General features: G+C 40.9%; 2 protein-coding genes across 2 annotated transcripts; both read left to right on the top strand.

Moving 5' to 3' along the window:
- Positions 1-10,733: 10,733 nt before the first annotated feature.
- On the top strand, positions 10,734-17,781 carry RPS10 (ribosomal protein S10). Its single transcript, XM_069488881.1, has 6 exons — positions 10,734-10,789; positions 11,604-11,753; positions 11,973-12,144; positions 14,604-14,681; positions 16,791-16,846; positions 17,691-17,781. The coding sequence occupies exons 2-6, from the start codon at positions 11,604-11,606 to the stop codon at positions 17,730-17,732; spliced, it is 498 nt and encodes a 165-aa protein (XP_069344982.1). The 5' UTR covers positions 10,734-10,789; the 3' UTR covers positions 17,733-17,781.
- Positions 17,782-40,534: 22,753 nt separating this feature from the next.
- Positions 40,535-138,579, top strand: NUDT3 (nudix hydrolase 3). The gene is made up of 5 exons (XM_069488880.1): positions 40,535-40,927; positions 94,211-94,321; positions 133,055-133,099; positions 133,881-133,965; positions 137,888-138,579. Exons 1-5 carry the CDS (start codon positions 40,829-40,831, stop codon positions 138,064-138,066), a joined length of 519 nt encoding a protein of 172 aa, XP_069344981.1. The 5' UTR covers positions 40,535-40,828; the 3' UTR covers positions 138,067-138,579.
- The last annotated feature ends 5,600 nt before the right edge of the window (positions 138,580-144,179 follow it).

The following is a 144,179-nucleotide window of genomic DNA, read 5'->3' as shown; positions in this document are numbered from 1 at the left end:
TTCTAAAGGAAAACAGAAAGTCTGTGACCTTGAGGTGGGCAAAGATTTCTTAGGACACGAAAAGCACGGATCATTAGGAAAAAAAGGTAATAAATTAGACTTGATCAAAATTTAAAAACCTGGACTTCAAAAGACACTGTCAAGAAAATGAAAAAGACAAGAAACAGAGGAGTAGAAAATAGTCATAATACATATATCTGAAAAAAAGACTGATATCTAGATTATATAAATAACTCCTACACTCAACAAGACAAATAACCCAGTTTTTAAAATGGGCAAAAGAGTGAACATTATACTTAAAAATGGTTAACATGGTAAATATTATGGTGCATATATTTTACCATAATTAAAGAAAAATTTAATGGGCAAAAGATTTTTAAAGCCCTTTCAGAAAAGGAGATATATGAATGGTTAATTAAGCACATGAAAAGATGCTCAACATTATTGGTCATTTAGGAAATGCAAATTAAAACTATAATGAGATACCACTGTATACCTATTAGAATGGTTTAAAAAATTAATTTAAAAGAAAAATCTGACAATTCTAAATACTAAGGAGGATTCAGGGTAACCAGAGTTCTCATATATTGCTGATGAGAATGTACAATGGCACAGCCACTTTGGGAAACAGTTTGACAGTTTATAAATTTTAACGTACCCCTTCTATACAGCCTAGCAATCCCATTCCTGGATATTTATTTACCCAGGAGAACGAAAGTGTATGTCCATGCAAAAACCTGTACACCAATTTTCATAGTAGCTTTGTTCATGATAACCAAGGACAGGTAACAAATGTCCATCAAAAGAAGAATATGTAACAAATGTTGTATATTCATTCAACAGAATACTATACAGCAATAAGAAGGAAAGAAATACTGATACAGGCAACACCAGGGTTGAATTTCAAAAACATTATGCTGAATGAAAGAAACTATACTCAAAAAAGAAAACAACATATGAATCCATTTATCCGAAATTTTAGAAGAGGGAACTCTAACATATGGTGACAGAAAGGTCAATGGCTGCCTAGGCCCAGGACTGGGGGAAAAGGATTGAGTATAAAGGGGCACAAGGGAATTTGGGGAGGTTCTTATATCATGATCGGTGGTCACATGACTGAATACACCTGTCAAAACTCAGCTGAGCATGGTGGTTCATGCCTGTAATCCCAGCACTTTGGGAGGCCAAGGTGGGAGGATGTTTTGAGCCCAGGAATTTGAGGTTGCAGTGAGCTATGATGACGTCCCACTGCACTCTAGCCCAAGCAACACAGTGAGACCCTGTCTCAAAGCAAACAAACAAACAAAAAAACCAACAAAACTCATCACATTGTGCAATTAAAATTGAATTTTGACCCGACCTGGTGGCTCAAGCCTGTAATCCCAGCACTTTGGGAGGCTGAGGTGGGAGGACTGCTTGAGGACAGACGTTCAAGACCAGCCTGAGCAACATATCAAGACCCTGTCTCTAAAAAGAAATAGAAAAATTAGCTGGGTGTGGTGGTGTACACCTGTAGTCCCAGCTACTTGGGAGGCTAAAGCAGGAGGATCAGTTGAGCTGAGGAGTTTGAGGTTGCAGTGAGCTGGAATGATGCCCACTCTACTCTAGCCTGAGCAGCAGAGCAAGACTCTGTATCAAAAAAAAAAAAAAAAAAAAAGAAGAAGAAGAAGAAGAAGAAGATTGATGAATCTTATTTTATTGGATGTAAATTATACCTCAATAAAGTTGATTTTTCAATAGGCGAGACTGAACTATGGTGTCTAGTGATGCACACTTGGGTGATAAACCTCCTCAGAAGTGCATCCTATGAGCCAGGATGGGGGACACTGTTGGGTGGGACCAGGCCTGCAATTGAGATGGGGAAGGGAGGGCTTCTATGGGGGCAGGGTAGGGGTATGCCAAAGTTCTAGTTCTTGACTTGGGTGGTGATCACAAGGGCATCTGCCTTACTAAAACAAAGCCATACCTTTGTTTTCTGTGGTTTCCTGTATCTGATCTTATCTTATAATGGAATTTAAAAAATAAATTGAAAAGATAATTACTGATAAGCATTTATTGAGCACTTTCCACGTGCAAGGCACTGTTGTAAGCACATCACTTGTATTAACTCTTTTAATCTTCCCCCACCCAACCCCCTGGGGTTGGTACTGCCATTATCCCCAGTACAGAGACAAGGAAGCCCAGGCACCTAGAGGCTAAGAGACTTGCCCAAGTCCCCACAGCTGGGCTTGCCGCCGGCCGCGTGGCTCCTGAGTCTGTGCTGTCAACTGCAGGGGTAAAGGAGGCTCTGATGGGGGAGATGAGTGGAAGCCCTCCGGGGGGAGTGTGGCCACCTTGCTCGGTGGACTGTGCTGGGGAAGGAGGCGCAGTAGAAAGAGGATATCGAGGTAGGAGTTTCAAAACCAAAATGCACCACAACCTTCATTCATTTCTTTTTTTTCTTCATTCTGTTGGTTTGGTATATTACATTGATTGATTTTAATTTTTTTGAGAAGTTTGAGAAGAATTGGAGTTACAGCTTTTAACGTTTGAAAGAATTCATTAGTCATGCCATCTGTTTCTAGAGTTTTCTCTGTTGGGAAGTTACTGATTACTGATGTCGACCTAAAATGAAAAAGCTGAGGCAAAATTAATGTAAGTAGAGAATCTATTTGGGCCAAGCCTGAGGATTACAACACAGGAGCATAGATTCAAATTGCCCGGAATATACACTCCCTCATTCATTGTTTTAAGCAGTCTTTACCGAGACTCTCTGTGTGCCAGGCACTGTTCCAGGCTGCCAGGGCCCCAGCCCACAGGCAGAAATCCCTACCCTCATAGAGCTGACATTCCAAACTTTCCAATGTGTCAGTTTTTCCAGCTGTGAAATGGGTACACAAAGTTGTGGTTAGGCGACTAATAAGAATATAAGGAAGTAGAAGAAATGCTCAGAGGTTTGCAGGTGATGATGTATGGACAAGACCTTGATGGCGATGGGGGTCACCTCCAGTGTGGTTCACCTCTGCAGCAATGTGGGTCATCTCATATCTCATCCAGAGCAGGGACACAGGCAACAGATCCAACAGGCTAGAAATATGTGGCATTCCCTGGACTCCGTTGTTTCCGCTTTGACATTGGTCATAATCAAATAATTCAGGAAAATAGTCACCACAGCACCAGACAGGAGCAGTCAGAGGGACTGCTCCAGACATGATAGGCAAAGAGGTGGCAGTCATCAAAGGAGAGGTTTGTCCTAGTGGAGGGGATGACCTGGCTCCACTTGGAGGAGAAAACAGGCCCCCAATCCCGAGGTGCCAGATATGGGCGATCCGAGTGTGTGTGTGTGTGTGTGTGTGTGCGCGCGCGCCTGTCTGGAAATGTGTCAGCAGCTATCTACCTACATATCACAAACTCACATATGCCCTGGGAGCTATAAATGAAGATTCCCAGCACAGATGGCTCTTTTGAGGAGGTTCGGGAAGAGAGAATGTGCTGCAGGACTGGAAAGCTATTCTAGGGGTGGCGAAGGGAGATGAGGGAAGAGGTGAGACCCAGGGTGTCTCTTGAGGAATGTCTGGTTTGCTGTTGTTGCAGCCAGTGCATCGCTGTACCCGGGCCGTGAACCAGTGTCCTCTGCCCCATTCCCAGAGCCCTGGAAATAGAGAAACTTCCTGAGAACGTGGGGCTGGCCAGGGGTGGGGGCTGACCGTTCAGGTCTTTCTCCACTCCTGCTGCGATAGGAGAGTTTATTAAAGGCCCAGTAATCTCAAAAGAAAGGAACTACAACTCGAAAATCTTCACAAGCCATAGTGTACTCAATTCCAAACTGGGGAGACCCCCAAGTGTTCCTAGGGACCCAGACCCTGGCTTCTGTCCTTAGTAGAGGCCCTCGGGTGTTTATAGATTCCTCAAAGTCACTGGTTCTCAACTTTGGCTGCTTTAGGAACTGCTGTCGCTCAATATTTATGTCCACCAAAAGACACGTACAAGAACATTCTTAGCAGCTTTGTTTATAAATAGCCAGACACTGGAAACAACTTAAATTTCCATCAACTGGTGCATATTTCAGCAAATTATGGTGTATCTTTGCAGTGGAACACTGCTCAGCAGTAGTATTAATAATTACCTACAGATACCTACAACATGCATGATTCTCAGACCTAATGATGGAGAGGGAGCAGGTGGCTGGACACAAAGTACACATTGTGGTGACATCAATCAGAATAGTGTGCACGCAGGGGAGGGGGTGGGAGGATGGTCTGGAAAGGGAGGTTCCTGTGGTATTTGGCTATGTGCTATATCTTGATCTGGATGGTAATTAACATGGATTTATGCACACACACAAACATACATGTAAAAATGAATTGAGTTGTAACCTAAAGCTCTGTGTAGTTTACGGTATGTATACTACACACCAGGAAAAATTAAAAGGCAAAATACTGATGCCTAGGCCCCACTCCACAGCGCCTGACTTAATCCGTCTGGGGTGTGGCCTGGGTGAATGCGTTTTCAAAGCCTTCCAGGGGATTCTAACTGGCAGCAGGAATGAGCTTGCCTCTCACGGCCGAACCGGGTATCTGGCTCCCTGCCCCTGGCCTTGGCCCCAGCAGGATAACCTCATGGCAAAGGGACAGCCTAGGACGGGGGGAAGCCTGTAGACTCTGCAGTCAGAGCCCACTTTCATCACCTCCAACCTCTGTGACCTTGGGCAAGAAATATCCATTTCTCTAAACTTCAGGGGTTTTTCGTTTGTTTTGTTTTTTGTCTTTAACATCTGGCAGGTGGTTGCACCTATATCTCGTGGGATATATCTCATGCACAATATAGGGTGGGAGTGGTAAAAATAGGGTTGTTCTTTATCAAGGTAATCTCTTTAAAACATTCGTTTAATCCTGTCACTACTGCTTGAAACCTTTCCATGGCTTTTTACTGCACTTTGAATAAAACGCTGATGCCACCTGAGGCCGACGGCCCGTGCAGCTGCACCTTGTCCACCACCTCCCAGCCATGCTGGCCTTGCAGCCCAAGCTCTCTCCTGCATGGTGCCCTTCCCAGGACTCACCCCAAGCCTGCCTCCTTCTCTGTGGGTTTTAGGCCAAATGTCACCTCCCCCCATGACTCTGTCACTACACCCGGATCATTTTCTTCATAGCTCTCAGCACATGGAAGAAGTACCTGGTGCTTGATTTGGGATCCACGTATGATCCTGTCCCCATGTGGTCCAGTGCCGGGGGCCCAGTGCCTAACTGCTCGATGGAACTCAGCGAACTCCATGATGCGCCAGCATCTGAGGGGACTTTTGTAATGTCGGAGGTATTATTATTTCACCTTCTTCATCACTCAGTAACCTCCCATGTCCTCTGCTCTTCATGAAGTCGTTTCTTATTTTGAAACACGTACTAAGTAACACGTGAGACATTGTGCTAAATGCTGGAGAGGACACTAAGAGGAGGGGGAAAGGCATGGCCACTGTCCTCAAAAAGATGCCACCCAAGGACAGGGCCTTCGTCCAGTTCCTGCTCACGGACATCAGCGCAGAGCACGAACAAGCCTCAGAGGACGACGGGACGGTGGGCACCAGCAGCCCAGGGAAGGCCAGGCAGACGGAGAATGGCACGTTGGTGATGGACGCCGTAGACAGGCCACTGCAGAGATAGCTCAGCAGCTCCTCCTCTTACAGCGAGGGCATCAGCAGGCTCCACGGCCGCACGGCCAAGAAGGAAGGGACCTGGAAACCGATGGAGGCAAAGGAGGCTCAGACAGGGAAGGTCAAGCTGTCTGTGTCCTGGGACTCCTCCTCCTGTCCCCGCCCTGGCTTCTAACTATTGGCTCAGTCTCAGGACCAACAGCCCCATTGTTGGCAGGATCCGGGAGCCCACGCAGCCCTGGGCATTCTGCTAGGTGACCACTCCATGGTGGTGTTGCTTCCCGGGGTTTGTACCTGGATCTGCTACACAATGTCCTGTGGTCGCCTAAGAACTTCTTTGAGTGGATGCCCAGTGGGAACCTGGTGACCCGTTTCTCAAGGCTCGACAAAGAGGACTGGATGATCCCACAGGTCATCAAGATGTTCATAGGCTCCCTCCTCCACACACAGTGATAATGGACCCTGTTTTGAATCAGAGGTAACCCAGCAGATAAGCAAAGCCCTGCATGTAGAACAGGAACTGCGTGCATCCTGGAATCGATGCAGGGAAGTGGGATAGGGTATTGCTGCTTGTCTTCCTCCAGATAAGGGTAGCCCCAGAAACAGGCTTAAGTTAAGCTCCTAAGAAACAGTTTATAAGAAGCCAGGTGAGGTGGCTCACGCCTGTAATCCTAGCACTCTGGGAGGCAGAGGCGGGTGGATTGTTTGAGCTCAGGAGTTCGAGACCAGCCTGAGCAAGAGCGAGACCCGGTCTCTACTAAAAATGGAAAGAAATTATACGGACAACTAAAAATATATATAGAAAAAAAATTAGCCGGGCATGGTGGCGCATGCCTGTAGTCCCAGCTACTCGGGAGGCTGAGGCAGAAGGATTGCTTGAGCCCAGGAGTTTGAGGTTGCTGTGAGCTAGGTTGACACCACTGCACTACTGCACTCTTCCCCAGAGCAAGAGAGCAAGACTCTGCCTCCAAAAAAAAAATATATATATATATACAGAGAGAGAAAAATCGGTGAAATGAAAGATAGAAGTGAAAAAAATAATCACAACACCGTGCAGAGACTAAAAGAGAACATTAGAGAGGAAAAAATAAGAGACATGAAAGTCTAATAGATGTCTAGGTGAAGTCTCATAAAGAAATAATAGAGAAAGTAGAAAAGAGACACTGTGAGAATATTTTCCAGAATTGTTGGGAGACAACACACTTTATTTATTTATTAAAGACAGGGTCTCGCTGTGCCACCTAGGCTGCAGTGCAGTGGCATGATCATAGCTCACTGCAACCTCCAGTTCCTGGGCTCAAGGGATCCTCCTGCATAAGCCATCCAAGTAGCTGGGACTGCAGGTGGGTGCCACTACATCTGGCTAATTTTTTTTTATTTTTTGTAGAGACTGTAGAGATGGAGTCTTGCTATGTGGCCCAGTCTGGTCTCCAACTCCTGCCTCGCCTTCCCAAAGTGCTGGGATTATAGGCATGAGCCACCATGCCCAGCTGACAACACATTTTTAGATACACTACAAATCTCAAGTTGGGTAAATAAAAACAAATCCATGTCTAAGCATATCATATCAAAATGGTAAAACATCAAAAACAAAAAGAAGATCATCAAAGCAACCAGCAAGAAGACAGGTGTGACCGCTCACTTCCCAGCAGCAACACTGCAATGCAGTCTCCTGAAATAGTCTCCCAGTTCTCTTCCCTTACTAAGGCGACAGTGACCCTGCCACAATCTCAGATCATGTCACTCCCTGCTTAAATCCCTCCCTCCAGTGGCTCCCCAGCTCACTTGGAAAAATATTCAAAGTCTTTATGTGATTTTATTTTTCACGTTTACATCTTTTACCCTCCTGGAATGTTTTCTAATGTAAAACATTTTCCCTCCAAATTGTTGGCCAGTATCTCAGCACCATTTCCTCAATAAGCTATGCTTCTACTTATCTGAAATACCACTAAATTGTTCATGAGAGGAGAATTCAGTTTTAGATTTCTTTGCATGTGAGGTGCCCATGAGACACATGAGTGCAAATGCCCAGTATAATTTTAGATAAAGATCTCGAAATGTGTCCTGTGGGAGAGAGCTGGGTTAGATCGGGCAAGGGCATCATCTGAGACCCTGTGAGGATCTGAGGTCACCTGGAGAGGATGTGGAGTGAGAAGAGGCTGAGGAGGAACCCACAGCTCTTCCCAGCTCACCCTGAATGGCAGTGTTCTCGTGGTGCCTCTGTCCCTGGGTGGCATCTTTTTTTTTTGGCAAATATATTAAGATTTTTATTTTTCCCTTTTTCTGAAACAGGTACTTTAGATCGCCTAAAGGCTGGCTCCTCCACTGGGGGCTTGGGTCTTCTCCTTTTATGGGGCACCTCTTTACTTTGGTACAATGGACCCATGATTTTACTTGGAACAATTTCAATGAGGTGTGAGTTAGAGTTGTTAGAGGGTCCCTTCCACTTCTTTGTTTTCAACCAGGGCAGGGACTTGAAAGAGGCAAACTCATGCATAGCGGTTAGCTTTTTTTTGAGACACAGTCTCCCTCTCTTGCCCCGGGTGGAGTGCAGTAGCATCATCACAGCTCACTGCAACCTCAAACACCTGGACTCCAGCGATCCTCCTGCCTCAGACTCCTGAGTATCTGGGACCATAGGCACATACTACCAGGCCCAGCTAATTTTTCTATTTTTAGTAGAGACGGCGTCTTGCTCTTGCTCAGGCTGTGATTTTTCTCTTCAAATGTGTCAGATCTATTTTTTAGTCTTTTTTTATTAAATTTTAATCTTTTTAGTTTTTGTTTTTTGGAAGTTTTATTTTATTCTTTTTCAGATCTTCTTGATTCATCCTTAGATCAACTTGTTCCTTGTCCACATGTTCAAGCTTCTTTTTTTGTTTTATAAACATGTTATTAATACTTATTTTTCCCACCATCTTAACCACTTTTAATTTACAGTTCAGAAGTGTAGTTACATTGTTGTGCAACCAATCCCCAGAACTATTTTCATCTTGCAAAACTGATGAATACTTATTTTTGCACTTGATCTTAGCCAAAAGGCCAAAATACAATAAGTACTTATTTTTAAACAATGCAACTATAAAAACACTTCGGGGCCGGGCGCGGTGGCTCACGCCTGTAATCCTAGCACTCTGGGAGGCCGAGGTGGGCGGATCCTTTGAGCTCAGGAGTTCGAGACCACCCTGAGCAAGAGCGAGACCCCACCTCTACTAAAAATAGAAAGAAATTATATGGACAGCTAAAAATATATATAGAAAAAATTAGCCGGGCATGGTGGCGCATGCCTGTAGTCCCAGCTACTCGGGAGGCTGAGACAGGAGGATCGCTTGAGCTCAGGAGTTTGAAGTTGCTGTGAGCTAGGCTGATGCCACGGCACTCACTCTAGCCTGGGCAACAGAGTGAGACTGTGTCTCAAAAAAAAATAAAATAAAATAAAAACACTTCGGGAAACTATAGGTGAATGTTTATATCATCTTGAGATGTGGAGTGACTTTTTAAGCATTGCACATGTCTGAAACCATCAAGATTTGAATATATAATCACAGAGTTGTACAAAAGGAATTTAAAAAATAACATAAAGAATATTTTGAAATACTATGACAATCAAGACAAGTGAAAAACTGGGGGAAATACTTGAAAATATGTGGCAAAGTGTTAATAGCTTTAATATGTAGAGTGACTTCATATCAGTAAGGAAAAGAATAAACTCTGAATAGAAAAACAGGTAATAGAAATGAACAGATAATGTACAATAGAAGTGTCAACCTAACAGAGAGAGGCTCTCTAAAAGAAAATGATATTTCGTGGGCATTGCAATGGGAATATACATGCCACAGTACTAAGCTATGTGTGTATTCAGGAAAGTAAAGGAACACAAAGGAAAAATGGGGAGAATTACATAGTATTTTTGAGATAATTATCCTTGGCTACAAGGATCAATAACAAGGGTGGCACCAATCTGAGCTTGGAAAGGCAGTTGCTGGGCAGATGTTCTCCCTTCTTTCTGTAAGGTTTCGATGCCTTTGTGCAAGGTTGTAATTTTTGCAGTCTTTTAGGATAGTTCTTGTTATCAGTCATTTGTGCGTAACAACCTTGCCTTCATGGTCTTCCTCAGGTCAGTTTGTCAGGGTTATTATCACAAGTGACTTCATTTTGATTCTGACAACTTTCACAGAATGAACACAAATTCTAAAAAGAAAAGAAAAAGAAAAATATTTAACCACAGTAGTAATTGAAGAAATGCAAATTAAAAGAATAGTGAGATTAATATTTCTTACCTGTTAGACTGGCAAATATGCAAAAAAGTGATATTATTCAATGTGAGTAGGGTTAATGGGGAAGTAAGCCTTGTTAATATCGATACTTGCTGACACAAGAATAATCAATTAAGCCTTCCTGCAAATCAACGTGGCATGTGTCAAGACCTAAACATGCATGTTTTGTTACTCAACAATTATGCTTCCAGAAATTTACCCTCAGGAAAATACTGGGCAAGGGTGCTAATATATGTGTAGCATTGTTACTTATAATAGTGAAAGATTTTTAAAATATAAATCTAATCATAGGGTGATTAATATCCAGTAGACTATTACGCAGTCATTAACATTGTAGTTATTAACACGAAAAGAGAATCACGACATATGGGTAAGAAAAAAAACCAGCTTACAGAACCTATCATACATACTACATATACAAAACATCCTATTTTTGTCAAAAAATGTATTTGTGTGGGTGCATATGACTTTGAAAGAGTTTTTCTGGTTGATACGATTCTGCTTTTATTCCTTTATTGCTATTGTTATTATCTGTATGTTCTCTCCCTTTTGCTGCTCAAAGAGCATATATTACTAGCATAGTAAGTTCAGCGTTTGGCAGGAAAAAAGAAGTAGCGTGTTTCTAAAGGGACAGCCCAAACATAAGGGTCCATTTTTTGATATAGCACATAGGCTCAAAAGAAACACGCCGCGGTTTGCTCCTGCGTGTGCCCCTCAGCCCGTCAGGGTCCGGGGTCAGAGCCAGCCGACCCTCAGGCACCGCCGAGGCCACCCCAGGCACGCGCGGGTCCTGGCGGGGGGCGGGGCCGCGCCAGCCCGGAAGAGACGCCGCGCCGCGCATGCCCCTTCCTTTCCAGCCGCGGCTCCGAAGCCTGCTGCCGTCGCGGTGAGGTCCTCTGGAGTTCGGGTTCCATCGGCCCCCATCCGGGCCACCCTGCTGCCGTAGCGGCCGCTCCTCCCCAGAGTCAGGGCGAGGGCTTCTCTTACTCTCCCCGCATACCCATTTCTGGGCAGCGACAAGGGATGGGGGGCGTATTTGAGGGGGCAGGGGGTCACTAGTAAGCAAAGATTGGCGTCCGGATGGCCGAGGGAGGAGGAAGGGAGGATGAAGCACTTGCTTGGCGGAGGCGGCGTACCATCTGCACGCTTTCCCTTCGGGACAGGAGTCCTTGGGACTGTCGCCTGGCCTGGCACTCTGGTTTGAGGGGGAGTGGTAGGAAATGAGGGTGGGAAGGCCTTAGCCCTTCGGTTTCGGGTCAGCGGCCCGTCAAGAAGCGAGGGCTTTCCTCCTCCTGGCCCTCCGTGCCTACCTTGAGGTACGGCCGCCCGGTTCCTCGCTAGGTACAGTCACTCATGGTCTCTACATACGCTGAAAACACAGGGTCTCCTCCCTCCCGCCTGCCCCCGTATACCGCTGTGATTGTGAGCGCTTATGGAAGTCTGGAGCAAATACGCACCCTTGTCCCCGTTTTGTCTGAACGTCTTGGCGGCCTTTTTTTCACCTGAATTGCTTTTCGGGGTGAGGAGGGTGCTGGTGTCCGAGTTTGTAGCCCTCCCTTCTGCATGGTTTCTGGGGTGTGTTTGAGTTTTCTACCCATTGGGCGGTGGTTTTGTGGGGCCATTTTTGGGTCGTGTACTTGATTGCTGGACCCTGGCCACGTTGCTCCGAAGTGCTCTTGATGATCGCTTCCTTCTTGCAGATGTTGATGCCCAAGAAGAACCGGATTGCCATTTATGAACTCCTTTTTAAGGAGGGAGTGATGGTGGCCAAGAAGGATGTCCATATGCCTAAGCACCCAGAATTGGCAGACAAGAACGTGCCCAACCTTCACGTCATGAAGGCCATGCAGGTATAGGGGTGAAAGGGGGAGACCGTTGCATTGTTGGGTGGAGGTAGAGGGGTTTTCCATTAATGTTTAAGGCAAATTCCAAGGAGTGGCCAGGACAGCTGGTGCTGCTTGCTGCTTTGAAGGGCAGTGAGGTACATTGGAAACTTGTTTAGGAAGCTTTGCATGTCATTTCTAGCTCCAAGCTCCTAGTTATGTCATAACGAGTTTTCTGCTTTACAGTCTCTCAAGTCACGAGGCTATGTGAAGGAACAGTTTGCCTGGAGACATTTCTACTGGTACCTTACCAACGAGGGCATCCAGTATCTCCGTGATTATCTCCACTTGCCCCCTGAGATTGTGCCTGCCACCTTGCGCCGCAGCCGTCCAGAGACAGGCAGACCTCGGCCGAAAGGTATGGTGCCCAAATAAAATGGCCTCCAGTCTGCTCTGAAGCAGCCCTTTGGAGGGGATAGTTTCTTGTATGAGAGGGATGGAATTGTTCCTGATAACACATTGGTGTCAGCTTTAGAGGGACTGTGGCATGCAGGACCTTGGACCAAACCTGGAACATGGCTTGCGACCTGTAATAAAACTGGACTTAGGCCTTCAGGCCATCCATGACATTGCATTAAACATGAATAGAATGTTAGCCTGTGGCTTTCTTCCCCAGTACTTGTGCAAATGTCCAGACGTGGTAGCACACTGAGCATTTTCTAGCAGAGTGAGGTGGTACTTGTCCTCAAAAAGTCCAAAGCAAAGCTGTTTATCACATGTGAAAGCAACAAGGAGTTTTGTAGAGTCTCTTGGCAACAGTGGCAAAAATTATGAAAAGTAGAATGGGGGAGAATTGATATTTGAATAATTATGGTGTGAAAGGATATACATCTGTGTGGTGAATTACCTTCTGACTCTGGAAATCACTACTGGCTCACAGTTAAATGTTATGGTTCCTTGTCAAGTGAACTTTGTAGGAGCTGCAGAGAGTTTGCGGGCTGGGGTGATGAGAACAGATTGCTAAACATAATTGTCAGACCGTCCGGGTTCCCCTAAAGAATGTGTTTATAGAGTTCAGGGATCTGTGTTTGTTATGAAATTCCTAAGGGGTTCTAGTGGTTAGAGTTACATATCTCTGGAGCAAATGTTCTCTACTGCATCTTGAAATTACCTGGAGAAAAAAAATTCTTTTTTTTTTTTTTTGTTTTTCATGGAGTTTATTCCCATGGAGCTCCCAGACAGGGTTCAATATCTGGGCAAGAACTTTTGTCTAATAATGCCCCATCTGTGTCTCACTCTTTCTTAAAGAATACAATTTGAACATTTGAAACAGAGACCTTAGACATTACCGTCCTCTGTTTTGTTTTTGTGTTTTTTACATTCTTCCCCTGATTACAGTGTATTTTCTGGGGAATTTGTTTTTGTTTTTGTTTTTTTTTAAATTTTTATTTATTTATTTTTTGTTTGTTTTTCAGCTCATTAAGGGGGTACAAAAGATCAGGCTATATACATTGCCCATGCCTCCGCATCCCCCCAGTCTGAGCTTCAATTGTGTCCATTCCCTAGACAGTGCACATCACACTCATCATGTAGGTGTGCACCCCTCCCCTCCCCCCACCCCATACCCCCCAGTCAGAACTTCAATCGTGTCCATTCCCCAGGCAGTGCGCGTTGCACTCATCAAGTAGGTATACACCCATCCCTTCCCCCCAGCCCCGACCTCTGTCCGATACCCAATTGGTGTTAATCCCAAATGTGCACTCAGGGAAACCAGTTTGCTGGTGAGTACATGTGGTGCTTATTTTTCCATTCTTGGGATACTTCACTTAATAGAATGGGTTCCAGCTCTCTCCAGGAGAACCAAAGAGATGCCATATCGCCATTATTTCTAATAGCTGAGTATATTCCATGGTATACATATACCACATTTTGCTAATCCATTCATGAATCGATGGGCATTTGGGTTGTTTCCACATCTTTGCGATTGTGAATTGTGCTGCTATAAACATTCGGGTGCAGGTGTCTTTTTTATAGAATGACTTTTGTTCTTCTGGGTAGATGCCCAGTAATGGGATTGCTGAGAAAAAAATTCTAATGTCTGTCTGCACTGAATCTGTCTTACAGTTTCTGATTTAATGAGCATACTTGGGCCTGGCATTCATTTTTAACACTCACAATATGATGAGGTTTTTTTTGTTCTTCTTTAAAGTTCATATTATTTAGTTCCTATTCGAATTGCATGAGTTCCAGGTAAGTTCCAAAGCAATTGGGTGGAGATAATACTAGATTAAATGTACTTCTTGTGTTTATGAGAATTTTTCAAAGTAGCTTTTGAGGTCTGTAACTTAATATATATCCCACAGCTTGACAGGTTTACAGAAAATCACAAGAGGAACTAAAGGATTCTTGGTAGCCTCCAGATGATATATTTATTATCGGACTTGGGGCTTTGAGCTTAAGATGCCTCCTTTCCATTTGCATACTCAGTTTTCCACTTGGATGGGTCATGTTCTAAATTTTGGCTATTCAGATGTTAGTAGAAACAGCTGGTTTTCTGAATTTGCTAAAAATTGGAAAATGCCTTTTTGTTGAAAAACAAAATAGAAGAAGGCAATCTTTTTGCAAATATGTGGCATTTTAACTGAGATGTGTGTTTTCTAGGCTTTTGAGGTATTAAACTGTCAATGATAAGTTTCTGTGAGGAAATAGAAGTCTGTAGCTGACAGCTCTAGGTACAAGGAGTCACGTGCCCCCATTAACCCATCATAACCACGTGGTTGCTGAGTAAGAACAGGAGAGTATTGGCAGTTTTCCTGGCCATAAGGGAATAGAGTTCCCAGGTTGCCCTGCGTTCACAGTGTGGTTTAATTTATGCAGGTCTGGAAGGCGAGCGACCTGCAAGACTCACAAGAGGGGAAGCTGACAGAGACACCTACAGGCGGAGTGCTGTGCCCCGTGAGTAATGGATCTATTAGGGTTGTTGGGGTAGGATCTCTGGATTCTCACCGTTGGCCCTGGTTGAGGCTCAGCCCTTGAAGATACCAAGGTGACCAGGAAAGATCCTTGGTTTCAATCTCCAGATCATCAGAACAGCCACAGTCCTTTGTGCGTCTTTCCTTATGCAGGGATTTGATAGATGGGAATTAGAAGGGAAACCCTCTGAGTTGTGGGCACAGAAAAACCTTAGTTGAAGACCTTGAACTGAGCAAAACTGCAGCTTTCAGGAAAGCAAAATACTTTTCCTTGTTCCAGGTTGTGTTCTGTGTTGTAAGCGCCCGACTTTGGCTGGGCTCACTTAACTTACCTTCATTGTTTTCTTGCTGCAAGAATCAGTGCAAAATAGTCTTGTTTTTGAGTAGTAGATGTTTGTTTATTCAGAAGATAAGCCTTTGTGTATGGGCTGGGGAGATAGTAGTTTACATAACAAACCAAAGGCTCTTTTCATTGAACTCGCATTTTAGTGGGGGGAGGAGTGAGTATATGTCAGTTGGTCTGGGCGATATGGGGGGTGGGAATTAAAGCAAAGGGGGTGGGTGTTGGCAATTTGCAGTTGCGTTTTCAGAGAAAGTCTTAGAGAGATTTAAGCCAGCCAGTAGCTAGCTAGGGGAAGAACATTCCAGGTAAAGGCCCTCAGAGAAGATACCTGGCTTATCTAAACAATAAACGCTTGTAATCCTAGCACTCTGGGAGGTCAAGGTGGGAAGATTGCTTGAGGTCAGGAGTTCGAGACCAGCCTGAGCAAGAGTGAAACTCCGTCTCTACTAAAAAAAAAAAAAAAAAAAAAAAAAAGAAATTATCTGGACAACTAAAAATACATACAGAAAAAATTAGCCGGGCATGGTGGCGCATGCCTGTAGTCCCAGCTACTCGGGAGGCTGAGGCAGGAGGATTGCTTGAACCCAGGAGCTTGAGGTTACTGTGAGCTAGGGTGACGCTACGGCACTGTAGCCCTGGCAACAAAGCGAGAGTCTGTCTCAAAAAACAAAAAAATAAATAAAAATAAACAATAGAAGGCTTCAGGAGATGAGGGTGTGGGCCATGGTAAGGACTCCGGGTGTTGCTCTTGAGTAAGACGGGGAGCCCTTGGTAGTATTTTGGCAGAGCAGTAAGAAAATTCAACTTCTTTTAAGGAGTCACTCTTCGTTGTAGAAACCGTTAATTGTGACATAAAAGCAATGTGTAAAAGGAATTTCTAACTTCTGCCACTCTTATTCCCTCTTGTCATCTTTCCTGACTGCTTATAAGTAAAATAGAAGTGGCTAATTGACCTGAATACCTTACAGCGTAGTAGTGAGAATGAATTCCTGCAGCCCTTGGTTCAGAAGAAGTTGATGATAACTCATACTAGAAGTTACGGCACATGGGGGAGTCAGTTGGGGAAGCTGTTTTATATCGGCCTCACTACCTCCTTCCCGTAGCTGTAATGTAAAACTTCCTAGTGGCCACACTTGAAAAGCAAGCAGAAATTAGGTAATTTCAATATTGATACATTTCAGTATTGAGATATTTTACATTCTTTTTCCTTAAGTCTTTCAAATCTGATTTGTATTTTGCACACATCTCGATGTGAACCAGTGGCTGCCATTTAGGGGGTGCAGGGCTGGATCTTTCATCTGATCTGCTTCTCTCCCTTGATGGTGAAGTTGCTTTTTGCTTCTGTGGGCCCTCATTGCCTTCACCTCTTGGTGTTTCCCTCACTGCACTCCCTTTGTGAGCTAGGTGCTGATCTGGAGTGGGTGGTAAATAACTCAGTGATGAGAGTGAAGATCCTCTGGTACCACACAGGAACGGCATACGGCCAGGGCTTTCTTGGAGAGAGAATAGTTTGGGTTGTGAGTTTTGAATGGTAAAATAAGGAAGGCTGGGAAGGGTGCCCCAGGAGAGGGAGGGATCAAAGGTGGCTCAGAAGGTGTTTCTCACTTTTGTTGTAGCTTACTTATGCTTCATGGGCTGGTAGGTAGGTACATGGGTTTTCTGCAGGATTCGGGTCAAGTGAATTGTCTTCTTTTACCCTACAGTAGATTAGATCATATGAGGACTCTAAATTGGTGTTTTACTTTCCAGCTGGTGCCGACAAGAAAGCCGAGGCTGGGGCTGGGTCCGCAACCGAATTCCAGTTTGTAAGTATCTCCCCATTCACACTCTGTAAGCAGTTGCTTGTTCTGGCCTCAGTCTTTTGGCCCTGCAAGTACTGAGAATGGTATAGTGTGGTGGGCCCTGAACTCCCCAGTTTTTCCCCAAATTCCAAATAAATTTTACATTGAGACATAGCATGCAAACTTATTAAATATATGATTACTGAGATGAGTCTCACAAATTGATACATGTGCTTACTGGTATTTTCTGTTTCATTTATGAGGGTCATAACCTGAAATAGTTTCAGGAACCAAAGCTTAAGATTGAAGTAAACACTGGAGATTAGGTGGGCTCAAGAACCAAATCCTTTGTCTTTCGGATGACACGATCTTAGTTTCCTCTGCCTCAGTTTCTCCATGTATAAAATAGAGGTGATAATTATAGCTATCAAGGTAATTGTGAGATTGGTTAATCTAGGTACAGTGCTGGCATGGAGGCTGGCATATCACTTTTGGGGCAGCAGCTGTCCTACGGCAGGTCTCCATAGCACACAGTTGCTGTCAGAAGGAAAAAGGAAGCGTGTACGGTAGAAACAAGATAAGCCGTGTGCTGGGCGCTTTTGTGTGTGTGTGTGTGTGTGTGTGTGTGAGAACACACTCTGAGTGGGTGGCCATATTCCCATTTTACCAATGAGGGAACAGGCCTAGATACTGTGTGGCCCCACAGCCAGTAAGGGGCAGGGCTGGCATCGATGGCCCGCATTCACTCTTCTAGCTGTTTACATTTGGGGGCTTCTCCAGTGATAATGAGGCCTGAAAATTAGTGAAACCTTGAAAGAGGTAGAACCTGAATGTTGCTAATGCTGATGTCCTGTGCTTTCTCTTACAGAGAGGCGGATTTGGTCGTGGACGTGGTCAGCCACCTCAGTAAAATTGGAGGGGGGGGTATTTTGTGTTGAATAAACCTGTAGTCAGAAAACTTGCGTGTCCATTTTGTTTGCATTGTGTAGCTGGTTTAAGGGTCGGAATGTAAATGGTTTGGGGAGTTGTCCTTGTCCAGGATGATGTCACTCATTACTGTTGCCATGTGTCCTTGTTGCTTTAGCCAGCACCTCCCTGCGGAGTTGTGTCCAGTGTGATACTGCTGCGTAGAGGCAGTCAGAAAGCTGAGCATCTTCCCCAAACCAGCCATGCTAACTTGGCTCTGCATGGGGGAGGCTGGCATTTGTTAGCCTAGAATTGGGATTTTGTGCCTGCTCTCTGGAACTGAGAAGTGCTGGGGAGGGAAGATGAAAGGAAACAACCAAGGAAATGGTATTCTTAGAGTACATCACAGACGATGTATGGGGAAGGTGCACGGGAATGGTGTTTATAAATATGGATCTTAAGGCTCAGGGTTTGCTTACAAGAATCACAGGAGAGGCTTGGTGTGGTGGCATGTGCCTGTAGTCTCACTTACTCAGGAGGCTGAAGCAGGATTGCTTGAGCCCAGGAGTTTGGGGTTGCAGTGAGCTGTGATGGCACCACTGTACTCCAGCCTGGGAGACAGAGTGAGGCCCTGTCTCTTAAAAAAAGAAAAATTACAGGAGAAAACAATGCACAAAAATATATTGGGAAAGAACTGCCTGGCATCTGAAATTCTTGGGATTTTTTTGTCTTTCCATGATAAGACTAAATACTGGGCAATCGGAGCTCTTGCAGTCCCAGGGCTCCTTGAAAAAGGAGAATGCATTGTAGTTTTCCTGGGGCCTTCGTGAGTGGTGGTCCAGCGTATGATGTGACGGTGGACAAGAGCAGTGCGATCTATGCTCGGATGCCAGAGAAGGGTTTTGATGGGAAGTGAGGTGGGGTGAAAAGACCTTCCGTGGGTCCACAGGCTTGGCACTGTGCCAGAAAGCCTTCGAACAGCTCAGAGATGATCCTACAGACTTTGCTCTGCTGGGCAGGATACCAACCTTGGCTTGCAGATCAATCCCCGTGACTCTGGTTGCTGTAAATATGTGCTACTGGGGTGGGGTTGGGGGTGGTTAAGGCATCTGAGACACCAGTTCCGGGCCAACTTGTGATGGACAGGCCTGCCAAGGTAAGGTTTTTCAGCCAGAAAAACTAGTAGCTAATCAGAGTGCATCTTATGGGTTCTGAGAACTTGGGAATCTAGTTTGTGGAGTACTGTGCGCCAAGCATTGTAGAGGTGGACAGTAGTTGGTCAAATGAGATGGATGGTGAAAATCCTAAACTACACAGAGGCAGCTTCCTGCTGGCAACCACCTTCAGTCTTGATAGGCAGTTGTAGTGTAGACCACGAGGTGGCAGCCGATCGCAACTCCAAATAGGCACTTAGCTTAGTTCTGGGAGGTGAGTTTTGGAATCTGAACCACCAATAAAATAGAAGCTTGCTTTGGCAGAAAGAGGCAGTATCTGGGGAAGCTCATTTCAGCACAGCCTTGGCTGCCTTGCCAAAGATTGCCTTTTATCCAATTTTTCTGCTGGCTTGAGTGATGTGGTTTGCCCATGTTCACACGCCTTGTGATTATTTAACCTGGATTCTGCTGTGAAATGTTAGTAGGCCCTGCCTTTCTGTTTCCCACCGAGGCCAGCAAGTGAATGGGTTTCCTCCACAGCCTTAGTGACTTTCTGACCCTAAGATGTCACTTTTTCAGCTAGAACTGTTTGCCAACCTCTTCCCTTGTGATTTAAATTAGTCCCAGAATATATTCTGTAAGCTCACCCGTGGACTCTGGGGAAACCTGAGGAGTCTGTAGGTCGTCAGAGCATGTGGATAAAAACATGCAGGTGCAGGTTCTTGCTGCCTGCCCGCTCCCCACCTGTTAGATGGACCACCCCTGCCTATCAGTAATCATTCTTTAGCTGCTCAAGCAGGGATCATTGCTGGTTACATGCTCTGAGAAACAGAAGGCTCAAAATTTGCTCTTAAACAACCTCGCCATCTAGTCAGGAAAATAAAACCAAAGCTACACATTAAGACTTCATGACAACAAATAATCCATATAGATGGTAAATTGTTATGTCCAGACTCAATTCTAAGGAAAGGGACACGATTGAAGGCCGAAGTGGCCCCGAGGTGGGTTTGTGGGACAGCAGAGGGATGAGACTAGTTAGGGCATCCTGAAGAGGTTTTATTGGAAAATAAAAATGTCAGATGGTGTCAGGTTATGAAACTGATGTCAAAAAATTAGTGGTTTTTTTTTTTTTTTTTTTTTTTGAGAAAAGCTAGGAAAAAACATGTGAATGCTATTACAAGTACCTGAGAGGGTCACCTGGGGGAGGATGGTGGTTGTGAGAGACAGGGAGGGGCCCACCTGGGTGGCTGCATGGGCACAGCCATCACCAGGAAAAAGCTTTAGGGAAGTTTTGACCCATCTTCCAGGGTTGGACTCCAGGTGTGTCCGAGCCTCACATCTGCCCCCCCAGCCCCATGTCTCAACAGCTAATCCCATCACCACTACTATCACCAATAAACTCTCCAAAGGATTTTTAAAGTTTTAGCAGTTGAAGATACATTTTCCAAATTTAATACAAACTTACTGATGTGGACACAAATCCCTTTTTCCTGGAAAATAGAGTCCCCTTACAGCCAGTGCCAATAGCAGCTTTAAGTCTGGCACTTTTGAAGCCCTGCTTCTGTTTTGATTAATTTGGTAAACAGACCATTAGGAAGCAGCTACCATGTGCCTATGTTAAAAGCTGGGAGACAAAGATGTTGAGATGGAATCAGCTTAAAGGATTTCCCTAGAGATTTGGTTTTGAGGAGGTTACATCCTGTATCCTTCAAGACCTAAAGGCCGGCTGGGCGCGGTGGCTCACGCCTGTAATCCTAGCTCTCTGGGAGGCTGAGGCGGGTGGATCATTTGAGCTCAGGAGTTCAAGACCAGCCTGAGCAAGAGCGAGACCCTGTCTCTACTAAAAATAGAAAAATTATATGGACAGCTAAAATATATATAGAAAAATTAGCCGGGCATGGTGGCGCATGCCTGTAGTCCCAGCTACTCAGGAGGTTGAGGCAGGAGGATTGTTTGAGCCCAGGAGTTTGAGGTTGCTGTGAGCGAGGCTGACGCCACGACACTCTATCCCGGGTGACAGAGTGAGACTCTGTCTCAAAAAAAAAAGACCTGAAGGCCCAGGACAACACTTCCTCTCTGGTGCCTGGCATGGGCCTCCCACAGGGCAGCGTGGACTCATTGAGGCTAGGCATTCTGTCAGGACAGATTCACATTTTCTGGAGTTTTACACAGATGGAATTATACGGTATGTACTCTTTCTAGTCCGGCTTCTTAGTATCATTGTTTTGACATTCATCAGTGTTGTCGGATATATCAGTAGCTCCTTCTTGTCGCTGAGTAGTATCCCATTATATGGATATACCACAATTTGTTCATCCCTTTGCCTGTTCTTGGGCGTTTGAGTTGCTTCCAGTTTTTGGCTCTTGTGACTAATGCAATGAATGGTTACATACAAGCTTTTGTGTAGAACTGTTTTCATTCTCTTAGGTGTATACCTAGGAGTGGAGTTGCTGGGTCTGTGGTAACTACGGTTCGCATTTTGAGGAACTGCCAAACTGTTTTTCAAAGTGGCCGTGCCATTCTACGTTCCCACTCACCGTGTGTGAGCTTCAGTGGCTTCTCGTCTTCACCAGCACTTGGTCTGGCCAGTCTTTTAATTTTAGCCATTCTAATAGGTGTGAAGGGTTTAGACTTTATCCTGCAGATGATAATGAGCCAGTTAACAATATTAAGGTGGGGGTGGGTGTGGACAGGGAAAGGAAGTCGTTGGTCAACAGGTACAAAGTTTCAGTTAGGAGGAAGAAGTTCCGGTATTCTATTGGGCAGCACAGGGACTACAGTTAATAATACAGAATGTATTCATTTTGTATATTTCAAAATAGCTAAAAGAGAGGATTTTAAATGTTCTCATCACAAAGACCTGATGAATATGCTAATTAGCCTGAGCTGATCATTCCACAATGTGTACATGTATTGAAACATCACCGTGCATCTCATAAATACAGTTATTTTGAATTAAAAATAAAACTTAAAACCATATGAAGGTGAGGGCCGACAGGACCAGGCGTGCTTGGGTGCTTGGCAGATCCTTGACCGCTGCTGCAGCATACAGTAGGCTGAATGTGGGTCTGTGAGCGACCGCACCGGGGCAGCGAGTGGTCATGGGTAAACACTCAGTCAATAGTGACTACAATGCACATTCAGGCTGCTAACGGGAAAGGGAGGGAAAAACCCATCATTTGATTGCTCAGTTTTAGAAAGGGAAACTAGGACAGAATGAGGGCAGTTGGGGGCGGGGGAAGGGATGAAAGGAATTGTTTAAAAAGTTACAGCCCATAGAAAGCCCAGAGCCCATTTCTATTTAAAAGTGCTTTATTAAGAAGCCTGTGATAAATGCATGGCACAAGTCCAAGAGAACAGCCACTCTTGAAAAATAAGCCCTACATGGTTTACTGACATATCAAAGAGGCCATTGTGAGGGAAAGGGCATCTTTAAAAATAAATAAATATTAAATGGGAGAGGATACCCCAGCCGAGGGAATAAGGTGGCCTCAACATGGGACGAAGCTTATGAAACTGACAAGTCAAATGAGATTTAAAAATTCTGAAGAGTAACTGCAAGAAATGTCAAAGTAAATAGTTCTAGTTTATTTAAGTGCGTGAAAAGTAGGAGGTCAGTTTGAGAATCTAGGGGCATCATTTTATTAATGTGCAAAAAGGGTACTGGGAGAATGAGCAGTCAACAGCCTTTATTTTCTTTTTGAGACAGCATCTCGCTCTCACCCAGGCTAGAGTGCCGTGGTGTCAGCCTAGCTCACAGCAACCTCAAACTCCTGGGCTCAAGCGATTCTCCTGCCTCAGCCTCCCGAGTAGCTGGGACTACAGACATGCACCACCACGCCTGGCTAATTTTTCTATTTTTAGTACAGATTGGGATCTCAAACTCCTGAGCTCAAGCGATCTCCCAACTCAGCCTCCCAGAGTGCTAGGATTACAGGCGTGAGCCACTGCACCCAGCCCTCAACAGACTTTTTGACATCTTTGCATCCATTACACGTAGATTTCCCCGTCCATTAAAATAAAATTAAAAACAGTATGGAAAATTTTCAGCATATATAAAATAAACAAGATTATAATTTAACCCATCAGTACCCATCCCTGAGCTTCAAAAATCATCAACATTCTGCCATTCCTCTTTATTTAGAGATGGGGTCTTGCTATATTGCCCAGGTGGAACTCAAACTCCTAGACTCAAGAGATCCTCTGCCTCAGCCTCCGGAGTAGCTGGGATTGTAGGCACGTGCCACTGCACCTAGCTTCTGCCATTCTTGTTATATTTATCCCTACACCCACCTTCCTCCCCTAACTTGATAATTTAAGTCAGGTTTATTGAGATACAATTTACATGCAATAAAATTTGTTCTTTTTAGGCATAGAGTTCTGAGTTTTGATAAGCAGTCATGAAACCACTACCACAATGCAGCAATAGAACTTTCCCATCACCCTGAAAAGTTCCCCAGTGCTGCCCATTTGTGGTCAACCCCCTGGTAACCACTGTTCCTGGCCCCTCTAATTTTGCCTTTTCCAGAATGTCAGAGAGATGGAATCGTATAGCATGTACTCTTAGGTCTGGCTTCTTTCTCTCAGCATAATGTGTGCATGTATTAGCAGTTTGTTCCTTTGTCTGCTGTAGGACCTACTACAGTTTATTCGTGTTTCTTTTGTTTTGTTTTGTCTCTATCTGAGATGGAATTTTTTTTACATAGAGGCATTTTTAGGTAAAATTGATATAGAAATATACAACTCTTAACTCTACCTTTTTGACAAATGAATACAACCATGGAACCCACACCCCTGAGAAAGACAAAAGCAGGCTCCAACATGAGGAACTGGTCTGATCCTTACAGCTAAGCCTTGTCATATTTGAAGCTGGCCTACCACTCACAGAAAGGCCATGCCATTCTTCTGTTGCACCTAAACAATGTCATCAAACATCAACAATCAGACAAGGTCACTTTGTGACTCTGATAAAGTAGACAGAAAATCAAGACCGCTTCATAATCTCATCTAAGCACAGACAAAAACAAGTTCACTATGCAAACCACCAAAATATAAAACATTCCCCTCTACCAGCTAAGACCAGTAACTGATGCTTCCCTACTAGTTATAGCTTTAGCCATGTTCATTCCTCCTTCTAGGTAAGTTTTTTTTTTTTTTTTGAGACAGAGTCTTACTCTGTTGCCCGGGCTAGAGTGCCATGGCATCAGCCTAGCTCATAACAACCTCAGACTCCTGGGCTCAAGCGATCCTCCTGCCTCAGCCTCCCGAGTGGCTGGGACTACAGGCATGCGCCATCATGCCTGGCTAATTTTTTCTATATATTTTTAGTTGTCTGGCTAATTTCTTTCTATTTTTTAGTAGAGACGGGGTCTTGCTCTTGCTCAGGCTGGTCTCTTACTCCTGAGCTCAATTGATCCGCCTGTCTTGGCCTCCCAGAGTGCTGGGATTACAGGCGTGAGCCACCGCGCCCGGCCTCTCTTACACTTCTGGTGGTCAGAAATCCAAAATGGGTTGGTAGGACTGCATTTCTTCTGGCAGCTTTGGGGAGCATCTGTTTCTTGCTTTTTCTAGCTTCTAGAAGCCACTTGTATTCCATGGCCATTTCCTCTATCTTAAAGCCAGCAAGATGGCATCTTCAAATCTCCCTCTCTCTGACCTCTGTTTCTGTCATCACATGTCCTCTGTCTCTGACCCTCCTTTCTCCCTCTTTCCCTTATAAGGCCCCTTGTGATTCCATTGGGCCCATCTAGATAATACACGATGCATCCCCATCTCAAGCTCCTTAACCACATCTTCAAAGTTTGTTTTCCCTTGTAAGGTAATACAATACATTCACAAATTCTGAGGATTAGGACATAGACATCTTTGGCAGTGGGGCGGGGCAGGGGGGTGTCATTATTCTGCCTACCAAACTGGGCAGATATATCCAGAAGTAGAATTGCTCAGTTATTAGAGAGATATGTTTCACTTAATCAGACACTGCCAGACAGTTCTCCAAAGTGTTTGTACCATTTTATATTCCCAACAGCAATGTATATGCGTTCCAATTACTCAACATGCTCACCAAGATTATTTGATGCAGTTTCTTTTATTTTATTTATTTATTTATTTTTTGACAGAGTCTTGCTCTGCCTCCTGGGCATCAGCCTAGCTCACAGCAACCTCAAATTCCTGGGCTCAAGCGATCCTCCTGCCTCAGCCTCCCGAGTAGCTGGGACTACAGGCATGTACCACCGTGCCCAGCTAATTTTTTCTATTTTTAGTAGAAATGGGGTCTAGCTCTTGCTCAGGCTGGTCTTGAACTCCTGACCTCAAGTGATCCTCCTGCCTTGGCCTCCCAGAGTGCTAGGGTTACGGGTGTGAGCCATCGCACCTAGCCAAGTCTTTTTAATTTTAGTCATTTTGGTACAGTTTAGTGGTACCTCATTGTAGTTTTAATTTGCATTTCACTGATTACCAATGCTGTTGAGTACTTTGTGCTTATTGGCCATTTACATATTTTTCTTTGTGAAGTATCTGTTCAACTACTTTGCCTTTTTTTTTTTTTTTTTTTGAGACAGAGTCTCACTCTGTTGCCCAGGCTAGAGTGAGTGCCGTGGCGTCAGCCTAGCTCACAGCAACCTCAAACTCCTGAGCTCAAGGGATCCTCCTGTCTCAGCCTCCCGAGTAGCTGGGACTACAGGCATGCACCACCATGCCCGGCTAATTTTTTCTATATATATTTTTATCTGTCCATATAATTTCTTTCTATTTTTAGTAGAGATGGGGTCTCGCTCTTGCTCAGGCTGGTCTCGAACTCCTGAGCTCAAACGATCCGCCCACCTCGGCCTCCCAGAGTGCTAGGATTACAGGCGTGAGCCACCGCGCCCGGCCCTACTTTGCCATTTTTAAGTTGAGTAGTTTGTCTTTATTATTATTATATTAAATGGCAAAAGTCCTTTATACTGGTTACAAATCCTTTGTCAGTAATAACTCTTGTGAATATTTTCTCATAGTGTGACATGGTTATTTTCCTTAATGTATCTTTTGATTAACAGAGTTTTAAAATTCTGATAAAGTCTAATTTATCATATTTTTCTTTTAATGTTATTGCCTTCTGGGTCCTCCTAAGAAATCTTTGCCTACCCTCAGGTCCTGAAAATAGTCTATGATTTCTTCCAAAAGCTTTATGGTTTTGACTTTTATGTTTATGTTCCGTCTCACATTAATTTTTGTGTATAGCATGATGTAGGGGTCAAGGTTCATTATTTTTCTGTATGAATATCCAGTTGTTCTAGTGCCATATCTTCCTTTTTCCATTGATTAGCATTAGCTTTTTTTTCAAAAACCAGTTCATTTGATATAAGTGTGGGTTGATTGTGGACTCTCTTTCATTGATCTATATGTCTATTCTTAGACATATATTGTTTTGATTACTGTTGCTTTAGAGTATGTCTTAAATTCAGATAAGTCCTCCAACTTTGTTGTTTTTCAAGATTGTTTTGGCTATTTTTGGTCCTTTACTATGTAAATTTTGGAATCAATTTCTAACAAAAAAGCCTGCCATGATTTTGATTGGGATTGCTTTGAATATATAGATCAATTTGGGGAGAACTGACTTCTTAACACTATCACATCTTTCACTTCATTAATGTGGTATATATTATATCTCTCCATTTATTGAGATCTTCAATATCTCTCAATGCTTTATAATTTTTAGTGCAAAGTCTTTTGTTAAAGCTATTCCCAAGTACTTTCATGATATTTTAAATGGAGTTGTTTTATTTTAATTTTCCAATTGTTGTCTGGTAGAATATTAAAAATGATTGACTTTTAAACTTTTTAATTGAAAGGTAATGAACATACAGTAAAACGCACAGATCTTAGGTATTCACTCCAGTGAGTTTTGCAATTGCGTACACCTGTATGACCACCACTCAAAACTATAGATCAAATATTTTCATCCACCCAGAATGTTCTCTTGTGCCCTTTTCCAGTCAATTCTTTCCCCTTCCCCCCATAACCACTGTCAAGTTTCTGTCACCCACAGATTAGCTTGGTCTGTATTTGGATTTCATGTAAATGGAATTATGTACCATATATTTTTTTCTTGACTGGCTTTGTTCGCTTAACATAATGTTTAGGGGATTTATCTGTATTGTTGCATGTATCAGTAGTTTGTTTTATTTTGTTGGTGAGTAATATCCCATTGCATGAATATACTACTTTGTTCCTTCTGCTTTGATGGACATTTGGACTACTTCCAGTTTGGGGCTATTAGCAACAAGGCTGCGGTAAACATTCTTCTACAAGCTTTTTTGGTAAACATTTGTCTTCACTTCTGCAGGGTAAATACCTAGGAGTGGAATTTTCTGAGTCATAGACTAGGCATATCTTTAACTTAGTAAGAACTTTCCAAATAGTTTTCTAGAGTGGTTGCTTCATTGCACAAACACTACACAATTATTGTATGAGAGTTGTGGTTGTTTCACATCCTAGCAAACATTTTGCTGTTATGAGTCTTCTTTTATTTTACTCATTCTAGTAAATGTGAAGTGGTATCTCATTGTAATTTTAATTTAGTTACCTGATAACTAATGATCTTAAGTGCTTTTTTATGTGCTGGGCATTTAAAACTAATTACACTATCATTTATATTTTTGGGCATTTTATATCTTATTTTGTGAAGTATCTGTTCAATTATATTTTCTACTTTTAAAAATTGAGGTGTTGATTGATCTGTATACATTTTAAAATATATTTTGGATACTAGTCATTACATATGATTTTTTTCAGGCTTGTCTATTCATTTTCTTAATTATGGCTTTTGATGAGCAGGCTTTATAACTTTGATAATCCAGTTCAGAAATCTTTTACCTTTTGTAGTTTGTGCTTTTTTGTGGCCTAAGAAATTTTTGCCTACTCTCAGGTCATGAAGATATTCTTTTATATTTTCTTGTAGAAAGATTATGAGTCTTGGTTTACATTTAGGTCTATGATAACCTCAAGTTCATTTTTGAGTACAGAGTGACATAAGGGTCAAAGTGGATTTTTGTAAACAATATTTTATTATGAAAATATAGGCAAATTGATAGAATTTTCCATTGAACACTCATAGTCCCACCACCTAGATTCTACCATTAACATTTTGTATATTTACTTTATTACTTATCTATTTGACATCCATCCATTTGTCTATCCATCCATTAATCTATCTTATATTTTTAGTGCATTTCTAAGTAAATTGCAGAAGTACACTACCTCCTAAATTCTTTAGCATGGATATCATTAATTATAGATCAATATTATTTATGCAAGTGAAATACACAAATCTTTTAATTTAAAAAAAATTTAATTGACAATAATTGTATATATTTATGGGACACAAATCTTTTTTTTTTTTTTTGAGACAGAGTCTCACTCTGTTGCCCAGGCTAGAGTGAGTGCCGTGGCGTCAGCCTAGCTCACAGCAACCTCAAACTCCTGAGCTCAAGCGATCCTCCTGTCTCAGCCTCCCGAGTAGCTGGGACGACAGGCATGCGCCACCATGCCCAGCTAATTTTTTCTTTTTCTTTTTTTTTTTTTTTTTGAGACAGAGTCTCACTCTGTTGCCCAGGCTAGAGTGAGTGCCGTGGCTTCAGCCTAGCTCACAGCAACCTCAAACTCCTGGGCTCAAGCGATCCTCCTGCCTCAGCCTCCCGAGTAGCTGGGACTACAGGCATGTGCCACCATGCCCGGCTAATTTTTTGTATATATATATTTTAGTTGTCCATATAATTTCTTTCTATTTTTAGTAGAGACGGGGTCTCACTCTTGCTCAGGCTGGTCTCGAACTCCTGACCTCGAGCGATCCACCCGCCTCGGCCTCCCAGAGTGCTAGGATTACAGGCGTGAGCCACCGCGCCCGGCCCTGGCTAATTTTTTCTATATATATATATTTTTTTTAGCTGTCCATATAATTTCTTTCTATTTTTAGTAGAGATGGGGTCTCGCTCTTGCTCAGGCTGGTCTCGAACTCCTGAGCTCAAACGATCCGCCCACCTCGGCCTCCCAGAGTGCTAGGATTATAGGTGTGAGCCACCTCGCCCGGCCGGGACACAAATCTTAAGTGTTCTTTCACAGTGTTGTGACACTGTGACCTTTGGCAACCCAAACCTTTATTAAGATATATAACTTTGCCATCATTACAGAGTTTCCTCATTCTTCTTCCCCATTAATCCCCATGCTTCACACCCACGGTGGCAACCATTGTTCTGTTGTGTTTGGGTTTGGTGTTTTTTCCCACCATGCATTAGTTCTGCCTGTTCTAAGACTTCGTATAATGGGATCATACAGTATATACTCTTTTGTATTAGGGTTCTTTCACTTAGCATAATGTTTCTGAGATTCATTTATGTGTGATTCAGTAGTGTGTTCCTTTTTATGGATGAATAATATTCTGTTGTGTAGCTATACCACAGTTTGTTTAACCATTCTTCTGTTGATGGTCACCTGAGATGTTGCCAACTTTTGGCTATTATAAATAAAGCTACTGTGAACATTCTTATATGAACTTTTTGTGGACACATGTTTTTAATTCCCTTGGGCAATGCCTAGAAGTAGAATTGTTGGGTCATAGGATACATTTGTTTAAGAACTTGTCAGTTTTCAAAAGTGGTTGTACCATTTTACATTCCCACCAACAAAGCAGGAGAGTTACAGTTGCTTCACATTCTCCAAACACCTGGAGTTGTCAGTCTTCTTTTATTTCAATATTTTAAAATTTAGCCAATCTGGTGTTTTTCAAATGGTTTTAATTTTCTTTTCTTTTCTTTTCTTTTCTTTTCTTTTTTTTATACAGAGTCTCACATTGTTGCCCAGGCTAGAGTGCCGTGGCGTCAACCTAGCTCACAGCAATCTTAAACTCCTGGGCTCAAGCGATCCTCCTGCCTCAGCCTCCCGAGTAGCTGGGACTACAGGCATGTGCCACCATGCCCGGCTAATTTTTTCTATATATTTTTTAGTTGTTCAGCTAATTTCTTTCTATTTTTAGTAGAGTCGGGGGGTCTCACTCTTGCTCAGGCTGGTCTCGAACTCCTGAGCTCAAGCGATCCTCCCGACTCGGCCTCCCAGAGTGCTAGGATTACAGGCGTGAGCCACCGCGCCCGGCCTGGTTTTAATTTTCATTTCCCTGATGACAAATGATGTTGAACACTTGTTAAGGTGCTTATTGGTCTTTCCTCATATATATATATATATGATTTTTTGTGAAGTGTCTATTAAATCTTTTGCCCAGCTTTTAAAAAATTAAACTTTTAATTTTGAGATAACTGTAGATTTGCATGCAGTCGTAAGAAATAACACAGACAAGAACCTGTGTACCTTTCACCTGGTTTGCCTCACTAGTAACATCCTGCAAAACTATATCTTGAAAAAAAATATTGCAAAACAATATCACAAGCAGGATATCGATACTGATATAGTCCCGATACAGAATATTTCTATTACGACAAGGATCCCTCATGTTGCCCTTTTGTAGCCAAGCCCACTTCCCTCCAATACCCTCCTCACATGCTGGCAACTGCTAATTTGTACTCCATTTCTGTAGTGTCATCACTTCAAAAATGTTATTTAAATGGAATCCTATAGTATGTAACTTTTTGGGATTGGCTTTTTCTTCACTCAGCATAATTCACTGGAGATTCATCCAGTTTCTTTCATGTATCAATAGTTCATTCCTTTTTATTGTTGAGTTGTATTCCACGGTATGGATGTGCCAGGATTTATCCATTTACCCGCTGAAGGACATTGGGGTTGTCGCCAGTTTTTGGCTCTCGCAAATAAAGCTGCTATAAACATTTATATACAGATTTTTAAGTGAACATAAATCTTAATTTCTCAGGGAAAAACACCCAGGAGTGCAGTTGCTGGGTTGTATGGTTTCTGCATGTTTAGTTTTTTTTTTTTTTTCTTTTTGAGACAGGGTCTTGCTATGTTGAGCAGGCTGGAATGCAGTGGCTATTCATAGGCACGATCATCGCACACTGCAGCCTCAAATGCCTGGCCTCAAGTGATCCTCCCACCTCAGCCTCCCAAGTCTGGGATTACAGGTGTGACCCACCACACCCAGCAGAAGTTTTTTGTTTTGATGAAGCCTGATTTGTTAATTGTCTTTTATAGTTATTGCTTTCTTGACTTAGCTACCTTTTAACTCACGAAGATATCTTATGTTTTCCACAAGAGTCTTTATGTTTTAAGTTTTTATGTTAAATTCTATGATCCATCTTGAATTTATCTTTGTGTGTGATGTGAGGTAGGAGTCATAGTTCATTTTGTCCATATGGGTACCCCTTTATTCCAGCACTATTTGTTAAAAAACCTGTCCTTTGGCCAGTGTGGTGGCTCACACCTGTAATCCTAGCATTTTGGGAGGCCGAGGTAGGAGGATTGCTTGAGGCCAGGGGTTCCAGACCAGCCTGGGCAACATAGCAAGACCCCATCTCTACAAAAAATAGAAAAATTAGCTGGGCATTGTGGCATGTGCCTGTAGTCCCAGCTACTCAGGAGGCTGAGGCAGGAGGATCACTTAAGTTCAGGAGCACGAGGTTGCATTGAGTTATGATGACATCACTACCCTCTAGCCCAGGCAACAGATTGAGTTGAGACCCCTGTCTTAAGCTGGGGGGTGGGGGGGGGAGGGACGGGGAGGCTGTCCTTACTTCATTGGATTACTCTGGTATCTCTGGCATCTTCCTTGAAAAAAAAATGTAAATCTATTTCTGGGTTCTCTGTTCTGTTCCACTGATGTATTGGTCTATTCTTAAACCCATATTACACCATCTTGATTACTGTCATTTTATAGTAAGTATTGAAATTAGGTCATATAAATACTCTGTGTTATTTTTCAGGTTTTTTGGGGGGGGCTATTTTACATTGTTTTCATTTTCATATACATTTTAGAATCATTCTGTCCACATCTTCCCCCAAAACTGCTAAAATTTTTATGAGTTTTGTTAAATCTATATAACAATTTAGGGAGAAAGGATGTCTTTTCATTTTATTTTTAATTTTTATTTTTTTGAGACACAGTCTCACTCTCTTGCCTGGGCTAGAGTGCTGTGGCGTCAGCCTAGCTCACAGCAACCTCAAACTCCTGGGCTCAAGCAATCCTCCTGCCTCAGCCTCCCGGGTAGCTGGACCACAGGCACGCGCCACCATGCTCGGCCAATTTTTTCTATTTTTAGTTCTTTGGCTAATTTCTTTCTATTTTTAGTAAAGATGGGGTCTCGCTCTTGCTCAGGCTAGTCTCGAACTCCTGAGCTCAAGGAATCCTCCCACTTCGGCCTCCCAGAGTGCTAGGATTACAGGTGTGAGCCACAACGCCCGGCAAGGATGTCTTTTCAATACTGAGTTTCCTAAACCATAAACATGATATATGTCTCCATTCATTTAGGGCTGCTTTAATTTCTCTCAGCAACATTTTGTAGTTTTCAGTATACAGATCTTACACAATTTTTATGAGATTTATTCCTATTTGACATTTTTTGATGCCATTGTAAATGGCATTTTGTTTTAAATTTAATTTTGCATTTATTTGTTACTAGTGTATACAAATATATCTAATTTTCATCCATTGACTTTGGGTTTTTGTTTGTTTGTTTGTTTTTGAGAAAGAGTCTCGCTGTGTTTCCCGGGGCTAGAGTGCTGTGGCATAAGTCTAGCTCACAGCAACCTCAAACTCCTGGGCTCAAGCGATCCTCCTGCCTCAGCCTCCTGAGTAGCTGGGACTACCAGTGCATGCCACCACACCCAACTAATTTCTTCTATTTTTAGTTGCCCAGCTAATTTTTTCTATTTTTAGCAGAGACAGGGTCTTGCTTCTGCCCAGGCTGGTCTTCAACTCCTGACCTCAAGCGATCCTCCCACCTCAACCTCCCAGAGTGCTGGGATTACAGGTGTGAGCCACTGTGTCCAGCCTATATATTGACTTTGAATCCTTTCACCTTGCTAACTTCACTTATTAATACTAGTATTTTGAGCGTACCTACCTTTGGATTTTCTACTTACAAAATTATGTCTTCTATGAATGTTAACAGTTTTACTTATTTTCCAATCTTTATGCCTTATAATTATTTTTCATGTTTACTTCACCAGCTAAGATCTCTAATACAATATCTAATAGCAGTGGAGGGAGGATATATTCTTGCTGATGTTCCTGATGTTAATCGGGAAGCATTTATTCCTTCACTAATGATATTACCTGTTGTTCATAGGTGTCCTTACCAGATTGGGAAAGTTTGCTTCTATTCCTATTACTGTATTTCACTGTATCTTCTTCAGGATTTGTGTGTGTGTTTGTCTGTGTGTGTGTTTGTCTGTGTTTGTGTTTATGAGGGATGTAGATTTATAACTTCTTTTCTTGTACTGTCTTGATCAGATTTTGGTATCAAGATTATTTTGACCTCATAATTTGAAAAGTATTCTTTTTTCTTCTATTTTCTGAAAAAGCTTGTGTAGAATTTGTATCACTTCTATCTTGGATATTTGATAGATTTCACCAATGATACCACCTGGCACTGGAATTTTCTTTGTAGAATTTTTTTTAATAGACTTTGTTTTATTTTTTGAGACAAGAGTCTTACTCTGTTGCCCTGAGTATAGTGCCATGGCATCAGCCTAGCTCACAACAACCTCCAACTCCTGGGTTCAAGTGATCCTCCTGCCTCAGCCTCCCAAGGTGCTAGGATTATGCGTGAGAGCCACCGAGCTTGCCCCTTATAATTGACATCTTACATTAATATGCTACATTTGTCACAATCAGCGCCAATACATTATTGTTAACTGAAGTTGTGAGAAGGTTTTTAACAAATTCAGTTTTTAAAATATATTTTTAAAAGTTATTCCAATTTTCTATTTCATTTTGTGTCATTTTTTGGTAAATTTTGTTTTTTCTAGGAATTTGTCCATTTCACCTAAATTGTTGAATTTGTTGGCATTAAGGTTTTCATAATATTCCCTTATTGCTCTTTTTAAAAAAAATTCAGATTGAATTAAGCTGCTATCCTTATTACTCCTTTGATGTCTATACGATCTGTAGTGATATCTTCTTTATCATTGCTGATATTGATAATTTGTTTCTTCTTGTCTTTTTTCCATGATCGGTCTTTCTCATAATTTAGAATTTTATTGATTTTTTTCAAAGAACTGATTTTTGGTTTTGTTAATTTTTTTTCTATTGATTGCTTTCTATTTCATTGATTTCTTTTCTTTACTAATTTCTTCCTCTATTTAATGTGGGTTTAATTTATTTGTTTTGTTTTTTGAGACAGGGTCTTGTTCTGTTGCCTGGGCTAGAGTGCAGTGGTGTCATCACAGCTCACTGTAACCTCAAACTCCTGGGCTTATGCAATCTTCCTGCCTTGGCCTCTTGAGTGACTAGGACTATAGGCGCATGCTACCACGCCTGACTATTTTTCTATTTTTTGTAGGATGGTCTCAAACTCTTGGCCTCAAAAGATCCTCCTGCCTCAGCTTCCTAAAGTGCTAGGATTACAGGTGTGAGCCATCTCACCTAGCCATATTTTTTTTTTCGAGATTCCTAAAGTGGAAATTTAGATAATTGATTTTAAGCTTTTCTTCGTTTCTAATACAAGCATTTAAAACTATGTATTTCCTTCTAAGCTCTGTTAGTTGAATTCCACATATACTGATATTAGTTAGTTAGAAATACTGTATGGTTTCCTCTTTGTCTCATGGGTTATTTAGAAGTAGATTATTTCGGCCCTGCTCGGTGGTTCACGCCTGTAATCCTAGCACTCTGGGAGGCCGAGGCGGGAGGATCGCTCGAGGTCAGGAGTTTGAGACCAGCCTGAGCAAGAGCGAGACCCCCATCTCTACTGAAAAATAAAAAGAAATTATCTCAACAACTAAAAATATATAGAGAAAATTAGCCGGGCATGGTTGTGCATGCCTGTAGTCCCAGCTACTGGGGAGGCTGAGGCAGAAGGATCGCTTGAGCCCAGGAGTTTGAGGTTGCTGTGAGCTAGGCTGATGCCACGGCACTCTAGCCTGGGCAACACAGTGAGACTCTGTCTCCAAAATAAATAAATTAATTAATTAAAAAGTAAAAAAAAAAAAAAATAAAAAAAGAAGTAGATTATTTAATTTACAAATATTTGAGGCTTTTATAGTATCTTATTATTGCTTTTTTCTGAGATGGTCTCTCTTTGTCACCCAGGCTGGAGTACAGGGATACGATCATAGGTCACTGTAAACTCCAACTCCTGGGCTCAAGTGATCCTCCTGCCTCAGCCCCCAAAGTGTTGGGATTACAAACGTGAGCCATTGTACCTGGCCTTATTGTTGCTCTTTTCTAACTTAAGTCCTTTTGTCATTTATTGAGGCTTATTTTATAGCCAAGCATGTGGTCTATCATGGTGAATGTTCTATGTGTACTTTAAGCAACTGTGAATTCTGTACTTGTTGGTTATAGTGCTTATAAATATCAATTAGGTCAAAATGGATGATAATGTTTAGATTTTTTTATATTTTTCCTTTTTGTTGAGTTCATCTATCAACTACTAAAGGAGGGGCAATATAATCTCCACCTAAGATTATGATTTACAAATTTCTCCCTTTAGTTCTGTTTATGTATTTTGAAGCTCTATTATTTGGTGGATACATATTTATAATTGTTAGATTTTTTTGGAATCTCTCTCTTTGTCTCTGATAGTATTCCATTTTTGAAGCAGACAGGAACCATATAGTGTTAAATATAGTGGCATCAAAGTAGAAGGGAGGCATGGGCCAAAACTTGTGACTAGCCCCATAGAAGAAATAAGTAAGCATGTCAAATTTCTCACCTCTATTTAAAAAAATCTCCCCTCAGAGCTACCCTAGGACTTGAAGAAATATAATTATTAGAGCTTTATCCTATAGGATTTTTAGAAAATTTGGCATCTTAATTTTATTTTTGTATACTTATTTCTTAGAGACAGGATCTTGCTCTATTGCCCAGGCTGGAGTGCAGTGGCACCATCATAGCTCACTGCAACTTTGAACTCTTGGACTCCAGGGATCCTCCCACTTCAGCCTCCCAACTAACTGGCTATCATGCCTGGCTAATTTTTGTTTGTTTGTTTTAGAGATGGGGGCCTCGCTATGTTGCCCAGGCTGGTTTGGAACTCCTGACCTCAAGTGATCTTCCCACCTTGGCCTCCCAAAGCAATGGGATTACAGGCGTGAACCACTGCACCCACCCAGGCATTTTTAGTGGAATGACATATTTATATGGATTAATATTTTTGACTTCTATTATGACCCTCTATTGCCTATGGAAGGATAACCTCTTCCCCACAAGAATTAACTCCTTTACCTCTGTTGAGCACATTGCCTGGGGTATATGGGAAAAGAATGGGCCAGACGCAGTGGCTCACGCCTGTAATCCTAGCACTCTGAGAGGCCGAGGAGGGAGGATCGCTTGAGGTTGGGAGTTCGAGACCAGCCTGAGCAAGAGTGAGACTCCCATCTCTACTGAAAAATAGAAAGAAATTATCTGGACAACTAAAAATATATAGAAAAAATTAGCCGGGCATGGTGGCACATGCCGGTAGTCCCAGCTACTCAGGAGGCTGAGGCAGAAGGATCGCTTGAGCCCAGGAGTTTGAGGTTGCTGTGAGCGAGGCTGACACCACAGCACTCTAGCCAGGGCAACAGAGCGAGACTCTGTCTCAAAAAAAAAAAAAAGAATGAATGAACCACAGACAAGGTAACTTTTATGGGAAATGTGGTAAGTACACCAATGATCCTTGTCTCCTGGTATTCATGCCTTTGTGTAAGCCCCTCCGACACTGAATCAAGGCTGACTTATGTAATCAATAGAAAGCTGTGGAATCGATAAGTGTGACTTTCAAGGCTATGTCATAAAAGGTATCACAGTTTAGTTTTGGAATCTTTATCATTCACTCTGGGGAGAATCCAGGCACCATGTAGTGAGGATGTTCAAGTAGTCCCTTGGAGAACCCCACATGGGAAGGTACTGAGGCCTCTTGCCAACTCCCAGCCATGGAAGGAACCACCTTGGAAATGATCCTGATGCAGTCAAGATTTCAGTCGACTACAGCCCCAGCCAACACCAGACTACAATTTAATGAGATACTTTAAGCCAGAACTGCTCAGTCAAGCCACTCCAGTATTCTTTATCTAATTTTATTTTTTTATTTTCATTTCATTTTATTTTTTTTAGAGATAGGGTCTCGCTTATGTTGTCTAGGCCAGACTCCAACTCCTAGGCTCAAGTGATTCTCCCACCTCAGCCTCCAAAGTAGCTGGGACTACAGGTGTGTGCCACCATGCCCAGCTCACTCCAGGATTCTTAACCTATAGAAACCATGAGAAATAATGATTCATGTTTTAAGCTACTAAGTTTTGGGCAGATTTGTAGGTAACTAATACAAAAGCAAAAATCAGAAACAGAAGGTGCTCCTGGGGACTTGATGGCATGTGGCAAGGTAGGCTGGGGAGGGGGCAGGAGAGGCATGTTAAGGGAGCAAGGTGGATAAGGAAAAGTGTGAAAAGCAATCTTCTGTATTGTACTCACCATGTCATCCAGGATGGGGTATCAGAAGGTCCCTGAAACGTGGACGCAGGAGAACGCTGTGTGATCTCCATTCAGAAGACAGATTTTAGGTGTGTCAGGTGGGGGTATTCCCACAGACAAGTTATTCTCATTCCATACTGGGCACGTGGTTGGGCTCTACAACAAAGATCAGGGTCTGGAAGGGCAATAGCTATTCTTTCATTTAACAAATGTTTTTTTCAGCTGTTTACGGCAGGCCCTGGGATAATTGCTGGGCGAATTAAGCAAGGATAAGTGACACACAGACTCTGTCTTCAGGAAGTTTTAAACGTGTAGGGGATATCGGCAAGAAAACAATGACAGCACTACGTTACAAATAACGTGATAAATCAAGAAAATCTCAGGCCACTAGGACGCACAGAGGCAGTTAGGGAGGACTTCCAGAGGAGGTGATTTTTAATCTGAATTTTGAAGGATAAATATGATTTGGCCTCTCTCTGTGTGAAAGGGAGGGGCGGGACAATGGAGTGTATGAGAGTCTGGGAAGAAGAGCCTCCCAGACAGCAGAGAAAGTATGTTCGAAGACTTGGAAGGTTGTCCACCGGCTCAAGAAACTGTAGGTAGTTCTGAATGACTAGAATATAGGAAATGAGAGAAGGGGTGAGGATGGCAGGGGCCCAGCTCCTGCAAGGTCTTGTATTTTCTGAGAGTTCTAATTTTTATCTTCAAAGCACTGAAGAGCAACTGTAGCGTTTAATCAGGGGCTTGACTTAATCAGATTTACATTTGAGAAGGATTCCTCTTGCTGAAGTGGGTGGATGGGAGCCAAGAAGACCAGATGGAAGGCCACAGTTTAGGCAAGAGGGAAGAACTCTAATGAAGTAATGGCAGAGGGCAAGGCAGGAAAGGGCTGGGCCTGAGGATGTCAAGAAGGCAGAAGTGATGGAGTTTATTATTAATTGGATAGTGGTAAGAGATATATCAATAATGACTCCCAGGTTTCTGGCTTAGGAAGCTGAGTAAATACCATACTCTGATGTGGACATAAGAAAACAGATAACATTTTACCTACTGGTCTTTTCTTTTAGGACTTTTGGAGAAATATTTAACTAGAATAATATTAGTAAGTATAATTTTTTAGAAATTTAAATCTACTATCTTACTATTATTTTCAAGAAAAGGATGGGATCCCTTGGTTAATGCTCCCTGAACAAAGAAAAATTAATTATTATTACTTTAGGCAAAGGATCTGGGAGTGATTTCGTGGGCTCTTCAAACTAAACAGGCCCCTAAAAAGTTGGGGTAAAGAATGAGAAACCAACAGAAAACCTCCATGTATTCTTTCAACATTTACTCAGCTCTTATTTTCGATGAGGCCTGTGCTAAGAGATGGAGATGTGAATGTAAATGACACAGTCCCTGCACTCAGACTTGCTTATTACCTTTACTCTGGTGTACTGACACCTACAGTGCTATCTTCAATCCTGTTCTCAACCTTAAGAAAGTGGCAGATAGTAGTACTCTGCAGCTCTCTGGCTGTTGGTGTGATTTACCCATATAACTTTTCTGGGAATGTTTTGCAACAGGCAGCAAAGGCCATAAACATGGTCCTACCCCCTTGGTCTGCTTCTGGGAATTATCTTGAGAGACTCTCTAAGATAGGGATAAGGACTTACATACATACAGGGATGTTATTGCTGTGGTTCTAAGCTTAGGACCCAACCTAAGCTTCTAACAGTGGGACAATGGCAAAATAATTGATGGTACATCTCTGTGATGGATTATAGTAATTAGAAATGGTATAAAAAACTTAATGACACAGGGGAAAGACCAGGGGAAAAAAAAAAAAGTATGGCTCTCTACAGAATATGCTCAAAGATATCCATGATTTAGTTTTTTTTATGGCCCCTGTATTTTTTCAAATTTTTGATAATGCATATGTACTATTTCTACAAATGAAACTTCTGGTTTTTTTCTTCCTTTCTTTTAAATCAGAGACATAATTCCCAAGAGTTTGGGAATTCTGTTGCATGGGCATTGATCAAAATGAACTGAATTCTACGCCTATGTGGTAAGGGTTGAGTGAAATGTCAATATTAGCTACAATGTATTGAGTGTCTTGTATGTGCTAAGTAGGTTTACTATCCCTCTTTTATAGAGGTAAAAAAAAATGATATAATTGAGGTTCCAACCCGGGTACGTTTGGTTTCAAAGTCTTTTTTCACTATACTAAATACAAGCAAATTCAAGAAGGTAATAAGCAATTCACAGACAGATCCTGCACCGGATTTTTCGTGTGTTTAGGGCACTGGCATGGTACTAGGTTTGGTGTGGGTAGCTGAGAACATTCACAAGTCATACCCCGTTTTTCCTTTCTTGAGAATCTGTTTTGACATCCACAATACATACTCCTCGTTTATCGTCAGGAACCATGATGTTTTATGATTTGCATTATGTGTGCACACTTACACATACACCTTCTTTTCCGGCCCTCTTGTTTACCTTAATAGGAAGCATTTGCTTTTTGCAACAATAAAGGATTGCAGGGTAATATATCTTCTTTCTAATGGACGACATGCCCACAGACTTCCAGAGCTTCAGGTTGTCAACACAACCTGCACGATGCTCCACCCCCACCACCACGCCCAGTTTCCGTGCAATTCCAAATCCCACACGTCTCAGGATGCACTCTCCGTTGCGTTTAACTGCGTCTTATTATCTTCTCCAGACCTTCCCTCTCATCCCCTCCCAGACAGACCAGCAGGGACAAGGAGCGGGTGGCATGACCTTGGCTCATCACCGGCCGCGAATACGCGGCATAACCTTGGGCGAGTTCTCGCTTCCCCCTCCGCTGACTGGCGCGGTTGGATGGCGGGGTCTCAGTCCCGGCCGCCAGGAGGTCCTGCGCCGGTACCCCTACTCCCCTTGGCTTCCTCCTTGCCCGCCCCACCATCCCTACGCCTACGCTGCCGACGTAGCAGCCGCCCGGACTCGCGCGGAGCTCTCATTCCAGACGCTCGTTTACGCCGCGCGGACTGGGAGGGCGCGATTCCCGAACGCGGCCTGCGCTGCGAGCGCGCGGTCGTTCCGCAGGCCGGCGCGGCCTTACGCCGCTGACGCAGCGCGCCCAAGATGGCGGCGTGGTCGTCGTCGGGGGTGGCGGCAGCAGAGGGGGCGGCGGTCGTGGCGGCAGCGGCGACGGCAGCCGTGACGGCGGCGGCGCGGGACCTCGGTCGGGGGGAATGAGGCGACCGCGGTGGGGCAGCGGCGGAGCCGTGTAGCGGAGAAGCGGCTCTCCCTCCCTACTTCCCTTGGCTGAGTCGGGGACGCGCGCGCGCGTGGCCGTCCGGAGCGGGCTCTCCACCACTCGACTCTCGCGACCCGCACCGCACCCCCACCCGGGCTCGGAGGATGATGAAGCTCAAGTCGAACCAGACCCGCACCTACGACGGCGACGGTTACAAGAAGCGGGCCGCATGCCTGTGTTTCCGCAGCGAGAGCGAGGAGGAGGTGAGGCTCGGGGCTGGTCCGGCCGAGGGTCGCGGGGGTTGCCGGCCGCTTCGGGTCGGGGCGCTGGGGGCGCGGCTGCCGGAGGAGGGTGTGCCCAGGCCGCCCCGCTCGGGTCGAATGAAGTTCCGACGGAATTTCCTGAGGCGAAAAAGAGGGAGAAGGAAAAAGGACGGTGGGGCGGAGGGGAAGTGGGTCTGAGCGTGGCCATATGTGACGCCCCGGCCGGAGGGGGCTGCCAGCCTTAGGCCGGGGCGCTTAGGGCCGGCCGCCTGTCACCGGGGAGGGCGGCTGCCGGGAGGAGGCAGTGGGTTGGGAAGAGTGTGATTTCGGCCCAAGCCTCCAGCTTTGATCCAGGAAGGGCAGCTCCTCACTTGTCAGCCCAGCACATGTGTGCAGAGGCCGCCTTGCACGAGGCGCAGGCCGGCCTTTGTGGGGGAGAAACAGTCCATTTCGTTGGCAGGTTTGGGGTTTGCCGAGGGATTATGCGTGTCTGTGAGCCCAAAGTTGGGGGGTGGGTATCTTAGTAAGATTTAGGGCGTTGTTACAGCCAACTGTTTATTTTACAATGGGCTGGGGAGCCCTTATGGTGTAGCCTGAGAAGAAAGGACATTTGATAAAATAATCTTTGTGAACTGAAACATTTTCATTTAAATTGGGAAGACCAAGAGAAGTATTTAAAATCTTTGCCCTGACGTTTTTCCACTGGGAAGACCCTTAGTGTTAAATTTGCTGGGAAAATAGAAATGCTTTTAGAATCAGTTTCTTTTTGCTTCGGGTACTTAAAAAAATCTTAGCTTCTCAAAGCCGTTTCTGTGGTGATGAAGAGAATTCAGAGAAGGCACATGTTTCGTAAATCCACAAAGAATAGCTGCTTTGGAAATTCATAAGATGCCTGTGGGAACGCATTTCTCTTCTGTGCATGGTGGTAAAATGGCAGTTAAACTGGAAACAATGAAGGACAGTGAAATTCAATATGTTATATTCTGGCATTCAGCAGTGGGCTCTGGTGGCAGGGCTACAGTACAGTGCATCGTGTTGAAATGGGGGAAAGGAACTTGACCCGTTAGTTATGAAAAGAAGCTGTGATGAAAGACACAGATAGATTGCCCGTAGTTGCTGTCCAGAGATATTTAGGAGGAAGTGGGAATTTAAATTATTGCCTGAAGAAAATTAGTTAGTGAAGTACTAATTGTGCTGTTGAGGGATGGTACGGGTGCTCCCTTTAAGCAAAACAGAAGGAAAGGGCATTTGGAAATGTATGCTTTGTGTCCTGCATATGTTATAAAAGTCCCCAAAACAGATGCATTGTAATAGGGATACTAAGCAGGGCCATGTTGTAAATTATGTACTGTTTTGGAATACATACTTGAGTAAAGTAAAATCATTGGTGGTTACTGCTCCAGTGGCTTTGTTTTCTTCATTATCATATCATATTATGGGGAATCAGATGGGATCACAGGCTGTTAACTGGAGGGAAAATAATTAACATAATAACAATGTCCTACTACCTTACTATGGTTAAGCCTGTGAGCACCCCAATTATAAGTAGAAAGGTATATAATTTAGTTATATGAATGATGCAAGACTATTTGTATTGAAAAATCATGCTAGAAATTGAAAACATGTGAGTACTTTGGATAGATTGGAAACCCTTTATAGATTATAAGCAAACTAACAAAGATGTGATTTTCCATTTTCTGTTAAAAGTTTTATTAAGTACTGACATTAGCAAGCATTAATGTTGTTGCATGCTTACTTGTGTGTTTAGGCTTGCATGTCAGACCTGGAATAGGACTTGCCTTTTAGGAGCTAAAATTTTTAAACTGTTAAAAGAATTTTTTTTAAACAGATTAAAACATTTGATTTATCATGGAGTTTCCTTTGTTGAATTCCTTTATGCACATTGGTTAATGAGCAGAGGATGCATGCAAATTTTTAATTACAGATTCAGTGAGTGTTACAGCTAAAGCCTGGGAAGAACAGGAAAATTAATGAAATGGGCCCATTTTAGACTTGTTCAGTTCAATTAAACAAGTAGGTATTAAAGAACCTACTATGGATGCAGCACTCTATCATGTGGGACTTTAGTATCCCTCCTTGACCAAAAAGTTGAGTGGTTTTAGATGGGATCCCTTAATTGGGAGGGATTTTGGATCACAAGATAATCTCTAGGGTGCTGTGCAACTCTCAGGTTATATAATTGTGTTGGAAGGGAAGTAATTTGTTAGTTCCAGGAGAACTTTTACGTTCTCAGTAGATGTGCCAGAGACTGAAAGTATTAGCTGCCACACATTGTGGGAATGTAAAATTTAAACCTAATAGGATAGTTGACCCAATTTTATTTCTTAAAGGGCACTAGTGGCTTTACTCAAGATAGAATAGTTTACAGAATATTATTAGCATCATTACAGTAGTAACGTAAGTATAAACAGGACCTGATTTATAAATTTAACCAGTGTCAAGAAACATACATACAATGTGAAGAAAAAGAGAGGAAGATACAGTCATGCATCGCGTGACCTCAGGGATATGTTCTAGGGCAGTGGTCCCCAACCTTTTTGACAACAGGGACTGATTTCGTGGAAGACAGTTTTTCCATGAACGGGGTGAGGTCAGGGGCATCACCGCCTGGGCTCCACCTCAGATCATCAGGCATTGGATTCTCATGGGGAGCGTGCAACCTGTGGAGCTTGCAGTGGGGTTCATGCTCCTATGAGGGTCTGATGCCCTCTCTGGTCTGATGGGGGCGGGAGGTGCTCAGTTAGTGTTGGAAGCTATGGGGAGCTGCTGTCGGTGCAAATGGGGCGTCTTTCTCACCTCCTGCTGTATGGCAAGGTTCCTGGCGGGCTGCGGAGGGTGGCCGTCTGTGGCCCCTGTGTTGGGGTCCAAAGTTCTAGGGGAAACGTTCTGAGATATGTATTGTTAGGTGATTTTTTTTTTTTTATTGTGTACATCATAGAGTGTACTTACACAAACTTAGACAGTGTAGCCTACTACTGCGGTCCCCAACTCCTGGGCTGCAGACTGCTACCAGTTTGTGGCCTGTTAGGGACAGAGCCTCAGAGCTTGGCCTCCCCATGCCCACCACCCATCTCCATGGAAAAATTGTCTTAAACTTAGGAGGTGAGTGGAGGGCGGGCTAGCCAGCGAAGCTTCGTCTGTATTTACAGCCGCTCCCAATCTGTCTGTGTCCCTGAGTCACTGCCTGATCCCCGCCCACCTGTCCCTGGAAAAATTGTCTTCCATGAAACGGGTTCCTGGTACCAAAAAGGTTGGGGACTGCTGGCCTGCCACACACGTAGGCTTTATGTTACAGCCTATTGCTCCTAGGCAACAAACCTATATCGCATGTTACTGTACTGAATACAGTAGGCAGCTGAAACACAGTGGTATTTGTATATCTAAACATAGAAAAGGTACAGTAAAAGTAAGTATAAAAGATAAAAAATGGTACGCTTGTACAGGGCACTTACCATGAATGGAGCTTACAGGACTGGGAGTTGCTCTGGGTGAGTCAGTGAGTGAATGTGAAGGCCCAGGATATTACTGTGCACCCCTGTAGACTTTGTAAGCACTGTACATTTAGTTTACACTAAATTTATAAAAATTTTTCTTTCTTCAATAACAAATTAACCTTAGCTTACAATAACTTTTCTACTTCATAGAATTTTTAATTTTGTAAGCTTTTTGACTCTTTTGTAGTAACACCTAGCTTAAAACACATTATACACCTATACAAAAATATTTTCTTTTTTTAAATTGAGGTTAAATATGCATGTATAATTTACCATACTTTCTTTACATTTCTTTACATACTTATTCTGTAAGCTTTTTTTTTTTGAGACAGAGTCTGACTCATTTGCCCTGGGTAGAGTGCAGTGGCGTCATCATAGCTCACTGCAACCTCAAACTCCTGGGCTCAAGCAATCCTCCTGCCTCAGCCTCCTGTAGCTGGGACTACAGGTGTGCACCAAGATGCCTGGCTAATTTTTCTATTTTTAGTAGAGACAGGGTCTCGCTCTTTCTCAGGCTGGTCTTGAACTCCTGAGCTCAAGCAGTCATCCTGCCTTGGCCTCCCAGAGTGCTAGGATTACAGGCGTGAGCCACTGAGCCTGGCCTTTATAAGCTTTTTTTCCTATTTAAATTTTTTTTTTTTTTTACTTTTTAAACTTTTTTGTTAAAAATTGACATAAACACACATATTAGAGCATAATTTATTTACTTTACGATAAGACGTAAAGCTTAGAAAATAATTAAATAATGAAGAAAAAAGCCAAAAAAAAAACCACACACATATATTAGCCTAGACCTCCTACACAGGGTCAGGATCATCAATATCACACTGTCTTCCACCTCCGTATCTTGTTCCACTGGAAAGTCTTCAGGAGGATAACACACATGGAGCTGTCATTTTCTGTGATCACAGTGCCTTCTTTTGGAATACCTCCTGAAGGGCCTGCCTGAGGCTTTTACGTGTGGTTAACTTTTTTTTTCTTAAATAAGTAAAGGAGTACTCTCTAAAATAATGATAAAAAGTACAGTATAGTAAATACATAAGCCAGTAATGTAGTCATTTATTATCATTATCAAGTATTATGTACTATATGTAATTGTATTTGCTATACTTTTTACGACTGGCAGTGCAGTAGGTTTGAGTAGTCACCACAAACATGTGAGTAATGTGTTGCACTGCTACGCCTACGACGAAGTTACTATGGCTATGATGCGGTAGGAATTTTTCAGCTCCATCATAATCTTTTTGGACCGTCATTGACTGAAGTGTCATTACATGGCACATGACTGTATTAGAAGATAATAGACTCTAAGTCAAACCCTCTAGCATTCTGTCTTTTCAGCCCCAGAAGACTTTACTTACAGACCAGCAGTGAGAGTAGCTGAAATTCTGATCCAGGTTCAGATGTGTGCACATAGGTAGCAAGTTTATTGATCACTCATTGAGTGCCAGCTTCCGTGATACAGTAACAGAGGAAACAGACATGTAGGGAACTTGGAATCTAGTGGGAGAAATGGAAAAACAAAGAGATAGAATGTGACAAAAATGAGTTCCCTTTCCTCCAAACTTCTGGCTTCTTTTCCTATTGATAAACAAGAATTAACAGGAAAACTCCCCGACTTAGATCTTCTAGTTGTTATTGACATTTGATAAATTAAAATCTTTACATTTTGGGCATTTGTGATAACTAACGTATTTATGACAGTACTTTGAACCTGATGTACAATGCACGGTCTCATAATCAACCTCCACTTTAACCAACTTGGTGCACTGAATGTTTGGCTGTTACTTGGCAGGCCCCTGGGTCTGGTGTACCCCAACCTTGTGGCCTCCTAGCCAGTGAATTGTGTGCTTACAAAGAGTCAGTTGTATTTATTTCTGTATCTGTTTATGTTCATCATACTTGTTATTGTAATTGTGCAACCTGATTAAATATTCCTAAGTGAAATTTGAGTTCAAAAATGACAGTTTTGTGAGAAGTATTTCAAATGCTTTGGAAGACTTCATAAATGCAAGTCACTAAAAGAAATTGCTGCTCAATTATGTGGACAGGCAAACTTGAGAAGATTGGGGAAAGAATCTTAAAAGTCTATAAGGGACTCTGCACATAGGTTACTTCATGAATATTTTCAGGTTTTTGTTCTTTATAGAAACTAGGATTGGAAAACATAGGTCATTCATTATGGGTGTGGCATATGAAATAAAGACAGCTTGCAATTCAACAGTATATATAACACAAAACAAGATCTTGACCCTACAAAGATTAGCAAATACGTGTACATTTATATTTTTAAATCTGTCATATCCTCCAGTTGACACTTTATCATAAATAGTGTGGAAGACTGAAACTTATTTCTTGAGTAAGATTTTATTATCTTAAATTGGGTAATATGGCATTCATCGTTTTTTTTTTTTTTTTTTTGAGACAGGGTCTCACTCTCTTGCCCAGGCTAGAGTGCCGTGGCGTCAGCCTAGCTCACAGCAACCTCAAACTCCTGGGCTCAAGTGATCCTCCTGCCTCAGCCTCCCGAGTAGCTGGGATTAGAGGCATGCGCCACCATGCCCGGCTAATTTTTTTAATATATTTTTAGTTGTCCAGCTAATTTCTTTCTATTTTTAGTAGAGACGGGGTCTCACTCTTGCTCAGGCTGGTCTCAAACTCCCGAGCTGCCTGCCTTGGCCTCCCAGAGTGCTAGGGTGGCATTCATCTTTGTCATGTTATTTAGCTTTGGCCCTCCTAAAGCACTTCCACTGAGGTTTTTCCTCTTCCCCTATTCTTTCCATTTTTAGAGCCTCTGTGATGAGGAGAAGTGAGAGACACTAGGGATGAGCTTGTTTTTACTTTTAGAAAGGCCAATGATACAGGATATACACCAAACGACATCACAGTGCCTAGGAGAGTTAAAGCTGCTCCTAAAGGTTCTGTTTTTACCCAGGGGGGAGAATGTCTACTAATAGGATTGTGTCAGATTTCCCTTTGTATTAAAACTGTCTTTAAAAAGATAGGATGAAATTGTACTTAAGGTATTAGGTTTGTTTGTTGAGCTTTTCCACTAAAATCCCTGCATGTCTTGGCAGGGGGCTGCTGCTTCTCATTTTCTGAGATCCTTGAGCTCGTCGGGTTGGATGGAGAGATGATTGACACTGGAGATCCTCAGTGGGCAGAGACTCTGGTGGCCTGAGTGTTTGTCTGTTAAATGCCCCAGAGGAGTAGGTGGAAGGACGTCACTGCAGACTCCACCTTGCAGCAGGCTCTAGAGAGGGGAGTAAAGCACGGGTGGCAACCCCAGAGGTGATAACCATGACGAAGGGCTTCCAGTAGATCCCAGAGTGGTCAGGGAGTGCTTCTGTAGCATATCTTGGTTACTGTCCAGTATGACATTGCTCTAAGAATACAGTGGGTACATAGATCCGTCATCTGACTGGACATTTCTGCTCCTCATTTCTCAGAGTCTTTCCTGGAGGCTTTTTTTCCCCTGCTTCCCCTTCTGCCTGCCTAACACCAGTTAGTCAGTCGTTTCTCCCGTTACATTCTTTTCTGCTTCCTCCCCAAGATGTGAATTCCGGCCTGAGTTCATACTGCAATCTCCATTCCTTTTTACTCCTCCCCTCGCCCTAATCCTACTTCTTTGCCTTGGGGTGATGCTCATTTCTCAACAAGAGTAGTATTGCATATCTACTGTGTGTGAAGCAATCTGTATGTCTCTTGATAGCATAGTAAAAAAAAGAAAGGCCTTTGTTCAGGAATACATTTTTTTAATTTGTTCTTCAGCATATATTTTTTTGAGAGCCCTGCTATGGATTGGTCTCTGTACAAGACCCTGGGAATATACAGATAAATAAGACTATTCCCTCATAAAGCCAACCCGTCCACCTGTGTCTGTCACCTCCTGCCTGCCCAGCAACCATGCCCAACATACCCAGTCTCTCCTGCACCATCGTCTTTCCTTCTCAACTTTATCATTCACAGGGCAAACAGGCTACGTCTCCCATTTAAAAAAAGAAACATACATCCTTGAGCTCATATTCCCTCCAGGTACCATTCCATTTCTGTCTTCCTTTTCACAGCAATATTTTTCTGTAATTGCTGTCTCCACTTCCCCTCTTTGCATTCTCTCCCAAATTCATTCCAATTAGGCACTTTTTCCTACCATTTGCTAAAGCCCCTCTTCAAGATAACCAAATCCAGTTACGGCATTGAGTGGCCAGTCTTTGTGTTACTTGGTAATTCCTTTCTTTTTGAAACACTTTCTTCACTGTGCTTCTGGGGTATCTCTCTAGTTCTTCCCTCCCTTTCTGTTTGCTCCTCCCTAGTATTATAGATTCCTCCTCATTTTTCTGACTTCTTTTCTTTGTAGTGAGTGAGGGCACAATATTTGAACCTCTTCTCCTCCCTGCCCCATACAGTAGAGAGTCCCGTCTTTAAATACCATCTTTATACCGATTACTTTCAAATGTCTATTTTTAGCCCTGACTTCTCTCCTGAAATCAAGACTTGAATATCTAGCAATCTACTTGATATTTCCATTTGGATATCTGATAGGCATCTTAAACCTCAAATGCTCAAACTGATTTCTTTCTTCCTTTCCCTTTTCCTTGCCCTTTCCCTTTCTCGTTCTCTTTCTCTTTTTCTTTTCTTTGTCCCACTCTGTTGCCTAGGCTAGAGTGCAGAGGTATCATCATAACTCACTGCAGCCTCAAACTCCTGGGCTCAAGCAATCCTCCTGCTTCAGCCTCTCGAGTAGCTAGGACTACAGGTGCATGCCACCACACCTGGCTAATTTTTCTCTTTTTTTTAGAGACAGGATCTTGCTATGTTGCCTAGGCTGGTCGTGAACTCCTGGCCCCAAGGAGTCCTCTTGCCTTGGCCTCTCAAAGTGCTAGGATTACAGGTATGAGCCACCGTGCCCAGCCTCCAAACTGAATTCATTATTCCATTATTATCCACCAAGAAACAAACAACAATAAAAATTTGCTTCTTCTATGGTCTTCAGTAAATTAATCTACCACTTGCTCAGGTTAGAAACCTTGGAGTCATCCTTGACTTTTCCTTGTCTCATACCCACATCTTATTGGCAGAAATCCCAAATCCAGCCATATCTCTTCAACCTTCACTGTGGTGTTCTAGCCTAACCCATTACTGCCTCTTGCCTGGACTATTGCCCTATCTTCCTAACTGGTCTCCCTGCTTCTGCCCTCACTCCTGTAGTCTTCTCTGCCATAGCTGCTAGAGTGATTCTTCTAACACAGAAGTCATGTGTCACTCCTCTGCTCCAGTGGTGTTCTGTCTCAGAGTGAATCTAAAGTCTTAACTGTGACCTCTGAGGCCCTGGATGATCAGGTCTCCTGCTACAGCTCTGATGTCATCTCTTACTACTCTCCCTCTTACTCATCCCCTCTACCAGCCCCACTGCTCTCTGTTGTTTCTCTCCCATATTACCTGCATGGGTCACTCCTCACTTCAGGTCTTTGCTTATCACCTTAGCAGATGTGTCTTTGATGATTACCTTGTATAAAACAACACTAGTCCATTGAGACTATTTGTCTCTAATGCTGCTTTTTTCTTGGCAGCACACATTACCACCAGGTATATTATGTATTCATTTGTTTATTGCCTTTTTCCTCCCCCTAGACTACAAGCTAGTCCGTGAGGATGGGAATTTTTGTCCATTTTATTCACTTCTGTATCCTGGGTGCTTAGAATGTAAAGCAGCTCAGTATTATTTGTTGAATGTGTAAAGGAATGAATGAACCCCTATAGTCCCTGCTTTCAAGCAGCTTACAGTCTAGTGGAGGAACTGATAGCCAAAACACACTGGTAGTGTCTACCAATAATGCATTGACAAATGTGTGTCAGAGAAGTCTCGCGGCTCTTTCTTTATTTCCAGTTTCTTTATTTCCAGTGTCTTAGTGACAGAGTATCAGCCTGATGGAAGTATCTGTGCATTAAGTTGTAAATCTTTTCTGAATCTTATTGGATAATCCTATGGTAGGATACTTTGGATTTCTTTCAGACATTGAACTTGAGAGTCTGCCATCTCACAGGATTTTTATTGGGTGATTGATACAATGTACTGATTCCCAGCCCTAGTGGTGCAGTACCTGCGAGCAAGGGGCTTTCATTTTGCTGATATCCTGGGACCTTTTATGAATATGTACATAAGTAAGTATACAAACAAACTATAATCAAGTGGTAGTTACTGTTTTCTCAATCTTTTCTTTCTTTTTAATTTTATAGAGACGGGGTCTTGCTCTTGCTTAGGCTGGTCTCGAACTCCTGACCACAAGCCATCCTCCCGCCTCGGCCTCCCAGAGTGCTAGGATTACAGGTGTGAGCCACACACCCGGCCAGTAGTTACTGTTTTAATGACTACTTGATAGTGGTTCATAACCAACAATGTATGTCCAGTCTGCATTCTAAAATTAGTTAAGACTGGGTATGTAGGCTGACGCCTATAGTGTCAGCATTTTGGGAGACCAAGGTGGGAGGCTCACTTGAGGCCAGGAGTTCAAGACCAGCTTGGGCAACATAGCAAGACCTGTCTACAAAAAATTAAAAAATTAGGCCGGGTGTGGTGGCTCACGCCTGTAATCCTAGCACTCTGGGAGGCCGAGGCAGGCGGATCGTTTGAATTCAGGAGTTCGAGACCAGCCTGAGCAAGAGCGAGACCCCGTCTCTACTAAAGATAGAAAGAAATTATATGGACAGCTAAAAATATATATATAGAAAAAATTAGCCAGGCATGGTGGCGCATGCCTGCAGTCCCAGCTACTTGGGAGGCTGAGGCAGAAGGATTGCTTGAGCCCAGGAGTTTGAGGTTGCTGTGAGCTAGGGTGACGCCATGGCACGCTAGCCCGGGCAACAGAGTGAGACTCTGTCTCACAAAAAAAATTAACCAGGTGTGGTGGCATGGGCCTGTAGTCCTAGCTGCTTGGAAGGCTGAGCAAGGAAGACTGTTGAGCCCAGGAGTTGGAGGTTGTAGTGAGCTGTGATCACACCAGGCTGCATTCCAGCCTGGGTGACAGAGTGAAACCCTGTCTCTAGGGAAAAAAAGTTAATGTTAGAATAGATAATATTGGAGATGGAGGTTGATACGGGTGATCATAAAATTTTCCTGTCATCATCATTTTATTCTTTATCTAGGTGAAGGTTTAAGAAACATGATGTAAAGTTTGTGGGTGCTGAGTCTTGAAGCATTGATTTGTGGTGGTTAACATATGAAACAGAATGAAGGAACCATCACAGGCAAAAAGATAATGTGTGGATAAAAGAAGGGCAAGGAGTTGAGTTTGGAAATAAAATCCTAAAACTTAACATTTGGTAAGGAAACATACATACCTGAAGTCAACTTTCTGAGTAAAATCCTCTCAACACCAGAGAAAACATCCTTGAATCCACTTTGAGAATTTCTGCCCTAAAGTACCATGTCTACAATCTCCCCTCCTGTTCCCACCTTCGTGAATGAAGCCTTTGCTTCTGGAGGCTGAGGCAGGAGGATCGCTTGAGCCCAGGAGTTTGAGGTTGCTGTGAGCTAGGCTGATGCCACTGCATTCTAGCCTGGGCAACAGAGTGAGACTCTGTCTCAAAATAAATAAATAAATAAAAAATAAAGTAAGCAAGCAAACAAACCAGTGACATCCCATGTAACTACCTTCTTTCCTTTCAGTGTGACGGGCAGAAGTGAATGGGATGGTAAGAGTTTATTAGAGAAAGCTGTGTTTAATATAAGATGGAGATAAAAGAAAGTACTGACCGTGCGTCCTGGCTCATGCCTGTAATCCTAGCACTCTAGGAGGCTGAGGCGGGAGGATCGCTTGAGCTCAGGTGTTCAAGACCTACCTGAGCAAGAACTCCTGAGCTCAAATGATCCGCCCACCTCGATCTCCGAGAGTGCTAGGATTACAGGTGTGAGCCACCACGCCTGGCCTGTTACCAGTTACTTGTATATGCTTAGAGAGATAAAATATCAGGCTTTTGCACACTAGCCAGGTAGTTAGCTTATAAAAGTTAGTACTGCGATGCATTGCAAGTAAAAGATTGGAGGACAGTTTTTGCTTGATAGAACAAAGGTTTGCTAGTTTTTCCTAGAAATTGATTAGAACTCAGGCTACTTGAGTACCTATACTTTTTCAACATTTACCTGGTTTTATTGAGGTTTGGTTACCTTAAGTGCCAGGGATCCTTCTAGAGTAGACAGCTGCTGGGAATGGAAAGGGTGTGTGTGTATTTGTAGGCCAGTTCTTGTGAGGCTGAGTATATGCTGCCCCAGGGTTATATCTGTGTCAGGAGAGGGCTAAGGTATGGAAGTCATTTGCCTAACTGACCTTCAAGCCCCTAAAAAAGCAGCTCAGCAGTTGTCTGGATCAGATGGTGTTTGCTGATTTCTAAACTGTCTCATTGTTTAGACTACTCAGAGGAACTGGAAGAGTGGGCCTTTTAAGTCATAGTACTTTCTTGCTCAAGGTAATGTGTGAGCCTAAACTAGTAGAAAGCTGTTTATTTTAGCCATATGCCTTTATCCTCAGCTGTGGAATAGAGAGCAGGTAGAATGATAGAAATTATGGGTGGAATTGTGGCTTTTCAGCTCTTCCTGAGTCAGAGATCATGTCTTTTATTTATTTATTTATTTATTTGGCGACACGGTCTTGCTCTGGGTGTCGTTATAGCTCACTGCAACCTCAAACTCCTGGGCACAAGTGATCTTACCACCTCAGCTTCCCAAGTAGGTGGGACTACAGGTTCATGCCACCATGTCTAGCTATCTTTTCTTATTTTTTGTAGAGATGGGGTCTTGCTGTTTTGCTCAGTCTGGTCTTGAACTCCTGGCCTCAAGCAGTATTCCCGCTTCAACTTCCTGAAGTGTTGGGATTACAGGCATGAGCCACCGTGCCTGGCCAGAGATCATGTCTTAACTTCTTTTTATCTTTTCCCACCAGTCCCCAAAATGCCAACACAGAGCTGAGTATGGGAAAACTTGGCTGAAATAGATCATTGCAATTCAATCTCCTATTTAATTTGAAATAGAAAAATTACTAGAGTGATACACCCATATACAAATGTAAATACCAAAAGTATTTGCAAAGCAAACATAAGTGTGTATTTTTTTTTTTTTTTGGACATTTTATCATTTCAATATGTGTGCTTCTGCTTCTTTCTTAGTGCAGTTAATCAAGTGGACTGTTCCTGTTGGTTACATAGCTGAGGCAGGGTAAGGTCATGACTTTTTGTATGCTTTATCCAAATACACTTTAAAAAGTTCTTATGTAGTTTGGAACATCTTTTAACTCAATTTCAAAATGGGAAATTAGCAATTTGAGTGTCATAAAGCATTATCTTATGTTGGTGTATTTTGTGAGCACTTCTAAAAGAAGAGAAAAAAGATACATTTCTAGTCCATATATCAGAGAGCATTTAAAAAATTATTACAAAAAGAATAAAAATTTAAAGCAAGTAGAAACAAACTTTTATAAAGAAAAATGAAGAATACTATAAACATAAAAAAGGAATGATCCGTTAAGTAGACTTTCTTCATATGCAATTAGTTGATCTCTTTGTTTATAAAACAGTAAATTCCTCAAAAGGAACTGCCTGGAAAATCTTTACTAGGTCAGTTATTTAACACATTTCTGATGTGCTTTATGAGAGCAGTTTAGCAATGGTGAACAGAAGTAGATGTGAACTGAGACATATAGTGCCTATACTTTTATTAAAAGGGGAAAGGATAATGATTTTTCTTGGAATACTTAGGAATCCTAATAAAATACACGTTGAAAGAAATTACGTACTTTTTTTTTTGAGACAGAGTCTCACTCTGTTGCCCAGGCTAGAATGAGTGCCGTGGCGTCAGCCTAGCTCACAGCAACCTCAAACTCCTGAGCTCAAGGGATCCTCCTGTCTCAGCCTCCCGAGTAGCTGGGACTACAGGCATGCGCCACCATGCCCGGCTAATTTTTTCTATATATATTTTTAGCTGTCCATATAATTTCTTTCTATTTTTAGTAGAGATGGGGTCTCGCTCTTGCTCAGGCTGGTCTCGAACTCCTGAGCTCAAACGATCCGCCCACCTCGGCCTCCCAGAGTGCTAGGATTACAGGCGTGAGCCACCACGCCCGGCCAAGAAGTTACATACTTTTATAAAATACTTTTCATGTGTGAGTAGCTTTAACTAATATATTTTAAATATGTGGTCATTGTGATCATAACTTGGAAATTTGTTTGCTTGTTTAATATTTTCATTTTGCTTCCTCTGTCTAGAAATGGTTTGGTTGCTAGATTTATATTCAGCCATCATTAATCGAATGTGCTGAGCCCTGACTCAGGGATTTTACCTCCATCACCATGGTGTTGCTTTCTTCCCAGGAGGTTTGCAGTTTGAGGAGTCTGCCTTAATAATAAGACAAAATTTTCAGATTTTACTGGTAAAATGAGTTAGGAATGTAATCTAGAGAGTTGCTATGTAATTTTATTTCTAAGGTATTTTTATAGGTGCCACAACTGTTTGATAAGGAACTAGTTTGGGATCATCCTTCTGCCGGGCACTATGGGTGATGATTTTTCTTTCAAAAGGGAATTAATTTTTTGATTACAAAAGTAATTGTATTGTGGTATGTATAAAGAATACTTTAAACTAAGTATAAGATGTGCAGAATACAAAATCTGAGCTTTAGTCTGCTGACAAGATGCTATTTAGAGTGTAAAATAACTAGAGAATTGATGGAGTGGAGTGTTTATAGGAATTTGGAGGAGTCTGAAGAAAGATGAACTGGAGCATCAGGTACGACTTTGTGGAGCTCATGGGCTAGACCTGAACAGCATGGTTGGATTTGGGTACCTGTAGAAGAATATTCCAGATGGAGGACATTGGGTCAGCTAAACCATGGAAAGTCAGAGACTTGGATATGTAGCCTTGAGAAACCTGTTTGTCTCAAAGTTTTGTGGGTAAAGAAAGCTCTTGTTCCCTTCCTCCTTCCTGTTGACCCCTGCCCAGCCTGTATTGGGAGAAAGAAATCAAGAGGGTCCAACCCAATGTCTGGGAGAGGGATAAAGACCCTTGTTTTTTCACATCCACAAGGATGTGAAAACAAGGAGCTTCATAGAGAACTCTACCAGTTTGTTTGTTTGTTTTGTTTTGTTTTGTTTTTTGTTTTTTGAGACAAAGTCTCACTCTGTTGCCCGGGCTAGAGTGCCGTGGCGTCAGCCTAGCTCACAGCAACCTCAAGCTCCTGGGCTCAAGCAATTGAACTGCCTCAGCCTCCCGAGTAGCTGGGACTAACAGGCATGTGCCACCATGTCTGGCTAATTTTTTCTATATATATTTTTAGCTGTCCATATAATTTCTTTCTATTTTTAGTAGAGATGGGGTCTCGCTCTTGCTCAGGCTGGTCTTGAACTCCTGAGCTCAAACAATGTGCCCGCCTCGGCCTCCCAGAGTGCTAGGATTACAGGCGTGAGCCACCGCGCCCAGCCACTCTACCAGTTTTAAAGCTGTAACTGCCACTGAAACCAGGAAAATCCTTGAAAATTTAACCTACATTTTATTTCATGGTGTTAATACGTTATGCCATGGCCAGGCTCGGTGGCTCACGCCTGTAATCCCAACACTCTGGGAGGCCCAGACGGGAGGATCGCTTGAGCTCAGGAGTTCGAAACCAGCCTGTGCAAGAGTGAGACTAAAAAAAAAAAAAAAATAGAAAGAAATGATTTGGACAGTTAAAAATCTATATAGAAAAAATAAGCCGGGCATGGTGGTGCGTGCCTATAGTTCCAGCTACTCGGGAGGCTGAGGCAGGAGGATTGCTTGAGCCCAGGAGTTTGAGGTTGCCGTGAGCTGGGCTGACGCCACAGCACTCTAGCCTGGTCAATAGAGCGAGACTCTGTCTCAAAAAAAAAAATAAAAAAAAAAAAAATGCTATATGCCATTAAAAATTGTTATTTTGTTGCATGTCTAAGAAATTATTTTAAATGCATTTAAAAAACTGATTTAACATCTATTTTTTAATTTAAAATCTCTGTGAGCCAAGCACAGTGGTTCATTCCTGTAATCCTAACAGTCTAGGAGGCTGAGGTAGGAGGATTGCTTGAGCCCAGGAGTTTCAGGTTACAGTGAGCTATGATGGTCCCACTGCACTCCAGCCTGGGCAACAGAGCAAGACTCTGTCTCTGAAAATAATAATAATAAAAAAATCCTCTGTGGATTGTTTTTATAATAAACTTTTTTTTATTATTTTTTATTTATTTATTTTTTAAATGTTTTATATCTTTATCTTGTTGAAAGTAACACAGGTATATACAATTGTTAAACCTCATTGAACTGTACATCGAGATAGGTACATGTTACTACCCTGTAAAGGATATCTTAATTTTAAAATATTTATTAGGGAATTCAGACTTGTTGGAAAGGCTAGATAACCAAAACTCAATGCCAAGCTTCCAGGAACAACGTGCAAACCTACGCAAGAGAACAGGCCTATTGGCTGCACCAAGCGCTGCTGTCAGGAATCCAATTTTCTAGTCTATAACTGCAGTTTTTTGCAGGACCTTGCACCCCACCACCACCCAAAACCGGACACCCTTGCCAGCAAAATGGTTGTCCTCTGAGCAGCTTTCTTCTACTTATGACTTGTGAATCCAAACCTCACACAGGTGAGCCTGTGCTAGCTTAGGAGTATCTTGGTTCTGCAGAATACGCAGAATATGAGTACTCTGGGTTCTGGGCTCATGATTCTCTAATCATAGCACACACACTTAAAAGATGCCAGCCAGCCAGAAGACATGACACATGTTTACTGCAAATAGTGGCCTTCTATGAGGTTTACTTCAAAGAAGCAAAACCCCCTTGCAGTTTGGACAACATTTTGCTGAGTATATTAGGTAGTTTGCAGGGTCTGCAGAGACACGAGACCAGATGCCAAGCAGCCGAGAACAAATCCATAAACTTTTTTTAAAAACTAGAAATACAGTGCTGTGGGAGGAACAAGAGGGGAGATGAATTCTTTTTGGGTTTGATAAGCTGTGTGACTGAGAAGGACTTGACAGAGGGCTTGATCAGGGGACTTGGAGGAGTGTGTGCTGTGGCCATACTGGGCAGAAGAGGCCAAGGACAATAGAGGCAATAGCACACACAGTGGTGCCTCTGGAGAAGAGTTTGGGTAGCTGTGATGCAGGGATATGGAGTGTATTGAGTGGCATAAAATCAGAAAGCATAGAATAATGTTTCTGGATTTCTGTGAATAACTTTGAAAGAGAATGTATCTTTGGGGAGAGGGGTGTTTACTATTTCTAGGATCTCTGGCCAACTCCTCCTTCCTCAGAGTGCCCCTCTCTCCTTTTTGGAGAAAGCCCCTCTTGGAGGGGAGGAAGGGCCCACCCTCCACAGAAACCGAACGGGCCAGTATGCTGGCCCCCCTCTCTGGTGTGCCCACGTGGATGCACAGCTAAGATGCCACTAGTTGGCTGCTCAGTGCTTGGAGTCTGGGTCTTAAGAAGGCCAAGTGGAGGGGCAGAGGAAGACGGTGGCCATGTGCTGACCAGATGTTTGTGATGTGGACCCAGGCCATGGCTGTTGCTGCCAGGCCTGGAGAGCGCATGCTATGGGCTCATCTTCCAAAACTGACCCTGTAGTCCCTGCCACTCCAATTTTCTGAGCCTTTGATATTTCTTCTAGTAAATTTGCTTTTGGCTTCAGCCAGCCAGGTTTGGTTTCTGTTGCTTGCAACCAAGAAACCTATCTAATCTATCACCCGGGTAGTTTTTAAGGTAACTTCCTCACTAATCCAGTGTACCAGAAGAAATATATATATGTCAAGTCAGAAAAAACTTTATTTTTTGGTTGGAGAGCTTTTTCATTTGAAGCAGGCTTTAAAATTTCTCCACTTTTTGTAGTAAAAATCTCTTCCCGCTGAAGCTTGTAAAATTGATTTTAAATGGCCAACAAGTAATTCAGTTAAATTAGAGTATTGTAACTGACAGTGGCCAGAACTCCAATATTTTTATGAAATGCTTGGCAGCATAGTCATGCCTTCCCACACTTGATGCTTACAGTTTCTCTTTCTAGAATTGTCCTATAGAATATTTGAGCATGTATGAATTTTTAATGTTTTAAACCTTGTGGGTGTCAAGGACCAGATAAAAAATGAATTTTAAAAATTCAAGTTTATAAAAACTGTAGGATGCTTCTTAAAATACACATCTTGTCATCTCCAAGTTCTATCTTGGTTAACAAGAATCTATTGAGTCCTTACTTTATGCAAAGCACTATTCTAGGTGCAGTGATGATTTTAAAACTGTGGACATGTTCACTGCTCTTCAGGAAGAAAACTTTTTTAAATTGATAAATTACTTTTAGCCATTTCAGCACAGTTGAACAAAAGGCTATAGTATGTGTCAGTTAGAAAAATTAGAGAGACTGGACTTAAAGTACATGCAGCAATTAGAAAAAATGTAGGAGAGGCCGTGCTTTGGAGATATTTCATTTTGGAGGGAAAATATTAAAGCAGTCAATCTTGGGCTTTCAGAAATGGTTAGGATTTAGATAGGTAGAAAGGAGGGGAAAGAGTATGTTAGCAGACAGGGTCCCAACATGACTGAGGGGGACTTGAGTTTGTTACATGCCAGAGACTCTGAGCACAGGAGCCTGGATTGGGGCCAGTGGTATGGCAGGGCAAGAGAGGGGACGTGGGCGGGCAGGGGCAAGTTGAGCGTGTAGAGAGCCTTGACTTGAGAGGATGAGGAGTTTGGGTTTGATCCCCCAGTGGGGAACCACAGTTGTCTTCCAAAGGGTTATTGTGGAAAGGCTCATGTGAGAGAGGAACGAAGGATGAACTTGATGGGCTTTGCACCAGAGGGAATGGTTGAGAGAACGCTATTCTGTTCTAGCGGCGAGAGCCATGGCAGCAGTGGAATAGAGAGAGGGAGTGAATTAAGTGATGTTGCAATCAAAGGAGTGGATAGGTTTGGTGACAGATGATATGTTAAAGGTGAGGGAGCTTGTGGTTCAAGATGACTTTTAAATTTTGGTCCTGAGTGACAGGAAAAATGGAAATTTAGAAGAGAGGCTGGGAGAGAAGATGGGACTTTGATTTTGTCATGTTGAATTTGAAGAATGAACTGAATTGAACTGATTGATGAAGTTGAAGATGTGGGACTCGAGGTGAAGTGAGAGTGTTGAATGTCAGGGACCTTAGAGAGAGTGGAGAGTCTGCATGAGAGAAAGTGCATAACAAGGAAAGCTGAGCGCAGGGCCTGAGCTTGGGGCATCGTAGTGGTCAGAGAGGTGCTATCATAAAAGCTGAGGGAGAAGAACATTCCACAGAGGTGTGCTGGGTTACAGTGTCAGACTTAGAGCTATCAAATATAGTGAAGATGGGATGTAGCCAGGGAGTTAATGATGACTTTATGAAGTAGTTCTAGTAGAATGGTAAGATGGATATATGGATTTGGGTTAAGTTAGGCTTTAAGAAAGAAGCCCATTTTCTTCAGAGATTGGAGTTGGATGAACGAAAAAAATTAGAGCCCGAATTACAAGGATGTGAATTTGAGAAGACTTCTTCCAATGGCCCCGTTCAGGGAAGGGGAGAAGTTCAGTGCATTTACTCTTTCAGTCAATACCCTGGTCTGGCAGTAGGTATTTGAGAGGCAAGAAAAAGTCTGGCAGAGTGGCTGTGGTATGGGCAGAATTGAAATGATTTTATGAATGAATGAATGAATGAGACAGGGGCTCGCTCTATTGCCCAGGCTACAGTGCAGTGGCATCATCATAGCTTCCTGTAACGTCGAACTCCTGGGCTCAAAGTGATCCTCCTTGCCTCAGTCTCTCCAGTAGCTGGAACTGCAGGTGTGCTGCACCATGCCCGGCTACATTAAAAAAAAGACTTTTCTTTGTAGAGACAGGGTCTCACTGTTGCCCGGGCTGGTCTCAAACTCCTGGCCTCAAGCTGTCCTCCTGTCTTGGCCTCCCAAGGTGCTGGGATTACAGGCATGAGCCACCGTGCCCGGCCAAGAGTATCTTATAAGGTCAGAGGAATTTGAGAGTTTCTTTATCTGTAAAATGGGATAAATAGTACCTAATCATGAAATTATGAGACTTGAATGAGGAAAGATAGTAAAGTGCCTCCCAGGTACATACATAGTAAGCACTCAGAAAATGTTAGCCCTTGTTATTAAGACAGGAACCACTGAAGGGATCACACTGATCAACAAATAATTATGAAATAGTAAGATGAGTGCTATTAAAAAAAAACCCCTCCCTGGAATGCCTTAGGAGTGGAGGAGTAGACTAATGCTGGATTGAGAAGTCAGAAACAGTGGGACAGGAGCAGATCTGGGTGTTGAAGGGTGAATGTAAGTTTGCTGCCACTCCTATATAGATTGTGCAGGCATTTAAAAAAAAACCCAGTCCTGACAGCCTCACACAGCTACACAAAGATAGATTTCAGTATGGTATGTGATCTAAAAATACGGGAACTGGGAAAGAGGGGAAAGATTTAATGCAATAAATGAAGCTGTTTGAATTTACTTAGAAAGGGCTTTATGGAAAGAGGCGTAAGACCTGAGGTTATAGAATTTTTAAATTTATAAACCTGGAAGTAACCTTAGACATGATCTGTCCAGCCACCTCAGTGAGGTAACGGAACTGAAACCAGAAGGGTGTTCGCGTCTGTTGATTGGGATATTTCTGATAAAATAATGTGCACAAAGACAAGGCGAATTTCTTCTGATAGAGCCACAAAAGGAGTTAAACAAGTAAAATGGAAGAAGTTTGAATAAAAATATATTTCTAAAACTGACTCCCAGCACCAGCATGTAAAAAAAACAAAAGCAGGTGGAATGAGAGGCTGTAATACAATTATAGAAGTGTAATCTATACCGACTTCAGCATCTATTGCTCTGTGGTCACTGTTAGCTGCAGCTCATCACGAATCCTGGTGCCAGTGCATGTGTGTTGTGGGAAGAAGTTGAATTTGTCAGAAACATGGATATTTTTGGTAAATCTTGAATGCCAAAAAATACTTTTGAAGGCAATTTTAGTAGTCTTCCTTCCATTGTAAAGATGTTTCACACTCACTATAGCAAATTTGAAAAATATCCTCTTTTGAGCCGTCTAGGTTATGTTACCGGGGTTCTAAAATGTCTTTCCTGCTCAGTTTATCCTCCATGGTGCCTACAGTGTGCCGTATACACAGGAGGCCCACAATTATTTGTGAGGATAAATACCATTCAACCTCCAGATAGTTTCTTCCAAAACATATGAGGGAAATTATTCTCTTTACTCATTCTGATTTTTAGTTTTACAACATTGTGATTGATTTATATGTAATCTTTAAAAATTAATTAATCAATTAATTAATTTTAGAAACAGGGTCTTGCTTTGTTGCCCAGGCTAGAGTGCAGTGGCACAATTGTAGCTCACTCTAACCTCACACTCCTGGGCTCAAGGGCTCCTTCTGCGTCAGCCTCATAAGTAGCTGGGATCACAGGCATGTACCACAACACCTGGCTTATTTTTTTGTAGGGACAAGGTCTCGGTATGTTTCCCAGGCTGGTCTGGACCTCCTGGCCTCCCACCTTGGCCTCCCAAAGGGCTGGGATTAGAGATGGAGCCACCATACCTGGCTGAATCTTTTTTTTTTTTTTTTTTTTTAAGAGATGGAGTCTTGCTCTGTTGCCTAGGCTGGCCTGGAATTCCTGATCTCAGGATCCTCTCACCTTAGTCTCCCAAGTAGCTGGGACATAGGTGTGTACCACTGCGCTTGGCTATTTATGTATAATTTTATAATCTATTTTTTCCATATAAGCCCTTTTTTCCTGATCTTAATTCTGTGTACACATTTTTAGTGACTCCTTGCACTTTAAATGGGTGAAAGAACTTATTTAAATGTTCCTCTCTTGTTGTAGATGATATTGTTAAATCACAGTAGAAGATACTATTGGTGACCTCAGTAATTATTGGTTTTTTTTTCTTCAGCCTCACAAAATGTATGTTTTTTTGACTATATGACATTTAATCAACCATCTTTAAGAATTACCATTCCCTTCTTGCCACTGTCTTCCCACAGTGCTCATTAATAAGAATTAATGTGATTCTCTTTTCATCTAATCAGTGAACCACATAAACCATGATTGATAGGACAGAGAGGTAATATCAGACACTGTTATGAATGCCAATAAGCATTTGTTTAGTTAAGAACCATCTCTAGTGATTTCAGAAAGTACTTGGTATAGATTTATTTGCAGTAAGAAATCAGTACCACAATTCAGTAGTGATTGTACTTTCCTGTTTCCCATGTAGCATCTGTATCTGCTGGGTACAAGACTTGCTATCTTCAAAGCATTTTGCATAAGATTGTCCTTTAAAGAGACAGCAAAGTGGTATTAGACATTTTAAATGCATCTTTTCTTGGTGATAATCATCAGCAGTACAGCAACAACTATGAGAAAAATTATATTTTAGCCAAAGAACATATGTAAGAATTCACCCAGTGGTGGTGGACTTCACTGGCTTGATGGTCAAATTACATTAACACCATTGTTCAGATTGTCAAGTCCTGCACAAGGAAGGAAGTTGGACATTGATTTCCCATATTTTGGCTCAAGTAGCGTGTGACAAACACTGTTGTTTTACTGACCCCACACCCATCCTGAACCCCTTTTCCACTAAATATTCACTTCCCAGCTTTCTTTGCAGTTAGGGTGGCTGTGTGTCTCAGAGCAGAAGCTTGCTACAGAACAGATGTGGCTGGCACTATCACTTACCTCTTCTGCCTTAAATGTTGAAATGGTATCTGGAGTTGTAGCAGCCGCTTTGAGGCTATGAGGTAACAAGCATGAGGCGGGATGGGAAAGTGCAAAGATACATAGCTGGGCCTTGATAACATTGAGTGGTCAAACCAGTGCTGCCTTCCTCAGCTTTCTACTTAGTGAGAAAAGTAAGTTCCTATTTATTTTAGGTAGTGTTATTCTGTACCTGTGCTTGACAGTATTTGTAACATCAAGAGGCCTTTTCAGCACTGTCTCTACCTTTCCCACTCTGACTGTTCCTGTGATTAAGAGTTCCTCTGATTAATGATTGTCAAACTTGTTGATCTAAGGACCCTGGTATCCTCTTAAAAATTAATGAGGACCCTAAAGAACTTCATGTGAGTAATATTTATTGATATTTACCCTATTAAAATTAAAACTCGGAAATTTTAAAAATATTAATTCTCCAATAACAGTAAGACCATTGCATGTTAACATAGACAGCATGCCTTTCTGAAAAATAACCATGTTTTCCAAACAAAAAAAATTTAGTGAGAAGAGTGTTTCACATTTTTTGCAGATCTCTTTAATGTCTGGATTAATGGAAAATCAGTGGGTTTTTGTATATGCTTCTGCACTCAGTGTCTTGCAGTATGATGTTTTGAAGTACCTGAAAAAAATTGAGTCTTACACAGATATATTGTCAATTATTTCATAGAACATTCCTTAATTTGTGTCTGATGGTTTCTCATGATTAGATTGAAGCCATGAATTTTGGAAACATATCCGAGAATGTGTGATGTTGATACATCTTATTACTGGTGACTTTAACCCTGATTGCTTGGTTGAGGTGGTTTTTGCTTTGTTTCTCTACTGTAAAGTTACTACTTTTCCCTTTGTGACAAATAATTTTTGACTTTTAAAGAGCTCATCATGACTATATTTACCATATTCTATTCTTTTTCTTTTTTTAAAACTTTGGATGATTAGTCTCAGAATGATGCCTCAATAATAGTATTAAAAAATGGTATCATAATAACATTAGAAAATGCTTTGTTGCATGAGACACAGTGCAGTAAATTATTCACATCTGTAGGCTACGGGAAAGTTAGCATCCATAATTTTTTTGTTTCTTATGATTTCATCCAATTTCCTTGAAATAGATTCTTCTCTTTCATCAATCGGAGAATTCACTGATACGGTCAGTTTCACCTTTTTCACCACCTTTAGACATAGATATTGCAGCTGTGGGTTGAGGAAGTAAGTCTTATAATCTTCCGTTTTTAAGGCAATGATACATCCTTAAATGAAAAAACATTATTATGTACATTTTCTTTTTTTCTTTTTATATTATTTTTAGAGACAGGGTCTCACTCTGTTGCCCAGGTTAGAGTGCAGTGGCGCAATCATAGCTCATTGTAACCTCGAACTCCTGGGCTTAAGTGATCCTCCTGCTAGGACTACAGGCATGTGGCCACCACACTTGGCTAACTGTTAAAATTTTTTGTAGAGATGAGGTCTTGCTATATTGCACAGGCTGATCTGGAACTCCTGATCTCAAGTGATCCTCCTTGCTTGGCCTTGCAAAGCACTGGGATTATAAATGTGAACCACTGCACCCAGCCAGTTTTCTTTTCTTTTATTTTAGAATAAAATGTTAAATTCTAAACTAACATTTATAAAATTTAAAAATTTAAATTTAAAAACATTATTGCAAAACAACAAAGTGTACTTCTTGTGTTTTTGTGTAGGCATAAGCAAAAACTTCAGAATTTGAAATTAATGATATGTTGCATAGTATTCAGGTTAAAGAAATCACAGCCGGAGTAACTGACAGTAGCCAGTAAGAGCACAGAAGTAACTGAGTTAATGTCTGAAAATGAACATATTTGTACCCTAAACCTATTATCTTAGAAAATTCTGGAATACACAGAAATATACAAGCACACATTCCAATATCGGTCAGAGCAATGGCATCATCACCTGTCATGAAGCCTCTGGAACACTCCAGTGTACATACATGAGACAGAACAGAAAAGCCAAATAACATGTTAGTATTATTATGAAAATGCTTTGACCCCCTAGATGCCTGTGGAACCCCCACCAGGGGTCTTGAGAACTGTTACTCTGAGTGATTCTAACTGTAGCCTGGTGGGAAGCCGTGGGGGAAGGAAGGGCCTTGTTATTAGCCAAGTGCTTTGTGTTCCAGGCACTGTGTTAGGAGACTTTACAAGATTTGTTCTCATTTAGTCAAAGTTTTTGTAAGGATTTTGGCCTTCAAATATAAGGACTTGGACCTGGAGTGAGATAGGGAACCACTGGAGGCTTTTGAGCAGAGAATGGACATGGTCTGACTTTAAGTTTTAAAAGGATTTTCCTTGCTTCTGGGCAAGATTGGGAGCAGGGAGACCAGTTAGGGAGCTCTTAGCTTAATCCAGGTAAGAGTTGAAGATTATTTAGATTGGAATGGTGGCAGTGGAGGTGGTGTGGGGTGGTCACAGTCGAAGTATATATGAAGGTGGGATTTCTTTACTTCGTTGAGTGTGAGCTGTGAGTCAGGTCAAGGATGGTGTTGAGGTTTTTGACCATAATAAGTAGAAGGTTGGAGAAGACTATGAAAGGAGCAGGTTTGTGACAACAGACATCAGCTAGATGTAGAAGTTGACCAGGGGGAGGTCTAGGCTAGAGATATAATTTGGAAGTTGTATGCCTATCAGTGGATAGCCTGGACAAAATCACAAAGCGAGTGAGTGTAGGTATAGAGGAGAAGATGGCTTGAAGACCAAGCCCTGCAGCAATGCATGATTTAGAGGCTGTGGAGAAAAGGAAAGAGTAGCAAGCAAAGGAGCAAGAAAACCAGAAGGGTATGTATCCTGGAAAGCAAGGCAAAGTGGTTTCAGTGCGAAGCTAATGTCACTGTGACAAGTGCTACTGAGGGTCAAGTGACAGGAAGACTGACAATTGATCATTGGACTTAGCAACAAGGAGGTAATTGGTAGTCTTGATAAGGGGATGAAATTCTGTCCGAGGTAGGTTTAGGAAAGAATGGGAAAAGAATGCACATCAGTAATAATAGACAATTTTATGGAAGAATTTTGCAATTAATGAGGAGCAGAGAAATGGGGTAGTGGATGGAGGAGGATGTGGAGTCAAGAGAGGGTTTTGTTTTATTTTTTCTTGAGAAAGGAGAAATTACACCATGTTTTATGCTGAAGGAAATGATCCAATCTGGTAGAAAAGTAAAGATGTATACGTATATATTTTTTTGAGTCAAGGACTTGCTAAGTTGCCCAGGCTGGACTCCTAACTCCTGGCCTCAAGTGATCCTCCCACCTCAGCTTCCCAAATAGTGAGAAGTAAAATGTTATGATGCAGATGAGAGACGGGGAGAATTGCTGGAGCAGTGTCTTTAGTAGGGCAGAGAGGAGATCGCACACACAAACAAGCCACAAAAGAGCAGTCTGGGGTGATATGACATAACTGATTTCCCTAAATGCCTCTGTCTAAGTTAGACTACTTGTGAGTTTCACATCTGGTTATCTAAAGTGAGTTCTATGATTAACCATTATAGATCGATTTCAGATTCTCACTAAATGAGATATATTTCTTCATTTATTTAAATTTCTCAGATGTTACCTTTCATATCAAGGAATACTTTTAGTGCCCTGCCCGATTAAAGTGTAATATATGTGTTCTTTTTTTTTTTTTTTTTTTTTTTTTGTTGAGACAGAGTCTCACTTTGTTGCCCAGGCTAGAGTGAGTGCCGTGGCGTCAGCTTAGCTCACAGCAACCTCAGACTCCTCGGCTTAAGCGATCCTACTGCCTCAGCCTCCCGAGTAGCTGGGACTACAGGCATGCGCCACTATGCCCGGCTAATTTTTTCTATATAGATTTTTAGTTGTCCATATAATGTCTTTCTATTTTTAGTAGAGACGGGGTCTCGCTCAGGCTGGTCTCGAACTCCTGACCTTGAGCAATCCACCCGCCTCGGCCTCCCAGAGTGCTAGGATTACAGGCGTGAGCCACCGCGCCCGGCCAATATATGTGTTCTAATGGTACCTTTCACAGTCAGGTTTTACCTTAGAATTATTCTTGTGTTAATGATCACATTATAGTTTACAATTCTTTTGTGAAGAATATATGAAAGTGTTAGAAAAACTCATTAAATGGAAAGCAAATGGGTAGAAACAATTGGTCACTTCAGGATTCTTGTTTTATATGCTAATAACTAACAAAAACAGCAGCCATCAGTTTTTTTTTTTTTTTTTTTTTCTGAGACAGAGTCTCACTCTGTTGCCCAGGCTAGAGTGCCATGGCATCAGCCTAACTCACAGCAACCTCAAACTCCTGGGCTCAAGCGATCCTTCTGCCTCAGCCTCCCAAGTAGCTGGGACTACAGGCATTTGCCACCATGCCCGGTTAATTTTTTCTGTATATATTTTTAGCTGTCCATATAATTTCTTTCTATTTTTAGTAGAGACAGGGTCTCACTCTTGCTCAGGCTGGTCTTGAACTTCTGATCTCGAGCGATCCACTCGCCTCGGCCTCCCAGAGTGCTAGGATTACAGGCATGAGCCACCGCGCCCGGCCAGCCATCAGTTTTTGTAAAATGTACTTTTGAGCTTTGTTGTAAGATACAAATCTGTAAAACTAATGGCCAACTGGTTTCTAGTGAAGGAAGAAAAGCAAACAAATTCATAAATCACATTTTTTTTAAATTTTTATATTTTAAGACAAGAGTCTCACTTTGTTGCCCTGAGTGAGTAGAGTGTTATGGCGTCAGCCTAGCTCACAGCAACCTCAAACTCCTGGGCTTAAACGATCCTCCTGTCTCATCCTCCCGAGTAGCTGGGACTACAGGCATGCACCACCATGCCCAGCTAATTTTTTTCTATATATGTATTTTAGTTGGCCAGATCATTTCTTTCTATTTTTAGTAGAGACGGGGTCTCGCTCTTGCTCAGGCTGGTCTCGAACTCCTGAGCTCAAACAATCCACCTGCCTTGGCCTCCCAGAGTGCTAGGATTACAGGCGTGAGCCACCACGCCTGGCCCAGTGTTTACTCTTTTGTGTGAAATCCAAATTCATCTTTATTACTAAAGTGTATAGTCAAAGCCAGAGCCTTTGCACAGTTAGCTTTGGGACAAGCAAGAAAACAACCCCCCCCCCCCCCAAAACCTGCATCATTCATGCCTTTGCAGTTCTCTTTCTTTGGTCTTGATCCTTAACATGTCATGCATATATTGTCTTGGTTTTTGTATTTTAAAATGATATAGACTGGTGTTTTTTCATATGTAAGGGTTTTTTTTGAAATTGAAATGCAGCCTTTCTTGCATGTAGAGAATGATCTGGTTTTCAGCCCCTTTAGTCCTGGTTTTATAATTAGCAAATGATGAAGTAGTCTTAAGAACTCCCCTGACAAGATTAGAAGATAACTTGTTAAATCTTTTTACTGAACTTGGCAAAAAATGTCTCAAAAATGCATGATCTTTCCAATGCCATCATTCAGCTTTTGATTAGATAGTCTTATTCTTCTCACAAGAGGGAGATCCTGTCTCTACAAGAAACAGAAAATTAGCCAGGCATGGTGTGCGCCTGTAGTCGCAGCTATTCCGAAGGCTGAGGCGGGAGGTTCACTTGAGCCCAGGAGTTTGAGATTGCTATGATGATGCCACTGCACTCTAGCCTAGGTGACAGACCGAGACCCTGTCTCAGAAACTAAATAAAGCAATAAAAATAAAAATAAATAAATAAAATTTAAAAATATACTGGGTTTTTTTTTTTTTTCCTCTAAGCAGGACCTTCTTAATTCAGACTTATTTGGCAAAATGCCGGTTAATAGTCTGAACCCTGTAGTGTGGAATTTTCTTTTTGATTCATAGAATCATAGATATATAGTATTATATCCTAGTGAAGGTCCTTACTGCCTAGCTTTAAGTAATTGACAAGAATGATTTGTAATTAACATGGATTTTTTCATATGAACAAGCACTGGAGATTGTTTAAATTTTGGGGGGCTATAAATTTACTTAGCAGATCATAGATTGCATAAAAGTTAGATTATTGGTCAGCTCTTTAATTATAAATTTAGATAAACGATATCTGAGTTAACTGGTGAATCTTGTGCCAGATGCTTCATGCAGTTTTTTGTTTAGAAGATAGTTTGATAAATAAAGTCACCTGGCTGGCTGTTTATTTCTTAGGGTCCTAGTAGCATTGTAGTACTAAGAAGTATTAAAATTAATGTTCAGGATGTCACTCTCTATATGAATTTTTACACTGAATGTTAACATGAGAAAATAACCAAATTTTAAAAATCAGATTTAATTTCTGGTCTCTTCTACTTTCTGCCTATTACCCAGAAGTCCTGACAAAATAAAAGATAAGCCCCTTTAATGTCCATTTATCACATGATACAAATTAAATGGCACTGTGACGATGCTTGGAATATACTGTGGAAGGAATGCTTAGAGGTGATTGCAGGGGAAGCAGAATGGAGCGAAGTCCTGGGGCCTCTGCTGAAGCATTTCTCATAGAAAGCTGGTTGGCGGTCATAGGGAGCAAAAATTGAAGGGAGGTTCTGGGGTCTGGCAGGGAATTTATCTTTCAGTGTCTTTCAGTCTCCTGACGTTGATTTGGGGGAGGGAGAAAGAGAAGTGACTATAAAGAAGATGGAGAAGAGACTAGGGTATGGATTTGTGTGGTCATTTTTAGTTGGTAGTCATGATAACTTCCATCACAGGAATGTGGAAGACTTCAATATATCTGAAGAAGACTCTCCAAAGGGAACAAAAATGATTTTTCTGTAGCAATTTGAGGGAAACTAAGACCGAAACAGCAAGTAATTTTTTAAAAGTTTAGAATATGTTTTGTTATAAAAATTTGAAAGCAGTTCCCTTGATAATGAGAGATAGTAATTATTCAACAACTATTATTAAAACATTGATTCCCTGCTAGGTTGTATGCCAAATGCTTGGTATACACTGATGAGCAAAAGCATGGGCTCTGCTCTTAGGAAGCTTATAGATAATCACATTCAGAAATGCTTCATCATAAGCTGAGGTGATGTGTAGGAAAAGAACATCAGTCAGTGAGCACATTTGACAAAAGACATTGATAAGGACCTTGTGGCCAGGGGTGTCTTAGGGAAAGCTGCCCTCATCTCTGAAGGATGGGTGGGCATTAACTGGGCATTGGGAAGGGCACACAGAAGAGAGAATGGTATAATCTCAGGGTACTCACCATTCAGCTTTAATCAGTAGTTGGCCAATCATGTTTCATCTGTATCTTCACCCATCTGATTATAGTTCTGATTTTTAAGAAGCGTTGTGATAACAGCAGGAATGGGTGAGAAATTTGACCAGATTTTTTTTTGAAAGATTATTTGGCCTCCAGAATAGAGAATAGATGGGGGGTGGGCACATGTATTGAGAGACCACTTAGGCAGTTTGTTATATTAATAGTAGTCCAGTCAAGTAAATACCTTGAGTCAGAATAGTGACAGTGGAGCAGAAGGAGGTAGACAGAGTTCCAAGATGTAGAGGGGAAAATCCCCTGAACTTGGTAATAGGTCAGATAGAGGGTAAAGGAGAGGGGACTCCTAGGTTTATGACTTGAACAGAGCTGAGTGGTTGGGGTTGCTGCAGTGTGAAGACCAAGCATAGGAAGAAAGAAGTGAACCAGTTTCCTCATCTGAACTAATCTGAACTTGAACAGTGCTCTGTTAAGTTGTCACCAGAGCAAGGGATATTGTCATTTGGATTCAAAAAACATCATGGAGATAAGCCTTAACAGAAGACTGAATAAATAAATAAATAAATAAATAAACAAAACAAAACAAAAAAAACATCATTTGCAGAATGACGCTAAGAAGGCAGCAAAAACTTTATCCATTAGGGAAGGTACAAATTGTGATAAGTGTTCTGTGGATAATCTGGACTTTGAGTACGAGTAGTACTTGCCATTTTCTCTTTTTTTACACATACCATGGAATATTAATTGCCATTTTCTTTGAGGAATTACCAGTTCTTAAAAATAAACCAGGAAAAATATAACACTTTCTAAATACCGTATTTCAGGGCCTTATTCAAATGTTATTCTTTTCGTTGTTGTTCTTATCTTTCAGGTAATAGACTTATAATAACCTATTTCTAGGAAATCTCAGATTTGTCTCCAAGATTGGGAATATTACGTACTTTACACAGGTACATGTGCTAGTGATACTAGGAAGAGGTCAGGATTAGGATCTCTGAGTCCTTGGCTTCTCTGCCAGCTAGCTGCCTGATATTGCGTAAGTTTTCTAAGAAGACCCTCCAGGTACCTGCCCTGTTCATGGCTAGCTATAAACTTCTGTACAAACTTTTAAAAATCTTTTCACCATTCTGGGGTAGCATGTGATAAATGATTTTAAGTAAAAGGTGAGTCACTTTTGATTAATATATTGGTTTTTCTCAGAGAAGCCTTCCCTGTCTCTCTTTAATGTTGCCCTCCAAGTCACATGCTGTCACATCATGCCCTTTAATTTCCTTCTTAGCACCTATCCCTGTTTGATATTTTCTTATTTGCTTGTTTACATGACGGTCTCCTTAAGAGGGACTCCATCAGAGCAGCGGTCTCCTGCGTCTTGCTCACCAGTGTAGACCCATTGCCTAAACAGGAGTCTGACACATACACATCCCTAATAGATATTTTTAGTTCTGCCTTTTCCCTCATTTACCAGATAATTCACATTGTTTAATTTAAAATAATCATGTAAGAAAAATGTAATTTGGGAACACATAAATTGTTTTATACCTAATGCATATTAAAATGTATATTGAAATGTAACTGTGCATTATGGTTTACAAAGTTGACAAAAGTTCCTCACTCATCATGATGTTTGGAATTTTTGCCTTTAAATTCTAAAAATCTACTGGTTTATTTTATATTTTTAGAATAATGCTGTTTTGTTTGTAAATGATGAGCGATTTCAGGATGCTTTTTGCGAGTATCCTTTAGTAAATATGTTGAAGCTATGTGTAACTTCCCAGTTAATTCTCAGTAAATACTAATAAAAAGTCAAGATGGAGATATTTTTTGTTATTTTTTTCTCTTGCTGTTAGCTTTTGAGTATGTGGAGATACATTATAGATAGTTATTTTGATCCGTTGAATTCAACTTGCAGATCTGATAGAAATCATTTTGAAAGAAATTTATAGAATTATATTTATGCTCCTTGTTAACAAATACATTTCTATACTAGTGTTCCTTCTGTATCTTATATTCAACCAATGGTCTGTTACAGGTACACAGTAAACAGTTTAGAACCAAAACAATCAAAATCCCTTAGGCTGCTAAAGGAGTTGAGCTGTGAGGAAGCTCCTCACAGTCAGCTACAGAAAAGAGACAACAGATTGTGCTACTGTTTTATACATTGGTGCTTAAACCTGGGAGTGTGTGAGCCACCAGTTAAGAATTGCTGGCAGAGGTCCATACTATGTGTTTTTGGGTTTTTTTGCTTTCCCCATACTGCATTTTAATGATACAATTTGATGAGAGCCAAATAAGCAAGACTTTCTCTCCAAGCCCTGGATGGAGCCTAGGGGGATTGTAAACTGCTGTGCTTCTCTGCCTTATGAAATCTCCTGCCCCCCTCCTTGCCGGATTAGTCATTCCATCAAGAGTTAGGGTCCCTTTTCAAGCTTGTAAGGAGCACTGGCCTTCTCAGGCCCCAAACACTTGGTAGTGAAGAGGGAGGGGAAAAAGCAGCTTGAAGCAGTCGTAAAAGGAAAACATCCAAAGAAAGAAACACCCAGAAAGTATATTCCCCTTGGAAGCTGCAGCTCTTTACCTCTCCGTTCTTCCTGGCAGTCCCCAGTGTGGTGGCCGGTTTCCCCCATGGCACGGCTCTTTCTCCTCCTCCTTTTCTTCCACCAAGGGTGTGAAGTAGTGCTCTGGGCTTCCTCTAGGGCGTCAGTGTCCAAATGCAAGGCTGGGAGCAAACTTTTAGTTTATGGTAAACTGAGAAAAGTAAGGGCAATGTGTGTTTAAATGTATTGGAAAGTTGCCACTTTTGTTCTGAAATTAGGTTTATCCAGTATTTTTGCCGCCAAAATGTTCTTTCCTTTATGAACCTGATGGTCATGCTGGATGGTACTTGGTCGTGCCAAGTAAATCTTCTGTGTATTTGGCAAAATACAATAGTGACAACTATTTGTACCTTATTTATTTAAAAAAAATTTAAATTGTGGTAAAATATGTGTAACATAAAATTTATGCCACTTTAACCATTTTTAAGTGTATAGTTCAGTAGCATTAAGTAAATTTACATTGTTGTGCAGCTATCACCACCACCCATCTCCAGAACTTTTCAATCTTTCCAAACTGAAACTTTGTACCCATTAAAGGATAAGTCCCCGTTCCATTCCTCCATTTCCCCAGCCCTTGGCAACCACCCTGCTTTTTGTCTCTATGAATTTGACTGTTGTGGGTACCTCATATGAGTAGAATCAGACAATTTTTGTCTTTTTGTGACTGGCTTATTTCACTTAGCGTGATGTCTTCAAGTTTCATCCGTGTTGCAGCACGTGTCAGAATTTCTTCCATTTTAAGGCTAATATTTTAGAACTTTATCTTAAACTTTTATCTGTGAAATTTTAAAAGTCTGGAAATCACTGGTCAACACCATGCCCTCGATGGACTAATATTTCACTGATTGGTTCTTTTATATGAACTTACATATGTGGGGCTGGTTGCTATTGGTGTTACAAAAATGGCCAAGATGTAGGCCCTGCCCGAAAGAGTTTGTGATTTATTAGGCAAGGGAAAGTTTCACTTGCCAAGTAAAGGTTGGGCAGAAGAGATGACATTTGTGTTGTGCCTCAAAGGATGGGTAGGATTATGTATTGACTTCCCATTGTTTAGATTTAGAAAATGTCACTAGCACTTGTATTTTTTAAATCTACTTATTAAAATTATGCAGAAGAGAAACTGCAGGTTGAACTGCTGTTGGAAATACTGGAAATGAAATGGGAGTTTTATAATGCGAGAGAACAAAGGGGCTTAGTCTCTAGATGAGGGCAAAACCTTAGCAAGTTTATTTATATTTAGTTATATTTACAATAATTGACAATAAGGGCAATTTATCAGCTGTTAACTGTTTCCCCCAGCAGTCATGTTTTCTGACTTTTTACAGTCATCTGAAACACGTTTCTTAATTCTTGATGTCCAACAGAAGTAGGTACAAAGAGCCCTTGTAATAATTTGACATCAATAGAAAATATCAGCAGAAAAACTTCTTCCTCAAAACAGGGTGTGGTCAAGTTTAGTCTTGAGAGCTTGACACAACCTGGTTAGTTAGCAACTAGCTTCCTTTTTTAACTTCTGGTGGATAAAGGGGAAACAGATAGTGGGAGACAACCGGGAATCCGCCACGTTCCTCTTCTTCCTTTCCTTCCTGCTTTCCTTAGGCAGCCCCACCATCTCACCCACCCACAAATCAAACGTGGAGCATAGAGGAAGTTCCTGTTGACTGGAGGCAGGGGTGCAGGGGGAGTAAAGGTGAGAGTCAGAACTATAATGTAACTATCAGGTTATAGGGCAGTGTCAAAGTCAGTGTTGGGCTTTGATCGTGATTATTTCCATGGTGAAGATGATCATGGGGGTAGTAGGAGGAACTTTTGTGACATTTCAAAAGACTGGTAGCTAGATTAATTTTGAACTGGACATGTGAAAGTTACAAATGTGCATTTACTAAAAATACATGCTGATCAGAACTCTCACCTAGTCTTGTCTAATACATCTATTTTGGGCCCTCTTTTCCCACTGCCAAGACTCCCTAATCTCCCACAACTGCTGAGTTTGCTTCTTGCCCTTAAATAACAAGCCTGCTTCCCTTATCTCTTCATGAGCTAGGTAAAAATTCAGTTATTTTTCAGTGCTGAGAGTGGATGAGGAGTTAAGTCTGCCTTTTATGTTTTTTTTTTTTTTTTTTTTTTTTTTTTTTTGTTGAGACAGAGTCTCACTTTGTTGCCCAGGCTAGAGTGAGTGCCGTGGCGTCAGCTTAGCTCACAGCAACCTCAAACTCCTAGGCTCAAGCGATCCTACTGCCTCAGCCTCCCGAGTAGCTGGGACTACAGGCATGCGCCACTATGCCCGGCTAATTTTTTCTATATAGATTTTTAGGTGTCCATATAATGTCTTTCTATTTTTAGTAGAGACGGGGTCTCGCTCAGGCTGGTCTCGAACTCCTGACCTTGAGCAATCCACCCGCCTCGGCCTCCCAGAGTGCTAGGATTACAGGCGTGAGCCACCGCGCCCGGCCTGCCTTTTATGTTTTTATTTCCCTTTGGTTGTTTGCCACTTCTGCTGATCTCTTTTGCATAGCTACCTTCCTCTAGTGAAAGTGACTAAATGCCAGTACTTGTTAATTTTCGAAGGAACCAAGTAACCTTTTATCCTTGTGAGATGTAGATCTGGAGAACTCCCAGGCTCTGCTGGCCTAGAATCCCAATAAACCTTGATGTGGCTGCTAGCATGTTATGCAGCCTCTCTGTTCATAAACCAGCTATGAATGTCAGTTTTTGATTACCCAGAAAAATAGAGGGAAGACCATGTCCTTCCTAGTTTGAGTGTTGTGCTTAATTGTTACTGTATATACTGAGCATGTTTTTGCTAATTTGAGCTATTATTTAATAGAATCCATGTGCTATGTTGAACTGAAGCTACAAAAAGCTCTTTATTCAGATACAGATTCTCAGGACTATCACCAGTGTTAGCTCATGGTGAATAGTCCTGCAACAGTCAAGTGGAGTCAGGTGGTATAGTGGAAAGAACATGGCTTTAGAGTAAGATCTGGAGTTCAGATCTGAGTTATCCTCTTTAAACCAACTTCTTCAAGTGTAAAATTGAAATATGTCCAGTAATACTATCTAATTCCTAGAGTTATTGTGAGAATTTAGACTATATTTATGTGAATAGAACTTGTAACATTCTAAATTGTTATAGAAATATTAGTTGCAACTGTTACTAATAATTCTGTGAGCTTAGGTTGAACCTTTACTGATCTGTTGACGTAATCCAGCAATATGATTTTTAAATATATCTAGTACATTTAAAAATATTTCAGTACTTTTTAAAATAGACTTTACTTTTTATAGCAGGTTTAGGTTCACAGCAAAATTGAGTGGAAAGTACAGAGTTTCCATATGCCCCCTGCCTCCACACCCCATCTTCCCCATTGTCAGCGTTGCACACCACAGTGGTACATTTGTTACAATTGATGAGCCTACCGTGACATATTATCACCCAAAGTCTGTAGTTTACATTAGAGTTCACTCTTGGTGTTGTATAAACATCCATGGTTTTTGTGTGGACGTAAGTTTTCACCTCATTTCAGTAAATACTGAGGAGTGTCATTGCTGCATCATGTGGTAAGAGTACATGTAGTTTTATAAGAAACTGCCAAACTGTCTTCCAAAGTGGTTGTGTACTGTTTTGCATTCCCACCAGCAAGTGAATGAGAGTTCTTGTTGCTCGACATGCTCACCAGCATTTGGTGTTACCAGTGTTCTCGATTTGGTCTGTCCTAACAGTTAATGTAGTGGTATCTCATTGTTTTAATCTGCATTTCCCTGATAACATACGATGTGGAGCATCTTTTCATATGTTTATTTACCGTGTGCACATCTTTTTTGGTGTGGTGTCTGCTCAGGTCTTTTTTAAATTGGGTTTTCTTATTGTTGAATTTGAAGTGTTCTTTGTATATTTTGGATGAATGTTTTATCATACAAGTATTTTGCAAGTATTTCCTCACCTGTGGCTTGTCTTCTCAATCTCTTGATATTCTGTACATTTTTTCTTATTATCTGGGAGGAAAAAAAATCTAGTTATTTGAGCTTTCTCTTTGTGTATATGAGAAGGAGAGAGAGAGAGAGAATAGGAATTTAATATTTTCTTCAGAAGTTAGGTAATTGTTGTGGACATTCTTAACCTAAACATTTGTACTCCTGTAATATGCTGAAATAAAAAAAAAATTAAAAATAAATAAATGAATGAAAGATTTTTCCTTTTTTATAAAAAACTAGTTTTAACATGTCTCACTCACTAGGATGGAAAATAAGTGTTAGTGAGCTTGTGGTCACTCATTGCTCAAACATTGCTGGTAGGAATGTAAAAAGGTTCAACTGCCGTGGAAAAGTTTGGTGCTTCTTCAAAAACTTAAACACGGAATGTTTGACCAATGTTTGACCAAACAATTCCACTTTTAGGTATACACTCAAAAGAATGGAAAACAAGTACTCAAGCAAATATTTGCACAGGAATGTTTAGCACTATTCATAATAGCCGAAAGGTAGAAATAACCAAATGTTCATCAATGGATGAATGGATAAACATTGTGATATATGGTATATATATGCAATGGAATATTATTTAGCCATACAAAGGATGAGGTGCTGATACGTGCTACAACGTGGATGAACCTGAAAACATGCTAAGTGAAAGAAGCCAAGACACAAAAGGTCACACATTGTATGATTCTATGAAATATGCAGAATAGGTAAATCCATAGATACAGAAAACATATTGATGGTTGTCAGAGAGTGGGAGGGAGGGATGGGATGGGGAGTAACTACTTAATGAATGCTGGGGTTTTATTTTGGGGTGATAAGGTGTTTTGGCACCAGGTAGAGGTGGTAGTTTCACAACATTTTGAATGTAATAAATGCCACTGAATTGTTCACTTTAAAATGATTAATTGTATGTTATGTGTATTTCACCTCAATTTACAAAACTAGTTTTAAGATCACAATAATTTTTTAAAATATTCACTTAAAAGTTTTCCTGTTAGGGTGGGTGGTCTGTTACTAATGACAACTTACGATGTTATAGTTGCATGGATGAAAAGGCTTTGTTTTCTACATTCTTCGTTGGGTGGGTGTTGTGAGGCTATTTCATTCTTCAAATGCTTTAAGTGCAATTAAAAGACAAATTTGGGAGCAAGTTTTTAAAGTAAAAGTTTCAGAATCACTACAGAAATGTAGCTGAGTTCATTGCTGAGCAGTGATGCTTTTCCAGAGTAGGGCAGAGTCATTTTTGTTTTGACCTCTCAGTGGTTGAAGAAAGAAATTCAAGAATAATTTACAATTTGAAATTTTGGTTTCCTTTAAGAAAATGATCTTTGAGAGCTTTCATTAAAAATGTATGAAACAGATCAATTAAAGATTTGAAAACATCAGTGGAAGAGATGTTCCAAGAATTGAAATATCCACTAAATCTAGGTCTCTTATGGATTAGCTAAAAAGAAAGAGGAAAAGATGATAGGACTAATCGCTTTTTAGTGACTAGTAAAAGAACACATATTTGTTAGTCTAGAAACAGACTTTTTCTGACATTACATTTTAAGAGGCATTTACAGAGGAAATTCTCATATGTAGGGAATTTGAGTGGTATAATAGCAGTGTCTTTAAATGTGGTTTGTAGAAGATTCAAAATTCTTTGATCATTTTATAATGTTAAAGGCTCTTAGAAATTAAATTTATTTATTTTTGAATAGGCACTACTTCTCCATCATTCAAAATTCAAAAGGAACAAGTGGGATACAATGAAAATTCTCGGCCGGGCGCGGTGGCTCACGCCTGTAATCCTAGCACTCTGGGAGGCCGAGGTGGGCGGATCGTTTGAGCTCAGGAGTTCGAGACCAGCCTGAGCAAGAGCGAGACCCCATCTCTACTAAAAAATATAAAGAAATTATATGGACAGCTAAAATATATATATAGAAAAAATTGGCCGGGCATGGTGGTGCATGCCTGTGGTCCCAGCAACTCGGGAGGCTGAGACAGGAGGATCCCTTGAGCTCAGGAGTTTGAGGTTGCTGTGAGTTGGGCTGATGCCACGGCACTCACTCTAGCCTGGGCAACAGAATGAGACTCTGTCTCAAAAAAAAAAGAAAAAGAAAATTCTCCCTCCCAAGCTTGTCTCCCCCAGCCACCCAGTTTCATTCCCCATAGGCAACCAGTGTTACCAGTTTCTTATGATTCTTGTAATAGATGTTTGATTATATAAGATTCATTTATATTAATTTTCTATAGGGTTGGAATATTTAAAACATCTTGGTCTACAGTGGACTCTCCTTCCACATTTACATCTGTTCATTCTGTGAGTGTTAGAGCAATGAGTTGTCTTCAAGTACAGACACTCTTAGCCAAGAATTCTCAGTCTTAATTAGTTGCTACCTAGTTTTTTCTGTGATTTCTTGTGATAACTCCTCATTTTCCTAAGTAGAATAAATAAAGTGTAATTTGTGGTAGAATAAAACAGTTTGACAGTTGAATTTAATTCATTGAGGAACACAAAACTTTGTGAAATATTACTTGAAATTAAAGTATTTTCCCTATAAAAATTATCTTTGTTATCTTAATTTTCTCCTATATAGTTAAAATATTTGCTTTATTCCTGGTTTACCATATGTTTGGTCCTTTTTTATTCTCATTTTTATAAGAATGGTAAGCTTGAATTCATACATGTGTAAACAGCTGTTTGTGCCCTGCCTGCCCTCTGGTTATTGCTCCTCTGCCCAGCTCTGGCCCCGGCCCCACTGTAAGGTGTGGCTTTCCTGTACATCTCATGGCTACAGCTGGGCAGCTGGCCAGGCCATCATGGTTTACAGTACATTGGTGTAAAGTAAAAACTTCTTTTTTACTTTAAAAAATAATTTCCTCCTCATAAGCTCTTGCTTGTGCTTATGTGTGGTATAATATTATTTTAATAGTAACCTTTAAAATTTGCTGTACCGTCTTTGAAATAATAAGCCATAGAATAGAGTTATGAACCCATTATAACAGTAACAATAAACTTAAGAAATGCATGAGATCTGTGCAAAGAAAACTTTTTACATGTTACTGAGAAGACTTGAAGAAGTACCATATTGTTAGGTAGGAAGAGTCAACATCATAAGATGTCAGTTCTTTCTACGCTAATCTATAAATTTAACTTTATTCTTGTAGAAATTATAAATTATGTTTTTTAAACCACTTATCCATCAAATACATAAACAAACTTGGAAGAATAGCCAGTGTAATTCTGAAAAAGAAGAGTGAAGGGTAGGAATAGTGATGTCTAGTCCAATGAAAGCATATATATATATATATATATATATTTTTTTTTTTTTTCCCCAAGAGACAGGAGCTTGCTCTGTTGTCCAGGATGGAGTGCAGTGGTGCAATCATAGCTCACAACAACACTGGACTCCTGGGCTCAAGTGATCCTTCTGCCTTAGCCTCCTGAGTAGCTAAGACTATAGGAGCATGCCACCATGCCTGGCTACTTTTTAAAAATTTTTCTGTAGAGACAGGGTCTTGCTCTATTGCCCACACTGGTCTCAAACTCCTGGCCTCAAGCAATCCTCCTGCCTCAGCCTCCCAAGTAGCTGGGACTACAGATGCAAGCCACTGTGCCTGACTGTTGTGTTTTAAAAAAAATTGTCAGTGTGAACTCTTGGATTTAAACATATTTAAAGTTCCGGTTTGTTGCAGTTATCATTCTTATTGACATGTTTTTGACTAGTGTGAGCCTCTTCATGTTAATTCCTATGTCCTTTTGATACAAACTCTAGAGGTTATTAATTAATCAGTTAATTAATTAATTATAGAGTCTCCATTTGTCACCCAGGCTGGAACACAATGGCACAATCATAGCTCACTGTAACCTTGAACTCCTGGGCTCAAGCGATCCTCCCACTTCTTGCTCCCTCCTGAGTAGCCCTAGAGGTTTTTGATAGCTTCGTCAGTACTTTAATTTGGAAGATGTTTCAGAATTATCTAGTACATGACCTGTAGGTCATGAAATTAGTTGTATCAGGAATGAAAATACAGTATTTTACAGAAAGAATCAGTATTGGTTTTACAGGTAACAAAAGGATAATAAGGGAATATTATGAATAATTTTGAGGCAACCAAATCAATATTTTTTTAAATGGACAACTTTCTTGAAAGATACAAACTATTAAAGCTGACTCAAGAAGAAATAGATAAGCCTGTATCTATTAAAGAAATTGAATTTGTAATTAAAAACCTTCTTATAGGGCTGGGCATGGTCGTTCACGCTTGTAATCCTAGCACTCTGGGAGGCCAAGGCAGGCAGATTGCTTGAGGTCAGGAGTTCAAGACCAGCCTGAGCAAAAGCGAAACCCCATCTCTACTAAAAAATAGAAAAAATTAGCCAGGTGTGGTAGTGTGCGCCTGTAGTCCCAGGTACTTGGGAGGCTGAGGCAGGAGGATTGCTTGAGCCCAGGAATTTGAGGTTGCTGTGAGCTATGATGACACCACTGCACTCTACCCAGGGGAAATGAGTCAGACTCTGTCCCCAAAAAAAGAAAAAAAAAAAAAAAAGAAAAAAAGAAAAACCTTCTTACAAAAATAGCTCTAGGCCCAGATGGCTTCACTGAATTTTCATGAACATTTGAAGAAGAAACTATATAATTCTACACAAACTCTTCTAGAAAATAAAAGAAGGAACATTTGCTTGCCATTTTATGAAGCCACCAATACTTTGATAACAAGACCATACAAGAAAAGAGAACTCCAGACTATTATCCTTCATGTACAGAGACCCCAAAACCCTTAACTAAACATTAGCAACTTGAATTTAGCAATATACAAAATGAATAATACATCTTCACTAACTAGGGTTTGTTCCAGAAATGCAAGCCTGATTTAACTTTGAAAATCAGTCAGTGTAATTCACCACACTAACAGACTAAAAAAGAAAAACTATATCATTATATCAGAAAAAGCATTTGATAAAATTCAACATCCATTTATGATAAAAATTCTGAGCAAACTAAGAAGGGAACTTCCTTAACATGAAAAAATAGCATCTGTCCAAAACAACTGTCATACTTAGTATTGGAAGAATGAGTATATTACCCCTAAAATTGGGAACAAGATAAGGTTTTCTGCTCTCACCACTCTATTTAACATCGTTCTGGAAGTCTTAGTACAGTAGGGCAAGAATTAGAAATAAAAGATATAAATTAGAGAGGAAGCAGTAAAATGATCTTTATTTGTAGATGACATGATCATCTATGTAGAAAATTGGGAATATATCAAAAAACTACTAGAACTAATAAGTGAATTTAGTATGGCATGGGATATAAGGTCAATGTACAAACATCAATTACATTTTATATACTAGCAGTGAACAGTTAGAAGTTGAAATTTTAAAAACACCATTTAAAATATTATCAAAAGAATATAGGACAGGGAGTCACAAACTATGGCCTATATTTGTAAATAATGCTTTACATTATTGGAACATGGCCATACCCTTTTGTTTACATATTGTATTGTCTATAGCTGCATTGGCGCTGCAGTGACAGAGTTGAGTAGTTGTGACAAAGAATGTAAAGCCAACAAAACTAAAAATATTTACCATGCTGGCCCCTAATATAGGAGAGCTTTAGGACCTCGAGGTAAGGGGAGGATACCTTATACAAGAAACAGAAAACATGAACCATGAGGAAAAGCATTTGTCTTCATCAAAATTAATAACATGTTCACCAAAAGATGTCATAGAGTGAATGGAAAAACAAGTCCTCAAGAACTGTGGTCCCCAACTACTAGGCCACAGACCAGTACTGGACCATGGCTTGTTAGGAACCAGCCTGCACAGCAGGAGGTGAGTGGTGAATGAAGCTTCATCTGTATTTACAGCCGCTCCGCATTGCTCACGTCACCACAGAAGCTCCGCCTCCTATCAGATCTGTGGCAGCATTAGATTCTCACAGGAGTGCGAGCCCTACTGTAAACTGCGCATGCGAGAGATCTAGGTTGTGCACTCCCTATGAAAATCTAATGCCTGATGATCTGAGGTGGAGCTGAGGCGGTGATTCTAGTGCTGAGGAGTGGCTGCAAATATAGATTATCATTAACAGAGAGGTTTGCACAGTAAATGTAATGTGCTTGAATCATCCCGAAACCATCCTCACCCCAGTCCATGGAAAAATTGTCTTCCATGAGACTGGTCTCTGGTGCCAAAAAGTTGGAGACCATGGCTCAAGAATGAGAGAAAATATTTGTAATACATAACAAAAGTCTTTAAGAAGTCCTACAAGTCAATTAGAAAAAGACAAAGTAGAAAAATGAGCCCAAGACTAGATCAGGCCCTTGATGAAAGTAGGAACCCAAATGCCCAGAAAACATTTTTATACTTAACCTGATTAGTGATCAAAGATGCAAAATAGCCAGGCTCGGTGGCTCACGCCTGTAATCCTAGCACTCTGGGAGGCCGAGGCGGGTGGATCGCTCTAGGTCAGGAGTTCGAGACCAGCCTGAGCAAGAGCGAGACCCCGTCTCTACTAAAATAGAAAGAAATTATCTGGCCAACTAAAAATCTATATAGAAAAAATTAGCCGGGCATGGTGGCGCATGCCTGTAGTCCCAGCTACTTGGGAGGCTGAGGCAGTAGGATCGCTTAAGCCCAGGAGTTTGAGGTTGCTGTGAGCTAGGCTGACACCACGGCACTCACTCTAGCCCCGGCAACAAAGGGAGACTCTCTCAAAAAAAAAAAAAAAAATGCAGGGCCGGGCGCGGTGGCTCACGCCTGTAATCCTAGCACTCTCGGAGGCCGAGGTGGGCGGATCGTTTGAGCTCAGGAGTTCGAGACCAGCCTGAGCAAGAGCGAGACCCCATCTCTACTAAAAATAGAAAGAAATTATATGGACAGCTAAAAATATATATAGAAAAAATTAGCCGGGCATGGTGGTGCATGCCTGTAGTCCCAGCTACTCGGGAGGCTGAGGCAGTAGGATCGCTTAAGCCCAGGAGTTTGAGGTTGCTGTGAGCTAGGCTGACGCCACGGCACTCACTCTAGCCCGGGCAACAGAGCGAGACTCTGGCTCAAAAAAAAAAAAAAAAAAAAAATGCAAAATAAAGCCACAATTAAATGCCATTAAACATTCACCAGACTGGCAAAAGAGAAAGGATTATAAAAGTGATTACATAAAAATAGAAAGCTTCTTCTGCATGGCACAATCACCATAAAGCCAAATCAACAATCACCAGGCTAATTTACTTACTATATAAAGAGTTCTTCCACATTAGTAAGGAAAAGATCAATAGCCCAATAGAAAAATGGGCAAAGAATATGAAAAGGAAACACAAGTGAGTCTTACGAGGTATATGGGCTGGGTGTGGTAGGTCATGCCTATAATCCCAGCACTTTGGGAGGCTGAGGCAGAAGGATCTCTCAAGGCTGGGAATTCAAGACCACCTGAGCAACACAGTGAGACCAGTATCTACCAAAAATTTTTAAAAACTAGCCAAGCATGGTGGCCACATGCCTGTAATCCTAGCTACTAAGGGAGGCTGAGGCAGGAGGTTTGCTTGAGCCCAGGAGTTTGAGGTGGCTGTGATCTATGACACTCTAGCCTGGGCAACAGAGCGAGACTCTGTCTCAAAAAAAACAACAACAACAAAAAAAAAACAAAACAGATATGTGAAAGATGGTACACCTTTCTTTTTTTTTTTTTTTTTTGAGACAGAGTCTCACTTTGTTGCCCAGGCTAGAGTGAGTGCCGTGGCGTCAGCCTAGCTCACAGCAACCTCAAACTCCTGGGCTCAAGCGATCCTCCTACCTCAGCCTCCCGAGTAGCTGGGACTACAGGCATGCGCCACTATGCCCGGCTAATTTTTCTATATATATATTTTTAGTTGTCCATATAATTTCTTTCTATTTTTAGTAGAGACGGGGTCTCGCTCTTGCTCAGGCTGGTCTCGAACTCCTGACCTTGAGCGATCCACCCGCCTCGGCCTCCCAGAGTGCTAGGATTACAGGCGTGAGCCACCGCGCCCGGCCACCTTTCTTGTAATAAGAGAAAAAGAAATGCAAATTGAAACTAAAATGAGACATCATATTTCACCTGTCAGATTGACAAATGTCAGAAAGTTGAGTAATACCACTTGTTGGTTAGGCTGTGTGGAAACAGTCAGTCTCATATGCTATTGGTAGGCATATAAACTGGTACAACCTCTATGGAAAGCAAAGCATCAATATCTATTAAATTATAAATGTGCTTGTCTTTGACATGCAGTTCCTGTCTTAGGTTATGTAAAGAAACTACCCTTGTCACTATACAGATGACCTCCATGTTGCCAAATCCAGTGGTCAGTTCTCATCTTACTTGACCCCCCAGTAGCATTTAACCCAGTTGATTATTTCCTCCTCCGTGAAACACTTTGCTTGGCTTCTTGTATGCCCCACTCTTGGTTTTCTTTCTTCCTCACTAGTTGTTCTTCTCAGACTCCTTTTTTTGGATCCTTTAAAACAGTAAACAGGCCGGGCGCGGTGGCTCACGCCTGTAATCCTAGCACTCTGGGAGGCCGAGGCGGGTGGATCGCTCAAGGTCAGGAGTTCGAGACCAGCCTGAGCAAGAGCGAGACCCCGTCTCTACTAAAAATAGAAAAAAAATTATATGGACAACTAAAAAAATATATATAGAAAAATTAGCCGGGCATAGTGGTGCATGCCTGTAGTCCCAGCTACTCGGGAGGCTGAGACAGGAGGATCGCTTGAGCCCAGGAGTTTGAGGTTGCTGTGAGCTAGGCTGACGGCACGGCACTCACTCTAGCCTGGGCAACAAAGTGAGACTCTGTCTCAAAAAAAAAAAAAAAAAAAAAAACAAAACAGTAAACAATCTCGGGGCTCAGGCTAATAGTGCCCCAGGCTACTTCTCTATATGATCTCATGTAGCCCCAAATTCCACATACTACCTCATGTTAATCTCCAGCTCTGACCTCTTCACAGAACTGCAGACTCATCTCTCCAACTGCCCTCTGAGCCACTCCACCTGTGTGTTGAATAGGCACCTCAGACTTAACACATGCAAAATTGAACTGGTGTTCCCCTCCAGACCTGCTCCTGCATTGTCTTCCCCTTTTGTTGGATTTGCTCAGACCAAGGAACTTGAGTCATTGTTTTTAATAAGAGAAGATTAGAAATGCCCAAAATGTCCATTTTAATTGATTAAATAAATTAAATATGGTATAACCATATAATAAAACCCTCAGTGATTACCATATGATTTCATTTATATGACGATCCAGAACAGGAATAAATATGTATGTATTTATACTTATGCTGGAATATCTCAAGAAGTCTTCATAGGAAACTCCCCTAGGGACAGAGGTGGGAGAAAAGACTTGCTTTTCACTGTGTTCCTTTATACATTTTGAACATATGCAGTGTGTACTATTGAAAAAATAGATTTTTAAAAAGAGTCGCATTAGGAACCACAATTCTAGACACATACATGTGGCAATTTAGAGTGCTGTGTTAATACTGCAAGGATTTTAGAGATTTAGACCACCTTGTGTAAAATCAAAAAAGCTGAAATCTAGAGAGATGTAAGGTTTTTTTTGCAGTTATTCCTGATTGGTGTTAGAAGCAGACCTGTAACCCAAGTCTCCTGACTATCCTTCCTTCTCTGTAAAGTAGACAAACATTTGTGGTTAAACTTTGACAAATTAAATTGAAGTGTGATCAATATGTTGATGCTACTTTGAGCACACAATATCTGCCTTTGAGTTTACAGTGAGTGCCTTCTATATGAACCTGTATTTTGGAGGCTATTATTTGTTATGTAGCTTGGCAAAATCAGCATATTAATGAGAAGGGATTTTACAAGGTATTCCTATAGTTTTAAGACTGTGGGAAAATAATGCAGTTCATGGATGTCAGGAATGCTGTCACTGTGGCTTCGTTTGTTTGTTTGAATAACCTCAGGAAACTGGAGCATTCTAAATATGTCATTCACTCCATCTGACTTTCAGAAATGTCCTAGGAAATAATGCTTAGCATTCATCTTGGCCAATTATAAAAATCTTCTGTGCCTATTCTAGAATATTCAAGCTGTACACAAGGTTTTAATATGAAACACCTCCTCAGCACCACTAGTTGTACTGTACAGAGGCAATCACTGTCTAGTATTCTGCCCGGTACCCTGGGGACTCATACTTAAGACTGATATCTGTGTTCAATAGTTGGTGTTTTTGACTACCTCTTCATATTGTTCTGAAAATGCCTTGTTACTTCCAAGATAAAAACTGTCAAAATATCTGTTCACAGCACAGTATGGTGTTTCTTTACTAGGCAGGGAATGCCCTCTTTTGTTAAATAAATAGCCTGATCAGCTAAGTAAGGTGAAGCAATGTTGATAAGGCATTTTGTAAATTGATTGTTTATCAATTGTTTATGTCTAGTGGTTCCTTTTAACAGTTTTTTGAGCCTCCCATGTAGAAAAAAAAAAAAAGAAGAAGATAGCTTTAAATTTTTTAAATAGCTATTCAAAAAATAGGTTAAATGGCTTTAAAACTTCAGGAACTGAAACTTCTCCTTCTTGGTCCTGTGATTATTGATTTACTTTCAACAAGTTATTTCACCTCATAGTCAGCTTTACTCTTCCTTTAAATGTTCTGTGGAATCATTGTAAACGAGAACTTGTGGCAGCTGTTCGTTAAGACATTGTGTAAAATGTAGTAAACTTGCATTTATTTGGAATCCAAGCAAGTACAGGAAACTATTCATTTTTATGTTGGTCTAATTTTGAAGGAGGGACACATAAACTATTAGGAAGGACTCACCTGTAGAAGCAGTTTAGGGCATATCACAGATTTGATAGGGTGTAGCCCTTCTGCCATCTGGAGTACCAGCAGAGCTCTCTGGCAGTAACGGCAGTGCGGAGGAGCTGTTTAATCCCAGGGGCCTCACATTGCATTGCATTGCATTGTTGGAAACAAGATCATGTTAGGTGCATTATTGCATGTGAGTCTCTGGAAAATGTTAATATGTCTAACCATCTAGTTTGTTAATCAGGATTTCCTATGGTATAGATTATCACCATAGGTAATCTAATTTCTTTAAGGAAAATATTTCCAAAGCTTTAATCTGAGATATCTGGAGTATGTCTACACCCACTACACCCTTGGCAGAGGGAATGGAGACTTGCCCGACACCAAGTGGGGTGGAGAGTGGACGGGGGAAAGGGGCTAGCTCCTCTAGCCAGAGAGCTTTGCAAATATATATATTTTCCCTTGCGTTAATCTCATTCCGGCTGGAAGATTCTGAGACCATTGTTTCCCAAATCACTGTCTCTTTGCCTCTTCCTAGCTGCACTCCCACATTATATGATTTCCCACTAGAAATATTTCTCACTAGAAATATTCATTAGACATTTCGCTGAACCTTCAAATTTGTATGTTCAGAGGATGACTTCCCAACTCTTCCCTGTTGGTTCCCTCCTCCACTGACCCCTCCACATTCTCCTGGGAGCCGTTTCACCATTAACCCAGTCCACATCCAGGGGGACATACTCCCATGTCCTGTCAGTCACTTGGTCTTGTAGATTCTTCCTTCTGTGTATCAGGAAACCTGTCACTTCCAACACCTACTATCCTAATCCTTTGTCAACCTGAATTACTGTAGAAACCTGCTCCTTTAGCATGCTTTTCCTTTCTCCAGCCCATGTCAAAGTGACCTTTCTAAAACTCACATGAGGTTGTGTTACTTCCTTCTTTAAACACCTTCCCCATTGCCTTCAGCTTGAATCCAAACTATAATTGGACCCTTGCCTTTTTGTCCAGCCTCGATAAGTGCTCCCTTCTATATGCTCTGTGTACTCCTTTTGAAAAGCAACTGTTTGTTCATTCAGTTATTGGTCCATTCTTTCATTTGCTCATCAGACATTTATCGGCCACTTATATGAGTCAGGCTCTATGCTTCAGGATTGGGTGTGAGGCTGTCCACAGAAGAGATCATTAGACATTTCACTGACCTTCCACAGGGTAGGCTAGGCTGTGATGCAGTAACAAATTTACTCTGAAATCTCATTATTTAACACAACAGAGTTTTGTTGTTGTGATGCCTGTCAGTCATGGGTTCAGAAGCTCTGCCCCGCACAGGAACTCTCCATTTAGGGGCCCCAGCTTATAGCTGCATCAGCTGGAACTCACGGTCCTTGGGTACTGTGGCAGAGGAGGAAAGAGACCGGACGGGCTTTTTACTGCCTCACCTCAGAAGTGACACTTATCCCTTCTGGTCACATTTCAATTAGCCAGACTAGTCACATGGCCCCATCTCACAGCAAGGGGGTTGAATACTGTAGGTAAGCACATGGAATATCTGGTGAGCATCGCAATCTCTGCCATAGTCACTGAAATACAAGCACCTGACTTTTTTGTCTGTCTCAGCCATCGTACTTTAAATTTCTCAAGGGTTGAGGCTGTAACTACCTTGCTTTTGTGTCCCAAACACATGGATACACAGTAGGCATCTTATAACATTTTTGCTGAATAAATGTCCTTCTTGAGCTTAGATTTAACTGAAGTCACTTCCTTTAAGAAGCCTTCCCATATCATCCCTCTGTCACGCCCCTACCCCAAGTCTGGGTTAGGTAGGTGTCTCTTTTCATTGTCATTGTGATATCCTGTCCATACCTCAACTGAATACTCCTCACCCTGTATAATTTACCCTTTGTTTCTTCCACTAAATACTCAGTTCCTTTAGGGCAAGGACTATGACTTTCTTTTATATTCTTTAAAAAACCTAAATTTAAAAAATTTAAGCAATATTAAACAAACAAAAAAAATCTAAGAAATAAAACATTACTGTTTCTGCTGTATTTCTTCCTCCTTTCATTACATTTATCCTTTCCTCATATTTCTTTATCCTTTTACTATGCACATATCACTAATCAATACAATGATTTTCCCTCTGTGTCTGTATGGAACACGAGTTGTCCCTGCCCCACTTGTTCATTTCTGCCTGCTCTGCAGAGCCTTCTGTATCATGAATCCAAGAGTCTGTCTATAGGTGGGTGTGTTCCATGGGTCCATTTATCCATCTCTACACCGATATCTCCTGTCTCAATGACTAGAACTTCAGAAAGGTTTGATGCCTGGTTCTCCACTTTGATCTTCCTCCAAACTGCAGTGGTTTTAATCTCTGCATCTCCCATTCCTGGCTCATGATTATGCTTAATGAATGTTTGTTGAATAAACAACACATTCTGCTTTTTTTTCTTTTAGTGTGTTATTTTCAGAATCTTTTAGGAGCTTTGCCATTTGGTTTATTTTCAGAGAATTTTATATTTCAAAATCAAACTTCAGAGTAAGAACTTACTGACCAGAATATGATTTAGTGTTTTATCAGGTAGGAAGGAGCTAAATCCCTGGCTAAAATAAAGGATTTTTTGTTTTGTTTTTTTGCAGTAAATTTTTGATGGGTTGTCAAGGAAACTTACTGAGGAAAGCTATTTCCCAGTAATAGCGTTTGCTTTGAAGTGTGACTACAAAGTAATGAGGCTTGCTTTCTCCAGCCTCATTACTACTTACCGTCTTACTTCATATAGTCATGCTTTGAATGTACAAAGCAATAACACTTGCTACATTTTCTAATTAATATTTCACATTGATTGAAATTTAGAAATTGAATGCTTGTACTTTATGCCAGAGTTTCCTTTTTTTTGCTTTAGCTTTGAAATGTTCCTGTAAAGGTTTTTCATTTGAACTATAACTTAATGGATGGCCCTAGTCAGCCTTTGAAGCAATGCTTAGCTTTATAATGACTGGTAAACGCTTTGCCAGGAAGTAGGGGAAGAAAGACTGTGTTGTGATTTATACAGCAAATCATGAAAGATTAACCCACTTTACTACTTTTTCTTCTTAAATCTTCTTGGAGATTAGATAGATATGTTTTAAAATGCCTTTGTCTATAGAGTCTTTGGAGGACTTTTTTTTAACTTCGTAATTTGATTCAACATGCATGCTTATATTTGGGTTTAATTTTCTTTTGATAAGGAATGTTTAAAAATATAAGATTGGTCACAGTTATTGAAGAGAATGAGTATAGCAATGATCCCCTTTTTTATGGAAATAGTATATTTTGTAGTTTTATAATTTGGTAATATAAAACTATGGATAACCTTCTGGAAGGCTGCTTGCTCTGGGGAAGAAAGTAATAGCACTAACTCCCTCAACTTTTAAAAAATTACTGTAATCTTAAAACTATGTTTTTAAAAATTGAGATGAAATTCATGTAAAATTAAACATTTTACAGTGAACAATTCATTGGCATTTAGCACCCACCACTTGTTATCTACATTCTGAACACTGTCATCATCCCAGAATAAAACTCTTGTTATCCATTAAGCAATTGCTACCCATTTTCCTTTTCCCCCAGTCCCTGGTGACCACCAGTCTGCTTTCTGTCTGTGGACTTACTCTGTATATTTCATATAAATGGAAAAATGCAATATATGACCTTTTGTGTCTGTCTGCTTCCACTTAACATAATGTTTTCAAGGTTTGTCCATGTTGTAGCATGTATCAGTAATTCATTCCTTTTTATGGCTGAATAACATTCCATTGTATATATGTGTCATGTTTTATTTATCCATTCATTCACTGTTGGACAATTGGGTCATTTCTGCTTTTTGGCTATTGTAAATAATGTTGCTATGAACATGAGTACATTAGTGTACAAGTATTTGAGGACCTGTTTTCAGTTCTTTTGGGTATATAGCTAGAAGTGGAATTACTAGGTCATGTACTAATTTTGTTTAACTTTTTGAGAAACAACCAAACTGTTTTCCATGGTGGCCAAACAATTTTACATTCCTACTGGCAATGTACAAGGATTGCAGTTACTCCACGTCCTTGCCAGCTCTTTTTATGTTCTGTTCGTTTGTTTAAATTACAGCTATCCTAGTGGTTATGAAGTGGTATCCCATTGTGGTTTTAACTTTGCGTTTCCCCAGTGACTAATGATGATGGACCTTTTTTCATGTGCTTATTAGCCATTTGTATATCTTCTTTGTAGAAATGTTGTTTCTGTTGTTGAGTTGTAAGAGTTCTTTATATATTTTAGATACCAGGCCTATATTAGATATAGAATTTGCAGATATTTTCTCTCATTCTGTAGGTTGTCTTTTTACATTATTGATAATGTCCTTTGTTGCACAGAAGTTTTTAATTTTGTTGAAGTCCAGTTTATCTTATTTTTCTTTTGTTGCTCATGCTTTTGGAGTCATGTCTAATAATTTGGCATATCTTGCCAAGATCATGAAGGTTTAACACTCTGCTTTAAGGGTTTTATAGTTTTAGCTTTTATATTTAGATTGTTGTTAGAAAGCAACCTTTTCTAAAAAAAAAAATAAAGAAATAAAAAAAATAATAAAATAAAATATATTTCGATTGTTGGTCCCTTTTGAGTTAATCTTTTGTATATGGTCTGAGGTAGGAGTCCAGTGAGGACTCTTCTTTATTAATAATAGCAAAATTTCATGGAGTCTCCTCATTGTACTTTCAGTACCCTTTAATTGAACATGTATACAGACCAACCAAAACTATTCTGGATTTTATCTCAGCATTTTAAATTATTTTACATTGTATTAATCAAAGCAGAACTTATAAATATATTTTTAAAATAATACTTGTAAGTATAACACATTTTTTTTTCAGTCCATGGGCTGTATATATTGGTGACTTGATATGGATTCATCATAACTCCATGGTCTCTTCTGAGTCTACAAATTGGAGATTTTGTAGATGAGCATGAAAAGAATGTATCACAACAAGGGAAAAAAAGGGATTAAGGATAAGGGTAGATTTCCAAGGGCCTGTAGTTGCGGAGACCTCAAAGTGAAGAAGGGAAGATGACTGGAAGGCCAGGAACCCGAAGGCAGTGGTGAAATCTGTAAGGGCCAGAGAGGAAGTAGCACTTTCTTTCAGGCCTTAAAGATGACTGCAGAGAAGTGAAGTGCTTGGAGGGAATGTGGCTTGGAATAGGGATGGAGGCCCAGAAGTCATCATTAGAAAGTGAGTGTAGGGAACAGTTGAGGATTCTTTTAGTTTTGGAAATAATGCCATCCCAGCTCTGCCTCCAAATGAGGAGTCCAGCTGGTTTTGTTTAGCATCTTTCCTAGAGAGGGGCAAGTAAGGAAAAGGAACTAGGGAATTCTAGATTTTTATTTCAACCATGCACAGAATGCTGGTTAAGCTGAATTAGTAAAACCATATCCTGTATCAGTATTTTGTTTGTGTTTTTGTTTGGTTTTCTTTCTATTTCTTTTTTTTTTTTTTTTTTGAGACAGAGTCTCACTCTGTTGCCCAGGCTAGAGTGAGTGCCGTGGCGTCAGCCTAGCTCACAGCAACCTCAAACTCCTGAGCTCAAGGGATCCTCCTGTCTCAGCCTCCCGAGTAGCTGGGACTACAGGCATGCGCCACCATGCCCGGCTAATTTTTTCTATATATATTTTTAGCTGTCCATATAATTTCTTTCTATTTTTAGTAGAGATGGGATCTTGCTCTTGCTCAGGCTGGTCTCGAACTCCTGAGCTCAAACGATCCGCCCACCTCGGCCTCCCAGAGTGCTAGGATTACAGGCGTGAGCCACCGCGCCCGGCCTCTTTCTATTTCTTAATAAAATTTCCTAGTTTAAAAAATTCCAGTTTTATCTTAGCCTGAAATATAATGAGAGGAATTTTTCTACTTCTCATGTAGACAAGAGAGTTAGGTTCTCAGTGTGCACTTAGAGCCTAGGGTAGGGTGTTGTAGTTGTTGGCCAGTGAGCATCTGATGGAGCAGGTACTGGGACCCACAGGAGTGAGAGCTGGAGAAAAAGTGTTGACCCATGATGGCAGCACAGCCAAGGGCCTCTTTCCTGCTGGCCAGCCTTTGCAGTGCTTACAGGCTCATCAGTGCCCTTCTTCACCTCGTCAGCACTGTGTTCAAGGGCTTTAGAGACAGGAACAGGGAGGGGATAGGTGGGACAAACGACTGAGGGGAGTCTGAGTGAGGATAGAGAAAATGGCCTTCGCATGCCCTTCTGTTTTTACTAGGCAGATTGTCTACTTTTTCAAACGGAAATCAAAGCTACCTTGATTTGGAAAGGTATAAACAAGGAATGGGTCTTAGTTACTTTGACAAATGGTGCTTGAACTCTGAATTTGTGTGAGTATGTCTTTTTGAATATTTAACCCATTCTGTGACCTCTGTGACTTTAGGTGCTACTCGTGAGCAGTAGTCGCCATCCAGACCGATGGATTGTCCCTGGAGGAGGCATGGAGCCTGAGGAAGAGCCAGGTGTGGCAGCAGTCCGCGAAGTCTGTGAGGAGGTATGCACGGAGAAGAAAGGGCACAGCTGTACCTTGTAATCATGAACCTGTCCTGTGTGCGCACCTCTTTAGTTTATCACCGCTCACTGAATAGACAAACTCATAATCACAGAAAGATGGCATTTAGTGGTTACCATGTGCCTCCTTTATTAAAGGGGTGATCGAGTTGTGACATGATAATGTTTATCAGGCACTCTATGCAAGAAGAGAGCTCGAGGTAGTGAGTATGTCTAATTATACTAGACAGCCCTTAATGACTTCCCATGAATCTTTTCCAACTATGCGTCTGTTACCTGTGATAGAAGACCAAGAATCAAATAGTTCCCAAGCCCTAAGAAAGGAGAGGAACAGGCTGCATTAGTATAAATGGCTCATTCTTATTAACCTTTGGTTGAGGAGAAGGAGGAGACCTTTGTTCTCCAGTACTTCCTGGGTCGTAGCCATGGAACTAACTGGCTGTGGCTAAAGCAACAGTTCTGTTAGCCAGAAGCTGTTAATGGTGCAACTTAAGAGATAATAGTATCTTTTTCATTTAGTCACATAATGTATGTACATGTAATACATACATGTATTGAGTTCCTGGGCCATAATACCTTACTAGATACTTCAGAATAAACAGAAGAAGTAAAGGTGTGGACCCTCAGGAGGAATAACTAGTGTTTCTTCATAGCCTTTTGTGGCAACATCATACTCTGCTTTGCTTATATTGTCTCATTTAGTTCTCATAACTTGATGGTGTAAATTTTACTGCCCAGATTTACTTGTCCCGGTCACATCCCAGTCACATAAGTATTGCTTTTTAAATCCATTTCCTTGTTATAGAGGGGATTTAAGACTAATTCTAAGAGCATATAAGATAGGACTTAGAACAAGTATAAATTCTACGTTTTTTTGGGTCCAGCTCTTCCTGTAGTCCTCTTAGACTATTCTTACCGTCAGAATAGTCAAGGAATTCTTCCCTGACTCTGACTCCTACAGACTTAAATTGGCTTATGTCACTCTCATTTTATCATGTATCTGGTATTCATAACTAGATTATAATCTCTAAGGACAAAAATCCTGCTTCCCATTTAAAATCCTCCCTTTTTGTGCCTAGTGCATAGCTAGATGAACAGAAAGTAATTAGTACATGCTTCTTTGATGGGTGGAAGAATGCAAATGCTGAAGAAATACCCAAAATGAAAATTATAAGAGTATAGGAAATGATAAACATTGACAGAGAGGATGTGAGAAGACATTCGTACAGTGGGTGGTAAGGAGGCTAACCTGGGTAGAACGAAATGGAATCAAGAGAAGTATAATGAAAAGAACATTGACGTGGGAATCCTGGTTTCTGATACTGTCAGTTAATAGCTATGTGACTTATGAAAAAATAACTTTAAACTCCTTGGAATTTGGTCCTGCATTTGAATACCTTCCTATTTACTCCGTCATGGAGAGGTGGGAGGAGAGTGTGAGGTTCAAATGAGAACATGAGTAGGCTTGCCCTTTGTAAGTTATATATCACTCTGTCAGTTAGGATGTGTGCAACTGAGAAGAATATTAGGTCTTTTATCGTTCAATAACAGGTTTATTGTATCTCATAACAAGGAGTCCCAGGTTGGCTAACTCAGCAGTATCAAGAGTCCGGGTGCTTCCTATCTTTCTATTCTGCCATCTTTGATACATGTGCTTTTGTTCTGGGGCTTGTCTCCTTATGGTCCCAAGATGGCGACCACAGTTTCATGCTCATGCATTCTCTTCAGACACAGGACACACAGTTTCACCTCATTGGTCTCTTTTTATTTGGGGAAAAAAGAAACCTTTCCCAGAAGTTCTCCCAGCAGACTCTTTATGTCTGGTGTTCCAGAGTTAGTTCACATGCCCATGCTTAAACTAGTTCCTGGCAAAGGGAATGACAGTTCCATGTTTAAACTACTGGAGCCTTCACCCTCTAGGATTTGACTTTCAGAAGCCTCTTAGACTTTAATTTAAATCAATTTAAAAGCATGGCCAGGAAGAGAAGATAAAATCTTTATAGAGTTTATTTTGTTAGAAATTTAACTTATATTAAGATATACCAAATATATATTTATTCTATAATGTAAAAGAATGAATAATGTATAATTCTAGAGTAGGAAAAAATTCATTATTTAGGCCATCAGTCTGTGTCATAACCACTTAACTCTGTCATTGTAGGGCAAATGTAGCCATAGATAATACATTATATAAACAAATGGGCCTGGCTGTGTTCCAGTTAAGCTTTATTTATAAACACAGTGGTGAACCATAATCCCTGGTTTAAGCCCTTGCTACTTAGAATGTGGTTGGTGGACCAGCAATATCAGCATCAGCCATGAGCTTGTTAGAAATGGAAAAATCTCAGGCCCCAATCCAGACCTACTGTATCAGAGTCTAATTTAAATAGGACCCTCAGGTGACTTGAGAACCCACTGCATTAGAGTATTGAATTCTTACCAATGAATGTTCTGAGAATTCCTCCTGATAGAGCTGTGGAGAGAAATGCTCTTTAAGGGATAGACTCTGGATTGGCTATCTCCACACCCATTCATTCCCTTTCTGACACGAAGAGACTTAGTGCTAAAAAGTACTTTTCCCAGACTCTTGTAAGGAATGTAACTAAGTCTCCTTGATGAGATTTAGGTGTGCCCAGCACAAAGCACTTGCACAAGACTACTTTAGTCACAAGGAGAGAAGCAGGGCAGGTTCTGAGGGTAGCAGGCCCATCCGTTTTGGTGGCACACTTTTTGATAGGAGATATGGTTCTGGAATTGGCTGCCAAAGTGTCAGCTTCCTGATTTGGCTGGTAGCTTCTATCTGGCAGCTTCCTGATTCATCCCAGAGACAGCAATTGGCAGCCCAGTTTTGCAATGTGTTTTTGGGAATTATAACTGGAACCCTGGCCTGCAGTCTACTTCTTGAGCTTTCCCAGTGATTCTGTAAGCTGTTTTTATCTCTTAAATAAATCCTTTTCTTAAACTAATCTAGTTGGATTCTATTGTTTACAATTAAGAATCCTGACCAATCCATATTCCCAATGAGTAATAACTGCTTTAGTTGCATCAGCCATCCTCCCCTCTCTTGCCCATGCTGTAACCCAGCGGTCCCCAATCTTTTTGGCACCAGGGACCATTTTCATGGAAAACAATTTTTCCACAGACCAGGGAGGGGAGAGATGATTTTGATATGATTTAAGCACATTTTATTGTGCACTTTATTTCTGTTATTATTACATGGTAATATATAATGAAATAATTATACAACTCACCATAGGTTGAGGACCCCTGTTATAACCCATCAAGGAATTGAGATGTGTTCTATTAGCAGAGCATCCCCCTCTAGAGAAGGGTGTTCAGTGGCCCATGAGAGATGTCAGTGGGTTAATCAGACAGACCTGATTCCATGGGAGAGGCAAGTTGTGAGAGTCCAGTTAAGCATCTGTACCTTCCTCATACCTATTTACTGACCGAATGTTGTCTGTCCATTCAACAAATATTGAGTGCCCATCCTTCTTGCACTAAGCACTGGGCCACATGCTGGGGATACTGAAATTTAGGTTTTGCTGTCAGTGAGCTTATCATCTAACTGAGAATACAGAGTAAATGGGAAATTATAATGTGAAATTTAAGATTTGAAGGAATGGTTAGTACAGCATGCTAAAGGGCCTTCTTGGCAGAGTGAGTACCCACCTCTGGCACAAAGATGGGTTTCTAGGAGGATGTCTGGATGGTTATAGACTTTCTCATTTAAAATTCTTCCGTTTTGGAGGGACTTTGCTTGGGGGTGCAGTAGATAGTGTGGTGGTGGTCCAGTGTAAGATTTCCCCAGGTGAGCAAGATGATAGAGGAGCAGTGAAAGTAGATGATGAGTTTTTCTTTACTAAGGAGCAGAATTGGGGTCCCATTTTCCTGTTGGACCTTGGATAATGGGGAATGAGCAAGGTATAGGCTCATCCTGAGGGGCGGGCATAATTCTGTATTTTGCCTCCCTAGACCTGAGGAAACCAGAACCTTTGCCTGGTTCTTTCTGGAGAAACCTAAAGGTTTGACTATTCAGATAAGTGTGATAGGGCCAGTTGGTGGACCTAAACTGTGTGATTTTTATTTAAATCCATTTGGCTCCCATGGGTTCTATGGTACCTAAGGCAAAAGTGTTATTTGACAGGTTTGACAGAGTTAATGTGCCATTGTGGATTAAGGCAGATTGTTGCAAGACTTGAGATAGAGTGATGGTTCTAGAGTAGAGAGAAAGGAACAAGTTCAAAGACCTTGTATAAAGACTTGGTACTTGGTTTGGGGAGTTGTGGTTGGAATCTGACAGTTGTTTTGTAAAGTATGATTGGATTTAATGTCTGTCTCAGGAAAGCAGATCTTAGTTGTTGTCGCTATTGTTCTGTTTTTGAGTTTTATACTTTAGTTGTCCCTGGGTTATACAAATGCAGCTAAGATGTATAGATGGTTGCAATAGGAAATGCAGGGTACTGTGCTTGCCCTTGTTTCCTGGAAATTATATACTGTCCTTTTGCAGGTAAAATGGACAGTACAGTAAAGTAGAATAAAGTCCTTATAAAGCAAGGAAATGAAAGATGCAGGACAGATTAAATTAAACTATGTTTAGTATTTTACCTACCTCCTGTCTTGAAGAGAATCCTAATCTTGAAATTAAGCCCTGCCTCCAATTCTCAGGCCTAAAGAATCCTACCTAACTTTGAGCAAGTTTTTACCCTGTAGTCCTTTATTCTAGCATTATTGAGACTAAAAAGACACGTCTGTGAACTGCTTTGAACTTGAGAATAAGCTATCAGGCTGGGCGTGGTAGCTCATGCCTGTAATCCTAGTGTTTTGGGAGGCCTAGGTGGGAGGATTGCTTGAGACCAGGAGTTCAAGACCAGCCTGGGAAACATAGCAAGACCTCGCCTCTACAAAAATAAAAAAAAAATTAGCTGGGTGTGGTGGCATACACCTGTAGTCCCAACTACTTGGGAGGCTGAGGCAAGAGGATTACTTGAGCCCAATAGTTGGAGATTGCAGTGAGCTATAACTGGGCCACTGCACTCCAGCTTGGGTGACAGCAAGACCCTGTTTCTTTAAAAAAAAAAAAAAAAAAGTTCCTAATAGATCAGATGTACAAACAGTAAAAATTAGAGAAAAATGTCATTACAAAACCAGAAACAATTCAATGGCTTCCATCAGAATAGAGTCGAGGGGGTGGTTTTTCCAATTCCATGTCCGTCAGCAAAGAACCAGACTTGAAGTCAGAGAGTATGTTGGTAGATGTTTTTTATTGTCCTTGAAGGGAAGCTTTAGTAAACAGAAACCACTATTTAGAGGTTTATTCAGTTTTCAAAATATTATGATTTCCTTAAAGTACATATCTAAAACCTAGTTCTTTCATGTTTTCACATCTGACTTTTCTATTTGTAAGTGTAAGATATTTTACTAGTCACTTTTAAAGGGCTTTTGGATAATACCTCTATACCAGTTAGTTGAAGACCTTCAGATGTTTCCAATTGCATCTATAAATTTAATATATTTGATTGGTTTTAATGAACTTCAGTGGTCTGACTTTATATATATATATATATAAAGCTCTTCAATTAAGAAAAAAAGTCCTGTGAAAAACTACTAGAAGAAAACACAGGGCGAAACTCTTCAGACATTAGACTGGGCAAAGATTTTATGGCCAAGACCTCAAGAGCACAGGTAACACAAGCAAAAATAGACATCTAGGATTATATTAATATCAACTAAAAAGCTTCTGCACAGCAAAGGAAACAATCAACAGAGTGAAGAGACAACCTACAGAATGGGAGAAAATATATGCAAACTATTCATTTGATGAGGGATTAATATCCGGAACATACAAGGAACTCAGCAGCAAAAAACCCAAATAATCCCAATTTAAAAGTGGGCAAATAATATAAATAGACATTTCTCAAAAGAAGACATACAAATGACCAACAAGTACAATTGACTCTTGAACAACACAGGGGTTAGGGGCTGACACCCCCTCCGGTGCAGTTGAAATCTGTGTATAACTTTTGACTCCCCAAAAACGTAACTGCTAATTGCCTACTGTTGACCAAAGGCCTTACGAATAACAAACAGTTGATTAATACTTATTTTGTATGTTGTCTGTATTATGTACTGTATTCTTACAATAAAGTAAGCTAGAGAAAAGAAAATGTTATTAAGAAAATCATAAGGAAGAGAAAATGTATTCATTAAGTGGAAGTGGATCATCATAAAGGTCTTCACGTTGAGTAGGCTGAGGAGGAAAAGAAGATTGGTCTTGCTGTCTCAGGTATGGCAGAGGCGGGAGAAAATCTGTGAGCAGACCCGCGCAGTTCAAACTTGTGTTATTCAAGGGTCAACAGTACATGAAAAAAATGCTTAGCATCACTATTTTTCAGGAAAATACAAATCAAAACCATAATGAGCTATCATCTTCCCCTAGTTAGAATGACTGTTATCAACAGGACAAGAAATAACAGCAGGCAAGGATGTAGAGAAAAGGGAACTCTGATATACTGTTGGTGGCAACACAAATTAGTATAGCGATTATGGAAAACAGTATGGAGGTTCCTCAAAAAGCTAAAAATAAAACTACCATATGATCTATGAATCCTACTGCTGAGTATGTATCCAAAGGAAAGAAAATCAGTATATCAAAGCAGTATATGAATTTTCATGTTCATTGCAGCATTATTCACAATGGCCAAGATATGGAATCAACCTAAGTGTCCACCAAACAGATGAATGGATAAAGAAAATGTGTCGGCAGGGTGCAGCAGCTCACCCCTGTAATCCTAGCCCTTTGGGAGGCTAAGGCAGGAGGATCACTTGGGGCCAGGAGTTCAAGACCAGCCTGAGCAACATAGCGAGACCCCTGTCTCTACAAAAAAAAAAATTAGCCAGGTGCGGTGGCATGCACCTGCAAGTCCCAGCAACTGGGGAGACTGCAGCAGGAGGATCGCTTGAGCCCAGGAGTTTGCGGTTTCAGTGAGCTATGATGATGCCACTGAACTCTAGCCCCAGTGACAGAGCAAGATGTGTCTCAAAAAAAAAAAAAGAAAGAAAGAAAAGAAAGAAAATGTGGTGTGTATATATATAATGGAATACTATTCAGGTATAAAAATGCATGAAATCCTGTCATTTGTGGCACTATGTATAAGCCTGGAGGACATTATGTTAAGTGAAATAAGCCAGGCACAGAAAGTTAAACACCACGTGTTTTTGCTCATGTGGGAGCTAAAATAGTTGATCTCATAGAAGGAAAGAGTAGAATAGTGGTTACTGTAGATGGGGAAGGGGAGGATAGGGAGAAGTTGGTTAACAGATACAAAATTACAGCTAGGTAGGAAGAATAAGCTCTAATGTTCTGCCATACTGTAAGGCAACTATATTTAACAATTTATTGTGTATTTTCAAATAGCTATAAGAGGATTTTGAATGTTCCCAACATAATGAAATGATAAATGCTTGAGGTGATGGATATGCTAATTGCTGAGATTTGATCATTACATGTTGTATACCTGTATTGAAATGTTACTCTGTACCCCATCAATGTGTACAATTATTATGTGTCAATTAAAATTAATATTTTCAAAGAAACAAAATTTTATAATACATGGAAAGCTTAAAAAAAGAGTCCTGGGAATCTCCTATACTAAACTTACAAATAAGATGTCTTACATTCTTTAAATCTTCTCATACTATATATAAGCTTATCAAGATTTTCAACTAAAACCACAAGTCATAAATAAATTAATCAGTTATACATTTTGTGTTTTAGGTTACAAGGCTGCCAATCTATAGATGACATTCTTATAAAAATTACAAAATCATAAACTATATCTGGTCTCCTTAAACACAAAAATATTGATACAATTATTAATATAATAAATATTATACACATACAAGATATTTATGATTTTGAGTCTCTTAAACATTCTATATTCTAAATATTTCCAGGATTGAAAGATATTTACCCACTAAAGAAATTGATCCTTCCTGTTAAATGAGACCAGGACTCTTGGGTGACCTGATAGCACACACTGACCCTAGTCACTTTTGCTCTCTTAAGGCTCCATAACTTCACAGGGTGTGAGTGGGTGTTTAGAGAGCAACCTGCAGCATGTGTCACACATAGCTAATTTTATGCATCAACCTGAGTTACTTCCTTCATGAAGTCTTTGTGATTCCTCCTAGGAGGTTCATTGTTGTATATTTCCATTGTGGTCTGTACTTCTAGCACCATGGTATTTATCATGCTTTATTGATACTGCTTGCTTAATTATCTGTCTTTTGTGATAGACTTTACACTCTGTGTAGTCAGGTACAATTCTTTCTTGCTCACTGTTGAATACCCAATTCCTAACACATAGCAAATGTTTAATAAAATGAGTACTTCAATTAATGACTTAACTATTAGAGCAGCCACAGAAATGCAGTTGGGGTCAGCCCATTTGGGTTATCAGAAATAGACATATTCTCTAGGTTCCTCAGTTAAGTGAGGAAGAAAATGACAGTCACAGCAGCTGCCCAGCCAGGCCATACAAGCTGAAACCTGGGTCACACAGCGCACAGGCAGGCAACACTCAGGGCAGGTGGAATGACAGCGGGAAAGCAGTGTAACTCAGGGAGCCTGGTCACACACCAGTGGCTCAACCCCTCTCTCCCACAGTGGAGGCCCTGCCTTTCTAATCTCTCCTCAGCCTCCCAGCTTCTGCTTGCTTCTTTTGTTTTGTTCTTCTCCCTTGTGTACCATTCACCTGCCTGTTGACTCTGTCTGTGTGTATCTCACGCTCAGCCTTCCCAAGAGAGGACCTGATTGGTTTTGCCTAGTTACAGCTTCACGTAGTATGCCTCTTTGGGTAGAGCTGGTTAGGGTGGAGAGCGAGTGCATGTGGGTTTTGAGAAACATTTCTCCAGACAAAGATGAGAATAGCAAAAAGTTTATTTACTTTTTCCTAGGCAGAAAAAGGGCCAGGAAGGAAGAAGAAGAGTGTGTTGGCAGAGAGAATCAGGTACTCAGGCTTTTTATTTAGGGAGGGAACGTTTATGCCTATAGCCAAATTAACAGGGTACTGTGCACTGTATCTGCGCCTTCTCTTCTTCCTCCTAGCAGGCAGATAGTAGAAGTGGCTGTCAGAGATCTTGTCAGATCTCGCCCTTAAGATATGATTTTGGGCAGGAATCTGAGGCCTGAAGTTTGTACCCCTGCTGTCAGTCCAGGAGCTCCTCAGGAACTCCTTGAGGCTATAAAACAAATTCTAAAAAGGCAGTTTTAGTCCATAGGTCTAGCGATCCTCATAGAGAAAAATTTACATTTGCCTTCTGTCTGCTGGGCTCCTTTTAGATGCTGTGAAAAGAGAGCTCCACAGGGTGCCTGTCAGCTAGAGAGCGAGAGTGAGAGAGAGCGAGAGTGAGTGCGAGCTCGCTAGCGAGCTGGAGCCTGCGCAGAGCTCGTTTTCTCTGTCACGCGCTAGCAAGACCAGCCGTCCTCTCAGAGCTGCCAGGCCCTATCATCAGCTTCTGGACATTTTGAAGGTGTCTACCTTACATTTGCATCAGTTCCTGGCTTCTTATTCTTTTAGCTGTGCTCGAAGTGGCGAGATCATATGCTATAAAAGTATGGGAACCCATACTAAAGTACTACCTACAGCAGCTTTACCAAGGGTCCTGTGTATTTTGACTCACACAGGAAAATGTTTACTCACACATCCTCATTAAAGCAGGATGAAGCAGTATTTGTGATATGAAACCATTTGATGGGGAAGAAATGTGTGTGTGTTCACATGTGTAGAAAGAAGAATAGATAGCATTCGTTGTACACTTACTGTGATCCAGGCTGTTCTAAGCATTTTGCGTGTGTTGCCTCATTTAATCCTCACAAGACTCTGAGATAGGAATGGTTATTATCTACATTTTACAGGAGAGGAAAAAAATAAGGTTCAGTGATTTGCCAAAACAAATTGCGTCCAGCCTGATGTGCGCAAGTGCTACGGTAAGATTTGAATCCAGGACATCTAGTTTCAATGCCCACACTCCTAACGCTATGCTCTTTGACAGGATGTCCACCAAAATATTCACAGTGGTTATCTTTGGCTTAGCTCGTAGGTTATCCAGTTCTCCACATTGAGCTTATATTTATTTTGTTACTAGAAGAAACTTCTATATAAACATTAATGGAATGAGATTATTAAGTAATTTGTCACGGCGTCGTCAGGCCTAGGTATCATTAAACTCCATCTGTCCTACCGCTTTGTTCATCCTCGCTTAAAAATTTCAGCATGTTGGCTGAATTTCAGAAACAGAAATCCGAAGCACTTGAAACATTCCGCAAGCACATTTGAAGGAAGGGCTAAAATATTCCCTTTTGTAAATTGGCCACCATTCTTTAGCTGCTTATGGTCAAAATCCTATTGTAGTCACCCATCACAGGGTTGGGGGACAGGCTTTCTCTCAGGGCTTGCCCTGTGCATTGGTAACACTGCATCTCTAGCCCAGTGAAGGCCTGTGTGAACCAGCCATGTGGTAGTCTCTCTGTAATAAAAAAGAAAAGCACCTCTTTGTGATCTTCAGAGCTATTCTTTCTTCCTAATTCAGTGGGAAAGGTAAAACTCTTGGCTGAGAAGGATAAAAAGAGAGAGGCTGAGTCTGAAACTCTTCTGTCTTCTGTTATCTGTTAAATTTCCATTTCTTTTACCCATTTTTACCTCAGCCAAACAAAGAGTATTATCACAAAGATATGGTACATCTGAAGACTGAAGGAGAAAATTTGTGTATAGAGTATAGCCATCCCTTGGTACCCCCTGGGGATTGGTTCTAGGGCCCCCTGCAGATACCTAAGTCTGTAGATGCTCAAGTCCCTTGACGTAGTGTTTGCATATAACCTATGCTCATCCTCCTGTGTACTTTAAATCATCTCTAGATTACTTACAATGTCTCACACAATTAAATGCTATGTAAATACAGTCAACCCTTAACACGGGTCTGCTCATAACGTGGAGTATGCCTGCTTCTGTTTCCCCTTCCACCTCCACCTCTGTCTGCCTGAGACAGCAAGATAAACCCCTCTTCTCCCTTCTCAGCCTATTCAATGTGAAGGCAGTGAGGATGAAGGCCTTCATGACGATCCACTTCCACTTAATGAATAGTAAATATATTTTCTCTTCCTTATGATTTTCTTAATATTTTCTTTTCTCTAGCTTACTTTATTGTAAGAATAAAGTATGTAATATGTATACAAAATATGTGCCAATCGTTTGTTACTGGTGAGGCTTCAGGTTAGCAGTAGGCTATTAGAAGTTAAATTTTTGGGGAGTCAGAAGTTATATGCAGATTTTTGACTGTGTGCAGAGGTGGGGGGATTGGCACTCCAACCCTTATGTTGGTCAAGGGTCAACTCTATACTGTTGCTATATTGTTTACGGAAGACAAGGAAGAAAAGGTGGTGTGTGTTTAGTACCAATGCAATTTTAAAAAAATATATATTTTTGATCTGTGGTTGGTTGAATCCATGGACATGGAACCCGTGAATACAGAGGGCTGACTATATTTGTAGCCAGTCTGAGAGTTAGCTTGTGACATAGGCCTAGCTTTAAGGAAAAAAAAGGGGGAGGGGGGTAGTTAGTTTTCTGTGACTTCCTCACCTATATCCTAATATTGCAATTCTCTGCTACTCCTTTGGCTCTTACCACCTATTGCTTTGCCATATAAACTCATCATCTTAGAAATTTCTTCAGGTTAGTGGTGTTTCCTTAGACGTCTCTGTACCTTTTGCTGCCCTCTCAAGTTTTTAGTACACTGTCATACGTAAAATAAAAATTCCACAGCATGTTTGCCTTAATTCACCCTTATGAAAGAAAGTTTGAAAGTCTAGATACTTTAATGTAATATCACTAAGGTTGCCTTCCTAATGGTACCTCAAGAGTTCAGAGCCACTAGCTGTGGTGGAGCATGCCTGTAACTAAAAATAATTTTTTTAAAAAGTACTGAAAAATAAAGCAGGCTTTATTTAGATGACATTCTCTGAATTTCCATTATTTAATTTTTAAAGGATTTTAAATCACTTGAATGTGAATTACTAGTAATGATGTACATGCATGGCTCTATGTACCTATAGATTTATCTTTTTATTTTTTAGAGACAGGCTCTTGCTCTGCTGCCCATGCTGGAGTGCAGTGGTGTGATCATAACTCATTGTAGCCTCGAACTCCCGGGCTCAAGCAATCCTCCTGCCTCAGCCTCCCAAGTAGCTGGGACTAAAGGAAATAGGCATAAATACTTATTATATGTCAACCATATTTAAGATTTTGAGCTAGAAGCTATGAAGGACAATGATATGATGGATACCACATTCCCTAAGACAAACTGTGTTTGTCAGTATTACCATGTCTTTATTTTTACTTGGTAAGAAGACAGATAATTTTAGCTCCTTTGGTCACAGTGCTATAATAATGTAAGAATCATCATGTCTCTTACATGTCTCTTACATTACATGTATATTACATGTAATGATCTTCTGATAATTTATTCTTTTTAAAGGATTTACTGGGAAATGTGGCTCAGTGATTAAAGTCTCAGGAAAGTCTTTGTTCGCCTAACATGGATATATGTTTTTGTGTGAGGAAGCATCTTTATTCTTCACCCCTAGGAAAGCAGTAGAGCAAGACCCTGTCTCTAGAAAATAAAAATATGAATCTTCTATTACTCTTAGGAAAAACAATTTTGAATACATAATGTAAACAGAAAAAACATCATGTCTTAATGTAAAGGTGGCGTGAGGCTGTTGTACGTTAGAAGATGGAATGGATCCCACAGATCTCTGGTGTGACTTTTCAGGCCCCTAAGTAAATCGGTATTGAATGTCCTGTTTCTGGCAGCTGAGAACTTAGAAAGGGCCTTCCCTCTCAGTTACAGTTCGGGCCGAAAGGAAACCTTGGCACAGACACAGCTTCCGGCAAAGGGCCTGGCCGAGGTGCACTTGTGATGATCTCTGCGCTCACGTGGCCAAGTGAAATTCAACTCGGCTCCAGGGCACAGACCAGCACAGATGCCTCTCTTATTTTAAGAGGAGTGCCTCTCCGTTCCAAGGCTGTTACAAAATGTTAAATGGCTACTCCTGGATTACTTCAATGATTACTTCTAGAGTCATCTTTAAGATGATCGAGTTTTTAGTGACTCCGTCATTTTGGCTTCTGCAAAAAATTTTTGGTACTGTTAACTTCATGGAAAGTGGTATTCATAATGTTATTACATATTTGTGTTAGTGACCATTTTAAATATATAGGTGCTTTTGACTAGGAATATCCATTAGAGTGGTTTGCCAAATTTTAACCTTGAAAATAGAAACAATATAATCTAAACAAGGCTCTTATTCTGAGTGCTTTAAGTGCTCCTTCTCAGCACTTAGTGATGCTATTCATGCAGCCAAGTTTGATTACGTGATTAAGCTAATGCCCATACATCTTACCATTTTTCTGATTGTAAAAATAATACATGTTCATAAGTAGAATGACAAGACAGAAAGCACAAAGAAGATGGTATATTACCATAATTCTATGGCTAATTATTTTTTCCTAACTTTTTAATCATGAAAATTTTTAAACATATGAGAAAAATTTAAAAATAGTAAAACAAACACCGTATATCTTCATCTAGATATAACTAACATCTTTTGACCTTTTGCATATTTGCTTTCTCTCTCTGTATTTATGTTCATACTTTTTTTTGGCTATACCATTTGAACATAAGTTGTAGATAGCATGACATATCACCTCGAAATTCTGTTCTTTAACATTCATCTCTTTATAAGTCCAGTCCCCTATGTAACCACATACCATTTGTCACACCTAAGACAACTTATAATAATTCTATAATATCATCTAATATTCACTACATTTTCAAATGTCCCCAATTATCACGATACGTCTATTATATCTGTTCGTTTCCTTACCAGGATTTAACCTAGGTTCACACATTGCTGTCGGTTATATGTCTTTTCAGACTATTCCATCATAGAACCATATTCCTAGTCTTTCCACATGCCCTCCCTCCTGTGATACTGACTTTTTAGAAAAGTTCAGGGTATTTATCTTATGAAATATCTCACATCCTGGTTTTGTTTGATTGTTTCTTCTTGGTATCCTTTAACTTGTTTCCTTATCCCCCATATTTCCAGCAGCTTAGTCTAGAACAGTGCTATACAGTAGAACTTTTTAAAGTGATAGAAATGTTGTATGTCTTCGCTGTCCAGTATGGTAGCTACTAGCCATATGTGGATAGTTAAATTAATTAGAATTAAATAAAATTTAAAATTCCTTACTTGCCCTAGCAACATTTCAGGTGCTCACTAGCTACCTGTGTATTATGGTCAGAATTTTGAACAGCGCAAGTCTAGAGACTTGATTAGATTTAGGATAACATTTTTGGCAAGTTGCTGTGCGTGTGGGGTGTGCGCTTCCTAACCCTTAATGTCAGTTGAGGGGGTTGTGGGACCTGGGTACCTTGGTGACAGCGTAGTACTGCTTAGTAACTTGCAAATCTATGGAATGGATTAGGAAAGGTAGTGATGGTTGTTCTTCCCTGGGCTTTCTACTTCTAAGCAGAGAGGAGATTAGTGAAAAAAATATATATTCCATCTCACTGGTCATCAGATAAATGCAAATTAAAACAAGCTGGTATCTTGCTTTTATTAGATTAGCCAAGATTTAAAAACTAATTCTAGTAATGATGATGAAGGAGGCAGCAAGTTTTAAGAATCTTAAGAATGTTTATGCTATCTTGGACCCTGTATACTGGTCATTCCAACTGTGTGTGATGGTCACCATTTTGGCCATCCAGCTGCTTTCCATTTCAGAACACCTGATATATCTGACATAATGCATGTGGTTCCCTCCTAGAAAGCCTGTCCTATCCCCTTGCTACCTGGGGACACCTCTTTGGGTTTTCAGCTTAGTTGCTACATTTTATGGAAGCTTTCATGACTTTCTAGGCTGGTATGTGAGTGCTTTTTCCACCATCTTACATTGTAATGTAAGTTTCAAGTATGTTTTTCCTATATGTTTATATTTATATTTATTGTGGACATTTTAAAAAAAGAAAAGTAAAAAGAATAAAATTTAAAATTTTCATAGTCACCACTACTAACTTCTTGATGTGTTTCCTTCTGTGGGAATTAAGAGACTTCCTTCTCCACTATAGGCTTCTCATGGGTGTTCTCAAATATTGGATATGGAAGTGAACGAGGAGGTTCATATAAAATGTAAAAGAGGAAGCAGGGTTTTTCTTACTTTTTGCTTTGCTGTCGTGATATAGGAAGGTCAGAGAGTTTCTATTTTCTGAGACCTGCTCCTGAGGCCTAAAGTACCCCAACATTGTAACAAAACACTGTAACAAGGGGTATGGAAGTTCTGAGCCAGGAACCATGGGTGAAAACCTATATATATTAGGTTATATTATATTATAATGTTGAGGCACTTTAGGCCTCAAGATCAGGCCTTGGAAAACAGAATATCTCTTAGACCTTCTCCTGCCCTCCTTTTACCTGCCCAAGGCAGGACTCTAATCTTCCCTCACCTTCCTGATTGTAAGTCGTAAGACCTTTATTCCAGAGAGAGAGGGTCCTGCCCCATACCCTGGAGGAAGGAATGTTACACAGAGAGACCAAGAAGAATCTGGGCCTTGCTGGGTTTCCCCACTCAGCCTGTTAAGTCATACCCTTTTTATTCAATCATATTTCTACACGCTTGTCCATACTTCAATCATGCCTATCCAATGAAGTTTCCATAAAAGGCCCAAGAGGACAGGGTTCAGGGAGCTTCCAGATTGCTGAACATGTGGAGGTTCCTGGAGGGTGATGTGCCCAGGGTGGATATGGAAGCGCCAAACCCTTTCCCCCGTACCTCTCCCTACCCATCTCTTCATTTGTATCCATTGTATTAATATCCTTTGTAATAAACCAGTAAACATAAGTGTTTCTCTGAGTTCTGTGAGCTGTTCTAACAAAGTAATCAAACCCAAAAAGAGGATCATGGGAACCCCAACTTGAAGCCGGTCAATCAGAAATGGAAAAAGAAAGGGGGCATCTTGTAGGACTGAACCCTCAACCTGTGGTTTCTGAGACTGTCTCTAGGTAGATGGCGTCAGAATTGAGTTGAATTGGAGGACACTCAGTTGGTGTCTCCTGTAGAATTGATTGCTGCTTGGTGTGTGGAGAACATTTGGTCACAGAAGTCTTCTGTGTTGATTGTTGTGGTGTGATAGCAGAGGAAAAATACTGAGTCCTGCCCACCCACCCACAACTGTCATTTTCTACCGTCCTAGCTCTTTTTCTTCTAACACACCTCTGTTGTCCTAGAGTAGCCCTCTCTCTTCTCTTGCCATGGGCTTGCGCACGTTGACCAAATCTTGTTAACTTTGTTTTTCTTTCCTTTTTTTTTTTTTTTTTTTGAAACAGAGGCTGGCTCTATTGCCCACACCCGGCTAATTTTTCCTATTTTTCGTAGAGATGGGGGTCTTGCTCTTGCTTAGGCTGGTCTCGAACTCCAGAGCTCAAGCGATCCTCCCGCCTCGGCCTCCCAGAGTGCTAGGATTACAGGCGTGAGCCATTGCACCTGGCCAAAATCTTGTTAACTTTCTATGCCTCGTGGTTATATCTCGCCCCAGCTTTTTTACTTCTAAATATCTATGGAGAAATGCTTGTTCATGGACACAAAGAAGCATGTACAAGAGGTTCATCACAACTTTATTTGTAATAGCAAAACATTGGAAACAATCTAAGTGTCCATCAATAGAATGGTTGTGTCAAATATGGCACGTTCGTATTAATGTATTACCACGCAGCAGTTTAAAAATAATATAGGAAATCTATTATATATATATCCCAATATGGAGAGTCCTCTAACATATATGTTAATAGTTAAATGAAATGGCAAGTGTGTTCCCGTTTGTGTAGAATAAAATATACTAAAACATATTTGTATGTTTTTTATGCACACACACACAGAGAATGGATTCTGTTAGGAAAAACATTAAACTGGTTAGAATGATTACCTTTAAGAGGGAACTAGGCCTGAAGGGAAGCCCATGGAAACTTTTGCTTTATCTAAATTTTTTTAGTTTTTTTTTTACAGCCCTATCATTTCTAGAGTCTGGGCAGAAATGTGAAGACATCAAGCAGTTGTAAAAGTTAGCATTTAAAGTACTTAAGAGTATATCCACCACACTCTCCCCAAGGATTTCTAAAGGGATATATTTGAGCTCAGAAAGGTTAAAATTAGAATTGCTGAAATTCTGTTCTATATTGTTTTCTCCTTGGGTACAAGGAAATGAAAGCAAAGTTATCTCTGGGGGCAGATGGCAGAACTTGTTAGGTTTTTGCTTTCGATGCAAGCTTATTTTCAGCTTTGAAACCTGACCTTGCTTATCCTTAGAGATTTTTTTTTAATTTAAATTAAAATGTTAGGTGAAGGTAAGGTTAGTTGGAGAAGAAATAGTTCACATGGAAGTCATTGAGACAGGTTAGTATGTTTCCAGATGACTAGGTTAATCTTTAAAGAGGTAAAAGACACTTTGAAGTAATCTGTGAAAGAATCATTACATGCGCTAATCAGCCTGAGAACTATATTTCTGTTTTATATATTAAATATTTATATGACCTCTATTGTTGGTATGCTGATATTTATGAATTTAGAAACTGTATTAGTTATCTATTGCTATCTAGCAAAACTTAACAATTATGAGATGACAACAAGAATTGTTATCTCATGTTTTCTGTGAGACATGAATTCAGACAAGGTACAACCATGCTCCATGATGTCTCAGGTCTCAGCTGGAAGAATCAATGACTGGGAGAAAATACTGTTGGGAAAAAAAAGATTAAATAACTTTTTCTAGTAGGCTTCCAGGACTTCACACTTTGCTGATATTTCTCCTACATCTAAGTTGTCTATGCTAATTCCTATCTCTTCACCTCTTAATGTTGAGTGCCCTGGAATTCAGTCCTTTGTCTTGTCTTTCCTTGTTTGCCCTCTCATTTATTCCTTGATGATCTTACCCAGTCTCTTAGTCTGGAGGTTTTAAATATAGTAGGTGTTGGTTGGGTGAATGAGTGGGTAGGTAGATGGATGGAAGAATGGATGAGTCATCTATCTGCAACCACAGCTCTCCTTAACCTGCCTACTTGGTGTTTCCATTTGGATGTTCAGCATGTACCTGTAACTCAGTATGTATAAACCTTGATTATACTTTCTTCTCCCAGACCTCCTCCAGCAGTTTTCCTCATCTCACTAAATGGTAACTCCATCCTTTCAGTTGCTTAACCCAGAATCCTAGAAGTCATCCTTGATTTCTTTCTTTTCTCACACCCAGTATCTATTGATAGTTTATCAGCAAATCCTGTTGGCCCTACCTTCAAAATACAAGTATCCCAAATCCAACCACTTCTCACCATCTCTTTCACTACCTCTCTGGTCCAAGCCACCATTACCTCTCATCTTGATTCCTCTGCTCCTCACTATAGCCTTACCCTCTTCAGTCTATTTTCAACACAGTGGGTAAAATGATCCTGTTAAAAGAAATCAGATTATGTCACTCAAAAGCCTTCTAAGCTGAAGCCCTTAGATCTGGCTCCCTCTGGGACCTCATCTCTTACTCTTTCCATACTGGTGGCCTCCTTGTTGCTCCTATAACACCAGGCCTTTTAATCCCCTCAGTGCCCTTATAATTGCTGTTCCCTCTGCCTAAATCACCAAGTTGGAAATATACAGTCTTAAACATTAAGCCTGAAGGAGAGAAACTCCATCCTGCTGGGTTTTCCTCATGATTTATATAGCAGGTGCCTTTTATTAGTGAAGAGATGCCATGGTACTAACGATGGGATATTAACAGTTTCAAACAACAGATATAATGTGTTTATGCTAGAAGTAGAATGTCTAACCGTTTACATCTATGACAGATGAAATACTGTTCTTCCTCCATCTACCTTCCATTTTTGCTCATTCAGATCTTTTCCATACAGCACAGTCCTGTCCTTCAGATGAGGAGGGAATTGTCAGGTGGCTCCTTGAATGCCACTGAAGTGTTCATTGCATTTGGTTCCGTTTTTGTTCCTCTTTACTACCTTTTGTGGTTGAGGGGGCATAAGAGGGCAATCTCAGCTGATTCTGTCAGGGGAGAGACTTGTCTGGAACATAGAAATTATGATAGTACCTGCTTCATAGGTAGACATTTAGCGAGAACTCAAATACTAGCTATTATTATTATTATGGTAGAAAAGAAGAATAATTTGCCCCGAATCACACAGTGGTATATGACCTGAATACTCGGGAGTATCTCCAGAAGCCCTGGGCTTTTATCACCCGCTTTCCCATCCCTCACCACCAGTAAACAGCAGCAAAACATTTATATTCCCATTGCCTAAAGATAACTTTTGTTAACACTTTGATAAATTCATACACACAAATCCATGAATGTGAACATATTCTTTAAAAACAATACTGGAATTTAGCCATTTGATTAGCTGCTTATGTTGTGGACATCCATTTGTGTTAATTGGCATACATGTTAAGTGATTATTTTGAAAGGTAGCATAATAGTTTGTGTATGAATATGCCATAATTTGACCCTTTTTTAAAAAGATTACCTTTTTTTTAACTTTATTTTTTTAAAACAGTTCTAGATTTACAGCAAAATTGAATGGAAAGTACACAGAGTTCCCATATCCCCACTGACCCTCCACATGCCATTATCAACATCTTATACCACAGTGGTACATTTGCTACAGTCAAGGAACCAACAGTGACATGTTATTATCACCCAAACTTCATAGTTTTCATTAGGGTTCACTCTTGGTGTTTTACATTCTGTGTGTTTGGACAAATGTATAATGACATGTATCCACCATGACAGTATCACATGTAATAGTTTCACTACCCTGAAAATCCTCTGTGCTTTCTCTACCTATTCATTCCTCCCTCCCCACTAACCCCTAGCAACCACTGATCTTTTTACTCTGTCCATAGTTTTGTCTTTTTCAGAATGTCATATAGTTGAAATCATACTGTGTGACCTTTTCGTACTGGTTTCTTTGACTTAGTAATTTGCATTCAGGTTTCCTCCATGAGTTTTCATGGTTTTTCATGGCTCATTTCTTAGAGTGTTGAATAATATTCCGTTGTCTGGATATACCATACCTTATTTATCCATTTACCTGCTGAATGACATCATGGTTGCTTCCAAATTTTGGCAATTATGAATAAAGCTGCTATAAACATTCATGTGCTGGTTTTTGTGTGGACATAAGTTTTCAGCTCTTTTGGGTACATACCAAGGAATGAGTTTGCTGGATCATATGGTAAGAATATGTGTACTTCGATAAGAAACTGCCAAACTGTCTTCCAAAGTGGTTGTACCGATTTGCATTCCCACCAGCAAGTGAATGAGAGTTCTTGTTGCTCCACATGCTCACCAGCATTTGGTGTTACCAGTGTTCTGGATTTGGTCCATCCTAATAGTTGTGTAGTGGTATCTCATTGTTTTAATCTGCATTTCCCTGATGGCATATGATGTGGAGCATCTCTTCATATGTCTATTTACCATGTATATATCTTTCTTGGTGCAGTGTCTGTTGAGGTCTTTTGCTTATTTTTTAGTCAAGTTGTTTGTTTTCTTGTTGAATTTTAAGAGTTCTTTGTATAGCCGGGCATGGTGGTACACTCCTATAGTCTCGTTTACTCAGGAGGCTGGAGTAGGAGGATCCCTTGAACCCAGGATTTCTGGGCAACGTAGCCAGACCTCTGTCTCTTTTCATTCTCTTGACAGTGTCTGTTGTAGAGCAAAAAATTTTTATTTTAATGAAGTCTGTCTTACCAATTCTTTCTTTCAAGGATTATACCTTTGGTATTATATCTAAAAAGTCATCCCATAAATATATGCAACTATTATGTACCCGTAATAATTAAGAATAAATTTTTTTTTCTTTGCTTGCTGCTCCATGGGTTGGAAAATATAAAAAATTTTTAAAAAATAAAAAGTCATTACCAAACCTAAGATTTTCTCCTGTGTTATCTTCTGGGAGTATTATAGTTTTGTATTTTACATGTAGGTCTATAATCCATTTCGAGTTAATTTTTTGAAAGGGTATAAAGAGTATGTCTACATTCCTTTTCTTTTTCTTTTTTTTCTTTTTTTTTAGACAAAGTCTTGCTCTGTTACGTGGGCTAGACTTCAGTGGCATCATCATAGCTCACTGTAGCTTCAAACACCTGGGCTGGAGCTATTCTCCTGCCTCAGCCTCCCTAGTATCTGGGACTACAGGTGTACACCACCAGGCCTGGCTAATTTTTCTATTTTTTGTAGAGCTGGAGTCTTGCTCTTGCTCAGGTTGGTCTTGAACTCCTGGCCTCAGGTGACCCTCCCACCTCAGCCTCCCAGAGTGCTAAGATTATATGCCTCAGGCCCCCCCCCACTCTGCTGCCTATATTCATTTTTTTGCATGTGAATGGCCATGTAAAAATGCCAGCACCATTTGTTAAAAAGACTATCTTTTCTCTATTGTATTGCTCTTTCTCTTGTTTTTATTATTTTTTTAATGTAAAGATGTACTTTTATTCATGCAGTCATATCAGTACTGTTCAACATTAGGGTTTTATTTTTCCCTGTTTAAGTTGAATTAAAATTTTAACATCTAATAGTGTAGTGACAAGTACCAAGCAGTTCTATCAGGTTACCTTTCACATTTATAAAAACGGCACAAATTTATCTGAATACCATTCCAGAAATACTAATTCATACTTAGTACTTGTGATATCAGTCTTCTAAAGATTCCAGGATTCCAGGCCTGGCGTGGTGGCTCACGCCTGTAATCCTAGCACTCTGGGAGGCCGAGGCAGGAGGATCACTCGAGGTCAGGAGTTCGAGACCAGCCTGAGCAAGAGCGAGATCCCCGTCTCTACTAAAAATAGAAAGAAATGATCTGGACAGCTAAAAATATATATAGAAAAAAATTAGCCGGGCATGGTGGCACATGCCTGTAGTCCCAGCTACTCGGGAGGCTGAGGCAGGAGGATTGCTTGAGCCCAGGAGTTTGAGGTTGCTGTGAGCTAGGCTGACGCCACGGCACTCTAGCCCAGGCAACAGAGCGAGACTCTGTCTCAAAAAAAAAAAAAAAAAAAAAGATTCTAAGATTCCAAAGATCTTAATATATGTTTGCTCAGCACTGCCATGCAAACAACTACCTGGTGTTTTATCCCCAAGTTAAAAATAAGTCAAAGAGAGGCCGGGCGCGGTGGCTCACGCCTGTAATCCTAGCACTCTGGGAGGCCGAGGTGGGCGGATCGTTTGAGCTCAGGAGTTCGAGACCAGCCTGAGCAAGAGCGAGACCCCACCTCTACTAAAAATAGAAAGAAATTATATGGACAGCTAAAAATATATATAGAAAAAATTAGCCGGGCATGGTGGCGCATGCCTGTAGTCCCAGCTACTCGGGAGGCTGAGACAGGAGGATCGCTTGAGCTCAGGAGTTTGAGGTTGCTGTGAGCTAGGCAGACGCCACGGCACTCACTCTAACCTGGGCAACAGAGTGAGACTCTGTCTCAAAAAAATAAAATAAAATAAAATAAATTAAAAAAAATAAAAATAAGTCAAAGAGAGGTGGAGTAACATTTCCTATACCCTAGGAGAGGTATAACATAGGAACAGACTAAGAAAGTTTCTGCTTTCTGGCCACCTGTTTCACAGTCCTCTTTGCCTTTCTGTCTTTCTTCCTATGCATGATGAGACTCCTCTGATGAAGGACAAGATGAATGCCAACCATGGTGTTTTTTTGGGGGGAAGGTGTTGGGGTTTTTTTTTTTTTTTCCTAAGACAAGGTCTCACTATGTTGTCCAGGCTAGAGTGCAGTAGCTATTCACAGGCGCTATTATAGCTCACTGTAGTCTCGAACTTCTGGCCTCAAGTGATCCTCCTGCCTTAGCCTTTCAAGTAGCCAAGACACAGGCATATGCTACCATGCCCAGCTTGTTCTTGTTCTTTTGTCAAAGATTTCTTGACTGTATTTATGTAGGTCTGTTTCTGGGCTCTCTGTTACTCATAGATTTATTAATCTCTTCTTTCACCAAAACTACACTGTCTGGATTACTGTAGCTTTATAGTAAGTCTTGAAGTGGGTGTCAGTCCTCCAGCTTTGTTCTCCTTCGTTACTGAGTTGACTGACTGGGCTTTGTCTTTCCTTATATACTTTAGAGTCGGTTTGTCAATATTCACAAAATAACTTGCTGGGATTTTAATTGGGATTGTGTTGAATCTATAGATCAAGTTGAGAAGAACTGACAGCTTGACAGTATTGAATCTTCCTATCTATTATATTAACATGGAATATTTAGTTTTTCTTTGATATTTTTCATCAGAGTTTGGTGGTTTTTCTCTTACAGATCTTGCACATTTTTTTAAGATTTATACTTAATTATTTCACTTTGTAGGGTGCTAGCATATATGATATTGTGTTTTTAATTTCAAATTCCACTGTTCATTGCTGGTATATAGGAAAGCAGTTGATTTCTGTATATTTACCTTGGATCTTGCAACCTTATAAAAACAAGCTAATTGTTTTAGTTCCATGAGGTTTTCTCCAAGTCTTTTGGATTTTTGACACTCATGTCATGTGTGAACAGTTTTGTTTCTTCCTTCCCAATATGTATACCTTTTCTTTTCTTTCTTTTTCTTTTTTGTCTTTATTGCATTGGCTAAGACTTCCAGTATAATGTTGGAAAGGTGTGATGAAAGGGGACATCCTTGCCTTGTTCCTGATCTTAGTGGGAAAGCTTTTAGTTTCTCACCATTAAGTATAGTGTTAGCTATAGATTTTTTTAATAGTTATTGTTTATCAAGTTGAGGAAGTTCCCCTCTGTTGCTAGTTTGCTGAGAATTTTTATCATGAATGGGTGTTATCTTGTCAAATGCTTTTTCTGCATCTGTTAATATGATCATGTGATTTTTTGTTTTAGTCTGTTGATGTGATAGATTACATTAATTCATTTTATTTTATTTTATTTTATTTATTTATTTATTTTTTTGAGACAGAGTCTCGCTTTGTTGCCCTGGCTAGAGTGAGTGCCGTGGCGTCAGCCTAGCTCACAGCAACCTCAAACTCCTGGGCTTAAACGATCCTACTGCCTCAGCCTCCCGAGTAGCTGGGACTACAGGCATGCACCACCATGCCCGGCTAATTTTTTCTATGTGTATATATATATATATATATATATATATATATTTTAGTTGGCCAGATAATTTCTTTCTATTTTTAGTAGAGACGGGGTCTCGTTCTTGCTCAGGCTGGTCTCGAACTCCTGAGCTCAAACAATCCACCCGTCTCGGCCTCGCAGAGTGCTAGGATTACAGGCGTGAGCCACCGCGCCCGGCCCATTAATTGATTTTTGAATGTTGAACTAGCCTTGCATACCTGGAATAAATCCCACTTGGTTGTAGGTATAATTGTTTTTCTTTTTTTAATTTTTAATTTTTTTTAGACAGGGTCTCACTCTGTCGCCCAGGCTAGAGTGCAGTGGCACGATCATAGCTCACTGCAGCCTCAAACTCCTGGGTTTAAGAGATTCTCCTGCCTCAGCCTCCCATAGTTGGGAATATGGGTGTGTGCCACTACACCCAGCTAATTTTTTTTTTTTTTTTTTTGAGACAAAGTCTTGCTTTGTTGCCCTGGCTAGAATGAGTGCCGTGGCGTCAGCCTAGCTCACAGCAACCTCAAACTCCTGGGCTTAAGCGATCCAACTGCCTCAGCCTCCCGAGTAGCTGGGACTACAGGCATGCGCCACCATGCCCGGCTAATTTTTTCTATATATATTTTAGTTGGCCAGATAATTTCTTTCTATTTATAGTAGAGACGGGGTCTCACTCTTGCTCAGGCTGGTCGCGAACTCCTGACCTTGAGCGATCCACCTGCCTCGGCCTCCCAGAGTGCTAGGATTACAGGCGTGAGCCACCGCGCCCGGCCTAATTTTTAAAATTTTTTGTAGAGATAGTGTCTTGTTTTGTTGCCCAAGCTAGTCTCGAACTCCTGGGATCAAGCCATCCTCTTGCCTGAGCCTCCAAAAGTGCTGGGATTATAGGTGTGAGCCACCGTGCCTGGCCTGTAGGTGTAATTCTTTTTATACACTGTTAGGTTCTATTTGCTAAAAGAAGTACTGATTTGTAATTTTCTTGTGATATCTTTGTGTCATTTTGGCATTAGGGTAGTACTGCTCTCATAGAATGAGTCAAGAAATATTCTTTCTATTTCTATATCTGAAAGAAATTGTAGAGAATTGGTATAATTTCTTCCTTAAATGTTTGATAGAATTCACCCGTGAACCCGTCTGGGCCCAGTGCTATCTGTCTTGGAAGGTTATTAATTGTTGATTCAATTTCTTAATATAAAGGCATATTCAGATTGTTTCTTCTTATGTGAGTTTTGGCAGATTGTATCTTTCAAGGACTTGATCATCTCATCTAAGTTATCAAATTTGTAGGCACAGGATTGTTCATCGTATTGCTTTATTTTCCTTTCTTGTGTCCATGGGATATTTAGAGATGTCCCTGTTTCATTTCTGATATTAGTAATTTGTGTCTTCTCTCTCTCTTTTTTTTTTTGTTTTTAAATTAGCCTGACTAAAGGCTTATCGATTTTACTGACCTTTTAAAGAACCGGTTTTGGTTATATTGATCCTCTCAAATGATTTTGTCTCAATTTCATTGATTTTTGCTCTAATTTTTATTATTTCTTTTCTTCTGCTCACTTTAGATTTAATTTGGTCTTCTTTTTCTAGTTTCATAAGATGGAAGCTTAGATTATTAATTTTAGATCTTTCCTCTTTTCCCATATATGCAGTCAGTACTTACAGTTTTGCTCTAACCATTGCTTTTGCTGCATCCCACAAAGTTTGGTAAGTTATATTTTCATTTTCATTTAGTTCAAAATTTTTCTTGAGATTTCTGCTTTGACTCATATGTTATTTAGAAGTATGTTGTTTAATCTCCAAGTATTTTGGGGATTTTCCAGCAATCTTTTTGGTATTGATTTTTATTTTAACTCCACTGTGGTGTGAGAATATGCATTGTATGATTTCTGTTCTTTTAAATTTGTGGGGTTTTTTGTTTTTTATTTTTGTGACAGAGTCTTGCTCTGTTGCCCAGGCTAGAGAGCCATGGCATCAGCCTAGCTCACAGCAACCTCAAACTCCTGGGCTCAAGTGATCCTCCTGCCTTAGCTTCCCGAGTATCTGGGACTACAGGCATGTGCCACTATGCCCAGCTAATTTTTCTATTTTTTGTAGAGATGGGGTCTCACTGTGTTGCTCAGGCTGTTCTCAAACTCCTGGCCTCAAGCAGTCCGCAGTGGCTCACACCTGTAATCCTAGCATTCTGGGGAGGCCGAGGTGGGAGGATCGCTTGAGGTCAGGAGCTTGAGACCAGCCTGAGCAAGAGCGAGACCCCGTCTCTACTAAAAAAAAAAAAAGAAAGAAAGAAAGAAAGAAAAGAAAAAAAACATATAAAAAAGAATTGATATTTTAAACTTACTAGGGGAGCCTAATTTAAAGGTACTCTTCCATTAACACATTTTTAGTGCAAATAACTACCCCTAAATTATTTTTCAACCATTTTTTAAAAACTAGCATAAAAGATATCTTTTTGCTCAATTTAGCTGTCTGTGTCTTCATACATAATTAAATGCTACCTATTGTTGGGGGGGAGGAGGCAAGGGCAATATATGTAACCTAAACTTTTGTACCCCCATAATATGCTGAAATTTAAAAAAAATGCTACCTATTGACAAATAAGTCAATTCAGGGGCTGTGTGTAGAGATTAGAATCTGCCCTGTTAGAGAATATAGCACTGTATTCAAGCTGGTTTGTGTTGGAACCCTGAGTAGAGGCTGGATTACTGAGATAGGAGCCAGTTGCCTTCTGCTAAATGAATTGAGTCCACAAGAGTCTTCCAAAACAGTTGAGTTTGCTTTTTCATCCAGCTCCACATTCCAGGGAAGGAGTTTTAGTCATTAGGAAGTATATCTACAGCTTACTTTCCATTGACTTCGATATAATTCATAGTGGTTTCAGCAAATACTAAATGCAATCCTTGCCTCTGGAGATTCCACAATCATTAAACTACCAAAAGCTGCTGGATTTAGACAAGTCCAACTTATTTGGCTGAGGTACCACTTAGCAGTTTCCTCTTAATTCAGTGAATTTACAAATGCAAGCTGCTTATCACAGAGCTCTCTACACAGAAAGGTTTTATGTTTGTTTGTTTTGTTTTTGTTTTTATTTTCTTTTGAGGTGGGGTCTCGCTCTGTCACCTGGGCTAGAGTGCCGTGGCGTCAGCCTAGCTCACAGCAACCTCAAACTCCTGGGCTCAACTGATTCTCCTGCCTCAGCCTCCCAAGTAGCTGGGACTACAGGCGTGCACTACCATGCCCACTAATTTTCCCATTTTTAGTAGAAATGGAGTCTAGCTCTTGCTCAGGTTCGTCTTGAACTCTTGACCTCAAGTGACCCTCCTACTCTGGCCTCCCAGAGTGCTAGGATTACAGGCATGAGCCACCGTGCCCAGCCCACAGGGAGTATATATATAAATTTAAGGACTGATTCTAACTCACCTCGAAGAGACTCCATGTGGCTCAGTAAAAAGCTAAGTTTCTAGGTTAAATCACAATAAATGTAACTGGGTTATACGTAGTTAAACTTAACTAAATAATAGATATAGAATTGGATTGAAAAGAAAATAAAACTTGAAAACTATATGTTTTCAAACATAAAATTACTGAAGGACTAAGAATGAAGGGATGGAAAAAGATACATCCGGCAAATACTTAACCAAAAGAAAACTTGGATTATAATTGCAGTATCAGACAAAATAGAATTTAAGTTAAAAACATAAAGAACAAGAGGGACATTTCATATTGATGAAAGGAGTAATCTACCAAGACAATATAGCAGTCATGAAATTGTGTGCACCTAGCCAACCTTCATCTACATAAAGTAAAAATTGACAGCTGTGGGGAATATTTGACAAAGCAACAGCCATATTGAAGACTTTAAAACATCTCATTTAGAAGCTGATAGAAAAAGTGTCAAACAGTAAGAAAAATAGAGGTTGGGCTGGGCACGGTGGTGGCTCAAGCCTATAATCCTAGCACTCTGGGAGGCCAGGGTGGGAGGATCGCTTGAGGTCAGGAGTTCGAGACCAGCCTGAGCAAGAGCTAGACCCCCATCTCTACTAAAAATATAAAAAATCAGCTGGGCATGGTAGTGCATGCCTGTAGTCCCAGCTACTCGGGAGGCTGAGGCAGGAGGATCGTGTGAGTCCAGAAATTAGAGATTGCAATGAGCTATGATGACACCACTGCACTCTAGCCACGGTGACATTACAAGACTCTGTTTCATAAAAAAGAGGTTGACTAAAACTGTTAACAAGGTTGAGCAAATAGCTATATTGAGAGATAACCTTGCACCCAACAAAGAATATGCAGTTTTTTCAAGTACACATGGAAGGGTTATAAAAACTAACCATGTGTTAAGTTGAAAAGGAAATATTAAAAATTCCAGAGCATCAGTATTATAGAGTATACTTACTCTGACACAATGCAGTAAAATTAGAAATCAGCAACAGAACCAGCTTGAAAGAAACAGGAACATATTTGGAAACAGAAGAAAATGTTCTAAATAATCCATGAGTTAAAGCACAAATCATAGTAGAAATTAGTAAGCAAATAGAGCTGAAAAACTGAAAGCACTCCATATCATGACTTAGGGAACACAGCTCAGTCAGTTCTTTGAAATTTAGATGCTCATATTACAAAATAAAATAGACATTAAATAAATGAAGCAATCAACTCAAGAAGCTTAAAAAAAAAAAAAAAAAGAATAAGCCCAAAGGAAGTAAAAGGATAGAAATAACAAGGAAAGGTGTAGAATTAATAGAAAAAATAGAAATGATCGACAAAACCAAAAGTGGGTTGTTTTTACTTGTCTAATAAAGTAGACAAACCCCTGGCAAGACTGATAAAGGAAATAAGAAGGCACAGATAAATAAGGAACAAAAAAAGAAAAACAACCACAGATTATAAGAGAGATTTTCAAATTATGAGAATGCTACAAAGAGCTACAAACAAAAAAATTTTAAAACTTTGATGAAAATTTTCTAGGAAAAACCCAAATTTAATTAAGAAAAATTAGAAAACCTATATATAGATAATTAGTCCTTAAAGAAGTTAAGTGATAATCATCTCCCTCCCTGTCAAAAAAATGCCAAGGTCCAACTAGATTTTTTTTGTGTGTGTGGGACAGGGTCTCGCTATGTTGCCTGGGCTAGAGTACAGTGGCACCATCACAGCTCACTGCAACATCCAACTCCTGGGCTCAAGTGATCCTCCTGCCTCAGCCTCCTGAGTAGCTGGGACTAAAGGCATGTGTCACCACACCCAGTTAATTTTGGTTTTTTTTTGTAGAGATGAAGTCTCCCTATGTTGCTCAGGCTGCTCTCAAACGCCTAGCCTCAAGTTGTCCTACCTCTCAGCCTCCTAAAGTGCTGGGATTATAGGCATGAGACACCATGCCTGGCTGGATAAATTTTTATCAAAATTTCAATATATATGTATTCCTCAAGGATTATTCAGAGAAGGAGAGCTACACATCTTTTGTAAGGCTGATATAATCTTAATTAGTGATAGGCAAACTTTCTATAAAGGGCCAGATAGTAAATATTTTGGACTTTAGAAGCCATATGGTATCTGTTACAACCACTCAACTCTCCTGTTGTAACATGAAAGCAGCCATAGACAATACTTAAATGAATAACATGGCTACGATCCAATAAAACTTTATTTATAAAAACTGAGGACAGATTTGGCCTATAAGCCATAGTTTGCTGACTCCTGATCTTGATGATTAAAGGCTAGAAAAGAACAATACATTTTCATTTATAAACACGATTGTACAAATCCTAAGTAAAAATTTATGAAAATTCCACAGCCATTCCTCATTAAAAAAAAGTTAGCAAACTAAAAATAAAAGCAACTTTCTAATCTGATACAGTATCTGATAAAACCAACAGCAAACATCGTATGTTTAAACTTTCAAAGCATTCCCATGATAGGCAGATAAGGCACTTATGCCTGCTATCATGTTGCCATTTAATATTGAACTGGGGTCCTAGCCACTGCAATCAAGACAAGAAAAATAAATACAAATTCTAAAGTTTCAAAAGAAAACAACAGGCTGGGCGAGGTGGCTGAGGCCTGTAATCCCAGCACTTCTGGGAGACCAAGGTGGGCAGATTGCTTGAGGCCATGAGTTCCAGACTAGCCAGGGCAACATAGCAAGACCACATATCTACAAAAAATAAGAAAAATTAGCCAAGCAATTGTGGTGTGTGCCTGTAGTCCCAGCTACTAGGGAGGCTTAGGCAGGAGGATCATGCGAGCCCAGGAGTTTGAGGCTTCAGCGAGCCACGATCACACTCCTAAACTGCAGCCTAGGCAACAGAGTGAGATCCTGTCTCGAAAAAGAAAGAAACAAAACTGTCATTATTTACAGATGGTATTATTAACTTAGAAAACCAGAGAAAAACAGCAGAAACTAGTAGAACTAGTAAAAGCATTTAGAAAGGTTGCAACACATAAGATTAATATAAAAAAGCCAACAATGTTTTTTTAAACCAGCAGTAATCAGTTAGAAAATATATAACTTTAAAAAAATGTTATTCATAATAACAACAAAGCTAAAATACCCTGCTATAGACTAATAGAGTATAAGATCTTTACAGTGAAAATAATACAACTTTGTTGATGGAATCAGGGAAGGCCTAAATGAATAGAAAGATACAGTCAATTCTTGGTTGGGAAGACTAAATATTATAGAGGTATGGGTTTTCCCCAAATTAATCTAAAAATTAAATAATACAAATCATCCCAAAGGGATTTTCCAAGAGATCTGAAAAACTGATTTTTAAAAGTTATATGGAAGCACAAAGGTAAAAAACTGGCTTAGAAGTTTTTTGAAAAAGAAAACCAGTTATTAAGATAAAGCTGTATTCATTAAAATCATATGCTATTTAGTACATAACAACTAGATTAGTAAAACAGAGTAATATCCATGGCTCTATTCTGGAGTATCTCGACCATTGGCTATTTGGAAATAAATTACAGATGGATCATAGTATAAAACTCTCGGACAATTAGAACAAATATAGGAGACTAAATTTCTGCCATTGGATAGGGATGTATTTCTTAAACAAGATGACTTACACAAAAGATAAAGATAAAATCAACTACGTCTAATAAAACATGTTCAGCGAAGAACAGCAACAACATGGTAAAAGACAAGTGCCAGACTGGGAGAAAATATTTACCACAGAATATAAGTATCAAGAAGATACAAACAACTTCTGTAGACCATTAAAACAGTTACTTGCCAAAAAAAGGAAACTAAGAATACAACTATATAACTCCCAGAGGAAGAAAACTGAATGTCCATTGAATGTAGGAAAAAGCGCACAATTTCAATTAAAAAGTGATGTAATACAATTTCACGCTCATTACATTGACCAAAAAAAGGCAAGGGGGAAATGGCTAACAACAAATACCGAGTATTGAGGAACAAGAGCAATGACAACTCATACACTGCTTATATACTTTGGAGAGTGTATCAGTTTGCTGTATAACAAACTATTCCAAAATGCAGTGGCTTAAAATAGTATTTACTGCTGCTTACAAGCCAAGGTCAACTTCTAGTGTCAGCTGGACTATTCAGATGTCTGTAGCCAGCTCTGGGTTGAGTAGGCAACTCCGCTGACCCTGGCTATTCTTACAGTTTTAAGATTGGCTGGCTGTAGGCTGCTCATCCTAGACAGCTGTAGCCTTTCATCCCTTAGGAGGTTAGGTCAGGCTATTCATATGCCAGTGGCAGAGTTCCAGGAGAAAAAGTGGAAACTGCAAGGCCTCTTGAGGCCTAGGTTTGGAACTGGCATGCCATTCTTCTACATTGTGGTGTCCAAAGCAAGGCACAAGGCAAGCCTAGATATAGGGGTGGGTAAGTAGATTCTACCTCTTGGTAGGAAGAGCTACAGAATTGCATTTCAAAGGACATGGACAGATGGAGAATGATAGCCATTTCTGCAGTTGATCTACTGAAGAGAGCAACTGGATAATATCTGGGAAAATGAGAGGTACTTATCGTCTGTGACTCCAAAATTCAACTTTGAGTATAGATTTTAGAGAAACTTTCACACGTGGTAATGAGATCTACAAAACGGGTTTTTGCAGCAATTTTTTAAATAGTAGAACTAAGCAAACAAGTGAATGAATTAATAAATTATGGTAAATTCCTAAAATAGATAACTTTCCAACAACTAAAGTAATTTGTTGTTGTTGTTGTTGTTGTTGTTGTTAAGAGAAAGAGTCAGACCAGGTGCAATGGCTCACGCCTATAATCCTAGCACTCTGGGAGGCCAAGGCGGGAGGATTGCTTGAGCTCGGGAGTTTGAGACCAGCCTGAGCAAGAGTGACACCCTATCTCTACAAAAAAATAGAAAAATTAGCCAGGCATGGTGGCACATGCCTGTAGTCCGAGCTACTCGGGAGGCTGAGGCAGGAGGATCATATGAGCCCAAGAGTTGGAGGTTGCAGTGAACTATGATTGACACCACTGTATTTAGAAGGGTTGCAACACATAAGATTAATATTGAAAAAACCAACAATATTTCTTTAAGCCAGCAGTAATCAGTTAGAAAGTATATAACTTTAAAAAATATGTCATTCATAATAGCAACAAAGCTAAAATACCCTGCTATAGACTAATAGAGTATAAGATCTTTACAGTGAAAATAATACAGCTTTGTTGATGGAATCAAGGAAGACCTGAATAAATAGAACGATGCAGTAGATTCTTGGATGAGTAGCCAGGGTGACAGAGTGAGACTCTGTCCCCCCCAAAAAAAAAGGAGAGAGAAAGGGTCACCTATGTAACCCAGGCTGGCCTCAAACTCCTGGGCTCAAGCGATCCTCCCACCTCAGCCTCTAAGATAGCTGGGACTAAAGGCATGACCCGTCATGCCCAGCTAGTTTTATTTCTTTCTTTTTAAAAAACGAGACACAAAATGATACGTAACACTTGACAAAGCTGGGTAGTGAGAGCATGAATGTTTATTATTTTCTTTTTTGCTGTTTGAAATATTTCATTAAAAAAAAACCAAAAAACCCTGTGATTTGATTACGTCGTTGGACCTCCGCAGGCTTCCTATCCACTTCTGTCTGTCTTCACTGTGATTCTTTCCTTCTGTAATTGCCAATCTTGATAAGTGCCAAATAGTTACGTGCATTGAGGACCGTATATTGTTCATGGGTTTCCTGATACAGGCATTTGCATTAGAGTTGCTCCCCTGTGCTCCTTTAGGACTGGGTTTATTGCTTTAATATAGAAAGTTTTTTATATTATAGCTTCCTTAAATGTTCAGATTTTTTCTTTTTTTCTGGAAATGACCAAGCAATAGCATATTCAGAATTTTTGTTTTGGGATACTTGGTCTTCCTTAGAGAGCTACCTTTTAAAATCAAGGGAAGAAGTAGCAGGAAGTTTTTAGCTACAAATAACAGAATACATAACTAGAAGTATTAATATTACAGCTTCAACACCATCAGTTATTTTTCTCACTTTAGAAATCCAGAGGTTGGCCATGACCTCATTGCAGCTCAGCAGCATCAGGGTTTTGGGTCAGCTTCTCACTGATTCTTTTGGCCTTTCCCTAATGATCACAAGATGACTGTGGCAGCTCCATGTTTCAGATGCTTACCTGACAAGCAAGGAAGTGTAGGGTTTCTTTTTGTGCAGTCTTGTTATCATAGTGAGAAATCTTTCCCAGGAATCCCCAGGAGACAACCTCTCCAGAGGTATTGACTCAGAACTGGTTCATACCAACACCCCTGCACCAGTCACTGCACAGGGCAGTGGAGTTCCTTATGCCTTATTTAGGCATACCTTCTCCAAGTGTGCCACAGCACCCCCCCCAGCAGAATCTGTGTCTGCCAAAACGTCCACCTTAGAGTGAAAAACCAGTTTAAAGAGGTGACGACCCACTTTGTGCCCACTGAATTTTTTTTTTTTTTTTTTTTTCTGAGACAGAGTCTCACTCTGTTGCCCGGGCTAGAGTGCCGTTGCATCAGCCTAGCTCACAGCAACCTCAAACTCCTGGGCTCAAGCGATCTTCCTGCCTGAGCCTCCCAGGTAGCTGGGACTACAGGTGCTTGCCACCACGCCTGGCTAATTTTTTGTTTCTGTTTTTAGTTGACCGGCTAATTTTTTCTATTTTTAGTAGAGTCTCACTCTTGCTCAGGCTGGTCTCGAACTCCTGAGCTCAAACGATCCGCCCACCTCGGCCTCCCAGAGTGCTAGGATTACAGGCGTGAGCCACCGCGCCCAGCCAAGATGAGCTTTTAAATAAAGACTCCTTCTCTCGATTAGGGACGTTTGACATATAGATTCAAATTGTAACTGCTTTCGTATAATTTTGAGAAAAACAGGTCCATACTAGAACCCTGACTGGACCAAACTTACATATACCCAGAATCCAATCTTATCCCGAAATGTGTGAGCCAAATATCTGTCATATGTGGCCCTGACACCTCTCCTAACCTGCATGCAGAGATCATGTGAGAGGTAAAAATAACCTACTCTCAGATTGCTTGTGGCAGGATTTGAAACAGAGGTAGGAGATGAATGTTGGACCCTGGGTGCAAGAGAATTGTGATAAAGTAAGATAGTTAAAGTGAACTCTGTCTCAGAGGGCCATTGCCTATGCGGAATCTTGCTCTGTCAGAACTATGACTTTAAAGACCTGAAATTCTCTTGCTGAAGGGGAGACCTCTTCCTAAGAAAACTGCTCAATCTCAATTTTTAAAAACTGGTAAATGTGGTACTACTTTGCTTTTTCTGTACAATTCTTAGTAGTATCATTTTAAATAGAATTTTGCCGAGTAGATTTCCTAAGTATTAGTATAAAACCTGAAAGAAAGGTTAAGGGACAAATAAAACTATGATTAGCCAGCACAATGGTGCGCGCCTGTAGTCCCAGCTATTTTGGGAGGCTGAGACAGGAGGATCACTTGAGCCCAGCCTAGGCAACGTGACAAGACCCTGTCTCTAAAAGAAAAAAATATGTTTTTATATATTAGTTTCTACAAGTTGAGGATTAATTAGAAGTGAAAATAAATGCCACTGAAATTTTGGTGTACAAAACAGCAGTATTATTTGATTTACACTAGACTTTACAAAATTACATCTGTTTCAGAAAGAAAGATGCTTTTATATTTTTTCCAAGTGCTTCTGACACAGTGAAATCATAGATGTATGTTGGTGTTGAATGCAGAAATTACTACTAAACAAGAGTTTTAAATAAATTATATTTGTCATAATAAGTCGATTGTGTCCTAAAGTTTAGAGATTATTTTCTAAATTTCTGGTTTCTTCAAGAAAAAATAAATTAGTTGGACAGTAGCTGCTAAAAAGACCACTCTCTCTGCTTTGCAGAAGAGAAAGTGAATGATGGCCTCTTAAATCTTTCCTCACTCCTTCCCTGCCCGGCCCTTGCCTGCCCTGATAGCTCTCCTCCCAGGCCTGTTAGTGGAGGCCTGTGGCAGGAGCACAGGCGACATGTCTCAGATGATCTAAGCGTGACTGGCCTGCCCGGGATCAGAGTACAGAGCTGGCTTTTCAGTCCAGGCTGGCCCGGCAGCTTGTCCCACTTGTTCAGGCAGCTTCTTCAGTTAATTCATGAAGTATAAGAAGTATAAGCTAGCTAGTTTTAGCTGGCTATGGAGGGCAATTACTTCTAAAAAGGGAGAGAAGCAATTTAATTAAGAAATGGTAGACATTTCCATTCAAGTAAACAAAAAGCCACATGGCTGAATGGTTATAAAATAGAGAAAGCAGGAATGTTGGCAAGAGAAAGGAATAGAATTCTTTGACAGATAAATAACAAAAATTAATTTCAAAATATGTCATTTAGGAGTCTAGGCCTTTAAACCAGCTTCTGTTATTTCTGTTATTAAATATGTCTTAAGAAGTTTTAATTTTTTTTTTAAGTTTTATTTTTGAAACAGGGTCTAGCTCTTGCCCAGGCATGAATGCTATGGCCCCAGTCGATCATAGCTCACTGCAGCCTCGAACTCCTGGGCTCAAGCGATCCTCCTGCCTCAGCCTCCCCAGTAGCTGGGACCACAGGCACAATCCTCTGTGCCCAGCTAATTTTTTTTATTTTTTGTAGAGATGAGGTGTCTTGCTATGTTGCTCAGGCCGGTCTCAAACTCCTGACCTCCAGGGATCCTCCCGCGTTGGTCTCCCAAAGTGCTGGGTTTATAGGTGTGAGCTACCACGCCTGGCCTCTTAAGAACTTTTAGAGTACAATTGTTTTTTGTTATTGTTTTTTTTTCCCCAGACAAAGAGTTTCACTCTGTTGCCCCAGCTAGAGTGCTGTGGCGTCAGCCTAGCTCACAGAAACCTCAAACTCCTGGGCTCAAGCGATCCTCCTGCCTCAGCCTCTGGAGTAGCTGGGACTACAGACATGCGCCACCATGCCCGGCTAATTTTTTCTATATATATTTTTAGTTGTCCAGATCATTTCTTTCTATTTTTAGTAGAGACAGGATCTCGCTCTTGCTCAGGCTGGTCTCGAACTCCTGAACTCAAATGATCCACCTGCCTCGGCCTCCTAGAGTGCTAGGATTACAGGCATGAACCACTGCACCCAGCCAAGATCTTTTAGAGCACTTATTTAAAATTTTTGTTTATTCTATACAAACTTATTGAGTGCCAGGTTAGCATTTTTTTAGTATTTTAAGTATTCTTATTTTGATTTTTAATTGATTACACAAATAACATGGGAGTAGTGATAGAAAGCAAACTACAGTATCACCCAGACACTTCCAGGGGTTTTTCTTTCCCTCATCTTTCACCCTTCTACTCCCAGCAAAAACAGAGGAAATCTAAAAAGCAAAACCCAGAAAGACGTGGCCTGGCCCATATGAAAGGTGGGTTTACCCTCATGGATCAGAAACGTAGCAGAATTGCAGAATGGCAAGAGAAAGGTGCAGCCTGCCTAGCCTCAGGTGGCTGGTGGTTGGACCTCTTGGAGTGAGGGGAGTTCAGGTGCCCCTCCTGAAATGGAATCGGGGGGATGAAAGGACACAAGGAATTTAGACTTTTAGAACGATGTGGGCCTGAGTAGGGGGAGGACACAGATGTAGTGCCCAGCAAAGGACAGAGCCAGGCCACCCTCTGATTCCATGGCTCCATTAGCAGTAATCCCCCACATTACCTTGGGGCACCTAAACAATCACTTTGAGACTTGGCTCTGGAGAGTCTGATAAAAGCAGCTCAACTGGAAACATGAATTCACCTTCAGATGAAATGAACTTACATAGAATGGCCTGGCAGAGAACCTAAATATCCTCAAGATATTCAGAAGTTAATGAAGAAGGCATGGTGGCTCACACCTGTAATCCTAACACTCTGGGAGGCCGAGGCGGGCGGATCATTTGAGCCCAGGAGTTTGAGGTTGCTGTGAGCTAGGCTGACGCCATGGCACTGTAGCCTGGGCAACAGAGTGAGACTTTGTCTCAAAAAAAAAAAAAAAGAAAAGAAAAGTAAATGAAGGAATAACTTCTCTTTAAAAAGAATAAAAAATTGTGAAAACAAAAGCATACATTATAGAAACAAGTAGATATAAAAAGAACAGGTAAAAGTGAAAGACATCAACCTGGATACAGTAAAAAATAAAATTACTAAATTGGAACAGACTGAAAAATTCATCTATGACGTATCAGATACAAATCTAAAAAAAAATATGGAAGGACCAATAGGAGATAGTATATATTAAGAAGATCTACCCACTGAATTTTTTTTTTTTCCAAAACAGAGTTTGACTCTGTCACCCAGGCTAGAGTGCCATGGCATCAGCCTGGCTCACAGCAACCTCAAACTCCTGTGCTGAAGCAATCCTCCTGCTTCAGCCTCCCAGAGTGCTAGGATTACAGGTGTGAGCCACCGCGCCCAGCCTTACCCACTGAATTTGCCCCTCTTCTTGTCACTCTCTATCCATCACATTGCTCTGTGCATTTCTGTCATAATACCTATTACTAGTAGAATTATCATGTTTATGTTCTTGTTGACTTGTGCTTTCCTAAAGTCCTGCAGGCTACTGAACTCTCTTCTGGCATATTGCATACAGACAGCCAAGAACAAGTCAAACAAGAGTCTTGCTCCCATGGGATCTTGTATTCTAGCCTATTTATTGATCACTGTACTTCTGGCACCTGTATTATTTTCTGGCTCAAATTAAGCATTAAATATATATTTGTTGAATGAATGAATCAGTGAACTAATCAGTGCTTCAGAATATTTTTGATAGGCTTCATGGCCTTGATTGTCTCACTCTGTTAGGCTAGCTTTGCAGTGGGGAGAGAGACCAGGAGAGATGAGAGGAATTCTCCCTCCCCAGAGCGTGCCTTGCTGTTAGCAGTCTGTGACACACAGGAAACACTCGCATAACCTCTGTAGACCTGGAGTCTGCCTGAGTTGTGTCCTCTTGTTTTTTATTTCTATTTTACAATCTGCTCAAGAAGATTCAGAATGAGACCAGCAATATAATAGTATCAATGTGTTAATTTTTCTTTTTCTTTTTTCAGGCTGGAGTAAAAGGGACATTGGGAAGACTAGTTGGAATTTTTGAGGTAAGCATATTAAAATCTTCAGTGCAGATGGTATCATATCATATTAATAACCACAGATATTAATGTAGGAAAGGTGCCATCTCCATTTCAATGAGTTTTCCAAACAAAGCAGCACGAGCAGAGAATAGCATGCTTTCTATTTTAAATCCCATAGTCTCCTCCTCCAAACAACTGGAATTGCCTTACCTATTCTTTCTTCCTCTCCTCCGAAGGTGGGAAGAAGGGTAGATAAATGTAGAGAAAATAGAAGAAAAATAGAAGATAATTAACTGTAGCAAAGCCAGAGAAAACAAGGAAATAGGCCGTGGTAGAAGGCAAAAGGAAGTGATAAATCAGGAGGAATAGAGCTGCGCAGGGTCAGTAGGAAAAGGGGAGCTGTGCGAGACGCTCAGCTTGTTTGCCTTGCTGAGGTCCCCGAAGCAGGAGACCTCTCTGTTGCCCCTCTCATCCACAGTCTCTCCTCTCCTGGTGTTCAGCTGGTTACGTTGGCATGGTGCCTTTTCCTTGAGAGGTCACAGCATTCCTGCGAAGCTGCATTTAGGGAAAGGAGGAGGAAAAACAAACGTAAAGATTTGGCTTTGAAAGTCTGTCCAGAGAACACACCCTCAAATCTAGGTGTGGTCTGTTTTAAATCATGTGCCCATGTTTGTAGGATGATGAAAAAAGAAAAAGGAATCTTTGTGTCTTAAGCACTCTAGACATATGTGTAAGAGTGTGTTTCATTTAAGTAATCCTAACTCTCTAAGGAGAAACTCTTCCTCTTTCTCTCTTTGTTCTTCAGAACCAGGAGAGGAAGCACAGGACGTATGTCTATGTGCTAGTTGTCACGGAAGTGCTGGAAGACTGGGAAGACTCGGTAAACATTGGTAAGTTGTCGCCAGACAGCCTCAGAAGGGCTCCCCACAACCAGCCCTTGTATTACTCAGAAACAGAAACAGGAGTCTAATAAAGAAAAGAAATAATAGAAGGATGTATTTAATAATAATTTTGAAAAGCATGTATATTTTGAACTTGAGAAAGTTAGTATTTTGAAATGTTCAAGTGGAAGCTGAAGGCGGGTGGTGGGTACGTGGTCAACAAACAGAAACATGGCCCATAAAAATAAGAAATACTGTTTCTGTTGGATGCGGTGGCTCACGCCTGTAATTCTTGCACTTTGGGAGGCTGACATGGAAGGATCACTTGAGGCCAGGAGTTTAAGACTAGCCTGGGCAATGTAGCGAGACCTGGTCTCTACAAAAAAAAAAAAAAAATTATCCAGGCATGGTGGCGCATGCCTTTAGTCCCTGCTACTCGGGAGGCTGAGGCAGGAGGATCGCTTGACTCCAGGAGTTTGAGGCTGCAGTGAGCTGGGATGACGCCATTGCACTCTAGCCCTGGAGACAGAGCAAAACCCTGTCTCAAAAAGAAAAAACAAGTTTAAGAAATGTTTCTAAAATCAAATTGGGTTCTTTCCAAAAAGGGTTGCACCTCTCTGCATCCTGAGCAGATCTTGATTGAGGGCCTGCTGCTAGCCTTGGGGACCGAAAGTGAGAGCAGGACCTTGGTCTGGTTCCTCATGACACTCATTCCTGTTGTCGGAGAAAACAGTGTTGATCTGGTGGTGTGAGCCCCTCCAGAAAATCATTCAGTAGATGCAGAGTAGTGGAGGTGGTTTCCAGTCTTATTTATGTTGCCCTTTATGTACACCCGGCTTTCTCCCAAAGGAGAGGAGCTATTTTCTTTGCTCTATTGCGTGTATATCTTTTGAACCTAAAAACTGAGGTGGTTTAATGGTTGGCTCATGGTTTAATTTTTTACCTCTGAAGAAAAGTATATACTAGAAAAGTATATTAATTTCTGCTATAAATTGGCAGACTCACTTGTCAAAACCCCTGTGTTGTTAGTGCTTGCCTCGCCATCATGCCCCTCGTACTGTTAATCTGGGCACTTCCTGGCCCTTTGGCTCTTAATGCCTTTGTGTCTGGTGATAACGCAATATATTTAAGTAAATAAATTCATCGTGGGTATATTGAAAACAGACTCCTTGACAGCCAGTGGTAGGGCCTGAAAAGGAGATACAGATGAGTGTGGTGTGGCCCTATCTTCAGGGCACTCTCTGTCAGGCGGGAGTCACACACTTGTGATATTAATTTTTAAGGTACCATTGCTCTGTTAATATCCAAACAAGGTTATTACCTGTACTCTTACTTCTAATGAAATAATCTAAAATACGAGCAGTAAGCCTATGAGCTTCCTTTAGATGCTCTTCCTAGCATTATCCTACAAATGAAAAATTGCATCTGAAATGTACAACACACGAATGACAAGTGAGTAAAGATACATTCCTCTGACGAAATGTTACAAAGCTATTAAACACCACAGTTACGAAAGCTATGTATTATGGGGAAATGCTTATAAAATAGTGTTGGTGAATGAAAAAAGCAGGGTATAGTTTTATATATATATATATACACACACACACACACACACACACCCCCCCTGATTATTATGTGTGTGTGTATATATATAGATATAGACATACATTAAGATAGGAAATTGAAATGAAAACCAAAATGAGGTACTGATTTTCACCTAAAGAATTGGCAGTGATAAAGAAAAGATAACGTGGGCCAGGCACAGGAGCTCACACCTGGAATCCCAGCATCTTGGGAGGCCAAGGTGGGAGAATGGCTTTCAGCCAGGAGTTCGAGATCAACCTAAGCAACATAGTAAGATGCCATCTGTACAAAAAATAAAAATAAAAATTTAGCTGGGTGTGGTGGTACATGCCTATAGTCCTCAGACAGGAGGATAGCCTCAGCCCAAGAATTTGAGACTGCAGTGAGCTATGATCCCACCACTCCGGCTTGGGCGACAGAGGGAGACCCCATCTCTTAAGAAAAAAAACGAAAAGACAGTGCTGGTGGGGTGTGGCAAGACTAACATTCTGACACGCATAGGACCTTCTGGAGTAGCCCTTCTGGAAAGCAGTTTAGCAGTATATATATATCAAGAGCTCTTGAAAGTTGAAATGCTTTATTCTTATAGTCCTATGGTAGGGATCTTTCCCTGGGAGGTTAAAAAAAGAAAAAAAAACAAGGATAAAGATTTTGTTTTAATCATAGCATTATGTATAGTAATTAAAATTGCAGGCTGTTGATGTCCAATGATAGGGAAATGGTTAAATGAATGACAATAAATTCATGCTAGACGTTATGACAAAATGCAGGCGTTAAGTGTCATATTTTTTAATTTATTTTTTATTGAGGTAAAATATGCATATATAGTTTACCATCTTTACCATTTTAAGTGTACGACTCAGTATAATAAATACATTATATTCTTCTTTTCCCCCCTCATTCTCTCCCTCCTCCCTCTCCTTCTCAGCCTCTGGTAACCACCAGTCTACTTAAATGTAATACTTTTTTATAACATACAAAATTGCTTAAGAAACAGTGTGAAGTAAATAAGAATCAATAAAAAAGCGACTCACACTATGTGCCAGACTCTTCAGGTGCTTTACCTGTGAATTCTCAGAACAAACTTGTGAGACAAGTCCTGCAGATTATCTCTACTTTATAGATGAGGAAAACAGGGAACAGGGAGGCTCAGTGAATCGCCCCGGGCTGCACAGCTCAGGGAGCCTGTGATGTGATCGGAGCCCAGCACGCTACGCTGGCTTCAGAGTTCGGGTCCTAGCACAGCCCTCTAGCAGGGCCCGTCAGGGTTCAGAGCACCTGAAAGCATGGTCTGATTATAGTTGTTTAAATACGATTTCTTTTTCAAGTATGAATGGGAAAAAAACCAGTTGCACTAAGGTATTAAGAGTGGTCATTTCTGGTTTGTAAGATTATGGGGCCAGGTGTGTTAGTTCAGGCCTGTAATCCCAGTTACTTGGGGGCTGAGGTGGGAGGATTGTTTGAGAGGAGTTCAAGACCAGCCTGGGCAACTGAACGACACCCTATCTCTAAAAAAAGTAGAAAAATTAGCCGGGTGTGGTGGCACGCACCTGTAGTTCCAGCTGCTTGGGAGGATGGCTTGAGCCCAGGAGTTTGAGGCTGCAGTGAGCTATGATGACCCCACTGTACTCCACCCCGGGCAACAAAGTGAGACCCTGTCTCTTTAAAAAAAAAAAAAAAAGATCATGGGTCCCTAATTGTATTCTTTGTACTTTCCTCTGTTTCTCCAATTTTAAACAATGATACTTTATTACTTTTATAAGAGAAAAAATAATAAAGGATTTAAAAACATACACTTAAAAAGAGTAAAAACATATACTGAAAAGTCAAGAGTGATTGTATTGAGATTATTTTTTCTTTTTTAAATATTTTCTATTATGTAGATAAATCACTCCTATAAAAATTTTTTAAAATAAGTAACTGATTATAAGCCAGCCATTCTAGCAATGCTGGCAGCTGGTGTGCATGCTGATTTTCCATGCGGCAGGGATGCTGCTGGGCTTCGGCCCCGGAGTGCAGCAGGGAGAGCCCAGGCCGGGCGGGCGGGAGGAAACCACTAGCAGTGGCTCTCTCTGCAGAGCAGTTCTGCACAGTTACTCTTAGCTCCACCGTGTTCAGATTTCTCACCTATTTTCTTCATTAGGCATTTGTGTCATATTTGAAGCATATAAAATGTGCTTGTATTACTTTTGTAAGAACAATATAAGGAAAAAAATAAAATACATATTTAAAAGGTATTGGGGAGCATTGCTTTAATGGTTTCTTCAATGTTTTCTCAAAAGTTCTACACTCAGAAACCTCATTGCTTCCATCTTGTACTAATTTCTTTTTCTCTCTGCCTCCACAGGAAGGAAGAGGGAGTGGTTTACAATAGAAGATGCCATAAAAGTGTTGCAGTGTCACAAGCCCGTGCAGGCATCGTATTTTGAAACGTTGAGGCAAGGCTACTCAGCCAACAATGGCACCCCGGTCGTGGCCCCCACGTACTCGGTTTCTGCTCAGAGCTCCATGTCGGGCATCAGATGACTGAAGACTTCCTGTAAGAGAAACGGAAATCGGAAAGGAGACTGAAGTGCAGACCTCCCCCTCACCCTGGCTCTTTTCACTTCTCCTCACAGGCCTCTTCTTTCACATAAGGCATGATGGGCAGCAGAGAAAGGGTGTATTGATAATGTTGCTATTTGGTGTTAAGTGATGGGGCTTTTTCTTCTCTTTTTATCGAGGGGGGTGGGGGCTGGGTATGTAATTTGTAAGTACTTTTGTGCATGATCTGTCCCTCCTTTTCGCACCCCTACAGTCCTCTGAAGATAGGCAAACAGCCTTCCCCCTGCCTTGGATTCTGAAGTGTTCCTGTTTGTCTCATCCCAGCCCTGGCCAGACATTTTTCTTTTATTTTTAATTTTTTTTTTTTATTAAAAGATTCCAATATGAGATGAAACTATTCAAGAATTTGTCCTACAATGTACTGTTTAATTCAGTAGGTTGGTCTTTTTCACTGCAGGATACATTTATCTACACATTATATACTGGACATATAATATGTAAATAAATGACTTTTAGAAAGAGGAATTTAACTCTTTATTTTTTTCAAGTTGTTTTTTTTTTTTTTTTTTTTTAATTTGGGTGTTTCTGGAATGGAGAACCTCACAATTAACTTACTTTTTTTGTTTTTAATACTAGTGGCTAGGCAAGTTTCCCTGTCCTCTCTCTAGTCCCCAGTCACTGACTGTAGGTATGTAGGATTCAGCAAGAGTCCACCTACCTTCATAGTGCTCCCAGGACTCGTGGCCTTCTTTTCTCTAAGCTGTGTTTCCATGCCAAGAAAGAAACAGGAAGAAACCTATTTTCTTTTTTATTACCAAGCCAGGAGCAAATGGCCTCAGCCCAGATCTGGAGAAACAATGATAGAGATTGAATTCTGCCCTACGTGTTGACACTGGGGTTTGAACTGGATTCTTGGGGTTACTATCTAAAAAACTGGAGCATCGAGCACCATTTCTATCCTGCTGGTTTGGACTCTTTTCCATAATGCTACTTACTGCCTACAACGGCCTCTCTTCTTGTCCATATATGCCTTACACTGTGCTGAACTAGATATTGTCCTTGTGCTCTTAAGCATCCAACTGTACTTTGCAAGTGCAGCTACGCAGTCCTGTCCCCACACTGGGTAACCACATTAAGTTCCTGATAAGTACACTGGGGGAATATTCAGGTGTTTGCTTGTCTTTGTAATGTTGCAGCACTTGTGATTGCACCGTGGAGCATGCTCAGAATATTAGACTGGTCTTCCACCAGGACATGAAAGGTCTGTCTTCTGAAAAGTGCTATGAGAAGCCACGTAATCATTTACTAGAGTGGCCACGTAAGGCATTGGCTCACTGAGGACTCTCTTGTTGGTTTTTGATACAGGTTTCATACTGGCTTTATTTGCCAGTTGTATGATTTAGTTGGGAAGTAAAAGGGTCTTGAGATCAGGGTATGATTGGAGAGGGGAACACTGATTGATTGATCCTGTCTTGGGACAGGAGATTGTCACTATACTCTTAGTGGCATCTCTTTTGTCAAACCATAGCCAAGATGTGAAGTTCAAATCGTAGTTCTCCTTATTTAAAAATCCTAATAAATACTCAAACTTTGAAAAGCTTTTGCTCTTCCCTCCCACTAAAAGAAATGTGTATATCTCGTAGCACTGTATCGTTTAGTGTTCAGCATTTTGGGGCACATTAGTGGGTGAACTTTAAGTTTTGCTATCTACTCTTAGTTTGCATCCTCTCTCCTAGTTTTGAAACACAGAGCCAAAAAGCAGTGGTATTCTTGGGATACCATCATACCTGTGGGGGAGGAATTATATCCCTAAGTAAGGATCCCAGGGGATAGAAATAGCACCATGGGACTTGAGTCTGAACACCAACTTGCTGTTCCCATGTCCTACTGAAAAACAAACACACTGTTTCTTATTGCCTGACTTAGAGCATTCTACGGTTCTGTTCAAATAAAGGGGAAAATAAAACAGATTTAACTAAGCACTAAATAAAATTCAAAAAACACATTCTTCCAGATAGATTCCACTTTGTAGTATGGATTTAAAATGCTTTGTAGGAAAACAGTACTCTTAAAAAAGGAACTACAGTGTTAATAGTAATTTGTGCATTTTGTAATGATCTGAGGATGTTTTGACTGGGCCAGTGTAACAATATACTACCCCAAAAAGTGCAGTTTTGATTGTTGTTGGCGTCTTTGGGTCAGGAAAGTGAACTGTGCCAAGAAGTATTTTTCAGTGACATGAATGGATCCTATTAATGCAGTTAACTGGAGAGATTGGCTGATGCTTTCTTAACTGACAAAAGGAGGCTTTGTCCAACACCAGAATTGTTGAAACCAGTGCTGTTTCTATTGCACTCAGATCCTGGTGAGCAGGGATTGGTGTTTTTCCCTCCCTGGCCCCACAAACATCATGGCTGTCTTTACTGATGTGTAGTCACAGTCCTTTTGTGATAGATTAGTTAGACCCATGGTTACAATAACCTTTATTTCCCCAAAGAAAGTGAAAAGAAGCAAAGCACAAAAACTACCCTCTTTGCAGAATATTTCATTGGTACTGATTTGCCATTAACTCTACCAGTGCTGGCCTCATTCAGGCTTGATGGAAACAGGTTCCTGTGTTTAGGGCAGATTTGTAGCCTCTCGCTTACAGTGAGTTTGCATGTCCTAGATTCGGGTTATTACTGGAGCATCCAGCAAAGCCTGCCATACTCAGGATAGAAAAAGATAGCAATGAATTTTTTTAATTAAAATTTATTTTTAGTTTATAAGATGCAGCCATTGGGGAAACACCAGTGAGGTCAGGCAATCTATTTGGACCAGGACTTAATTTGCGTGTGTGTGTGTGTGTGTGTGTGTGAGAGAGAGAGAGAGAGAGAGAGAGAGAAGGGCTACCAGGAATCAACCATGTTCGATTTTCTGTAGCCTTCCAGAAATAGTGCAGCCCATGGAACAGGAGTCTTGATTAGCAAACATAACAGGATGGAACAATTAATGAATTGACTGTTTGGTTTTTACAAGTGTCCACCACCCCATCTCCCCTACATGGAGGGGGCTCCCTCACTGCTGAGACTAGGTTGAGCCATGTGGGGGGATCGAAGCGGGTGGGAGTATCACCCCCTCTGAGGCCGAGGGAGCCCTAGATGGTGACATTGCCCCAGGATTTCCACCCTCTGTGTTGTGCTGTGTCCCGTGGCACAGTAAGGCACTTGAGGCCTTGCTTCTGCAACCTCGAGAGAGCAGAGTGGGTCGCTGCCCTCCTCGACTGCTTTGCAGTAGTTTTATTCACATTGCTACATAGTCAGATTTCTTCATGGCAAAGAAATATTTTATTTTGATGTTAGGAGTCAGCCCTGTAAAGTCTCTTAGGCTTGCTTAGAAGAAAAAAGTTAGCCTTTGTGGTTTTTAAAAGAAGAAAAAAGTTCCGTGCAGGACTGTTTTTCCTTCTTCCCCTTTCTCTTCTCCACATACAGTGCTCAGTGGAGGCTCCTGCGAAACCTCTTTAACCAGAGATGTGATGGGTCTTTTGTTAGACCTGGTGCCCGTTTCACATGTTGTACTTCACATATGTCTCATTTCCATCTAATACTGTGTTAATACCTTTGTTGGAGTCACCATGCTCATCTTTAAAAAAAAAAACAAACAACACAGCTTAGCCTGAGCCACATTCACATTTTCAGTTCACAAAAAGGATTTAATAGCCACAATGTGATTTTTGCCACAACTGTGTGATTTTAGTATTTCTGGAGAAATCTCCGTAGCGGGATGCGTGTTTGCTTTAAAGGAAAATAAGAGTTGGCTGTAATTGATAATATAGCTTCGTCATGGTCCCATCTACATTTCAGAAGATAATCCATATCTTTACAAAAAATATGAGACATGCAGGACAGTTAACTCAAGCAGCTGTCAGGAGGGAGGAGATTATTTAATGGTGATGAAATAATGCAAATGGCTCTTGTAGCTTTTTTTTTTTTAAGAGACGGGGTCTCCCTCTATCATTCAGGCTGGAATGCAGTGGTATGATCATAGCTCACAGCAGCTTGAAACTCCTGGGCTCAAGTGACCTCCTGCCTCAGCCTCCTGAGTAGCTGGACCTGCAGGTGGCACCACCATGCCTGGCTAATTTTTTTATTTTTTGCGGAGACGGGTCTCGCTATGTTGCTCAAGCTGGGCTCGATCTCCCGCCTCAAGCAATCCTCCCGCCTCGGCCTCCCAGTGTTGGGATTACAGGAAGACTCTACAAGAGGTCAGACCCAAGCCTTTGCAATTCATACTGCCCAGTTGAGGTGGCAGTCATTTCTTCTGAGCCCTGTTGGGAGCCTATTTCCTTGAGGCTCTGGGAAGCTTCCAGGCTGTGGAGCTGTCCATATTAGCCTCGCCTCCATCAGGGCACCCAGCTTGCATGGAGTGGGCAGGAGAGTACACCAGAGACCCCTCTGTGCTCTGGGGTGAGCTTTGCAATGAGATCTCACCATTCAGGAGAGCTCTGTTTTCCATGTCATTGTACGTGTCACCTAAAGCAGTGAGATTTTAAGAATAAAATTTTTAAGGTAAAAAAATTATAAATTGGAGAGCGTTGACTGCAGTTCATAAAGGATACTGTTATCTGTGCATCAGGTTGACTTGAGGTCACCACAGTCCTGGGAGCCCGGAGATTTGAGGCATAGTCTCCTTTGGAGGCCAGTGGCCTTCACTCCTGCCTCTAAAAGGGCAGCTTCACATTTTGACCATGGTTTGTGTTAGACGCAGAAGTTCTTGTCTTTAGCTGTTGACCTCTCAGGGATGTGAGAAGCCTAATTGGAGCATCTGGGAAAATGATACCTCTCACCTTCAGATTAATCAAATAATTTTTCTCCTAGTCGCCTTCAAAATTAATAAAAAGAGAGAATCCCATTTTGTGTTGACTTAGGCGCACTCCTTGAGCTGAGCCTGCCAGTCATATGACTTTGGCTATCTCTGCAACATGACGCTTTTGAAGTAAAAGAGTCATATCTCTCCCTTGGAACTTTGTTTACAGTGATGATTTGGTGAGCCTGAGCTTGTCTCAGAGAGGGAGGCTGTCCGCGTAGGGGAGCTTAAAGGGAGGGCTTGTTAATTCAGAGTTCGGCAGGCCACGAGGGCCTCTTCTGGAGAAGAAAGACTGTCATGTAGAAGGTAGAGAGTCATTGCTTCTGTTCTTCCAGCAGTCAGTTGTTTAGTTACTCTAGGTTTTCTTTGGTTTATGTTCCCAGTTCTTAACCCCAAAACTTATTTGACTTCTTACTAGGAAACCACAGAAAAGCCACTTACAAGCCTGGATGCAGGCTCCCAGCAGCATGGTCACTTTGCCAGGTCCGTCATCACTGTGGTGTGCTGCTCACCCTCCTCTCGCCCCCGGCCAGGCCACAGAAATTCTGTTCTGGAATAATTACCTACTAAATCGCTTGTTGTCTGTGGGTGTACCTTTCAGGGGCCATCTCAACAGTACAGTAAAATATCCTGGGCTTGCGTTTCCAGCCAGGCATTTAGATCGGAATCTCAAGTCTTTGTAACTCCTTGGGGAAAAAAGTAAGATGCTTCAATTCCGATGCTGGGCCTTAAGACATCCCTCTCTGTAGGGTGGGGTAAAGTGGTTCGTGTTTGGGAAATCATTTTGTCAGTAAGATTGTCTGTAAATCCCTACAGGGAGTAATCCTGATTTGAGCCTGTCTTCCTGAGCACTTTTGTGCTGAATTGAAAATGTCAACCTAAAGCAGCGATAGATCCACACACAACTTCTTTCACCTCTTTATTGTCCCACCAGAAAAAAAAAAAAAAAAAAAAGTTTTCAGGTTAAACCTTGGTTTTAACCTCCCTTTTGGGAGGAAAAAAAATGTGGAAAAAAAATTGTCATAATAAATGATCCAAAGGTCATCTAGTTTTGGTTGCTCAGTTCCAGCAGCATAAGAGGTATGACTTATGCCGGGGAAAGGAGAGGCTGATACGGAGACACCAAGGAGCAGGAACAATGGATAGGTCTGCTCCGCACAGAACAGGCCGGGGAGCAGGTCTGAGGCTAGGTCTGGGAGGGCTTCCGAAGCACCCAAGTAGAGGGAGGACTTAGAGGGCCTTTACTCACT

This window comes from Eulemur rufifrons, chromosome 15 (genome assembly GCF_041146395.1).
Source record: "Eulemur rufifrons isolate Redbay chromosome 15, OSU_ERuf_1, whole genome shotgun sequence".
Taxonomy (NCBI): domain Eukaryota; kingdom Metazoa; phylum Chordata; class Mammalia; order Primates; family Lemuridae; genus Eulemur; species Eulemur rufifrons.
The sequence above is the reverse complement of the archived record's forward strand: the minus strand, read 5'-3'. Positions and strand labels throughout refer to the sequence as shown.

What these genes read in the sequence shown, in the direction of transcription:
- RPS10 (XM_069488881.1), top strand. Translation starts at nt 11,604, where the DNA reads ATGTTGATGCCCAAGAAGAACCGGATTGCCATTTATGAACTCCTTTTT. An exon ending in ACGTCATGAAGGCCATGCAG is followed by an intron (nt 11,754 to 11,972) that starts GTATAGGGGTGA and finishes TCTGCTTTACAG; the next exon opens with TCTCTCAAGTCACGAGGCTA. An exon ending in CAGGCGGAGTGCTGTGCCCC is followed by an intron (nt 14,682 to 16,790) that starts GTGAGTAATGGA and finishes TTTACTTTCCAG; the next exon opens with CTGGTGCCGACAAGAAAGCC.
- NUDT3 (XM_069488880.1), top strand. Translation starts at nt 40,829, where the DNA reads ATGATGAAGCTCAAGTCGAACCAGACCCGCACCTACGACGGCGACGGT. An exon ending in TCCGCGAAGTCTGTGAGGAG is followed by an intron (nt 94,322 to 133,054) that starts GTATGCACGGAG and finishes TTCTTTTTTCAG; the next exon opens with GCTGGAGTAAAAGGGACATT. An exon ending in GGAAGACTCGGTAAACATTG is followed by an intron (nt 133,966 to 137,887) that starts GTAAGTTGTCGC and finishes CTGCCTCCACAG; the next exon opens with GAAGGAAGAGGGAGTGGTTT.